At 44.9% G+C, this 139,062-nt stretch overlaps 2 protein-coding genes across 9 annotated transcripts; both read right to left on the bottom strand.

Moving 5' to 3' along the window:
- Positions 1-5,797: 5,797 nt before the first annotated feature.
- Positions 5,798-35,168, bottom strand: FAH (fumarylacetoacetate hydrolase). Its single transcript, XM_083412190.1, has 14 exons — positions 35,012-35,168; positions 30,353-30,463; positions 29,616-29,737; positions 28,389-28,438; positions 23,097-23,187; positions 21,740-21,837; positions 20,608-20,660; positions 18,935-19,034; positions 16,864-16,994; positions 15,924-15,999; positions 13,406-13,452; positions 12,198-12,299; positions 9,820-9,937; positions 5,798-6,130 (listed from the first exon to the last, which is right to left on the bottom strand). Exons 1-14 carry the CDS (start codon positions 35,090-35,092, stop codon positions 6,054-6,056), a joined length of 1,257 nt encoding a protein of 418 aa, XP_083268316.1. The 5' UTR covers positions 35,093-35,168; the 3' UTR covers positions 5,798-6,053.
- Positions 35,169-37,539: 2,371 nt separating this feature from the next.
- Positions 37,540-114,917, bottom strand: ZFAND6 (zinc finger AN1-type containing 6). 8 transcript variants are annotated; one of them, XM_083412293.1, is made up of 7 exons: positions 114,612-114,917; positions 58,327-58,497; positions 55,646-55,757; positions 54,470-54,576; positions 48,962-49,183; positions 40,647-40,760; positions 37,540-38,807 (listed from the first exon to the last, which is right to left on the bottom strand). In XM_083412293.1, exons 2-7 carry the CDS (start codon positions 58,478-58,480, stop codon positions 38,659-38,661), a joined length of 858 nt encoding a protein of 285 aa, XP_083268419.1. In that variant the 5' UTR covers positions 58,481-58,497; positions 114,612-114,917; the 3' UTR covers positions 37,540-38,658. The 8 variants fall into 8 exon arrangements, with proteins under 8 accessions (XP_083268419.1, XP_083268418.1, XP_083268423.1 ...); XM_083412292.1 differs by lacking the exon at positions 114,612-114,917 and adding an exon at positions 101,412-101,575; XM_083412297.1 differs by lacking the exon at positions 114,612-114,917 and adding an exon at positions 101,412-101,567 and having other exon boundaries at positions 48,966-49,183.
- Positions 114,918-139,062: the final 24,145 nt, after the last annotated feature.

The raw sequence follows: 139,062 nt of genomic DNA on the forward strand, positions 1-139,062 counted from the left end.
TGCCTTCTGCCTGCCCCTGGACAAGATGGCCTTCACCAAACTTGCCACATCTGGATGAAGAACAGGGAGGGGGGCCTCATGTCACATGACAACTATGAACACCAGGCTCTGGGGGGGCCAGTGGGCACCTTTGCAGTGTTGCTGAGAAAGAACTGCGGGTGCCAGTAACAAAATGGCTGCCATGGCAGAGTGTGACATATTGCAAAATGGCTGCCACATCTAAACGAGCATTAAAAGATACGGGACCACAAATCGGCGTGGACACAGCCTTGCCCATCAAAGAGGATTCTCACAGAGAAAAACTCTTTGCACCTCTGTGGGCATGTTTAAGGGGGCATGTTCAGTGCAGGAGGGTCTGAGCTACTGCAAACACACCTATATTCCTTCCAACTACATACAGTAGTACTTTGGTTCTCAAACTTAATCCGTTCCAGAAGTTTGTTCCAAAACCAGGGCACACTTTCCCATAGAAAGTAATGCAAAACAGATTAATCCGTTCCAAACTTCAAAAAACAACAACCCCTTAAACAGCAATTTAACATGAATTTGACTATCTAACGACACAATTGATCCAGAAAATGAAAGCAATAATTAATGTACTGCACTATAAAATAAATAAGACAGTATTGTAGGTGATAAAAATTAAAATTAATTTCTTTTCTTACCTGCACTGATTATAGTCATTATTTGGATGGGAGGCTTTTATCCATTTCTGCAGTCACACAATCAATCAATCAATAGCTGAAATGGGTTCCACACAGTCACAAAAACAAATTAAGTGGAAAAAACTCAAAAACCAAAACGCAAATTAAATAGCAAAAACAAAAGCACCAAACTTAATCCATTCTGAAAGTCTGTTTGGCTTCCAGAACGTTCAAATACCAAGGTACAGCTTCTGATTGGTGCTGGTGCAGAAACAATAGTCGACACCCACATCGGACATTCGGCTTCCGAAAAACGTTCGAAAACTGGAACATTTACTTCCAGGTTTCTGGCATTTGAGAACCAAAGCATTTGAGAACCAAGGTACCACTGTAATTCTAAGAAGTAAAGTTGAGAAGAGAGGGCACCCTGCGCCCCCTAGATCAGGGTTTCCCAAACCTGGGTCTCCAAGCTGTTTGGGGACTACAATTCCCATTGTCCTTTACCTGCTAGCTAGGGATAATGGGAGTTGTAGTCCCAAAAAACTTGGGAAACTCGGCTCTAGATAATACTGGACTTCAACTCCCATCATTCCCCCCCCCCTTGAGAACAGCCAGTGGTCAGAGATGATGGGAACTGTAGTCCAGCAACATTTGGAGTGCCACAAGTTAGGTACTCTTTTTTATGTAGGCTGGATGTCATTTTCTACCAGGAGAAGCCCAGAGAGAGCAGGGGAATTAAGTAATCCTATTCCACCTAAGACTTGAATCAGGCCAACTCAGGCTTATCCAGAACTGCAGCCAGACACATGCCTACTAAATGAGGGTTCCTACCCTAGCAGGTAAGAGTTGCCAATTTTTTTCCTGGTAGGGCCCCTCCGCCTTTAACTGCAGCCTGACAGAAATTTAGCAGGTGGATTTTTTTCTCCATCAGTTCCGTCTCCAGGCTCAGTTTTGCTTGCTAATTTTTTGCCTGTAAGGCTGCTGTTAAATGCAGACTAAAGCTGGCAACCTTCTTCAGCAGCTGAAGAAGAAAACAGTGGCTGCTGATGAGAGTTGCCAACTTTTTTCTGGCAGTGGGCTCCTTTGCCTTTAACAGCTGTCTGACAGGTTTTTCTCTCACAGAGGGCAAAACACAAAGGAGACCAGTAGGAAAGGAGGAAAGCAAATTTTGGACCTTCTAAATACCTCATCTGCTGATGTTTCTGGTTGTGCTGCTGCATAAGATACCTTGTTCAACGCACAGACAAGTCCCAAAGACAGCCCTCTCATCGGTGCAAATTTCCCTTGAAGAAAAAATAAATAAATGAATAAATAAATATCAATGGAAGTTTCACATCCAGAAAGGGCTGCAGCTTTGGGCGACAAGGTAGTGATTTTGAACTGCATGAGACAAAGTGCCTCTGCTAATTTTATTTTAATGTAAAATAAAATGAATTTTAAGTCTTAAATAATTCTTCCATACTGGGGACAGTTGCACTCAGAGAAAGAACGCCTAGCAGAAACCTTGTAGTGAATGTAATATCTAATAAATGGCTTCCAACAACAAAAGTGCTTTGTCATCCATTTATCAAACTTCTTTAAAAAAAGATGCCTCACCTCATACACACCTTTCTTTCTTCATTGCACATCAATGGATCTTCTCCTATACACACAGTGAACATGGTGCGATGTGGTGGGGAAAGGATTAGGCTAGGACTATGAAAACCTGGGTTCAACTCCCAGAGCTGCCCTGATAACAACGTCACCTGTTTCACAGTGTGGTTGTGGGGATAAAAACACAGCACTGTATGTTGCATTGAGCTAATGAGATGAAAGGTGGATGCATGCTCAGTGTATTTCCCCTCAATTCTGATGCTTTTTTTGGGGGGGGGTCCCTATTTCAGTACTTGATAAAAGGTGAGGGGAATGTGATAAGTAAAGAGGCAAAGTGCAGGTCAGAACAGAAATCGCTGCCTTCTTGCATCCCTAGATACAATATTTATTTTTCATGCTACTGTTCCTTTTCCCTTATGGGGTATCCAAGAGCCGGTATAGCAGTGTTTCTCAAACTTGGGTCCCCAGATGTTGTTGGACTACAACTCCCATCATCCCGGAGCTCTGGCCTTGCTAGCTAGGGGTGATGGGAGTTGTAGGCCAAAAACACCTGGGGACCCAAGGTTGAGAAAGGCTGCCGTATAGAGTCCTTAAGTAGGTCCCCTATCAGTAGGAGAAAATAACAGAGGCCAACCAGAGAATATTGAGAAGCAAGGCAGCTAGTAAGCCTGATCTTTATGAACTGGTGCAACAGGGTGCTCACTACCAGAAGCAGGAGGCAGGAGGGACCCAGAACAATGGTGCACAAGCCATTATATAAACTTTTGAAATTACCCACCCTGTAGCTCAAGACCACCCCCAAAAACATCATACATACATCACAGGAGGCGGTCTGCAACAGAAATCCTGTTTGCCAGGATATCTGTTCATGATCACTGATTGCTTTACCTGGGCAGCCTGGCCATACTTTTGTGATGGTAAATACTTTAATTCCTGAAACCAGGTCACAGGCTCACCCTATTCACACACAAGTACACCTTTAAGGCAGGATTTGTAAGCAAAAAGACAAAGGGGAAGGCTTTCCCATTTCCTTGCAGAGAAATATTTGAGGTCAATTTGGGAGAGTCAGACTGGTTTCAGGACTGCTCTCCTGTACTATTTCAGACACGTGGTTTATATACTTATGTGTTTGCTTTGTGCATTTATGAACATTTAGTTTATATTTGGGACCTTAGAATTCTTATAACACTACACAAATGGAGCTCCTGAAGAACGCTATCGTTCTTGTGAGCATAAAAACATGAGGAGACGGGGAGAGACGTTTTTAAACCGAGGCATGATGTAAACGTGCAAAACTTGTTTTCTTTCCAGGCTTCTCTTGGAAAAAGGAAAAGGTAAATTTGCACCGAATGGAGTGAAGCTCCTTCCAATTCTATCCCACTGCTCTAAAAACATTACATCTATCTTCCCTTCAATCAAAGGCTCGCCAATGTCTGCATCTCTGTACATGGTCAAGGAGAACTGCAATAATCCATCACCTAAGCATGGAATGCCACACACCAGATTTCCAATAACGAGGGCAAGGTCTGCTTTCTCGCTGGCATTCCAAAATGTAAAGATATTGCTAATGTACTGTTAGCACAATTTCCATGCCCTACAGGGGATGCCGTGTCACATAAACTGGCCGGCTGTATGTCCTTGCAAGTACTGAAGCTTTGAGCTATCTGGCCCTTGATGCTATCATTAGATGCAGCTTTAATGCTATTTGCTTAACAGATGTTTGTGCCTGCACCTCTCACATGCTGTGAAATTATCCCAGGCAGGGTTTTCAGGGAGCCTGTGCATCATCTAAATGAACGCTCCGGTCGAGGGAGATTCATTCTGTTCCTTTGGCACCGTTTAGAAAAATCAATTTGGTGCCAGTAGAAATCTGCAAACCTGACAGCTGCAGGCCTGAAGCTGTATTTTGATCTGGGCGGCTCTTTTCCAAAATTCCCCTCTGTAAAGCATCATGTTCCTGTTTCAATGCACTGGCAATAAATAGAAGGTTTTATGATATCCAACAAACAGCTACAATTCCTCACTTTTGAAATGATACCAAAGTGTTTTCAGGACTCCTCTTCTCTCTCTCTCTCTCTCTCTCTCTCTCTCTCTCTCTCTCTCTCTCTCAGAATAGGCAACATCTAGAACAATTCTGCAAAGGGGGAGCCATTTCAAACAGGGAGAATCATCCAGACAAAGTTAACTAGATGGTAAGCTAGTCTTCCAGGTAAATGCAGTTAACCATGGCATTTCCCATAGCCCCTTTAGCAGATGACCAGGGATGTATGGAGTTTCTGATCCATGAATCATAAAAATCAGGGGAAGAATTCAAGGTACTACATTGGCACTACACCAGTCAACAACAGACACCACCAAGTTGGATGACCTTAAAACAAATCTCTCCAATCTCTTGGGGCAGCACTTCATCAAATCACCAGCAAAGAAAATAGCTTTCCGCAGAGACTGGGAGCCAGACAGCTGTCCATCTTGTAGCACTGGCACCTGCCATATGCATAAGCTGGCAGAGTTAAATCGATCAGCTCTCCCTTCTGAAGGGAACTTTTATCACTGCAGTTTTTAGGCTTTTTGCTGAGACAGAACTAATTTTGTGGGCAGTGTTCAGCTATGACTGATTTATCTCTTTTGTCGCATTTTCTTCCCATTTGACTTCATCGTAAATACCTTACTTGCCTTCGTAAGACACATTCGATAGTCAGAGCTCAGGGACACACCAAAATCCACCATGTTGGTCCCAGCCCAAACAGGAAGCTTTTTATAGTCCTTTCTGAGCAGGAGGGCTAAAGATCAGCTTAGGCGGTTGGGCATAATGGAGCCAGTCCACAACCTGAGAAAACTTCACTAAATGCAGCATACAGTACCAGATTTCTAGTAGTCCACAAATTTCTTGCCACCTCTCCCCTCTTCAGAATAGATGGGATGGTGGGTGTCCGATACTAATATCCTGTGAAATGTGGGTATGCTTCAACGTAGGACAGGCTGAGCCAGCACCAACAGGTACTGAGCAGGAAAAGCAAAATTTCTGTGTACCGTGGATTTTTGAGGGCACCACAGGAGGTCCTGGTGAACACCTTGGCGCCCAGGAGTGCCACGTTGGCAACCCCTGTACTCGGAAAACTAAAGCAGACACCCAATTTATACATATGTTTGAGGGAAATCACTCAATTCGTACAACAAAAGCCCCTGGGATTTGAGCAGCTCCCTAAACTCAGGTGAACAGAGTTGGGGGGGGGAAGGATTCTTCTTGTGGTACCTTAAAAACCTAACAAATTACTGGTAGCATAAACTAGTAGTTTAAACTTGAAGAGTAAACATTCATTAGATGTATGAAATGCTATCCACCTCTGGTATAGATATAAAAGAGGAAAACGTAAAAAAACACACATTAGCATCCTTATTTACAGAGACAGTCAGTAAATGCTCAGAAGCACCACCTCTTCTAGCCAGTTTACAGATAAAAACGGTCACTGGAGCTATGTGGTAATTTGCGGTACAGAAAATGCCACTCTCTGTAACAAAAATCACCTCTCAAATAGATTCACATTAATGGAATGCAGCACTGAAGACAACTAGATTCACTGTTTATTGTTTAAAAAATACTGTTAGTAAAAATGCCAACAATTAAGCGTTCTCCATAGATTTTGAAACCTCCACAGCATTTTAGAAATATGGAGAGATTCCTAACAGTGTTATCTTCAATTTCTCCATGCCCACAAACAGCAAAGTCAGAAATACATTTTTTAAAAACAAAAGAGAGAACATTTAGGGTCTCTTCTTCCTCTTTCTCCCCTCTGGGATGTCCTCCAAAGAAAACAATCAGACAGGTCTGGCTGGGAGCACTTTCCCGGAACATTCGCCAAAGCCAACGCGATAACCGTTTCCCTGACAGTAGCCTGTGGGATGAGAAAGCACATACACAGGAAACGGTAACTGTTAAAGGCGGATTGAGGAAAATGTACTAAAATGGTTGAGGAAAACTGCACAACATATGACACACAAAAAACTCCCTCGCTTGTTAAGATAAGTAGCCCAATGATGGAAAGAATTCACCCAAAGGCAGGAGCAGGGCCTTTGTGATCGTGGCCCCATAGCCAAGGAAGGAATTTCCCAAGGTTGTCTGCCAGAGTGCTTATTTTGTTTTTGTTCTTCTCAGAAAGGCTCTTCTGGCAACAATTCTATTTTATTGCTAACTGACTTAAGCAATGCATTACTCGTTATCTGGGCACCTACTGTGTTCCATATGTGCTTATGGGCAATTTCCCTTACACCAGGGGCAGGCAACCTCAGGCCTGGTGGCTGCATGTAACTCTCCTGCCTTCTTTGAGTGCAAACATGAATTAGCATTTTCTTGCCGTATTCAGAATTGCCAGAGTGTTTCTTCCTAACCGGACATGTGCACTTGCTAGTTGGCACCAGCTATCAAGGCCATTAATCAAACTATCATATGTGCAAAAGCCACAGACAATACTGTTCAGACAATACTGAACAAGCCGGGCAAAGAATCAGGCCTGGCTGAAGGCAGTTCTCATGTTCCTACTGTCCTTGTTGTGTCCTTTTTTTTGGAAAGTTAAAGAATGCCTTTTAAAAACTATTAGGAACTCAGGAACCTGCCTCACAGCAAGTCAGAACAATAGGTCCATCTAGCACTGTATTGTTTAACCTGTGGCCAGTGGCGGACCTACATTTTGGGGACCCTTAACCGTCACAGGGGCTCCTTTGCAACCAGGTCAGGGTAAACACAGTTATCCTTTTCAATGAGGTTGTTTCATGATAGATCATCCCATTTTATTTTTTTAAATTAACTATTGCATCTCAGATTTTGATTAAAATTGCTGTACTGGATTTGTCTCGCATGTCAAAGTCACTGGTGTGAACAAATATTTCCTATGCCTTATAGTTTTCAAGTTATGGGGTGTGTGTGTGAGAGAAATTAGGAATTAACTTAAGCTTCATTAGTTTCATACTAGATTTGTCCTTGCCTGTGGCCAACACTTTGGGGTGGCCTGCAGGGACTTGCAGAATGTCCATGGCAAATCCTGACACCTGGGATTTTTTAGCCCATATTCAATGGTTTCCTATGCACGGGGCTTCAGAGCACTCCCGAAAATGTCCTGTTCGCCTCCTCCATCAATGCTCCCAGGTGTGCTAAAAATAGCACCAGCAGGAAGCAGACTGTGATGCTTTTGGCAGCCAAGGAGCAAAGGATCACTCTTGGTTGTGCCAGAGGCATCACAGATATCACAGCAAGCGATGGACTGAAGGAGATTGCAGGACAAATTCACATAAGCAGGTCAGCAGCCATCAGCCTCAGATTAACTGGCATCACTTAGCTGTGTTCGCTATTTGGCTCTACATCTCAGATATGCAACATTTAAATAATAATATTTTTTTTTATTAAAGATTTCTTAGTTTACAAAGATATGTGCGTTGTCTCTTTTTCAAGTTGCGTTTTCTACAGATCATTTTCATTTGTTGTGAGACATTAGTGTTGCATACAGTGTTAGGTTAGGAAGAAAAGAGGGGGAGGGGGAATGGTGAGTGGGGTGGGGTGGGGTGGCAATGCTTCTATTCTTCTACTTAGTGTGTGTGGGGGGTTTTGTGTCAGCGCCACTTGTGTGGGTTCTCTTACTATTCGCTTGTTGTATTTCCTTGGTGGTGAGAGAGGTGGGGGTGGCCTAGAGTACGATTGGTTGTCTTTGGTTGGCTGTAGTGAGATTTGGTTTTTTGTGTGAGTGGGGTATATGTGGGTGTGAAGAAAAAGAAGAGGAGGAGGAGGAGGAGGAGGAGGAGGAGTTTGGATATGATATCCCGCTTTATCACTACCCGAAGGAGTCTCAAAGCGGCTCACATTCTCCTTTCCCTTCCTCCCCCACAACAAACACTCTGTGAGGTGAGTGGGGCTGAGAGACTTCAAAGAAGTGTGACTGGCCCAAGGTCACCCAGCAGCTGCATGTGGAGGAGCAGGGAAGCGAACCCAGTTCACCAGATTACGAGTCTATCGCTCTTAACCACTACACCACACTGGCTCTCTCTGTGTGTTTTTGGATCATGTTACCCAGATTGATTCTTATGCTGTCGGCAGATTCTTGTTGTTGTCTTGTTGGGCTGTGTATGTGATAAAGGGGAACCACACTGGGGTGAAAACGTCTTCTATTTGTCCCCATGTCAGTTTCAGTTTATTGATTAGTATTTCTAACAAGGCCGTTTCCCATACTATTTGATACTATTGGTCCATGCTTACTCCTGACAGGTCTCTCCAGTGTCTGGCTATGATGCTTCTGGCTGCTGAGAGTTGGTTGGGTTATGAGCTTTTTATTATGTGAGTGGGCATTCTTATCTTGGAAGATGTTTAGTAGGGCCAGTTCTGGGATGACTTCTAATACTTGCTTAGTTACTTTGCATATTTCTTGTATGATTGATGTCCAGAAGAGTTAGATTTGGGGACATTCCCACCACATGTGGTGGTATGAGATATGGAACATTTTCCAAAGTTATGTATGAACCTCAAAAGAACCTTGTTGAGGTTTTTTTAGGGGGGGGGGTGCCAAAAAACACTCACCCGCATGCGTCCAAAAGTCCGCCCCTCTCGTCTGTCCCTTCACCAGCAGAAGTCCGCCCCCTCGCCTGCCCAATTGCTGCAGCATCAGCCAATCAACACCAGCCATTGACTCAGCAACCAATAACATGCCCAATAGCCGTTGAGAGCTGTGGCAGCAACCAATAAAACGTCCACCCTATGCACTATCCATGTATAAGACAACCACCACTTTTAAAAAGAAAAACACCTAGTCTTATACACAGAAAAGTACAGTACAGTGGTACCTCGGGTTAAGAACTTACTGTAATTCGTTCTGGAGGTGTGTTCTTAACCTGAAACTGTTCTTAACCTGAAGCACCACTTTAGCTAATGGGGCCTCCTGCTGCCACTGCACATGATTTCTGTTCTCATCCTGAAGCAAAGTTCTTAACTTGAGGTGGTATTTCTGGGTTAGTGGAGTCTGTAACCTGAAGCGTATGTAACCCTATGTACCACTGTAAATGGTGGACTGGTGCTGGAAAAAATATTTTGATTTGTGGTGGGGTCAAGAGCAAGCATCAGTGATGAGGCCTTGCTGGGGTCCCAAAAGATGACGAAGGATTTGGGATGTCAATGCTGACCCTGACATGTACTCTGCCTCATAGGTAAAGTAAGGTAAAGGTACCCCTGCCCGTACGGGCCAGTCTTGACAGACTCTAGGGTTGTGCGCCCATCTCACTTAAGAGGCCGGGGGCCAGCGCTGTCTGGAGACACTTCCGGGCCACGTGGCCAGCGTGACAAAGCCGCATCTGGCGAGCCAGCGCAGCACACGGAAACGCCGTTTACCTTCCCGCCAGTAAGCGGTCCCTATTTATCTACTTGCACCCGGAGGTGCTTTCGAACTGCTAGGTTGGCAGGCGCTGGGACCGAGCGACGGGAGCGCACCCCGCTGAGGAGATTTGAACCGCCGACCTTTTGATCAGCAAGCCCTAGGCGCTGAGGCTTTTACCCACAGCGCCACCCACGTCCCTACTCTGCCTCATCCTACCCTGCAAATGCACTCACCTGTTATAATGACTTCATCTCCATCCTGCAGAAATTTACGAGACTGACCATGACCAAGGTCAATGGCTTTTGTTCCTTTCCACGACAATTCCAACATGGAACCAAAGTTCTCGGGATCCTTCAAGCAGAAATTGAAAACAGGTACTTAGCATCAGCTCTCTGTGTGGATATACTGCTTCTATACATCTTGGACCCACTGGTTGAAGGAGGGGTGAGGAACTAATTTCAGATCCAGGGCTGCAATCCTTTCGGGGCAACCTTCCAAGAGCCACATGTCAGGAGTGGACAGGCCCAGAGAGAAAAAGGGATGGAGCAATGAATGCAAGTTTTACCTAGGTGTAGTAAGCGTCAGGCTGAGGAGTGCTGCTCTGATGAGGAATGGTGGGAGCCTCCCCTTCTCCCTGCTCCTGACCAGGATCCTGAAGCTACCCAGGCACAGTGGAGCAGTATAGATTTGGAACAGTGGCTTGCAGAGGGGCATAGTTCCGAAGACAAAAGTTGGGGCAAACTGGGGGTTGAACAGCAAAGTGAAGACGAACTGGGAGAGAGAGAGCTAACAGATTCTCTCTCTCTCACTGGAAAGTGCCCAGCCTATCAGTCCAAGGTCACGTAGAGCAGATAAGGTGGCTATACAAAAAGCACGGTGGTTGCGAGATCAGGTCGCAAGGTGCAGAAGTGACTAGGGGGAAAGTGGGTGGAAACCTTAACGGGGAGCACCTTCACTCTGAGAAAGGCTGCTTTGTTCTTTTGCTGTGATCATTAAAGACTCTTTAAATGGTAAGCGACTCTTTTCACTTTGTCCTGCTTATCTACGGCCAAAGGGGGGGGGGGAGGAAGTCTTGTCCCCGGAGCCTGACAGTAAGCTAGTTTCTACACACTTACAAACACACACCCACACACCTATCCTTCATCCAGGCAAGGAAGATCCATTGCCAATATATTCCAACCAGGCAAAATACTCCAGGATAATGCAAAGTAAGGCTGGCAAGGGATGTGGCCTGGCAAGATGATCCTGAAGGGCTGCATTTGCCCCTCAGATCTGAGGTTCCCCAACCTTGGGCTAAAGGAAATCAAGGATATTCTTGGATCCTAAAGAGTGGATCTCTGCCAGAAACAGCGATTGATCCAGTCCGCTGACGTGCTACGGCTTAGTCACTTGGCTATAATGTAATCCTTTATTCTCTGGGAGATGCAATTGCTTACAGAGCGTTTGTGGGGGTGTTGTTTTTTTTAGAGCTAATGCCTTTAAAATCTCCGAACAGTCTGTTAAAACAAAACAGAGCAAAGCCTTCCACAAAGGTGTCTGATCAAGTACAAAACAGGAGACAAACTTATTTCAGCATTTTTCTCTTGCTGTGCAAGGAAAACAGCTTCCACCCTTTTCCTTCTCCCACTAGAGCAGTGTTTCTCAACCTGTGGGTTCCTAGATATTGTTGGACTACAACTCCCATCATTCCTAGCCAGCATGATCAGTGGTCAGGGATGATGAGAGTTGTAGTCCAACAACATCTGGGGACCCACAGGTTGAAAACCACTGCACTAGAGGCAGGTGGTGGTGGGCAGCAAGGAGGGATCCAGTTTTGGTAATGACACCTACAGCCTGGACTACACAAACACTGCATCCAGGGGCACCGGGAAATATGAAAACTGCATTTCCCATACCTCCCAGCTTTCCTGATGTGCTATGCATGTGCAACAATCTATGGCTTTGGTACCTGCTACAGCCATCACCCAGCTGCCTTGCTTCCGGTAATTCATACTGGATGGGTCAGGAGGAAGCTGTTTTTAATCACCTCCAAACCCCAGTGAGCCTATGTCATCCTGGGCATGGAAACATCAAAAGGTCTTATTTGGATCCGTTTCGGATCAGACATGGCCTGGGACCCAGTGGATCCACAGGTACTGGACTCCCTATATCCGGATTTAAAATCTAGATTTGGTGGAGCTTCCCGTCATCTCTACTGCAAATATGATGCATTACAATCAGGGTATGGTTAATTAAAAGCTTAAAGGTAAAGGTAAAAGGACCCCTGACCATTAGGTCCAGTCATGACTCTGGGGTTGCAGCGCTCATTTCGCTTTATTGGCCGAGGGAGCCAGCGTACAGCTTCCGGGTCATGTGGCCAGCATGACTAAGCCGCTTCTGGCGAACCAGAGCAGCACACGGAAACGCCGTTTACCTTCCCGCCGAAGTGGTACGTATTTATCTACTTGCACTTTGACGTGTTTTCGAACTGCTAGGTTGGCAGGAGCAGGGACCGAGCAACAGGAGCTCACCCCATCACGGGGATTTGAACCGCCGGCCTTCTGATCGGCAAGTCCTAGGCTCTGTGGTTTAACCCACAGCGCCACCTGCGTCCCTATAATTAAATGCTTACAGGCCCGCTAATAGTTCCAGAGGCCAGGAGGTCTCCAGGTCTGAGGTTGCAGCCATTGACGGTATGGTGAGCCAGTTGCTGTTTCATGGTCCAGTACATGTGCTGCAAGATAAAAGACAGGAGAGGGTTTTAGAGTGTTGGAGATACATGGGGTGTTGCCCTATACAAGGTTTCTCCATCTAGCCCATGACTGCCTCTTATTGCCAGCAGCTCTCTCCAGGGTCTCAGCCAGAGATCTTCCCCACCACTGGGTCCTTTTAAAATAGAGGTGTCTTGGATTGAACCGGAAAACCTTTTGCATGCAAACAACCTGCTCTGTTAGTGAGCTCCTCCTAGTGATGGGGGAGAAATTAGATTCAGTTTGCATTTAGAGATAAACCTATATAACTGGCACTCCCAAGAACAATGCACAAACCGAAACACAGCCATCTTTCAAAATTTGCACATTCTGGATTTTGTAATGCAATTCCCCAGCCAAGTAATGTGTACAAAAATGCTTATAACTAGGGTAAAGTGTGCATATAAATGCATATATTTATTAAAATAACAGGCATTAATATAATATAATATAATATAATATGCACACATAACATACATGCATACATAACATTTGTGAAAACACACACACAGAAAATAATTTTACTTCCAATAACTAACTGAGATTCTCAGAAGCCTCCTCTTTCTGCTTTTATGCCATTCATACCATACATATAAAAGGTAAATATAAAGGTACCCCTGCCCGTACGGGCCAGTCGTGTCCGACTCTAGGGTTGTGCGCCCATCTCACTTAAGAGGCCGGGGCCAGTGCTGTCCGGAGACGCTGGTCACGTGGCCAGCGTGACGAAGCTGCTCTGGCGAGCGAGCACCAGCGCAGCACATGGAAACGCCGTTTACCTTCCTGCTATAAAGCGGTACCTATTTATCTACTTGCACTTAAGGGTGCTTTCGAACTGCTAGGTGGGCAGGAGCTGGGACCGAAAGACGGGAGCTCACCCCGCCGTGGGGATTCGAACCGCCGACCATACGATCGGCAAGTCCTAGGCACTGAGGTTTTACCCACAGCGCCACCCGCGTCCCACCATACATATGTATGCACTCAATAGGTGACAATGTGGCTCAATGGCTGGCGTGAGGTTTGTAGCAGTGCCCACCTCAAATCCTGTCTCAGCCGAAAACACCATGAACACGGGAAAGAAAACATTTCTTACCTTAAAGTTTGAGCGGCAAATATTAGCAGGCTTGCTCATTCCATCTCCTGAAAACAAATCAATAAGTTTGCAGTAAGGAGGATTGTGAGGACTCAGTGTTTTAAATACCATCACCTGTGTCCAAGTAACTGCAGTCAACATAAATATGGATGCAGCAAATGTGTGAGAGTTGTTCTGTGTTTGATATTAGTTGGGATGGGCAATCCCTAGGTTTGGATGGCGTCTTTCTGGACAACACACTTTAGGTGCAACTTTATACTTTTCCAATCTCAGTACTACAGAGGAGGACGCGGGTGGCGCTGTGGTCTAAACCACTGAGCCTCTTGGGCTTGCCCATCGGAAGGTTGGCGGTTCAAATCCCCACGATGGGGTCAGCTCCCATTGCTCTGTTCCAGCTCCTGCCAACCTAGCAGTTCAAAAGCACACCAGAGCGAGTAGATAAATAGGTACCACTGTGGCGGAATGGTAAACGGCATTTCCGTGTGCTCTGATTTCTGTCACGGTGTTCTGTTGCACCAGAAGTGGTTTATTCATTCTGGCCACATGACCCGGAAAGCTGTCTGTGGACAAACACTGGCTTCCTTGGCCTGAAAGCGAGATGAGCGCCGCAACCCCATAGTCGCCTTTGACTGGACTCAACCATCCAGGGGTCCTTCACTTTACCTTATAGAGGAGGTTTCAGTTGTTCATTTTGTCCATAATCTTTTCACCGTGGTGGAAGTATGAGAGCAAGAATCCAAATTTACAGTAAGGCAATGTGCAACTCCAGCAGAATACAGACTGAGGTGTTTACAGTTCCTGTCATAAAACTGCTCAGGCAAGGGAGTTTGACTCCTTTTACACACAGAGAGAGTCTTGCACATTTCGACAAAACCATAAACCTTTTCCTCTGGGATTTGCCATAGAATTTACTCCCTATTTCTGTTCCAAGGTAGAAATTGTCCTTGCAGAGATATCTTAGGAGTGTGTACTGAGAAGGGAGATCTAAAGAAAACCCTCAGCCAGTGTAAGAGTTTAATGTAGCTTTAATTGGTAGCTCCTGTTAGCTTTTTATCGCTCTCTGGTTCAAATGCCTGATCTAATATTCTTGTTTCTTTTAACTCTGCTAACGTTTTGTGTTATGCGTTATCTTCTGTTCATCAGCTGCTTCAGATACTTCTTGCAGGAAAAAAAGCAGGGTAAAAGTAATTAACCCAACTGGGAGGGAAAAACTGGAGTGTGCAAATTGGAAAGCTGCGTATAACAGGCTTTTGCACAAAACACTGAACATCACAGATGGCTTGGATAAAGGATGGGGAGCTGTGGCTTTCCAAATATTCTTGGACTCCAACTCCCATCAGCTCCAGTAAGCATGCATGGCTAATGTTCAGGGATGATGGGAGTTGTAGTCCCAACATCGATTTGGTGTGCTGGAGGGCTTAATGTCTGCTGTTGCTCCACCACCGAAAACAGCCACTGCACAGGGGTATACCGACTGAAAAACTGATAGATGCAATTCTCACATGGAACTTTTCCGTATCAACTGCATCTTAATTCCTGCAGGGGAGTTTTGTCCATGCAGGAATTTTATGTGGGTGAAATAGGAATTAAATGAAGAAACCTTTGTGCAAGGAGCGGACTTCTCGTATTAGGACTCTAATGTGCTAGAGTTGCCAATCGTTTCTTATTTCAAGGAAGACTTCCTCATTTATTTGTGAGATGTAGCATAACAGTTAAAGGCAGGCAAAGGCAAACTCGGCCCTCCAGATGTTTTGGGACTGCAACTCCCATCATCCCTAGCTAACAGGACCAGTGGTCAGGGATGTTGGGAGTTGTAGTCGGCGGTTCGAATCCCCGCAACGGGGTGAGCTTCCATTGCTCGGTCCCTGCTCCTGCCAACCTAGCAGTTTGAAAGCACACCAGTGCAAGTAGATAAATAGGTACCGCTCCAACGGGAAGGTAAACGGCGTTTCTGTGCGCTGCTCTGGTTCGCCAGAAGTGGCTTAGTCATGCTGGCCACATGACCCGGAAGCTGTACGCCGGCTCCCTTGGCCAACAAAGTGAGATGAGCGCCGCAACCCCAGAGTTGTCCATGACTGGACCTAATGGTCAGTCATTTACCTAGGACCTCCTGATATCAAGGAGCAGGTTTTCACCTATGTTTGAATATCATTGGACACCATTTTGAATCAAAATGGAAGACTAAACAATTCCAAAACTGCACTGATTTTAACCACGTTTTGCATGACGGTTCCAAAAATCAAGGGGAATATTTTTGTCTATGTTCAGATACAGTTAGACACCATTTTGAATCAAAATAGAGAATGAACCTTACAAAATTTCAGTGTTTTGTCTTGTTTTTGTTTCTTAGAATTTACAAACAAGGCTGAATAGAAGGGCATTAGTAGCTTAACAGAGTACAGTTGGCGTTTTGACTCTTTTAATACATCATTTACTTATGGCCTCCCTTTTTTTTCTTATTTTGGAGCACCGCAAGCCTGAATGAAATGAAAATGTATCATAGGAGGGAGTACTGTACCTTTAATAGCAACGAAAAGGTTGATGTCAAAAGTATAAGGCTGATCATCGCAAAGGTAGGGCAGTGGCCTGGGATCCTTGAAGAAGCAAAAGAACCGTCATATATCCCTCTATAATAGCAGACTCAAGTGGTTGAGTGTCTATCAGTTCTGAAGTGAAAACAGAGGGCTGCATCCAACGTACTGCTAGGTTACAGTCCCATAGCGATACACCTGTTGCGCTGGCAGGATGATGTGGCGCAAAGAAAAACACAAGCGCAAGCTGTTTTACAACTAAATCCACTGTTGCACAAGAACCAGCTGTTGTGCACCTAGATTCTGCTAGCACAAAAGTTGCACTGAATTCCTTCGTTGCTCAATCTTTAAATTCTGCCATCTACTACCTCAAAGGTGGTGCAGCCAGGATCTCACTCGGGTTGTCTCCAGGTCAGATCAAGGCCTCTCCCAGTTCTGGATTTAAGCCCTTTAGAGGCTCTCAGCACTTAAAAAGATTTAGGTGCCCCCATATATATAATGCAAAATATAAACAACAATAAACCATAAAATACTGCCTTCTGCAATTATTTTACAAAGTTCAGCATTACTGAATCTTGTTTTTACATTTTTTTGTTGTCGTTGCGCTGAACTTACAATGCACATATTGTGGGATCCTTTTTTTGTGGAACATGGTTCAGCTGAACTAGAAAATCTGGCAAAGGAAAATTTCTGTGGTGCCCCCCCCCCTCTTCCCTTGATGCCCTAAGCATGTGCTCATTTTGCTTAATGCTTCATCCAACCCTGGGTGCTCTGAAGTGCTGGGCCGGGACATAATTTGGATTGCGGGTGGGGAATCATGCACATCTCTGTTATTTATGTATGCCCCACCCATCTGACAAGTAGCCTTGTTTCCACAAAAGTCATGTAGAATCAATTTCCCCGTAAGTCACATGGGATTTTGCTAACCTGGATAGGATTCGGCAGTGCAAACGGCATCAGAGCTTCCATAGTCACCACCCACGGAGAGATGGTGGTGCCAAAACTCTTGCCCAGAAATGGCCCGAGGGGGACATATTCCCATTTCTGAATGTCACGTGCTAGGAGACAAGGAAAGAGATGATATAGATATAGATATAGATATAGATATAGATATAGATATAGATATAGATATAGATACACAGTGGTACCTCGGGTTACATATGCTTCAGGTTACAGACTCCGCTAACCCAGAAATAGTACCTCGGGCTAAGAACTTTGCTTCAGGATGAGAACAGAAATCGTGTGGTGGTGGTGTGGCAGCAGCAGGAGGCCCCATTAGCTAAAGTGGTACAGTGGTACCTCTGGTTGCGAATGGGATCCATTCTGGAGCCCCATTCGCAACCTGAACGGAATGCAACCCGCACCTGTGCATGCGCAGATTGCGATTTGCCGCTTCTGCTCATGCACGTGACGTCATTTTGCACATCTGCGCATGCGCGAGCGACGAAACCCGGAAGTAACCCTTTCTGGTACTTCTGGGTCGCCGCGGAATGCAACCTGAAAAGACGTAACCCACGGCATTCGCAACATGAGGTATGACTGCACCTCAGGTTAAGAACAGTTTCAGGTTAAGAACAGACCTCCAGAACGAATTAAGTTCTTAACCCGAGGTACCACTGTATATATAAGTTTTAGGCTCTGCTTCTCAGGGAAGGGGCTGTAGCTCAGTGGAAGAGAATCTGTTTTGCATGCAGGAGGACCCAGGGTCAATTCCTGGCATGTCCAGGTAGGACTGGGAACAATTTAGGGCAGTGAAGGCGGTTCCACTGCACAGGATGCCCAAATGAAGGGGCACAAAATTGAGAAGATCCATAATTGGGAATATCAATTTTTAGGGTGCCAAATTTTGGGCTCACACAGGGTGCAATATTACAAAATATTACCCAAGTCAGGCATAGGTAAACTCCGGTCCTCCAGATGTTTGGGACTACAATTCCCATCACCCCTGACCACTGTTAGCTAGGGATGATGGGAATTGTAGCCCCAAACATCTGGAGGGCTGGAGTTTGCCTATGCCTGACCCAAGTCCTCCCTTGCTGGGAAAGACCTAGAGAGCTGCTACCAGCTGCTGCATACAATACTGTGCATACAGTACTCCAAATTTTTTTACACATCACTTGGGAAGACAGGCAAACTAATGCCAGTATACTAGAAGCAGCAAAGATCACCAGTGTTGAAGCCATGACTCTTCAACATCAACTTTGCTGAACCGGTCACATTGTTCAGATGTCTGATTACCGCCTTCCAAAGCTCTATTCTGAGCTTAAAAATGGAAAGCGTAATGCTGGTGGTCAACAAAAGAGGTTCAAATACTCTCTCAAGGCAAATCTAAAAAAATGTAGTAGAAACACTGACAACTGGGAAACACTGGGCTGCGAGCGCTCCAGTTGGAGAAAAGCCTTTCCCAAAGGTGCCATGGGCTTCGAAGATGCTCAAACTTAGGGTGAAAGGGAGAAATGCGCTAAGAGGAAGGCACACTTGGCAAATCTTCACTGTGTTCAACTCCCACCCAGAAACCTATGTCCCCACTGTGGAAGGACGTGTGGATCCAGAATTGGCCTCCACAGTCACTTACGGACTCACTGTTAAAACCGTGTTCATGGAAGACAATCTCACTCAGCTACGAGTGGTCGCCAAAGAAGAAGAAGAAGACGTTGACGACAATACTACACTAGACAGATCAATGGTCTGACATAATATATGACAGGTTCCAATGTTTAACTGGAGAAGGACACTAGCTCAGAGGCAAAGCATCTGCTTTGTGTACAGGAGGTCACAGGTTCAAGGCTGCTGTCTGAAATCCTTAAGAGCCACTGGCAGTCAGTGGAGACGATACTGAATTCAATTGACCAATGGTCTGATTCAGCATAAGGCTGCTTCCTATATCTTTGCTCTCCTGAAGGAATCTTCAGAAGTCTGCCTCATTTCACTACATTGTCTAATACAAAAGCATAGCAAGAGGATTCCTGCCGTGGGGAACATCAGCAGGGCTCATTACCGCTCCAGTCATTCATAAGGACCATCCCAAAGATGTGCTTGTGAGCTTCGCTGATGGGAACCGCCTCTCCAGGTTTGTTTCCGGGGCCTACAAAGAAAGCCTGGGGAAATACAGGAGGAGGTTTTGTTAGGGCGGGTGGTGCTGTGGGTTAAACCACAGAGCCTAGGACTTGCCGATCAGAAGGTCGGCGGTTTGAATCCCCGCGATGGGGTGAGCTCCTGTTGCTCGGTCCCTGCTCCTGCCAGCCTAGCAGTTCGAAAGCACGTCAAAGTGCAAGTAGATAAATAGGTAGCACTCCAGCAGGAAGGTAAACGGCGTTTCCGTGCGCTGCTCTGGTTCGCCAGAAGCGGCTTAGTCATGCTGGCCACATGACCCGGAAGCTGTACGCTGGCTCCCTCGGCCAGTAAAGCGAGATGAGTGCCGCAACCCCAGAGTCAGTCACGACTGGACCTAATGGTCAGGGGTCCCTTTACCTTATGTTCCAAAAATGGAAATATTCTGTTTTATACAAAAGAACCAACATGGTAAAGCACACACACTCATCGCAGCTTATCCCATCCAATTCCTGGATTCTTACATGGCACTTTCTGTGCAAACAGGACAAATACAGCAGCCAGAATTTGGAGCACAATGCAAGTTTATTTGTTTGATTGCTGAGCATCTGGTCTTATTTTGAACTGTGGTTTTAACTCTGCTTAAATGGTTGCGTTTTCATTGATGAGTTGCCTCAGGGCTCTTATGAGAGGAAATCAAATCATTATGCAGTTTCCATCATAACGCTCCTCTTTCCCTGAACTTTGACACCTGAGATGGTGTTTGTGTGACCTACCCTACTCTTGTGAGTGCAATTTGTTTTAAACTGTTTTAATAATGCATTTTAAATGGTCGTTAACTCACCCCGGGACCTTATGAGGAAGGGTGCATGAGAAATTGAATTAATAGTAGTTGCAGTAAAACGACAATGATGACGACAACAACATTGTAGTATTTATTTTCCTTGATCCTTCCTAACATTAACTTGCTCCTAGATATATGTCCTATTTTCCAGCTGCTTTAATTTCTAATTTTGGTTTTATTGTTATGTTCCTCCCGCACCCCGCTCCTTTAATTGGGCCAATCCAACTTTAGCGTTGGTCCTACACTGAAACTGATGGATATGGCTCACTTGGACTTATTAATTTCAGTAGGTTTATTCTGAATATAATTAAGTTGTAAACAACTCAATGGTTTTTGATTTGATCATGCACTGGCCTCAGAGGTTTATTGGTGTTGTTGTTTAAAGGTAGACAGAAATTCACTAGATTAAAAAACAAAACAAAAGCATTTTTAAGTGAAGAGAATTTGAAAATTGTTTCCCCACCAATTAATTTCATCTTTCTCCTTATAAACAAGTTTGTTGCTTTATAAGCCCTAGTAGAGAGAAAATTGCAGGCAAATTTTAAAAAATCCAAAATGGTGTCAACTAGTTAGTGCTGTTTTTTTTTCTTTTGTGAAAAAATATAAATGGTTTGGGGGAGGTTCTGACCGTTTCAATTTTGAGAATTTGCATTTCTGAAATTTTATATGTTTCATTTAATAATGGGTTGTCTTGTTTGCCCCCCTTTTTTGGGTCAGGGTTCTTAAAACCAGGGATGGAGAGATGAAGAGGACAACATAAGCAAATAAAATCCTACCATTTCCAGTTCAATATCCAAAAGTTTGCAAGCACCGAACACCGGGGGTTTTGCTGTGATTTAAACAGAACAAACACACACAAAAAGTAAGCATGCTGTTTCTTTTAATAGGGAAAGCGATGGTGTTTGCAAGCTTGACAATGCCACCTCGCTATGCATGCATGGATCAACTGCTTTTTACAAAGAGAATACTTATTTAAACAAGTCAGGAAAAGGGATAAAGGCTCTTCTGCAGTACAGAATATCAGACAAAGCCTCTCGCCACGAAGGGGCTAAGAAACAATAAATAAACATCCAAATCAGTCCAGAGATGTAGAAACAAGATGAATGTACTTACAGAAGAAAAAGGAAGGGAGTAATAATAACCAAATCTATTTACCTCAGCATGTAAATAATACAATATATGTGTACCCCTCACTTGTTCAGGGGAGACAGACATAGGAAAGGAAGAGTTATTATATCAACCGAAATCTTTGGAAATCCCTCAGGGGCAACTGCCCATGTTCATCATGGCTGACAAATACAGTCATACCTTGGAAGTCGAACAGAATCCGTTCTGGAAGTCCGTTCGACCTACAAAATGTTCAGAAACCAAAGCGCGGCTTCTGATTGGCTGCAGGAAGCTCCTGCAGCCAATCAGAAGCCGTGGAAGCTCCGTCCGACGTTCGGTTTCCAAAAACAGTTCGCAAACCGGAATACTCACTTCTGGGGTTGCGGCATTCGGGAGCTAAGCTGTTCGAAAACCAAAGTATGACTGTATACTAAAATCGTACCAAACGGAAAGGAATCTCTCTCTTTTAATTTGACACCTCAAGACTCTTTGCTTATAAGAGAGCCAGTGTGGTGTAGTGGTTAAGAGCGGTGAACTCATAATCTGGTGAACCGGGTTCGCTTCCCTGCTGGGTGCAGCTGCTGGGTGACCTTGGGCTAGTCACACTTCTTTGAAGTCTCTCAGCCCCACTCACCTCACAGAGTGTTTGTTGTGGGGGAGGAGGGAAAAGGAGATTGTTAGCCACTTTGAGACTCCTTAGTAAGAAAGCAGGATATCAAATCCGAACTCTTTTTCTTCTTATATATTAATTCCGTTTATAAACGTGAAACCAGATTGTGAGTGGAAGGCCAAAAGGCTTACCGTCATCAGGTCGCATTTGTCCCAATGGCCTCCTGATCGGCGTCCCAGATACAACGACGGAAGAGGCACGTCCGTGGTACCCAACTGGCAAGTGCAACCTTGAAAAGAGAAATAATCACGGGGGGTTGTGATCATCAACTAAAAGGAGAATGTGGTCAATGCATAAGAACATAAGAGCTGGATCAGGCCAGTGACCCATCTAGTCCAGCATCTGTTCTCACAGTGGCCAATGAGATGCATATGGAAAGTCCACAAGGGTTCAAATCGCTTCATTGAGTATCCTCTCATTCATCACATCCAAATAATGCTTTATCCTCGAATGGACACCCAAATGATTCTTCTCCCCATTCAACCCCTCCCAAACGTTGTTGGAGAAGCAACTGTTATACGAAAAACTGCTCCCTTTCTCTTATGGGGTACAGTGGTGCCCCGCAAGACGAATGCCTCGCAAGATGGAAAACCCGCAAGACGAAAGGGTTTTCCGTTTGCAGAGGCGCTTCGCAAGACGAATTTCCCTATGGGCTTGCTTCCCAAGACGAAAATTGACGAATTTTTTTGAGGTTTTTTCCCCACTCCAAAACCCCTTTTTCTGAAGCGCTAAGCTGCTAAAAGCATTTTAGCAGCAAAACCGCTAATCCCTTAAGCCTTTAATAGGCGTTAATAGCCCTTAAACTGTCAATAGCGCTAATAGCGCTAATCCGCTAATGGGCTTGCTTCGCAAGACGAAAAAACCGCAAGACGAAAAGACTTGCGGAACGGATTCTTTTTGTCTTGCGAGGCACCACTGTATTCTGGAGCTTGTATAGAGAGTCCTTAAGTGGGTTCCCTATTGGTAGGAGAAAATAACAGAGGCAAACCAGAGTAAATTGAGAAGCAAAGCGGCTAGTAAGCCTGATTTTTATTCTAGGAACAGTTGCAACAGGGTCCCCGCTCCCCACACACAAGAGGGAGGGGAACCCCAAACAATGGTGTGCAGGCCCCATATATACTTTTGAAATTGCCCACCCTGTAGCCCAAGACCACCACTCCAAACATCATGCATACATCACAGAAGGGGGCGGTCTTCAGCAGAAATTTGAGAGTATGCTCAGCTTAACAGATACTTGCCAGACTGTATTTGAAATGGGAGGTGTAAGCCCCTACAGTCAAAAGACAATCAGAAAGCTTTTCCCATTTCCTTCTTCCTTGAATAGAAATATGTGAGGTCAATTTGGCAGAGTCAAAATGGCTTCAGGATTGTTCTCCTGTACTATTTCAGACCCATGGCTTATATACTTATGTATGTGTTTGCCTAGTACACTTAGGAACATTTATTTTATATTTGAGACCTTGGAATTCTTAGAACACAACTACTGACCAGTTGGGCATCAGAGCATTCTCCTTTCCACGGAACATCACCCCGACATTTGTAGCATGTTGCCGGGAGGAATAGAAATCCGTATAGTCTCCTGTAGGGATGAGAATTTGGCAAGGAGTGGTGTTAGAGAAATGAACTGAAAGAAGCTGCAGAACTTGGCAATGACTTTGGATACCAGTGGCACTGTTTTATTGCCTTGATGGTGAAGGATGACAGACAGACCTGTGGTGGCATTTAATGGGGGGGGGGCTTTTCTTATTTGTAGTCTCCTTCAAAGTCTCTTTTTACGACGAATATGTTTTAAGCTTTTTACTCTGTTAGTTTTATGTTGTTTTTAATCACTGCTTTTTTATATAGAAAAAAAGAGGTGCCAGAACTCACCATGAACACCTCCCTTGTTCTCTTATACAGTGGTACCTCGGGTTAAGAACTTAATTCATTCTGGAGGTCCGTTCTTAACCTGGAACTGTTCTTAACCTGAAGCACCACTTTAGCTAATGGGGCCTCCTGCTGCTGCACTGCCGCCGCCACACGATTTCTGTTCTCATCCTGAAGCAAAGTTCTTAACCCGAGGTAATATTAATGGGTTAGCGGAGTCTGCAACCTGAAGCATATGTAACCTGAAGCATATGTAACCCGAGCTACCAGTGTAATGGCAATGGAGCTCACCTGAGAGTTGCTGGAAAAAGGCCTTGGTTTTAATGCCTGTGCTTTTTGGTAAGTCACTTTGAGTTACTATATATATTGTTGTTGTTTAGTCATGTCCGACTCTTTGTGACACGACTGAGTGATGTATGGAAGTGAGAGCTGGACCATAAAGAAAGCTGATCACCGAAGAATTGATGCTTTTGAATTATGGTGCTGGAGGAGACTCTTGAGAGTCCCATGGACTGCAAGAAGATCAAACCTATCCATTCTTCAGGAAATCAGCCCTGAGTGCTCACTGGAAGGACAGATCCTGAAGCTGAGGCTCCAATACTTTGGCCACCTCATGAGAAGAGAAGACTCCCTGGAAAAGACCCTGATGCTGGGAAAGATGGAGGGCACAAGGAGAAGGGGACGACAGAGGATGAGATGTTTGGACATTGTTCTTGAAGCTATCAACATGAGTTTGACCAAACTGCGGGAGGCCGTGGAAGATAGGAGTGCCTGGCGTGCTCTGGTCCATGGGGTCACGAAGAGTCGGACATGACTAAACGACTATACACACACACACACAAATTTAACTCAAAGCAACTTAATAATTAAGTGCAATAGATAAGAAATGATATTTTATTTTAATATATGTCAAAAGAGGGATAATTTTTTTACCATTTTAATGGGGCATTTTGTGAACTTCCAAGGAAATCGGTGGTCATTTTCAGCTTGCCTGTGTTGCAGTTTTATCATGGTGTGAGGTAATCTCTGCTGAGGTTGCCATATCTTATCTTCACAACATTTTGTTTTGTGAGGATCTGATCTCATCTGATCTGATCTACTCTCCCATGACACATTTGGTCTACTCCTGCCTTCTGGGGCAAAAAGGGAAAAGGCCGCATGTAAACATTTAAAGCGCATATTTGAGGCACACAACTCCCATCAAACAACCCTGGGAACTGTAGTTTGCCGAAGAGTGCTGGGAATGTTAGCTCTGTGAGGAGAAAAGTTCCTGGCATTCTTGGGGTGGGAATCATGCGGTTCAGCTGTGAATGCAGCTTTTACCTTCTCCTCAATGATAGCTTTTTATATACAGTGGTACCTCAGGTTACATATGCTTCAGGTTACATACGCTTCAGGTTACAGACTCAGCTAAGCAAGAAATAGTGCTTCAGGTTAAGAACTTTGCTTCAGGATAAGAACAGAAATCATGCTCCGGCGGCGCAGCAGCAGGAGGCCCCATTAGCTAAAGTGGTGCTTCAGGTTAAGAACAGTTTCAGGTTAAGAACGGACCTCTGGAACGAATTAAGTACTTAACCCAAGGTACCACTGTATTACATTTCCCTTCAGTCTTCTCTGCTCCAGGTTTAACAAAGCAATTCCTTCATCCTTCCCTCACTGGACTTGTTCTCTATACCATCTCCATTGCCTGACTCTGAACCCATTCCAATTTTAGATCTTTCTTCCTTATTATTCTTTATTATCACTACATTTATATCCCAACTTTCCTTTAAGGACCTCTCCATGCGTCTCCCCTCTTCCCAGCCTGACCTACCTCACAACAGCCCTGTGAGGTAGGTCAAGCGGAGAGACTGGCTCAAGGTCACCCAGTGAACTTCATGGCTGAGTAAGGGATTGGAACCCAAGTCTCTGAGGTCCGAGTTCAACTCTCTAACCATTACACCACACTGCCTTAAAAAAGCGCACAACTGGACACAGTACTAGGGAGTAGATGAGCTCTGACTAGTGCAGAATGAAATGGAGCTGTTGATTCTCGTGGCTTAGAAACTAGTGTTTGACTTTCATCTGCTTGCCCTCCAAAACACAGAAAGCAAAATCCTGCTTCCTTTGTTTTTTTTCTGTTAAAAAAAACCAAAAACACAAGTACAACACAGTGAATGATTTCATATACAATTCACTTACTGCCCTCTGGTGTCCGTGATAGGAAACAGCATGGCTAAACTTTCCATTCACTTTACTCTGACTTTCCTCCTTCCGTGTCCACATTTGTGGGCATGTCAGTTGTGCAGGAAGCGGAGGGGCAACACAGTCAGTAGAGCATGAGATGCTTAATCTCAGGGTTGTGGGTCCAAGCACTGCTCTGGGCAAAAGTTCCCTGCATTCCAGCGGGTTGAGCTAGATGACCCTTGTGGTCCCTTCCACCTCTACGATTCCAACACAGCTGACAGGACTATTTTCTGATGGAAAAGTTGGTTCCACAAGTATTTCTTTTTCACTTTTATCTCCTGCCAGCAAATGGTTAAAGAAGGGCAGCCTCTGATTAGCCGAGGTTCCAGAAGGGAGAATTTAAAAGGAGAGGCTTTGGAGCAGCCTTTCTCAAGCTGTGGGTCCCCAGATGTTGTTGAACTACGACTCCCATCACCCCTAGCTAGCAAGGCCAGAGCTCAGGGATGATGGGAGTTGTAGTCCAACAACATCTGGGGACCCGCAGGTTGAGAACCACTGTGTTTGGAGGGAGAGAGTTAGTTAGGTTGGTTTTGAGTTGTGGTTGTGGAGGGGGTTGGAATTGGGGTTGGAGAGGTTGGGTGTTAGGTTAGGAGACAGGATGAAATATACAGAGTGCTGAGGAGGGAGAGTTGGTTTAGGAGAAAACATCCACTCCGAGTGAATGGAGAAGGAACTGAGTATAGTGTCCTGCAGGAGTAATAGGACCAAATCTTGCTGGGTGAATGAGGGAGAGACAGGAGAAGTAGGAGCTGAAAAGGGATCAGTCTACTTAGGTCTCTCACTGTTCTGGAGGGGAGAGACTCTTCTGTGAAAGGAAGAGACTCCCAAAACCCAGTTAAGAAAGGGGGGTTGTGATCCCTTAAGACTATTGTTTCTTTTTAAAAAAATATTGTCTTTATTGATTTAAAATACAGTGGTGCCTCGCAAGACGAAAAGAATCCGTTCCGCGAGTCTCTTCGTCTAGCGGTTTTTTCGTCTTGCGAAGCAACCCCATTAGCGGATTAGCGGATTAGTGCTATTAGCGGTTTAGCGGCTATTAGCGGCTATTAAAGGCTTAAGGGATTAGCGGATTAGCTGCTAAAAGGCTATTAGCAGCTTAGTGCCTTAGAAAAAGGGGGTGGGGAGCGGAAAAAAATCGCAAGAATCGTAAGACATTTTAGTCTTGCGAAGCAAGCCCATAGAGAAATTCGTCCTGCGAAGCGCATTGAAAAACGGAAAACCCTTTCGTCTAGTGGGTTTTCCGTCTTGCGAGGCATTCGTCTTGCGGGGCACCACTGTACAGTCATACATTACAGGTGAGTACATCAGAGTTAAGCACAAAAATGAAAAAGAAAGAAAAAAGGACAAAAAAAGAATTAACAATAACAAGAAAATATCAGTTAAAAAAGCCAATTATTTATACAACATCATATCTTATCCAATAAAGTCTTCTGTGAAAAACTTCCAATCGTTCTCATTGTACTTTTTATATTATTATTATATTATTATATTAAGACTATTACTGAAAGTTACCTCAGGAGTTGATAGTAAGACTATTACTGAAAGTTACCTCAGATCCGAAACCTCTGTGAAATGAATTCAGCAAACTAGCTTATTAATTCTGAAGTAACCTAAGTTTCTCCACTTGTATTATAATACCTTGTTTTAAAATAAATCTTTATTGTTATTTTAAAAACATCCGCTTGGGACTCCAGCTTATTGGTTATCCCCCACACGAAGGTCCCGCACAGGATACTCTGGGATAGTTAGCATTTGTTTTAAGGGTTGTTCAGGGAGGTGGGGAAAATATATGTAAGATAGAGCGGGTGAGTTGGCGCGAGTGGTAACTGAGGCGTCAGTCCCTTCGCACTAGTCCTGCCTATTCTCTTCTTATAAGAGGACTAGTCAAATTCACAGAGGATAAGGCTATCCATGGTTACTGTTTTACCTTCACTGTTGGCAGAAATGCTTCTGATGACTTTATATGCATCTTCGTACACATTACTTAGAGCGGGGTTATTGGGTTGTTCTTGTTTTTTTTATTTCGATAATGTATTTAGTGATTTTATTTAGTGATTTTATCTTGTGAACCGCCCTGAGACCTGCGGATATAGGGTGGTACACAAATTTAATAAAAATGAATGAATAAATCACTTGAGTTGGAGAACGGCACTGCAAAATTGGGAGAAGTGTCGATTTTGAAGGGCAGCTGTGTGTTGGTTCGGAAAGCGAGGGTTATTAGGTGGGTTCGCCTTTAACTGTCAATGGAATCAAATTTCTACCCCCTTTCTAGCATAAAGGTAAAGGTAAAGGGACCCCTGACCATTAGGTCCAGTCATGACCGACTCTGGGGTTGCGGCGCTCATCTCGCTTTACTGGCCGAGGGAGCCGGCGTACAGCTTCCGGGTAATGTGGCCAGCAAACCAGAGCAGTGCATGGAAATGCCGTTTACCTTCCCACCGGAGCGGTAGCTATTTATCTACTTGCACTGGTGTGCTTTCGAACTGCTAGGTGGGCAGGAGCTGGGACCGAACAACAGGAGCTCACCCCATCACGGGGATTCGAACCGCGTCCCACTTTTCTAGCATATACTACAGCTAAATCAAGAGACGGGATCTGACATTCCCAGTAATTCGGAGAACAGAACTCTGCTTCTGGAGGAAATGAACAAGGGTTAAGTAGATCTTGTTGACAGTAAAAGGAACTCACCAATTTCAGCAGGAAGGTGCATTATTGCTGAAGCTTGTGGTACAAACGCTCTAGAAGGCAAACAAAGAAACAAACAAACAGAAATAATGTTTAGTTCTCAAACACTAAGCAAACTTGGTTTTGTTCACTCAAGGTGAATTTCTTTTTTTAAAAAATAAATTTTATTTTTGCATTTTCTATTTTACATAAACAAATGAATTAAATACATAAACATATAATCCCTTTTGACTTCCCTCCCCCCCATTATGGATATTAATATAATGATTTCCCCCTCTGCGTCTCTTTCGTATCTCTATTCTTATAAATCCTTTGTCAGTCTATAGTTCAAATTTTTTACAAGTTTTCTGTCAATCCTGCCAATGCATGCAATTCACTCAAGGTGAATTTTCTGACATTTCTCTTTCTCTCTCTCTCTCTCTTTCTCTGGCTTCTTACAATATTACAACTGGTCAATGTCAGCATTTGCCAATCTTCGAATGTTTACTGCAGCACACTTAAAAGAGCACCTTCCTCAGTACCAACGATCTTAGGCCTGTGTACATTACAATCTGATGTGTCTTGTGTGCAGGCAGGCGTTGCTATAAATCGTTAGTAGAGCAAACATGCTTTTGGCATCTTCCAATATAATAAAAAAAAAATAATTACATAATTCTTACTCCCCTACCAATTCCTGTAAGTGACTAAGAATTTGCTGTTTTTGTCATATTGGTTGTTTTTCCTTCAGAAGTGCTAACTTTGAATTGCATTGTTTGTCTGTTTGCAAATTGTGATGTCATGTTTTTAAGAAGGCCTGCCCAGAAGACAGCTGATCAGAGCTGACAGCAAGCCCTGCTTTGGACATTATGGAGCTCCCAGCTGAGAACTCTCTAGCACAGCCAGCCTCAGAAGACTAGGAATCCCACAGGATCAATAATACTATTCAGTAATCTCTTTGGCTCTTGATATTCCAAACAAGCATTTGCACACAAGCTTAGCTTTGCAACTTAACAGCCCTCAACATCACTGTGTGGCACAAAGAGAGCAAAGAAATATTTTAGGGGGAAAACCACTGGGACTAGAAACTTACATATTTTTAAAAGAAGAAAATCTTGGAATCTTAGGAAATGGACTCTGTTGGCCACTAGCACATTCTGCAGCTTTTCTGGGCTCCCATAAAATAGCAGCACGCACACCTACAGAGTCCTAGTCACTTAGTCTCTCCCCAGTTTTTAGTTATTTTTTATTTACCTTTTGCGTAATTTCACGTTATCTCTCAGCGTCGGCTCTTTGTGAGACAGCAGCTTTTGGAGAAGCGCTCTGGCTTCTGTCCATGCTTCCCAGCCCAGCGCCATGAAACGGTTAAGGGTTGGCTGCAAAGGAGGGCGGACATGTTTTTCTGAGCACACAGCACACGAGGCATATTGTGATATGAAGGAAAGAGCACATGGATGCACAACAAACCCCAAGTCATCTTCTGCCCACCTCCAAATGCAATGGCAAATTGCAATGGCAGAGCATTGAATTACAGGTAATCTTGCGAAATGTCATACTGACGTCCTGCCACCTCCAAGCTTTTGGCAGGTCATTAGGAACATAGATAAAGGTAAAGGGACCCCTGGCCATTAGGTCCAGTCGTGGCCGATTCTGGGGTTGCGGCGCTCATCTTACTTTTCTGGCCGAGGGAGCCGGTGTACAGCTTCCAGGTCATGTGGCCGGCATGACTAAGCCGCTTCTGGCAAACCAGAGCAGCGCACGGAAACGCCGTTTACCTTCCCGCCGGAGCGGTACCTATTTATCTACTTGCACTTTGACGTACTTTCAAACTGCTAGGTTGGCAGGAGCAGGGACCGAGCAATGGGAGCTCACAGGAACATAGAAATCAGCATTATAAAGAGTCAGGCCATTGCTTCGTCCAGCTCAGTATGGTTTACATCGGGGGTGGAGAACCTCAGGTTTGGGGGCTCAAGGTCACCTTGGCAAAATACCTGATCAAAGACATGGTGCTGCTTAGAAAGGATAGGCCCATCAAACAGATGCTTAATGGCGCTGAGGTCCAGCACTTGGTCACCAATGGCAACTCCAATTCTGGGTCTGGGCTGCGAGAGAAGATAGAATGAGATAAGCATCTATACCAGGGGTCAGCAACCTTTTCCAGCAGGAGGCCAGTCCACCGTCCCTCAGACCATGTGGTGGGCTGGACTATATTTTGAAAAAACAACAACAAATTCCTATGCCCCACAAATAACCCAGAGATGCATTTTAAATAAAAGCACACATTCTAGTCATGTAAAAACAGGCTGATTCCCAGACCATCTGCGGGCTGGATTGAGAAGGCAATTGGGTCTCATCCGGCCCCTGGGCCTTAGGTTGCCTACCCCTGTTCCATACTTTCCAGATGTGACGCTAGCCAGCGGTAAACACAGAGCAAAGAATAGAGCTGCAACCAGTTGTGTAGCGGTAAATTCAGAAGCTGAGGGTCTCTTCATGATGGCCACAGCCACACACTGTCACAGCTACACCCTTCTAAGATTATATAGTGATCTGATAATTCTGCAATAATATTAATAATAAGGGATGCATTGAAATGATCAATGCAGAACTCCTTTATGTTAGATCTACTTTTTTCTGTGCACGTACAGGGGCTAATGATTTTGGACTTAAGTAATAATAATAATAATAATTTATTATTTATACCCTGCCCATCTGGCTGGGCCTCTACCAGGATATTAAAAGCACCATAAAACATCAAACATTAAAAGCTTCCCTAAACAGGGCTGCTTTCAGATGTCTTCTAAAAGTCAGCTAGTTGTTTATTTCCTTGACATCTGCTGGGAGGGCATTCCAGAGGGCGGGTGCCACTACTGAGAAGGCCCTCTGCCTGGTTCCCTGTAACCTCACTTCTCGCAGGGAGGCCCTTGGAGCTGGACCTGTGTCCGGGCAGAATGATGGGGGTGGAGACGCTCCTTCAGGTATACTGGCCTGTGGTACGAATGCCAAGGCTTTTCTGTTGTATGTAATAGAACTTGCGCCCCATTCTCTTGAAATGGAAGCACCTTGTTGTTTTCAGTGTTCCTAAATGCTTAGTATACAGAGCAAGTCCCCAGTGTTCTCCCACAAGCCTTCTCCAGAGTGACCCTAGGAGCCAATCCTCCGTCGCTGATACACCTCCTTTCGCTCTGATTGGCTCCAGTCAGCACAAAGGGGGAGAAAGGCTTCTTCTTAGTGGCTAAAAAAGCTCCCCTTTCCTGCTGATTGGGCGGCTCTAGCAGGGGTGTACTTTGTACTATGGCACCCTGAGGTAAGCCAAAATTTGGCACGCACCCCACAGCCCTCGTGCCATGCCAGGCTTTGGGAAGGAGCAGCGATGGCTCCGGTATGGTCCTAGACATAGCTGTCAACTTACAGATTTGAAAATAAGGGACCAGCAGCCTCGCAAATAAGGGATCAGCAGCCAAAATAAGGGATTTTAGTCAGCAAGCCCCCCCCCCCCATGAGATCGCTGCCCGCCATTGTACTCAACCAGCTCCTTTCCTTTTCCCCCACCATGTGCCCCCGCTCCAGACAGACCTTTTCCCCGGCAAGGGTGAGTGGGCCGTCGATGACGTTTCCATCCGATTCTGAGCACAGGTATATTCAACTTCTGAGCCCCTCCAAGCCAAAGGCAGAAAAAGCCCAGCCAGCAGCCAAACGAAGCCTCAAGCGGTGGTTCCCACAGCGCAGCAACCCAGCCAAGGGGATGCTGCAAGGAAAACCACCATCACCTCTCCGCTGGGAAGCGCTGAGCAAAGGCGAGTCCCCAGGCAACGCGGCCGATTTGATCGTCACAAGGCATGCAAGCTCCACCCCCCCAGTTGTTCTTAGACGCCTTATTGGGTGAGCAACGCAGCCAAGCAACACAGTTGGAGCCTCCCTCCTCCCTGGCCGGCAGGGAGGGAGAGAGGGAGAGGAGTTGCTTCCTTTGAATCCCGGGAAATTTAAGGGACATCATCAATCTGGGACAGCAGCAGGAACGGCGCTGGAATAAGGGAGTTTCCCGCTAAATAAGGGACGGTTGACAGCTATGGTCCTAGACCCCTCCCACCTGCTTCCCAAAGCAGGGGAAGAGCTAACAGTGTCTGGAGGCAGTCAGTCAGGTTGTGCATTCATAGCAGTGACCAGAGGAGGGGTGGCTGTTGGGAGGAGTGTAGAAAGAGGAAACACCAAGGTATATCTGCAACAGGGCAACCAGATGCCTTTGTCTGCCCCAGCTGCAACAAAACATGTCTCTCCCATATCGGTCTCTACAGCCACAGTAGGTGCTGTAACCTTCCAACAGTTTTTTTGTATTGATTAGATTTATATACAGCCCTTCATCATAAGGTCTCAGGGAAGTTCAAATAATAATAATAATAATAATAATAATAATAATAATAATAATAATAATAATAATAATAAATTACTTATACCCCACCCATCTGGCTGGGCCTCCCAACAGAATATTAAAAACACGATAAAAGATCAAACATTAAAAACTTCCCTAAACAGGGCTGCCTTCAGATGTCTTCTAAAAGTCAAATAGTTGTTTATTTCCTTCACATCTGATGGGAGAGCATTCCACAGGGTGGGTGCCACTACCAAGAAGGCCCTCTGCCTGGTTCCATGTAACCTCACTTCTCGCAGTGAGGGAACCACTAGAAGGCCCTCAGCGCTGGACCTCAGTGTCTCGGTTGAACGATGGGGGTGGAGACGCTCCTTTGGGGATACTGGGCCGAGGCCATCTAGGGCTTTAAAGGTCAGCACCAACACTTTGAAATGTGCCCAGAAATGTACTGGGAGACAATGTAGGTCTTTCAGGACAGGTGTTATGTGGTCTCAGCGGCCACTTGCAGTCACCAGTCTAGCTGCCGCATTTTGAATTAGTTGTAGTCACCTTCAAAGGCAGCCCCACATAGAGCGCATTGCAGTAGTCCAAGTGGGAAATAACCAGAGCATGCACCCCTCTGGTGAGACACTCTGTGGGCAGGTAAGCTACAGCCCTTTCCCCCAAATATGCATAGGACAGGGGACAAATCTAGCTCTATCTAAATATTCACAAACGCATCCCAAAATGTTTGCTTAGCAGGACTTTCTGCAAACGGACAAGTTAATGCATGACCTGAAGCTTAGAGGGCTAAGCCATATGTGCCAACTGCCCTGATTTTTTACTGATAGCTGCCTCTGGGTAACCGCAGTCCTCTTATTGTCTTTTGGGAAAACTTTAAAAATCCTATGTTAACCTCCGCCTGCAGAGGAGCTCTCTCCCCCATGAATTTGTCTAAACCTCTCTTTTAAAGTTGGTGCTGCCACTGCCTCTAGTGGGAGTGAGTTCCGTGGTTTAACTCTGCACTGCATGAAGAAGTATTTTCTTTTGTGTGATCCAAATCTTCCAACACTCTAAACTCTGTGGGAAAGTTTCTCTTGCAAGTTCCAAAGATCTCAGAAGCCTGCTCTGCAATAACTCGCAGCCGAGTTTTTAATTTGGCTGCCCCTGAAACGGCATTCCTGTCAAGATACAAAATACATCTGCTCTCTGGAAACACTTGAAAACATTTTTGTTGTGACAGGCTTTCCCAGCCAGACAAATGCTTCCCCAAAAGTTAAGACGTTTTGCAATAAAGAAAGTGACAAGAAAATGCCCCGGAATGTGTGGGATAACAATAGCGTTGATGCATCATCATCTAACCTCCCCACAAACAAATCAGAATAAAAATGTTCATGAAATAAACTTACGTTGCCTAACATTCCTGCAAACAATGCTCAATAAATGTCTCTTCTGGAAATGCTCCCAGTTTTTCCCAACAGTGTTTGAAAGTTCAGAAAATTAGGACTCAATTAAGGTAAAAATGAGGCACCGATCTTTGCCAAAAAGTCAGGAAGGAAAGGTTAATTTTGGAAAGAATGTTTGGAAAGCAGCAGGAAGGAAGAGCAAGAAAATCAGAGCATCTATTAATTGGCACAAAATGAAGTCTTTCTTGATAAAATCACCACCTGCACAGAGTGTCTCTTTACATACTACTTGGGTTGTTGCTCAGCTTATAATTGAAGCTACCACCACACATCCATTGACATATGGACAGTGATAGCTCAGTCAGTAGAGCGTCAAGACTTTTAATCTCAGGTTCGTGGGTTTGAGCCCCATGTTGGGCAAGATTCTTGCAGCAGGGGGTTGGACTAGATGACCCTCAGACCCCCTTCCAACTCTACAATTCTCTGATTCTTTTAAAGGTATGTGCACAGAGAAGGGTCAAAATAAAACAGCCTTTGCTTATCAGCATTCCTCAAGGGGTTGTTGTGAGGCTAAAACAGGAAGAACTATATATATATATCTCCTGGAAGAGATATATAAATGTAGCAATATAGACATAAACAGTGTTATAACTAAGCAATCATCAAGCAAAGTTCCCAGCCTTGCTAGCCTTGGTCATATCCAAGCACATATTTAGCAGTTTCCCCTAAAGTATCCTGGGAACTGTAGTTTATCCCTCACAGAACGACTCCCAGCACCCTTAACAAGCTATATCCGTGTTCTTTAACTTTATGGTGTCTCTCTCACGCACAGATCTTTGTTTCCTCAGAGCAGAGACAAATAGCCCAAAATGCACACGCGAAGCCAGCCTCTTCTTTACCTGCTCCTTGGTGGAGAAGACACCGTAAGGCAGGTTCTGAATGGGGAAGTCCGAATCCTCGTCCGCAGGGATAAACGACATTTCACCTCCTTCTTGCAGACACAGAAAGTCAAGAGAGACTTTGCAGCTGTGGCATTCGCCTCTTTACTTCTGACAAGCCCCTCCCCTCCCTGCACGAAAGAGCCAATCAGAGCCCTTCCCTGCAGACCACCCCTTCCGAAGGTTGCTGCCGGCAGCCCAGGAAACTAATGAATCCCAGAGTTTGGCGTGACTCGACAGCAACCTTCATCCCCCCTTTGCCCACCCTCCCCACCAGCCCAGCCCTTTCCAAACATTTGCTAACCAGACCCAGGCTGGTTATAACAAAAGCAGTTGAGGGAGGGCAGGCACACTTTCCCCAAACTTCATGAACTTTGGACTGCGCCTCCCTCAACCGGGTGTCTCCCAGATGTTTTGGACTACAACTCCCATCAGCCAGCAGCTTCCAAAACATCTGGGAGGCACCAGGTTGAAGGAAGGCTGCTGGCATGAGATGTGGAATCACAGACAAAAAGAGAGTCTCTTTCCCAATCATCTTTGATGCTGCCTGAATTTCCTTTGCACCATCCAGGACTGGGGAAGCTGTCAAATCCAAATCCAAACTCTGTAGCCCTTCAGCAGCCCTGAACGTTGCCTATATTGGCAGGGCAAAGCCCAAAGTCTCAGCATGACTCTCTCTCAATTGCAGCTCATAAAGAATTCTTTAAACGCACAGGATCTTTGGTAGTTGCGTTTAGGTAAACGCTTGGGGAAGCTGTTCAAGCAAATTAGTTCTTTGGGCGGAAAGGCACAAAAAACATTAGGTTGCAGTAGGCAAAGCACTCCGGGCATCAGTCTTCCAATCTGCAATATGGGGGCAATGCTGCACTGTCTTACAGGCAGGGTTGTAAGGATAACTGATAAACCTATTTGGAACAGCTTGGACACTCTGGCGCTACCAAACACACCCTTCTTGGAAGCTCTATTTAGCTCAGCGGGACCAGCTTCTGAGTAAACATGCATAGGCTCGCACCACATTTAAATGCTACATTCGCTTTTAAGTGTCTTTTGATACTGAAGAATTAAACTGAATAATGGCAGTGTGGCAATTTCACTGGTTTTTTCTGTGAATGCTGAAGATGCACCTCAGCCTCTAACCCTAGCTTTGAAAATCTGAGATTAGGACCCGCCCTATTCTTGCAAGTTGTTTTAGTTTTTCATGTTGGGCTTTAAATCGCTGCCACCTGCTGTGAGACCACGCAGGGGGCACACGGAGTAACACACTTATTCCACGCCCACTTATTTAAAACCTCCCCCCTCCGCTCCCCAGAGCTTCAGTTCAGCAAGATTGTGGACCCCAAGCTGCTTCGCAGTCTTGAGAACAGTGACATTTTCCGCATCATCCAAGTGACAGCCGATCAGCTGGACACGGCGGGGAAAGCGTTAGAGCAGGGGTCAGCAAACTTTTTGAGCAGGGAGCCGGTCCACTGTCTCTCAGACCTTGTGGGGGGGGGGGCGGACTATATTTTGAAAAATAATAATGAACGAATTCCTATGCCCCACAAATAACCCAGAGATGCATTTTAAATAAAAACACACATTCTACTCTTATAAAAACACCAGGCAGGCCCCACAAATAACCCAGAGATTCATTTTAAATAAAAGCACACATTCTCCTCATGTAAAAACACACTGATTCCTGGACCATCCGCGGGCCGGATCTAGAAGGCGATTGGGCCGCATCCGGCCCCCAGCCCTTAGTTTGCCTACCAATGCGTTAGGGCTTGGCAGGCGAAAGGGAGTGTGTCTGAGGACCACACACAGTCTGGGTCGATCCACCTAGGCTCCTGGACCAACGCTCCACCCCAGACATTTAAAACACATGGCTTCTTTTGTTGACCCCCTAAACCAGCCTTTCTCAACCTGTGGGTCCCCAGATGTTGTTGAACTACAACTCCCATCACCCCTAGCTAGCAAGGCCAGAGCTGAGGGATGATGGGAGTTGTAGTCCAACAACATCTGGGGACCCACAGGTTGAGAACCGCTACAATTCCCAGCATCCCTAACAAACTGCTGTTCCCAGAATTCTTGGGGAGGGGGGGGAGCCACGCACTTTAAGTGAGTTTGGTGTGGTGGTGATGAGGGTAGAGAGATTCTGTATGAGTGACTGAAGCAGACTGAGCCATAGCTCAGTGTGGGGAGACGATGCTCTGTATGCAGATTCCAAACCCTCTCCGTCCAACCTGGAGGTGCTGAGGATTAAACCTGGGACCTCCTGGTGCAAATCCGATACTCTACCTCTTGAGCTACAGTCCATCCACAGAGTTGTAGAGTAGGAAGGGGCCCCAAGAGTCATCTAGTCCAGTCCTCTGCAATGCAGGAATCTGATCTGCAGCATTCATGACAGATGGCCCTCCAACCTCTGGTTAAAAATCTCCAAGGAAGGAGAGTCCACCCCCTTCCGAGGGAGTCCTTCCGGGTACAAAGCAACGCGTACCATCGCCTCCAAATCCCAATTTTTTAAAATTTTATTTTAATCAAAGTTAAAGACGTGGATGAACATAAATACAATACAGTTAAAACTTCATCATTCTTCATATTGGTGTACATAAAGGACCCAATAACATAAACCCCAAGAAAACCTGCAGTCGGCAAGGAAGTGCAGACAACCCCCCCGCCCTCCCCCCCGTCCCAGAACACACACACACACAGGGGAGAAGGGGGTGGGAAGAAAGATCCTAGAAGTTATCTTTGAAAAGGAAAAACAAAAATCCCACACGCAAACTTTAGAATCTCAGAATTCTCTCTCTCTTTCTCTCTCTCACTTACTCAACCTCACACACGCTCAGACTCACGCATTACAAATGATTCATACATAAATAGGTAGTGGGGGGGGTGCAAACAAGCTATTATGCTAACATATGTATAAACCTTTGTTAATGGGGGAGGAGAACGGAAAACAAAACAAAAACAAAAACCCAAGCAGCCGCAATGATTAAAATACATTCAGTTACTGATCGCTAGTTGTGCCGTACGAGGCGTTATGGAGGGGGGGGGGCGGAGAGGGAAATCGTGCTGCAGAGAAAAAGGAAAGGAAAGCTATATACAAAAAAAGAGAGAGATGGGGAAATCCCCGAAAAACAAAAACGGCCAGGTTAATGCATGCATGTTTGAGTACAACAGAAGAGAGAGAAATACAAACAAAAGCGCTGCTGCCTTTCCGATATATCTCTGTGTCGGTATTATAAAAAGCCCTCTGCACTCAACTAAAATTAAAAATTATTTCGAAAGGATAATACTTGAATAGCCATCGTATTTATTCAGGGGCCCCACAGGGACCCCTATAGTGAATCTCACAAGTGTAAAGGTTGCTTAACTCTTCAGCTGTTGTGGTGGTGGGGGGGGCATTGCAATAAAGTTTAGACATGTTCTAAAAGGGAGAGGGGGGGAACCTATGCTTTCGGATGACATGCATGATTCGGCATGACTAAAGCAGGAGGGGAGGAAGAATTGGGGGAAGGGGGTGGGCGAGGGGAAGAAGCTCAAGTCAATTTCATCTGCAGATGGTCATATATTTTTTGTGGCTTTTTTTTTGTTTTTGTTTAATATTCCAGCTAGAGTGTAGCAGTTCAAATCTTCTGGATCTTTTCCCCGACGACTACAGGATTCTCTTTTCTGATCTTCTCGGCTGCGTCCGCTTTGTAATTGTAAGAGCAACTGTGGACGTCTGAGTAGCGGTGGACGCCGCAGTAAACGTGGCCGCACCTGCATTCAAATCCTGCGAAGGAGAGAAGACAGGGAGGCTGTAAGAGGCCTGGGGGTCAGGAGGAGAGTGGGGTGCACTTCCTTTGCTCAAAGCGCTTAGCGGGGCAGGAGAGCTGAATTTAATGTCTATGTATTTTACATATGGCAATGCAGGGATCTCAACTGCAGAATCCAGGGCAGATGGTCATCCATCCAATTTAAAAATCTCCAAGGAAGGAAAGTCAACCCCCTTCCGAGGGAGTTCTTTCAGCCACACACCTGGGTACAAAGCAACGTGTACCTCTTTGGTTTCAGATAGTACACGGGTAAAAGGTAAAGGTAAAGGGACCCCTGATCGTTAGGTCCAGTCGCAGATGACTCTGGGGTTGCAGCATTCATCTTGCTTTATTGGCTGAGGGAGCCAGCGTACAGCTTCCGGGTCATGTGGCCAGCATGACTAAGCCGCTTCTGGCAAACCAGAGCAGCGCACAGAAACGCCGTTTACCTTCCCGCTGGAGTGGTACCTATTTATCTACTTGCACTTTTGTGCTTTCGACCTGCTAGGTTGGCAGGAGCAGGGACCGAGCAACAGGAGCTCACCCCGTCGTGGGGATTCTAACCGCAGACCTTCTGATCGGCAAGCCCTAGGCTCTGTGGTTTAACCCACAGCGCCACCCGTGTCCCAGTACATCAGTAGACGAGTCTAAAAAGCCCAGGACACATATTTTCACGGACCTCTAGTGGCTATGGTGGTTCATTTGGTGCCAGTGTGGTGTAGTGGTTAAGAGCGGTAGTCACATAATCTGGGTAACCAGGTTCGCGTCTCCGCTCCTCCACATTCAGCTGCTGGGTGACCTGGGGCCAGTCACACTTCTTTGAAGTCTCTCAGCCCCACTCACCTCACAGAGTGTTTGTTGTGGGGGAGGAAGGGAAAGGAGAATGTTAGCCGCTTTGAGACTCCTTAAAGGGAGTGAAAGGCGGGATATCAAATCCAAACTCTTCTTCTTCATTTGCAAGAAGTAATGTATTTAGCATCAGTTCTGGAAGTGTAGACTCAATACTGGCCAAACAAAGCCTTCTGGGTGTATATTGTGCTGCAGGGACCCCCAAAGTAATTTTCTGCACAACATTTCAGATCAGACTGGTTGAAAGGCTGCTTGTCAGCTCATCGCAAGTTGAAGGGCACAGTGACAACGTGACACCAGTAATGTTAATAATAAATACACCATTTCATTATTACTTGCTCAGAACCTTCACAACTTGCCCTTCAGCTTGGTGGATTGCCAAGTTATGTACAACTTACATAAAGAAAACACAAGTCTTATAAAACTTGCATTAAAAAAACACAAGTCTTATAAAAACCCAATTTAACAATTAAGAGCAGGCTACCAACCATAATTAGCAGTAATAATAAGATGCATCAAATAGCAGCTGCTATAAAGATACAGTGGTACCTTGGTTTAAGAACAGCTTAGTTTATGAACAACTTGGATTAAGAACGCTGCAAACCTGGAAGTAGGTGTTTTGGCTTGTGAACTTTGCCTTGGAAGCAGAACATGTTCAGTGTGTTCCATTTGTAAATTGATTCCCCTGCTGCTATAGGAAAGCACGCTATGGTTTAAGAACGCTTTGCCTTAAGAATGGACTTCCGGAACGGATTAAGTTCGTAAACCAAGGTACCACTGTAGTTTAAAAGACACACAGAGAATCATCAAGCTTTGCACCACCTCCTCTAAACAGGGGAGTAAAAGGAAGGGGATGGTTTGAGCTCAATGTTAGAGGATCCAGATGTGTCTATTTCAAAGACAGAAGTAAGCTCTTACTGTTGATCTACAGCTCACATTTCAAGTTACTGAAATGAAAAGGAACTTACCGGTAAGCCCAACCTTCTTCCGGCACATGAAGCAGCGAGTTTTTTTCTGTTTTGGTTTGTCGAGTGATTTCTCTTGTTCTTCAGAGGATGGCTCTGCGCTATCTGATGCTGAAGCTGCGGGGAAAGAGAGCAAAAAGATGAGAGAGAGATAAAGACAAGGCAAAAATCTGAACTTTGCAGTTTCGGGTCCTGCGCCCTTGGGGTTTAAATTCCTCCCTCGAAGACCCAAACCTGGCCATGTCCAGAACTTTAACCAGATTCCTTCATTGTTCAGATACTCCAGAAGGCTCCATCGTACACTCACCACCTTGTTTAATCTCTCTGCTGGTCGCGAGAGGTGGAAATCAAGCTGAGGACTGAGATTTAACTTCGTATTCAGAGGCAGTTGGACATTTATTTGCAAAGGGAAATGATGGCCGTATGCTGCTCACATGAAAATCTCCCACGCCAAAGGGGTTACTCGACAGGAAGCCTGCACCCCGCTTGCTCCCCTGGATGCACACAGAGCACTTCATGTGCTGGAAACCCAGAAGAGGCTCAATACACAGACTCGTTTGGGGAGTATAAGGGGATGTGTGCAACACTGCCTTTGCCCAAGCACAACAGACTTCTGCTCACCCAACAAGCCTTCCACTTCCTCTCCCTCCCCTGTGCAGCCCCCAGGGACTCTGCTCTAGAGGGTTTGGGGCTCCTCTGGAGCAGTGGTGTAGTGGGCAGGGGTCCAAGGGGTGGTGGCCTCGGGTGCAAAATTATGAGACGGGCAAACCAGACAACCCACAGCAGGCTCCCTCAGCATAGCTGAGCTCCTGCAACCTTCCGGAGCTGCAGCGAGGCAAGCTGCACCTGGTCTGAGCCTTCAGGGCTAGGACAGCGCCTCCTCCGTGCGGCTGATGCCCCGATGAGGTTGGGCCAGCTCGCCCTTTCCTCCCCCCAGCTGCCCAATCCACCAGAGGGGTGCAACACTTGCCCTGCCCTGGGCACCAGCAAACCATGCTAAGCCACTGCTTCGGAGTAGATCTTTTAACAATTCATATACTGATTAACACCAGGGTGTTTGTATGTGTGTGTGTTTAATTACGTAAGTTTTATCTTCTCCCAAAAACAAAAGAAGATCCCTGGTGGATCAAGCCAATGGCTCATCTAGTCCAGCATTCTGTTCTCCCAGAGACCAACCAGATGCCCATAGAAAGCCTCAAACCAGGACCCGAGAGTACAACAGTGTTCTCTCCCTCCTGCAGTTTCCAGTAACTGGCATTCAGAAGCATGACTGCCTCTGACCATGGAAGTAGAACAAAGCCTTTCCCTCCTCTGCCATGAATTTCTCCAAGCCTCTTTTAAAGCCATCTAGATTGGTGGCCATTGCTGAATCCATCATTTAACTCCTCGCTCACCCTCAGTCCAAAGCACATTAATATCATGTTTTTCATTTATTTCTCATACAGAAGATGAAACAATACAGGTATTGTTTTCCATAGCGAAGAAGCTGGACATTCTAAGGGCAAACAACCTATGTTGTGTTTTTTAAAGAAAAAGGGAAATGAAAAGAGGAACGCCAATTGTTGAAGAAAGGATTGTGCAAAGATAGGGAATTGTAATATGGTTAAATAAATGAATATAGCAAGGGTTAGGGGAGGGAAGGCAACAGAACAATATTTTTTACGGCGAAATGGGGTATGTTTCTTATGCAGTGGAGCAACAGAGCTCCAGAAAATTGTGCAGCCTTATGTATGGTTGTGGGTTTCTTGCAAGACAATTAATTTTACGCTGAAATCTTTGATATACAGGATATGTATCGATAATAACAAATTTAAAAAGCACTATAGTTTCTAAGTGTACAATGAGGTACAAAACAGATACAAAGGATAAAGTTAAATTATCCATAAAATCTGGGGGGAAACCCTTACTTAAAAAGCCTGCTGAACTAAAAAGGTCTTCACAAAGCACCGAAAGTTAAAAAGGGAGGGGATCTGTCTGACCTCAGCCAGGAGAGATGTCCACAGAGTCAGCCCCACATTACTGACTTCATGGCTCCTGGTGGACGCAAGCTGTGCATCTAAGCCACAAGGGACCAATAGCAGCGACACTCCCCTAAACACCTGTGATCAGGTAGGGATCTGAGGACTAAGGTATCCTGGGCCCAAGCTGTTAAGGGTCTTGTTTTGGGAGCACACTGCAGAGAAGAAGGGGGGAAGTTGGAAGCCCCCTGGAACAGAATTTGGGGGTGTGCAGGGGACTGCAAAGGGGAGGGTGAGGAAGGGGAGCACCCCAACAGGAATCACAACTAAAGAACACCCACCAAGCCTCAGCTAACTCCCAATATATGAAACATTTTCATTTTTCGGGGAAGCCTCACAAAGTGGCTGACATAAATAATAATTGCCATGCCAGTAATTTATGCCTACGCCCCAACTGATCACTGTGCTCCACAAGAGAGGGATTCCTGCGGGTGCGACCCCATTGCGAGATCTGCTCCATGCCATAAAAGTATAATAATAATCCTGAAATCGCCACACACCTTTAAAACGGAGAGAGAAGTGTGAACTTCAGTTCAATAAGGCTGGAGGTGTGTGCCTTTAGTTTTAGTTGTCTTCAATGAATTGGCTTAAATACCTCTCTTGGTCTGAAATAAGACTGAAACAATGACATCTGAAGTGGGCCACTGACGGCTGAAATAGGGGGTTATATAAGACTGAAAACATGCCTTTGCAGACAGCCTTAAAAGTCACTTGAGACATAGAACCCTAACACCACTCCGCAATATAATCTTTGAAGATTGCCTAGGTCTTCCAATTGCTGGGCGAGAACTCACTAGTGTGCTCTGGTCTGATCCAAGGCGGGTTGCAACAGGTATACTACCACCATGCAAATGTATGGTGAAAGATTGAGAAATGGGTCCCCAAATGCATGTTTGGGTCTTGGGTCTCTGAAAAGGCTTAAGTTGCCTGGTCAAGTTAAGCAGTTGCAGCTCCCAGAGCCAGCAAAGAAGGCAATACATTTAACTTACAGCCAGTGCTTCCCCCCCTCAAGAAAAAATAGGTGCCGGAACTCGGCATGAAGTTGTTACAGCAAGTCACCTGGCGACTTGGGGCAGCCCTGAACGGGTGCCGGTTTGACAACAGCTGCATTCAGTGCCCAAGGAGGTGCTAAAAACTATGGCAAGCTGTCTCCCTAGTTGGTTTGGGGGTTGCTCCTGGTTCTGGTGCAGGTCAAATAAATGCGCCCTTGCCTCCCTTGTTCTCATAGATTCAGGTGGGTGGCTAGGGCAGCTCAGAAGGGCCCTTGAGAAAACGCTTGTGTGCAACGGTAGAGGCCTGGCTTAAAAGCTTAAGGCCCACTACCGCTACATGGGAGACGGATTGAAGAAATCCGAATTGGCTCTGTCCCATAGCTTGAGCAATTGCACATAGGAGCGGCTAGGAGCTAGGTGGAGTCATAGATCTAAAAAAAAGTGTATACTCGCACACATTGGCCACCATCCATTTTGACTTGAAATATTCGTTTTCATACTTTCTCAGAAGTATGTAAAGGCAAGAAGCGGACAGGGAGATTGCCGGCCCGCAATGGCACCCGCCCGAGAGGTGCCAGAAACCAGAGTCTAAAATTACCTAAGCACATCACTATTCAAGTGAGATAAATTCATGTTGCAAACCATTGATTGAAACAAGGCAGAGATTAGGTAAAAGGTTTTACAATAATAACCTTGCCCTCCCAACATCGGATGTGTAACAGTAGTTCGTGCATTGGTTACTTTGAGATTAGACTACTGCAATGTGCTCTACATGGGGCTTTCCTTGAGCTTGATCTGGAAGCTGCAGGGAGTGCAGAATGCTGCAGCGTAACTGCTGCCAGGAACGAGATTTTGTCAGCATGTAACACTTTTGCTCAGAGGCCTGTGCTGGTTGCCAGTTCGCTACTGGGACAAGTTCAAGGTAGCAACCCTTCACAGTTTGGGACTAGTTGACTCGCATACCCCATATATACCCACTTGACCACTTGCATAAAATGTTTTTATCCGGTGCCGAAAAGTACAGCGAAGGCTCCTCTCTGTTATCAAGAGGCAGGGATTCCTTACAAATGCGGAGCGAGTATTATGTGGTCCCTGCAACAAAGCAGTCGAGGGGGAATAAATGGGGTAAACTTAAGAGTAAATAAAGGAGAAAAATCAAACAGAACTCTCAGCCTCTTGTATTTAGGAGCTTACAGCCTTAAATACATTTAATTGCACTGCTACATCCTGCATCACTGGGGATCCCCAAGAGCCAGACCCTGGTTTGCTTGGCTTCAGAAAGGTGGCTACATCGTGTGCCTTTGGACCAAAGCTCCAGGAACATGCCATCAGTTGTGCGGCAAGACAACAAATGGAGATGTAATGGAAATGTGTGTCTACTTAGTTTTGGACCAGGGTGAGAGACCAAGGGATAAAGTCAACACCTTCCTGGAAGAGGTGGGTTTTGAGGAGAGATCCTCAGAGGGAGATTGACCCAGCTCCAAGCAGTACTATGACTTTTTATGCCCCATTACTTCGCACTCCCCAAAAGATTGGCTTGTCCCTGAACTTAAACGATGCTGACGTATCCAGCAACAGCTAGAGGGGGCACTTGTGCAACACCCCAAAAATAAGAGAAAGTTCACTGCCAAAACAACAACAAAAAGGCACATATTTGCATGTGCTAATTTAGATGCAAATTTAAAATGAATTAGCTTGTTTTTTAAAGGAGATAAGAAACACCTCACCCTAGCGGGGGAAGAGTGTGGCCATGTGACCTGCATGCTTGAAGGTGATCATTGTGGATGGGCAACCAACATCCCTGAGAAGCAGTTTCATTTGTGCAGCACCAGCGGCTGGGTGTTTTTACCCTTACATTTTATTTGATTACTGTATTTTATTCTTGTTGCAGACCACTTTGAGATTTTGTTGTTATGGGAAGCCATTCAAAAATTCAACACACCTCTCCTATGAGGCATGAAACTGCTAGGCAGCTGAGTTAATAAAGAACTTTTTTAGAATTCCCTTCTCTGACCTTTGGACGTCACAAAACAAACTGATTGTCCCCGGCAGAATACTGCCGGAGGACGAATGTACATAAAAGTCAGCTCCAGGACAGACAGACAAATACAGAAAGGGCAGGGGGAAGTGTTGAAAACCTAACTGCAAAGTTAGATGAAATATGTCAACTGGTTGGAGTTACAAGGCTTTGATCGAGATGTTTTATTATACCAGAGCCCACTAGGAGGAACAGGGAATAGAGTAGCAATTTGGGCAGGACTCAGTTTCCAGAACAGCCAAAAAATTCAAAGACCAAACTCTGTGCCAGGACACAACAGTGGAGCGAAGGCATCAAACATTAAGGTAACCTGCTGAATGAACAAGGAGCCATATCATATTGGCGGAGGCGAAGACGCACTTATCTTCCCTCTCTCTGCCAATAATACGGACAAGACTGAGATGCAATCCGGCAGGAGGGAGCAAGGATGTGTCTGTTCCCTGATGCAGCCTTTTGCTAATAGAGGAGGGGAATCCCATGGCTAGACAGCGCCAACCTGTACCTGAGTTACAGACAACTGCACAATGCACAGGGTGAAGGACAACAGACAGTATCAGTGGAGATACCAAGCCTGCTCAAGGTATCTGGTGAACGATGTGCATCCAGTTTCAACTCAGGGAGGAAATAATAATTTAAACGTGCTCCAAGTACTAGAAGTTTGGGGCACGTTGCTCAAAAATTTACAGCAGCCATTGCCAAACAGGTGCCCTCTGGAGATGTTTTTGTCTTACAATTCCCACCACTGTGGTTTCCTCCTGGTGGTCTTAGCTACTAAATCTGCACCAGCTCCCCAGTTCCGAAGAGAGTGCAGAGGTTCTCTCTGAGTGCTGCTGGACCACAATTCCTCTCACTCCTGGCTATTGACCATGCTGGCAGAGGCTGATGGGAGCTGGAGTCCTTCAACATCTAGAGGACCACAAGCTACCCATCCCTGCCTTATGCCAGACTTTCACTGTTTACAGACAATATACTTGAATCAAGCTGATATTGGAGGGGGTGACAGATGAAGTCAGGACTATTCTGGACAACTGTAGACTAACACACAAGAACATTTTACACTCTGGCCAGGATCCAAGGAACCGTGCAATGAGTTCTGCGCAGCTGAAAAGAGAATTTCTTCCCAAATGAGGAGGAAGCAGCGCTCAGTGGAAGAGCATATGTTCTGCATGCAGAAGATCCCAAAGCTCCATCTTTTGCACAGTGGAACCTAGGTTGTTGAACGCTTTGGAAGCCGAACAATTAGGAACCCTAACGCCAACAACCCGGAAGTGAATGCTTCCATTTTCGATCACGCCTTGGAAGTCGAATGGCTTCCGCGGCGCGTTTCTCCAGTTCTCCCCTCTATTTTTTCAATGGATTTTGCCGACAGGCAATTGCGCTTGGGTTGTCGAACGTTTCGGGAAGTCGAATGGTCTTCCAGAATGGATTACGTTCGACAACCGAGGTTCCACTGTACCTTCAGTTAAATCTTCACTTTAAAGGGAGGAGGTAATATGCTGGGAGTAGAACTTAGGTTAGATGGAGAAGATGCCTGACCTGCCGTACAGCAGCAGCTTACACTCCTCTGCTGCACTGCAGACTACATCTGGAACAGGGAAAGTTAGAAGCATTCTGAGATATGGCACTGGGTGTGTGCGGTTGCCCTTAGCCACAGAAGAAGTCAAAAAGATCTAATACAAGTCACTGGGTGCACATTTCTTTTGGAGCTGGCCACTGATCTCTTTGCACCTTATATGAACAGAAAATGATCTTTTACAAGGAAAAGGGAGGCTGGTGCTTGAAGGGGAGGGAGGAATCATACACATACACACAGCCACCACCAGCAAGCACATCAGAGGCAAATGAAAAGCCTGGACCTCAGGAAGGGTGCACTTAATGGTTAAAGCTTTTGTTTTTCCTGCTACACCCTTGTTCTTTACAGAACAGCATGAAGTTGAAAGACCTGGAGCTGCAAATGGAAGTATGAATTTAAAAGAGAAAGAGAAAGAAAGAGAGGTTATTAGAGCAGGATTAGGACACAGAATAAAGACATACAGACATTTGAGTGCAGAAACATGCAGAAAAAGGTGGAAAACGTCTATGGCAAGCTTACTCTTTCTCAAAGGTAGCTTAAAAAGAACAGCTTTTTAAATTAGCAGCTATGCCATGCATATAACAAAGTTAGTAGCAGAATCGTGTTAAAAGACATTAGCTAATAGAGGACAATGTCTAGACCAAGACTGGGGGAAAGGATGGGATAAAAAGTGTTTGAGGTCTGACTCACTGCCAGGTGCTAAGACTGGGCACAATCTAGACAGCTTAGCACTTTTGAATTCCCATGCATTCCAACAGGAGAATTACACACAAGGTCAGATCTCCGCCTTTGAAATGAACAGGTTTAAAAAGAGTACTAGATCGGGTCCATCTACATACTATCAGAACTAGATGCTTCCTTTTCTCATGCAGCTTTTAGACCAGGTGTGGTTTAAGATGCTACTGAACTACACCTCCCATCATCCCTGGCTGAGGCTGATGGAAGTTGTAGTTCAGTAACATCTGGAGGGCCAGGGGTTCATCCCGCACCTGTTTTAGACAAACAGTGTGGGCCTCTTTTTCGTGACTGCCAGAGAGCACAGCTAAAATTGCATCCAGTGCCCCCTTTCACCCTGGATGCAGGGTAGGGACCCAGGATGCTGTCTTGGCAGCTGTGACATTTCTATGATTCACCTGTTGCCTTCTCCGCTGCATTGCAAGGTGCTGTCAGAGAATTTTGGCATTTCCTTATACCCTTTCTTTCAGATGATACCTCTGCCAATAAGAGTGGCAGAAACAGTGTGTGGGTATAGATCAGGGGTGAGGAACCTTCCGGGAGTCGCACGCTGACAGTGGGTGAGGCCAGAGGCAAAAGTGGACAGAGCAATGGATGTGATCTTAGTGCAGCAGTGCAAATCCCAGCCATGCAAAAGCCAGGGGTTGCCCTGACACCACCTCTTCTCCATCTGGACAAGCAGAGACACCATCACGGTTCTGGAACATGTATCAGCCGGGCAAAAGAACTCAAGGAGGGCAAGGGGTGCAACCTGGGGAAAGGGCAAAGGTGAGGTTCCCCACCCCTGGTAGAGGTCATTGCTGGGGAAGAGGGCATCCCTACAGAGCGAATGCACCTGGTTTGGGCACTCGTTTTAACCAAGGTTCATTTTCCAGCCCCTCTCGTGGCACACACTTGCTTCCTGCCCCAGCCCAGTTTGGGAATCACTGCTATAACCTACGTTAACAAGGAAACTCACTTACCTACTGTGTTTAGTGTTAAATCTGTATCGCGCCTCTTCGTTTTCACTCTCGAGTTCTCATCCGGGAAATCGGGATCATCTATATTAGTTTCTATGCTTGCATCATAATCACACTCTGTTTCTGAGCCCCTGGTAGTGTCAGGTAAATCTGAGTTATCCATCGACAATTCCTCTCCGGTACTGTCTATTGAAATTGTTTCGGCAAGGTCCACTGATGTTGGTTCTATTTATTCAACGGGACATGTATTTTAGGTATGTATTTTTATTCTTTAGAAAACACACACACGCACACAAACATGCTGCGTAGTCAGTTTGAAAGTGGTTTTCATTCGTTTATTGTTCAAAACGGACCCACCCACTCCTACAGTTCCTTGCACCCGAGGGCTACAGCAGTGCAGGGCTGATCGACTCTGCGTGCAAAGCCATCAAGGGTGATGGTGGCGAGCGAGGACTGCTTAGCAAGGGATGCGATTTTGATCTGCTTGGTTACCACTGGGAACAGAGGACACGAAAAGATATGAACAAAGTTTTCCCACCCTGTAGTTTAATCAAGTGGTCCCCCTGCCTCTTTTCTTAGCTACAATAGGAGCAATTCCTTTGTGCAGGGATTCAGAAGGACAATTCTTCTAGCAAAGAGGTAAGTGCAACTGAATGAGCACTGGAAAGTGGGGAGGATATCAGAAATGCAATATGCATGAATGTCATGAAGCAACATGGGTGCCCTCAGGCAGACAGCTCTTGTGGTCTGGAGGTATGCAAAAAGTCCTTCCTACTCTGCTTCGTGCATTAAACCCCCTTGATAAACTGCAGCATACAAATATTTTAAATGACACAAAAATTATTTCTCTTTGTCCCCACTACACAGAAAGCTATTCTACGTTGCTAAATCTACACGTGGCTTTCAGATTTTCCTATTTTACCTGTCCCTATAAGTGCTGAATAAATGCATGGACACACACTGGAAAGTTAGTACAGTGGTACCTCTGAAGTCAAACGTAATCTGTTCTGGAAGTCTGTTCAACTTCCAAAATGTTCAGAAACCAAGGCGCAGCTTCTGATTGGCTGCAGGAAGCTCCTGCAGCCAATCGGAAGCTGCGGAAGCCCCGTCAGACATTTGGGTTCCAAAGAACGTTCGCAAACCGGAATACTCATTTCCGGGTTTACAGTGTTTGGGAACCAAAATGGTCCGAGTTGCAAGGCGTTAGCCAACCAAGGTACGACTAATGGCTTCCCAGTGTACTTCTCCAAAGAAAAATCTCCAATATGTGCAGTTTGAAGGTCAGCTGCATGTGAGAAATTGCTTTGTGCCAAGTGGGGTGGGGGGAAAGACAATAAATTTCCCTTTCAGAAAATCCACACTGGGGCCTTAGCCAAGGATATCTATCAATTCATGCATATTAAGGATGAGGATTGCTAAGTGCCCACCTTCAGGGATTTTGGGTGAGGGTGGGGCAGTTGGTAAGAGGATGCATAAGCCCAAGCTCAGATCCTTGCCAACTCCAGCTAAATAAATTACAGGTAGGAAGGCAGGCAAATATCTCTGAGACCTTGGAGAGTGATTACTCACCAGTTAGTCAGCACTGGGCTAGAGGGTCCAACTGTGTGAAGGAAGCTGCCTTTTACCAGGTCCAACCATTGGTCAATCTAGGCTAGTATTATCTACTTCAATTGCCAGTGGCATGTGGCTAACCATGGTTTAGCAGAAATGTGCAGGTTCTCGGAGGGGAGACTGAGGCTGCTTTGCTCCTCCCCCTGGTGGTGGTTCTGCTGCTGCACTAAGTCATGATTTGGCTTAGCATTCTGTCCCCACCATGTTCATGGTTTAATTCTCCTGGAATTCTCCATGAGCTGTAAGCCACAGGACAAACCCTGGTGATGGCTTGTTAGTCTGGAGAGAACTGAACCATGAGCAAAGGCTCAGCTGGGTCACCAAGCCACAGTTTAGCAAGGCACATCAGAACAGAACAACTGGGAAAGAGCAAAGCAGTCACAACCTCCAAGAGTCCACACATTCATGCTAAACTGTGGTTTGGCTTAGTAGAACATTTTAGCCAGGCCAAGGGTTATTCAGGGTCTCAGGCAGATAAAGAGATCTTTCTTCCTTGATCCCCCGTTTTTACTGGAGATGCCAGGGATTGAAATTAGGACCTTCTGCACGCAAAACATGTGCTCTACCATTGAGCTATGGTTAGGAGAAGGAGACTTGTGCTATCCCAAACTGCAACCGCAGAAAGCTCATAGCAGTAAATATGAATGGAACTGCAGTCCAAGGTAGTTCCCACATACTGACTTTTACACAGACTCACACAATCCACATTTCCCCGCACCAAACTATGTAGCTTTAGATCCACAGATATATCCAAGCATTACAGGCAAAAAAATTCGAATATATATTTATATTTTTAAAACTTATACCTCTTTTCTACTTCGTAAAAGAGTTGCTCAAATATACGACTCCAACTCATGTGAGCATTTGTTCCCCAAGTAAAACGCATTATCAATACTTTCACTTCTTGATGCTACGCATGAGTTGTATCTTTAAAATATAATAAGAGAAACCAGCCACTGGGGGAATATATTCTAATGGGAAAGCATAGATTCATGCCCGGTAGTGTCCTTTCGTGGATTGTGGAAAGAACTCCTGGCGTACCAAACTTTCATACAGGCGAGCTTTCCACCAACTAAAGGGTTCAGCAGATGTCTTGGAATCGCATTACATCTTCAAATCATCTATTTATCTTGAGATACAGTCCATTTTATGGTTTCTCTGTTCACCAACAGAGACTTGACTAGTCATGACTTGGATTAACATATAACCAGGGGTCAGCAACCTAAGGCCAATGGACCGGAAGTGGCCCGCGGAGGTTGTTTGACCGGCCCACGAGCCACCCCCAAACCGAGGAGCCCGCTCTCGCGCTGCGCTATACCGGCACGGCACAGCGAAGCGCAGGGACTTGCTTCCGTGGCGCTGGAAATCACGTCTGTGCACACACAGATGCTGAAAATCGCAGGCACGCACATAATCGCAGGCACGCACCAATCTGGCCCAGGCAAGATAGACCTTGCCGATCCCTGATATAAACAAAGAATATATATATACGGCACTGCATTTTAGCAACTTCGTTCCATTCTGTTTGGGCTTTGTGCCCCCTTCATTTATATTTCACATCAGGGTTTATATCCCACCTTCACTCCGCGAGAAACTGGGAAGCACACATGAGAGGGTCTGGTGCAGCATCACTCAATGTGGTGCTTTCCAGATGCAGTCATAGACTACAACTTCCATCACCCTTGGCCAGTGGCCATGCTCACAGTGCACCGTCCATTCTATGGCTAGGAGACCCGGTTCACATCTCTTTTACAGATGTGGTATCACACAATACAACACCCTAAGGATTAAATGGCTCCAAACAGAAAAGGGGGTTATGCCACGTTCACAGAGACAAACACAGCTGGTTTTAGCAAGGAAGAAAGCTCAGCTGCAGCTAAGGCTCTTTCCCCTCCCCACCCAGAAGTGGCTCAAGCCAGTGAGTGGCCACATTTCCATACAGGCAAGAGACCACTGCTCAGTAGTGGAGTACATGCTTTGCATCAAGAAGTTCCCAAGTTCAATCCATGGACTCTTCAGTCTAAAATGAGCAGGTGATGAGAAAATCCCTGCCTGGGATCCTGGAGTCACTGCCAGTCAGAACAGACAATGGCAGGCTCTTGGGGACAAATTATTAGACCTGGTAGAAGGCCACTTCCTCTGACCTCAGTGTAGTGTTTTCTTTTAAAACCCCACACCAGTGCTCTGTTTTGAATATGCAGCAAATCAGAGCCCAGACCACAGAACTAAAAGGCAGGTATTGCTTACCTAAAAGAAGGACAACAAACCAAATTAAAACCCCCCCACCAAAGGCAGAAGATGTGATCAGTAGCCCAATGAGCATAAGGGGGAGCCCACAAGGGCTTCTCTTAAGAAAGGAAGAAACCCTGCTATGTTATACTGGGAGTGGACCAAAGGAAAATACAGATAAAGCTTTCGCTTACTCTAGTACACACGGCACTCGTCTAATACCCCTTTTCTTATCTCAAGGCCCTAGCTGTCAAGTGTGTGACCGAGATCCAGCTTAACTTGCAAGCCATCTGCAACAGCTACCCCCATGGCCGAAATGAGTACACAGAGCTGGGTGTATGAGCTGAGTAATGCTATGCTTATGTCATTTCACTGCATCTTCCCAGAATATGTGTGAGAAAGAGCACTGTGTTTCTGAAATGCTTGTGTTTCTGAATTTCAGGAACACTCAAATAATCTTAGGCACGCTACACGTGGGGGTAAGTCTCCCTGAACACAGTGAGACTCACTTCTGAGTAGGAAGGATCACATTGTTAACTGTATTAATCACATGGTTTAGAGTCACTGCAAAAACAACAACCCCTAAAAGATGAAATTGAGCACAATCTGTTTTTAGAAGCACATCTGGAATGCTCAAAGGCAGGTTTTGGGGGCCCAGACTCTCCACTGTTATCTGTGCTCAAAGGGCACAAGGATGCCCCAACATCTGTCAAGGAAAGCTCAGTTCCACAAACAATACATATAGCAATTTTAAAGGGGAATCTCCTTGAATGTCACTTTAAAAAACCCACATGCAAAGGAGTTATATGTTATCATGCTGATTTTAAAAAAATCTATTGTGGCAAGATTTTTATTTTTTTCCTGCATAAGCTCATGTCATAATAAGTCCCAGGACTCTCTTTCAGCAAAAGACTAACACAGGTACTTTTGCATAATTGCATTACTTGCCACACAACTGACAAGAAACTTTAAAGTCTGTTGGGGTTGTTGCAGTGAAATTCAGCTTTACATGTATAGGTGATTTCTTTGCAAAGCCGCAGGGTGGATTCAAATTAAGCGAGGTAAGCAAAGTTTGGATTCTCTTGAAATAAACCGGATGGCTGAAACATTCATGTCCATGGCATTAATCTGGATATTCAATATATGACTGAATATAGCTAGATAAACAAACACACTCAAGCTTTGGAATCAAAAGGGGCTGGTAGACAAAAGATGGGATTTACTGGAGTCCGAAACCAGTAAGATTAAATTTCTGGTCTTGCAGAGCTGCTCACCCAACTGTTTTATTTACCTCTTTCCAAAATGCTTAAACAGTAGTAGTTTTTTGGGAGGGGTGGGGAAGGTGAGAAATCCTGGCACATTCATGTTGCCTTATACCTTCTGTGACAAATTATTAAGTGCTTAAAGATTCTCTCCACTCTTAAGGAGATGCAATTCTCAGCAAGCTCACTGGGAAATGCCATAAAACAAATCTGTGCATGCCTGCAATCAAGGTGTACAAATCAAGTCTCTTCTTTTCAGTTCTGGCCTCTGCAGTTTTTGACAACTGGCATTGCAGAGTTATTGATAACCAGCAGTAGATCAAGTAGGACAACAATGTATATTTTCTCTTCGTGTTCCAAAAAACATAAACAAAGACAGTGAAGGCACCCAACTAGTTCATATACTAACCTTGGACATCTTCTCTTTCAGGTCCTGCCTTGTCCACTATGTCTGTACTTTCCACTTCACATGTTGCTACAGATTCTGCTAAGAGTGATGATGGGCTTGACACAGGGCTAGAAGCGAGGTGGCAGGGAGAGAATTTCTTTAGAAAGTGGTACAGTCTTTGCCATAACTAGCACATGAAATATTCGCTTTTAGAAGGCAACTGTTTCAACTGCTTATAAAGGCAACTTGATATTATAGGCACCAGGGTTCGAGATGCTACCAGGCCATGATGCTTGCTAAGTGACCTGGAGTCAGTTCGCCTCTCTCTCTCTCTCTCTGCTGAGCCTACCTCACAAGATTGGCGTGAGGATAAACAGGGAAAGGGAGCCACGGTCGTCGCCTTAAGCTCCTCGAAGGAAAGGCAGGGCAGAAACAAAATTACAAAATGAATAAAATCATCAGAAGCAAAGTATTTGTCCAGTGCTGCCACCCATTGGGCTGGTTGTAATTTAAGAAGATGGTCAGCTGATGGATGGATGAGGGCAGTGTCACATTTACCCCCACGGACTAGCCTACACTGTGTTTATCTTGTATATTTAGCAAAGAGCTCTGAAAATAATATAACTGTCTTTGAAAGACTGTTCAGAAACTGGGGCCAGGCACTGGGGCCAGAGCTGCCAGCACCAAAGCAGATTCACTGGCGTGCTTCCAATTCAAAGTGCAAATGCTTACCTTACAAGTGTTTAGGTCATACTTTGAGGTGCAGATTTTGCTGTGCATTTGCCCATACCAACAAGTTTTAAGTTGAGATCTTCCCCAGTCAACATCTGTATGGGGCCATCTTTGGGGAGTACTCCAGCAAATCTGGGTACTTTTACAAACCTCAAAGCACACCTGAGTATGGCAATACCTCCCTTACGTTTTCCTGTTCTGTCTAAGTAACCATCAGCACTCAGCACCTGAGTTTTGCTATTATAGGGAACAGTGTAGAAAGATGGGCTCCTGCTCTGTCCCCAGATACATTAACAAAACTCACAGACAGCTATAGTGCAGCACTCCCAATCCATAAAAAGGGAGAATGCTCTCATCCATGCAGTTACCATTCTGTCCCCAAATTAGAAAATGCTGCAATTAACATTACGGTAACAATTCCACATAGACCTTTGATACACACAAACACAGGATGGCAACGTTTACCTTGGCTGCATAGGTGGTACAGGTGTAGAATCTAGTGTTGATGAAGTTTCCTGGATGCTGCCTTCAGTGCATTGAACTGGTAAAGACTCAGTTAGGCTACTAACAGAAGTTGCTGAAAGAAGAGGCACTCGTGTTAAGACAGCAATTGGCCATGCTAGAAGACAACTGGTCACCATAGGCTAGATGTTGCAATCTTAGGGCTGGGGGAGACTTTGGGCTGTGATGATTTCAGGATAGAATGATATCTACACCTAAGTTATTAACCACACCTCAGTTGCTTAGAGCATGGTGCCGATAATGCCAATGTTGCAGGTTCGATCCCCCTATGGGACAGCTGCATATTCCTGCATTACAGGGGTTGGACTACAATTCAATTATATATGCCCAAATACAAGAGATGGCAATTGTGCCTTTGAATTTAATGTGCAGGTTGGTTGGTTTTTAAAATTCAAATAAGATAAAATTTGATATTTTAAAAACACAAAGAATACCTCTTCGGGGGACGACAATCAATCCACACTACACATAGCTAAACAACGGAATTTACTGCAGTGATGGCCAATGACTTGGATGGCTTTAAAAAAGGATCAGACAAATTCAAGGAGGATTGGCTTTACGGTACTGCTTTAAGTGAATAGTGCAGATAAGGCCACACTTTTAGGGTTGCTGTTATAAGTAATTCTGACATGGCTTTGCAGTAACGAATCAGAGAGCTTTAAATAGGTGGTGTAGATGTGGCCTAAGTTAAGAAAGTATTCATGGTCGCTTCCTGGAAAAGTTGCACTGTCTTAAATGATGTGCAACATGCTATTTGGCAGGAAGGTCAACAGTGTAATGGGAGGTTCTGCAAGTTGCGTGTTGCCGTTTTAATTTGGCAGCAGCTGTTTCCAGATCACCTGTTTTTTTCCTCTCTCCTCAACTTAGCTATCCCTTCCTACATTGGCTGGTTTTGGTTCACAAACAAACCAGTCCCTCAGTAGGGCAGGGAAGGGGAACCTTGGAACCAGAGGCCAAATGCGGCCCCTTAGACCTCTGTACCTGGCCCTCAAGACCTCTCTCACCAGCCCCACCTTGCAACCTTCCTGCCGGTCTGGAATGTGCACTTAATACTATAATAATGCAGCTGGCCTGGATGGAGGACAGAGTGAGAGACTGGTGCAGAAACAAGCTACTTAGGGGTGCCAACTTGAATAAAATATTGGGGGGGGGGCAGGTAAGCCCCACATAATCGATCGCCAAGACGCAGTGCATGCACACCAGTTGAATGGCAATGACCATCAACTGGGGGCGGGGACAACTGGCTGGCCCTCTCAAATATATTTTTTTAGGGGCTGAAGAGACTTTGGCCCCTAGGAGTTGGTTCCTATGAGCCTGCTGTACAAAGGTAAGATTCACACTCAGGTCATTTTTGCCTCTGACTCTGCCCACTGCTGACATGTGGCCCCTGGAAGACTGCACAGAAGGGAAAGCGGCCCTCAGGCTGAACACTTCTCCCCGCTCCTGCTCTGCAGCTATTTACGGCAGTGTTGGGCAGACTAAGCTTGCAAGAAGTAAAATACGAGCTACAAGAATGACCCTTAGACTATACTGACAAAAAAAAAAAAAAAAAAAAAAAAACCCTGTTAAAACTGCGTAGGCCTAATGTTCCATTTGAAGCTGAATCATAATCTGTTTGGTGATACTACAGGCCACACACAATTAGTCACAGTTCTTCTTTTCCTTCTCTCTTTCTCTCTCCCGCTCTACAATTAGCAACTGCCTGCTGCAAGACAAAGGAAGGCAGTCTGCTTAGCATGGCCCATTCGACATACACAGGCCAAGCGAAAATCCCAGCTGTCTTGGACACGTCATGAGATCTTTGCAGGAGTGCGGACTCCAGATTTTTATCTTGCCGCCACCCTCTGGGCCAACTCTGACAAGTCGGTAGGGATCACCCACCTGTCAATTATCTGACCCCTGCACTTGTATCCTGAAAGGACCCCTGGATGATTAAGTCCAGTCAAAGGTGACTATGGGGTTGCAGCGCTCATCACGCTTTCAGGTTGAGGTAGCCGGTGTTTGTCCACAGACAGTGCCTCCACCCCCATCATTTTGCCATGACAGGGAACCAGGCAGAGGGCCTTCTTGGTAGTGGCGCCTGCCCTGTGGAACGCCCTCCCAGCAGATGTCAAGGCAATAAACTACCTGACTTTAAAAAGACATCTGAAAGCAGCCCTGTTTAGGGAAGTTTTTTAATGTTTAATGTTTTATTGTGCTTTTAATTCTGTTGGGAGCTGCCCAGAGTAACTGGGGAAACCCAGCCAGATGGGTGGGATACAAAATAATAATTTATTTATTTATTTATATTATTATTATTATTATTATTATTATTATTTTGCCAGCATGCCTAAACAGTTTCCGGCGCAACAGAACACTGTGATGGAAGCCAGAACACATGGAAACGCCACCATGTGGCTAAAGTTCCCCTGTGTTACCTGCACCACTTGGCAGGAGTGAACCCCACAACCTGCCCCTCACCTGATGTCACCCAGTGACGTCAGCTGATTGGTTTGGGGGAGTGGGGGGGGGAGAGATGGCTTTATGGACCAAACTGACCAGCAAACTGGAGGTTCCCTACTGCAGCCACATGGGCTCGTACATCTATAAGTCAACCCCGACACATTTTGGAGATCTGAACTCACCTGGTGGGCTAATTCTACCATTACTACCATTCTGCCGTTGAAGATGTTCTTTATAGCATACAGAACACATGCCATTCGTACGAGGGTTTCCGTAAAATCCGCACCCAGTAGAACAAAGCATAGGCACTTGGCTATGGTTGGTTTCTTGAGCCATACTCTTTTTCTAGTGACCTGGGAAAACAAGACAGTCGGCTTAGTCAAGGAGTTCAGACCCGCCCTTAAGTTTTTTGCATTCGAGACATTCCACAAAGACATCATGAAGCCCCTACCAACCTGAGACCAGCATGACCTTTAAGTTCAAGTATACCCTCGGGATCTATACACCGAGTCATAAGAGGTTTGCAGAAAGACGTGGTCAGTGGCTGCCCCTCTTATTGAAATTCTCTTCTCTGCAGACTTGCCAAAGCTGCAGCCTATGCATCTTTCACTGGTGGTGCAAGGCATTTTTATTCAAGCTGGCTTACAATAGCAATGCAGAGTATGGTATAATTGCAATATTGTGACATATCCTACGGTGGACAAACTATGAGCTGTAGCTAAAAGCTTGTTCTTTGACCAGGGCTAGCCACTGTTGTGCCTCTCATCATCATCACAATCATTTTACAGTGGTATCTCGGGTTAAGTACTTAATTCGTTCTGGAGGTCCGTTCTTAACCTGAAACTGTTCTTAACCTGAAGCACCACATAAGCTAATGGGGCCTCCCGCTGACACCGCAGCACAATTTCTGTTCTCATCCTGAAGCAAAGTTCTTAACCCGAGGTACTATTTCTGGGTTAGCAGAGTCTGTAACCTGAAGCGTATGTAACCTGAGGTACCACTGTATTTGTATGGCCCCCTTTCCACAGTTAAAACCATGGTCAAAGCAGCTTACGGGGGGGGGGGGGGGAGATACATAATTGCAAAAGCTATAAACAATAAATATAAAAATAGACAAAACTGAGCAATTGCTACATAAATCAAAATAAGAGCTGAAAAGATACAAAATAAAAATAAAAATCAGCAGCAGCAGCAACAACAAAAAACCCAACAGCACCACACTAAAGATTACTGCAGTTTAAGGGTCTGTTTGGCTTTTGCAGTTGGAGTCAGTCAGGACCCTGCCTTTCTAGGCCAGGAGGGGAAAAGCCAGCAAGGCAGGGGGCAGGTCTTCCAGGACTTAAAGCCAAGATGGTCTCTGGCCTCCTCAGTAGCTTCAGCTTTTGTAGCTGGAATCTGTATTTTTACATTTTTACCTAATCATTTGACAATTCTTAACAATTATAAGGAAAACTGCTCCAGAGAAAAATACTTAAGTAATATTTCCTTGTAGAGTATTATTTCTTAACAAAAAATTACCATTAACCAAAACGAAACAAAACTCAAAGCCTACTTGAATTTGCATTGCGGGAGGTAATTATTTTCTTGACAAAATTGTACGAGGGGCAACTAGTTTTCCCATAATTTATTTCCCTATCACTTGGAACTCTTAGATAATTTGTTTTTTGACGTTATAGCCAAATCCCAAACTTTATTAAGCCAATCTTTCTGAGAAGTGAGTAATGAAACTTTACAATTTTCAGTCATTAATATTATTACAGCTGTTAACAAATAGGTTGCAGGTCCTAATTCTCAGAGTGGTTTAACACTCAAGTCCTCTTCCCAGGGAACTCTGGGAATTGTAGTGAAGTGAGGGGAATAGGGGTCTCCTAGCAACCTCCAACACCATTAACAAAACTACTGTTCCCAGAGTTCTTTGGGGGAAGTCATGACTATTTAAAGTGGTTAGAGACAGATTTAAATGTAAAGAGCAAATGGGGCCTGTGCTTGGACTAGAACATATACCAGAACAGAGGTGCAAGGAGGAAAATCCACGGCAGCTCAGTGCATGCAGAAACAATTCCCTGAAATCCAAAAGTTTGATTTGAGTGATTTTATTAAAATCATGAGTAGCAGTGTAGGAAGGTTGGGGGAGGGGGGGGGACCAACACTGTCAAATAGACAAAAACAGGAAGTAGTATAGGAGGATGAGTAAACCTTTGAAGAAGAACAAGAAAAACCGGATCCAGTTCTAGCTGAGCCAGCTCCCCAATTTTGTAGCTAGAGGATGAGGGCAGGAGACAGCATCTAGGACAATGACTCTTGAAAAAGCATTCTGCACACTGTCTACACTTTCAAAATATTGAAGATGTAAATAAACCTGAGTTCCTCAAGAATCAGGGAAAAAACCCCTGATGTTAGAAGGTTTATGTCTTGAGGAAACTTTTAAAAAATGGGGAAAAAAATTAAGCTGAACTTAAAAGCCGATCAAGAAACAGAACAAGGTTTCACCATGTTAGTGAGAGCAGAACGGGACATTATGCAGCAAGCTTATCAGTTAAGTGTACTGGGTTCCCTTCCTGACCTCTGACAAAAAGCAGCTGTGGAGGGAGAAGGATGTTTAACCCTTTCTCTCCCTGCTATTTGTCTCCTCAAAGATTGCTTTTCCATGGGGGTTGGGGGAAGAGCAATGTATGCTCTATGCTCCTCGGAGGACAAGTTGGACAGAGATGTAGACGCAGCCTAGTTTGGTCCTGAAATCAACAATGCAGGTGGAAAATGCTCTATTAACAATACAAAGAACTTCATACCAGTTTTAATGTAGCCCTTTGACATACAGGGCCGCTTTGTAGAAGTAGTAACAGGGTGCTGTGCCAAAGAGTGTACAATCTAGATCTGCTAGTGGTGGCTGGAGAGGTTGGGAGATGCCAGCTTTTGTTTCAGGTGGTGATTAAGACTTCTGGGTAAGGTGAGGCTTTATGGAAGAATAGACTTTGAAAGAGGTGAGGAGGCACATGGAGAAACAAGGGGAAAAGTAAGAACCTAAGACGAGCCCTGCTGGATTCATGTCAAAGGTCCCTCTAGTCCAGCATACAAGTTCACACAGTGGCCAACCTGATGCAACGACACCCCCTCCGCTTGTGACCCTGTGCAACTGTCATTCAGAGACTCAACGTCTCCAACAGTGGAGATAATCTCAGCCGTCATGAGTTGTAGTCATTGATAGCCTTCTCCTCAATTACCCACTCCATCATAGGAACCGCCCTACTGGATTAAACCAAAAGCCCATCTAGTCCAACAAAGGTAGACGAGTCTGAAGAGAACAGACTGTGGGTGAATAAATATTGAGCTGTGAGGGCTGGGCTGTGACGAGCTTTAAAAAGTAAGAGGGCAAGGCAGCAGCTAGTGAAGGATTTGAAGACATCACATGGTCTTGAGTTGTTTTCTCCACTGCCCTCCAGATGTTTCAAGACTACAATTCCCATCAGCCCCAGCCAACAGATGATGGAAGTTGTAGTCCAACAACATCTGGAAGAGCATCAAGCGGGTTTTAAGCAGTGAGGGAAATGAATGATCACCTCCAACAGGGTTAGAGGCGAGAGTGTGTGTGATTCAATAAACCTACCAAGGCACAAGTGATCTCATTCAGCTTAACACTACCAAGAAACAACAGCTGAACAATTGCTGGTGACTGTGGAGCATGAGGATGCAAGAAAGCAAAGCCAGAAGTTGTTATTCAATATTACTACTCCAGCCTCGAAACCTTGCATACCTGTTAGCATTCCCAGGCTACAGAAGCCAATTAATAGGATCAGAGACAGCTGCATTTAGTAGGATTAGCCCCCAAATCTCAGGCTTTTAATCCTCCTATACAAAGAGCCAATTTCAACTGGGGTGAGTGAGGAGGAATCAGGATCTTGAGTCACAGCTTAACCAACTGTTTGTTATAGAAATCATAAAATCAGAGTTGGAAGGGACTCTGAAAACCATCTAACCCAACCCACTGCAATGCAGGAATATGCAGCTGTCCCATACAGGGATCAAACCTGCAACCTTGGCATTATCAGCACCATGCTCTAACCAACTGAGCTATCCAGGCACATGCTGTAACCCAACCTGTGTGGGGTCTTCAATGGCTGCTGTGGCCCCAATCAACTCCTAAGCAAGACTGGCTCAGAAAGACTGCAACTTTTGATCAAGAAAACAAGGGTGCCCATCAAACACAGCTATGAGAGTAAGGTGCTAATTGCAGAAAGAAATAGCCAGTGGCAGTCTGCTAATACTGTAAGTCACAAGAAAGCAAGAGCAGAAGTCAACAGGTATATGCTGAGCCAGGGTGGACAGCACTGGGCCAGCATAATGTTGTGGCACTCCAACTCCCATCAGCCCCAGCCAGTATGGCCAATGGTCATGGATGGTGGGATTTGTAGTCCAGCAACTTCTGGAGGGCACCATGTTGGCCACAAGATTACCAATGTTTACGTGCCGAGCTTTGATGAGGAAGGATTTGGCTCCAATCAAGCGTGCTCATATTGAAGTTAATGAACATGACTAACTTAGGTTCATTCATTTCAGTGCGTCCTCTCCGAGTAGGACTTAGTTGGATAGAACACAATATTTATAAGTATGGCCACCAAAACATTACATCATTTTCAACCCCCACCTCCCCCAAATCAAGATTTACTAAATGCAAATATGCAACACTACATGGACAAACTTATGAAACTGAAACAGGTATCCAAGGCAGGAACTTAGGCCAGGAAGAGAGCAGGAGGCAAAGAGCTGAAGAGTTGATAGTATTTGGGTTGTGTTCGTCTAAACTCCTAACAGGAGAAACCAGAGTTCCACCTTTGCTCTATTTGCACCACCCTTGGGGAGGCAGATTGCAAGAACGTTTGAAATGCCTTCAACCAATGTCTTGCCAGGCCACATGTAACGTGTTAATCCTAGCATATAAAGCCGCAAATGGCTTGGGAGCCAAGTACCTAATAGAGTACCTTCTTCTATGCCAACTGCCATGGACTCTATGATCAGCAGGTGAGGCCTGGGACAGCTCAGTTGGTAGAACATGAGACTCTCAGTCTCAGGGTTGTTGGTTTGAGCCCCACTATGGGTGAAATATTCCTGCATTGCAGGGGATTGGACTAGATGATCCTCGCAGTCCCTCCCAACTCTACAATTCTGTGATGTGGGGCCACCAGAGCTGCCTGGTTGGAACTGCCCCACGACAGGGCCTTTTCATTGGTGGCCCCATGGTTGGGGAATGCCTTCCCTAGTGAGGTGTGCCTGTCTCCATCCTTATTAACTTTCAGGAGGAATTTGAAAACATTCTTGTTTACATCCTGTGTTTTTATATTGTGATTTTATCGCCCTGAGACGGGCGATTTATTAAAAAATTTTGAAAAATAGACATTTGGTGGTTGAAGACTACGATTCCTGGAAATCTTGAAATCATTTGCTGGAAGTCTGTTTTTAATTTCAACTGCTTTCAGGTGTTTTTAGAGCATTTTGGTTTTGTTTTAAAACTGTATATACATTTGCTGCCTTGGACTCCTTTGAGAGGAAGAATGGGAAACAAATTCAATCAATAATTTTAGGAAGTTTCACCTTCAGAGCAGGCCCTCGAGTCTATAGCACGGCGTGAATAGCTTAGTTACACGGAAACAGTAATTACTACTTACAAGAAAGGCTGAGTGCAGCTGTGATACGGATTAGTGGAACACTGGCTTGAGGATCAAAGATTATAATGGGCTATAAAGTGGAACACGCCAATAACTCTGGTTAATCTCAGGGAGAAGACGACGCAAAGAGCAGGAAAAACTTCGTTTACACGAAACATTCCTGACAAGCAGCAAGTGGGGAGGAGAAAAGTCACCCCTTCCTACGAGAAAAGCTTTCACAGCATCCTACTGTGCGGGTCCTCAAGTCCTATCACAGTAATTATCAGAAATATGCCACTCTGAACATGATTTATAAAGAAGAGCCGTGACACCAGCTTTTATTTTACAGCACGCCATTTCAATATCGACTTAAGAAAAGGAGCTGTAAACAAAGCTCAGGCTCTCTGAACGTGGACTGAAAGGAGAGCGTTTCATAGAAGTGTCAATTCCAGAAGCAAAGTGATTTATTAAGAAGCTATTGACTGGTTTTTAATTGTTTTGAATGTACCACTTTACGCCAAAGTGCCTTAACATGCCTGTGAGGGCAGAAAAGACTAAATGAAACAGCCCAACAAAAAAATTCTTTAGATGGCCGTCAAATGACAACGCTTCTTCCTTTGAGAAGATGAGAAATTAACTCTTAATAAACGGACCACAGTCATTCACAAGCACGGAAAATTTTTAAAAAACTTCTGAATGGAGAAGAATTCTGATTAATGTTACAGACTGGGCAGTATATAACAACAGTAGGGAATCATTCTCATATGCTGATCTTTCAGTGAACGCCAAGAATAAAATATGGGCAGGGCTAGCTGTTTCAGTTCTTTTATATTGCCCTAATAAGCCTCATTTAAGAACATAAGAAGAGCTTGCTGGATCAGGCCAATGGACAATGCCATGGGTAGGCAAACTAAGGCCTGGGGGCCGGATGCGGCCCAATCGCCTTCTAAATCTGGCCCGTAGATGGTCTGTGAATCAGTGTGTTTTTACATGAGTAGAATGTGTGCTTTTATTTAAAATGCATCTCTGGGTTATCTGAGGGGCATAGGAATTCGTTCATATTTTTCCCCAAAATATAGTCTGGCCCCCTACAAGGTCTGAGGGGCAGTGGACCGGCCCCTGCTGAAAAAGTTTACTGACCCCTGGCCAATACAGTCCAGCATCCTTTTTTCACAGTGGCCAACCAGATGCCTATGGGAAGGCTGCAAGCAGGACCCAGGTGCAAGAGAACCCTCTCCTTCTGCGGTTTTCAGCAAATGGTATTCAGAAGCAAATTACCATCAGGGGTAGCAGCTACTGAGCGCCTTCTCCTCCATGACTTTGTCTAATCCTTTAAAATAACCCAGCCATCTGGGCTGATGGCTATCACTGCCGCTTGTGGGAGAGAATTAAAACCAAGAGCTGTGTGAATAATGACTTTCATTTGTCTGTCCCGAATCTTTGTTGGATCTCCCCGACTTCTAGTGCTACGAGCAGAGCCGAGTCATGTATCGATTCATCGTCCAAAACTGATCTGAAGTTCAGACCGCGATAGCGTTTTCAGAGTTTTGGGGCAGGCAATGTGTCGCGAATCCCCGCTCCCCCGGGCACAGCCAGAATTGCGCCCTTCGCTCCCAGGCGCCATGCAAGGCTGCCCAATGATCGCCAACTCCTCCCTCAGCCCAGCCGCCAGCCTCGGGAGCCCAAGACTCTAGTACGGCTTGCCTGTCTGCCTGCCAGCGCCTTTGCTTCTTTCTCTAGTCCTGCAAGCGGCCGCCTCCTCACTCCCTTTCTCCTCGTGCCAGGTGATGATGCACCCAGGTAGAACAGAGCTGCCTCCCGTGCCTTGCGTGACATTCCAGAGGGTAGCTCCTGGTAGCTGCCACTTGCAAGATGAGAGCTCCACAGAGGCTGGCAGCGCTCTAGGGCTCCGTGTTTGCGTTGTCATGAGGTTCCCTTGCTGATGCGCTCTGCCCGGGGCTGTGTAGCCCGCCCTCACCATGAAGCGGCAGAAGCTGCGCATGATAGTACTGATCGTCTGTGTGGCTGGCTGCCGAGGGCAGGGGGCAACCGCCTTCTTCCTCCCACCTTTCTGACACCGTGATATACAGTCATACCTCGTGTTGCGTTTGCTTCATGTTGAGCGTTTTCAGGTTATGTCCCGCAGCGACCCGGAAGTACCAGAAAGGGTTACTTCTGGGTTTCGCTGCTCGCGCATGCGCAGACGCTCAAAATGACGTCACGCGCATGCGCAGAAGCGGCGAATCGCAACACACGCAGACACAGGTTGCGTTCTGCTCAGGTTGTGAACAGGGCTCCGGAATGGATCCCGTTCGCAACCAGACGTACCATTGTATTGGGATACATCGCGAGGTTTAACTTCCGGACAAAAAAGGTTGCCTTGTGTCTGTCTGTCTTTCGTATGGTAAGCCAAGGCACTTATCCCTTTCCTTTAGTACACCCTGATCCAAGATGAAACACACAAAATGTGAGTGTAGCCTGCTTGTTGGTATGCAGTTTGGGGCATCCAGAAGCAAAAGGGAACACGGTTAATATTTAATTTCCACTCTATGATTTCAGCACTGGCCATTCAAGAGTAAATTTCTGGCTCAATCCAAGTCAATGCCCTTGAAAATTGATTTCAGCTAACTCAGTTCTACAGCAAAAGAAACAAAACTCCACAACACAACCCACTCTTATCCTGTGCCAGATCATTGATCCACTAGCCTAGTACTATCTTTGACTGTCAGCAGCTTTCAATGGCCTCAGGTCAGAAGATTTCTTTCCCAGCTCTTCTGCCTTTGCGTGGAGAGGTCAGGAAGCAGGTCTGGAATTGCCTACCCGCAGAGCATGTGTTTTATCAGAGTTCTCTATCCCCAGGTCGAACACTTCGTCTGAAGTTGCTCTGATACTTCTGCTTTCTACTTGTTCAAACTATGCACGTAAACAGCAAAGAACAAAAAAACATTTCTGCCCAGAGGATATGAAAAACATTTTCTTCTTTAAAAAGGGGACATTGCCACATTTGTCTCAGCAAATGGCAGGTTTTACTATTTTTAGACCAAAGCCTCAGATGTTTCGCAAAGAGCTTTCAAAAAGGTGTGTGTGCGTGTGAAATCTATAGATTTTGGATTTCACATCAAAGAATCTGATTTTTGTTTTTAAATGGGATTTTCCAGTTGCACAAATTCCCTCTTGGACATCCCAAACTAACAAGCGTAAAAAGCCAAATGAACACAAGGTGTGCTTTGCTCCTTGATTATTGTATTATTGTTTGGGTGCTTGTGAGCTTAGGGGTGAGGGATGCATGTGTATGTGTATGTGTATATATATATATATATGTGTATATATATATATATATATATATATATATGTATATATGCAGGTTTTGGTGTCCTCGGGTGTCTTCCCGTGTAAAAGTTGGGGTGTCTAGGCGACGTTTCGACGAGGTCTCACTCGTCATCTTCAGGCTGGTGCTTTCGGCTTCTTGTTACTGGAACAGAGCAGGATCTCAGTGTTTGAGTTCCTATAAATACTGTTGAGGAGGTGTGGTGTATAGCCTCCAATGTTCTGGGCAGAGAGGAGGTTCCCAGGCTAGTGTGCCTTTTCTTCTTTTGTTCCTTAATTACTTGAGGGATATCTTGAGTGATTTCTTGAGTGATTTCCTGAATCCCACTTAGGTGGGTCATTAGGTGTGGATTAGTTGCTAAAGCCTTCGTGTCTTGAACTCTTGAACTTTGTGAAGAGTTTTTCTGAGAAGATGGCTGTACTGCACTTGGTTGTGCTCTGGCTTGGCTTCGTGTATAGGGGCGAGCTGTGGTTTTGTGGCCTGTGCCAGCCAGATCTGTGTAGGGATTGCAGGTGGGTGCAGCATCCGGAGGTGCCACCCTGGTTTGGCTACTGGATGGTGTCTGTAATTTATCTGTGGAGAGGGTCTGGGTTTGGGTCTGGTGTGGTTGATTGGTGATGGCGTTCTGTGTGCCTCTGGATCTGGTGTCATTCCAAATATATGTATATATATATATATATATATATATATATATATATATATATATCAAACACACACAGTGTCAAACCTCAGTTCTCAAACAGCTCCATTTTGGAATGTTTCAGCTCCCGAATGCCGAAAACCTGGAAGTAAATGCTCTGGCTTTTGAACATTTTTCGGAAGCCAAACGTCCAACGCAGCTTCGGCTGAGTGCAGGAAGCTCTTGCAACCAATTGGAAGCTGCGCCTCGGTTGTCGAACATTTCAGAAGCTTAACACGTTTCCGGAACGGATTACATTCAACAACCAAAGTTTGAAGAGAGAGAGAGAGAGAGGAAGGAAGGAAGGAAGGAAGGAAGGAAGGAAGGAAGGAGACAACCACTTGCCAGTTCTTCATCTTTCCTACTCCAGCCCTTCTCCTCTCAGTTTATATATAGCAGCTGCAGCACAAGCTTAAAGAGACTCCCAGACTGACAGCTACCAGGCCCCACAGACCAAACTAGGTAGGCCAATTAACACCAGACCTCTAGAGAAACTGAAGGCCAATGAGATACAAGTTTGTGGCCTGGGCCTATTCCGATACTGCCAGGCCTGCTAAAATCTCAACAGATTTCCTGAACTATAGCCTGATCTATCTCCTCATGGTCCGAAAAATACTTTCGAATGATAAAAATGATATCTGGTCTCATGTGAATTCAAAAACAAGCCCACACCAAAGCAGGAATAAACTCTGCACCAGTTGCTCCTTCAGCCAGGTGACTCAGTGGAGTCCAGGCAGAGCCAGAATCAGATTAGCAGTTGTCTTCAGTGCGCTCTGCAAACAGAAGGTTTTATTTATTTTATTTAAGACATGCCGCTTAATTATTCCTATTTCTAAGGGTGGTCTGCAGAATCAAGTTGCCAACAAATGAAGCTTTTCCCAGAGGGTTTCTATATGGTCTATTTCAGTCTCACCTGGGCGATCTGAAAAACCTGACTAGGAAACAGAGGAGTTTACTGAGCAAACCCAAAGGGGATTAAAATATATTACTAGTGGCTGTCCGGATCTCCTCTGCCCCTCATTACCATGCTGAAGTTCTGTCCCTGTCTCTCATGGAGTTTGGGGGAGAAGGGGGGACATAAAAAAATGGTGACTGTAACACTCCTTCAGGAAAGCAAATGACAACAACTGTTTTCATTTATCAATTTCTGGGCACTGAGTGTGTTGAGAGTGTGCCTTTGAGGACAAGGTCAAATTATTTTCAGGGTCGCAAAATTACATAAACACTGTGCAGGTGCTTGGCTGCGTGTTTGCTGCCAAACCCCATAATCCAACATCAAGAGGCTCATAAGTGCAAGTGTTGTACTAAAAAATAAAAGCAGGGCCTGACTACTTGCAGAAACAGGAAACTTCTATCTTTGCACCTATTATAATATGCCACCACTGGCTGAGTGGGAGCCCAGACAGTGTTTGAAACGTGCTAGATGTGGGTGGCGCTGTGGAGGGACGCGGGTGGCGCTGTGAGTTAAACCACAGAGCCCAGGACTTGCAAATCAGAAGGTTGGCGGTTCGAATACCCACAACGGGGTGAGCTCCCATTGCTCAGTCCCTGCTCCTGCCAACCTAGCAGTTCAAAAGCACGTCAAAGTGCAAGTAGATAAATAGGTACCGCTCTGGCGGGAAGGTAAACGTCATTTCCGTGCGCTGCTCTGGTTCGCCAGAAGTGGCTTAGTCATGCTGGCCACATGACCCAGAAGCTGTATGCCGGCTCCCTCGGCCAATAAAGCGAGATGAGCGCCGCAACCCCAGAGTCGGCCACGACTGGACCTAATGGTCAGGGGTCCCTTTACCTTTACCTTTAGGCACCAGGCACATTTTGCACCTTGCTTTCAACCACTTGCAACCAAGTGAAGATGCCCAGGTGCCAGGATGGAGTCACCATTAAGACAGAGAGGTTGGATTTTGCCAATGTACACCTGGATCAAGCAACTTTTCTTCTTTCTCAAAGCTCTTAACCTAGCTCAAGGTTGTCATCTGAACTCGCCAACTGAGAATCAATCACAGTCAGTCCATCATTTGAAAAGTAAGACTTTAGAGCCATCTTGCCCAAGGCATTCCATTTTGGCGACTGCAACCTTGGTTTAAGGAGCCATTTGGTGCCTAGCTTATATATATATATATCTGAGTTTCTAACACTGTCCCAGACCAGCTACTTGGCTGCCAAAGAAGTAAAGGGGTGCAAGACAGGTCCAAGGTTAACTTTAAAGGTTATTTGCAAGGATGCAACAAAGGAAGGCGTTTTAATATGGTTTGGGCAATTTAAGTATGGAAACTGAGTGCACTTTACCAAATAATGTGTACACGCTGTACCTGGCATTGCCTGTTGTTTAAGGGGTTAATGAGCACATATACCTGATGTGCCCAGCTATACTCCCCCCTTTTCCAAGTGCACATAATCAGCTTTCCAACTGCACATTTCCCTCCCAGTTGTACATTCTGTGTCCAACTGCACACTAGAAAAAACAAACAAACCGTGGAAAGAATCCGTATACAGGAAGAAAGACAGATACTCCTGACAACTGCATTCACACCCTCTTTCCAACCAAAGAAAGAGCACAATGATTTATACACACTATGTGGCAGGATGCCAATTTCCTATTGTGTCATCTTGTCACAAAATCAAGCTGCCTGGATGAATACGGATTGAACAGGAGTGTGCGCACGCGTTAGCAAGGACGATTAATATTGCAAGGAGAGAAGAATCACTGGCTTTGCAGGAAGGCGAGATTAGACGCTAGCCAACACGTGACGTCTATCTTACTTTTAACCCCAAGGAAGTACCCGTGGCTGCTTCCCTACTTGACCGCTACTTCCTGCTTTGACTCTCTGAACTTAATGCACCGTCTAAGAATAGGGAGGGAGAAAGGGGGTGCTATTTTTAGAAGGGAAGGCTGGCTGAGAGACAGATGGGGAACTGAGCTGAGTTTACACAACTCTTCATTTGGAGATCACCACCCTATGGATTCTTCTGACCACCCCATTTTGATAGAGAAAGACAGGCAAAGAACAGCACAGCTATTTCTGTAGGTCGAAGGGAGTCTTCGGCTGTGTATGAATGTTTGTATTTATTTATGTATTTGGACCAGCCTTGTCACAACACATGGCAAACCACTTTTGCAGCCTAGGAATTTGTTTTACAAAAGCAGTTTGTGGCACAGCATGCTTTAAAGCAGGCTTTCCCAAACTTGGGTCTCCAGATGTTTTGGGACTACAACTCCCATCATTCCTACCTAGCAGGGATGATGGGACTTGTAGTCCAAAAACAGTTGGTGACCCAAGTTTGGGAAACCTTGCTCTAGAGGGCCAATAATTCCACTGAGCGTGCCCAAGACATAATAAGCATGCCTGAAGTAGCTGTTTGAACCCCAAGCAGCACAGTCTTCAACCAGGGTTTGTATGGTAGGTTCAAAAGAACAACAACTGTCAGTGTGTTGACATTTTCCAAACACAAAGCACACAAATCAACATTTAAATATACCCCTTTCAACATATTTGCTCTGGAGATAAATATTTCTGAGCAATGAATGTTAATATATATTTGAAACGAGGAACCATGTTGGCAGTTTTAGGAAACCCAAAAGCCAGTGGATAATTAAATTAAAATCTGCACATTTGTGCAGGAGATGCAGATCAGTTTAGTTTAATTTGCTCAAGTGTTCCTACTCAAGGAAGGAATCAGTCTGCCAAAATGAGATGTACTTAAACACACACACCAGGTCCATTCTTACTGAAGAAGAGGAGCCGTGCATGCTCAGGTTACTAGTCCACAACAGTTTCAGAAATCTACACTAGTTATTTCCTGCTAATATTGAAAGAAAGAGAAATCCAGTCAGTATTGGTCCTGTTTACTGAAACCCTTCTGCCTGGTGTAATGTGAATCCTTGAAGCAAGTGACAAGACAAGTGCCAATTCACAAGTCTAAGATGTCATTACTATGAGAACATCGTAGCATATCATTCACTTAGCTTTCCAGAGTCATTGTTATCCAACTGAATAAATGCCTAAATAGCAGAATACACACAAAGTGTTGGCCAAAGACAGTATCATGAATGAATAAACTAGATATAATAATCTCATTATTATCATTAGCACTGTTTACCTGCCGTTCATGCTAAGGTCCTAGGGTGGGTCAATTAGAAGTACAACATTCAAAAGCAGTTAAAACAAACTGCAATCACAGGAATAGGGTGGGCCCTAATATATATATATCTCAAACGGCCGGGGTAAAGAGCTGTATCATCAGCATTTCATACATTTACATATTGTCCTTTTCCTGCCATATGCTCAAGGCAATGTTCATGGGGTTGCCATATGTCTCCCATCCAGACTTATAGCTGCTTTGTTTTAGCAGGTGAATGCACCCTATGGCCTAAGATATATGCCCTGGCAAAGTACCGGGAGATCCATACCCTCAAACATTTTTCCGATGAAAATAGTGGCATCCTTTTCCATAATAATAATTTTACTATTTATACCCCACCCATATGACTGAGTTGGCCCAGCCACTCTGGGTGGCTTTCAACATATATAAAAACAAAATAAATAAAACATTTAATGTTTTAAAACTTCCCTATACAGGGCTGCCTTCAGATGGCTCGGGGGTCAGATAATTCCATATTGCCTCAGAGTCCTATTGCCAGCTAACGTCATGCAAATATTTGAAAACACCTGCTTTATTTGGCGCACACACTTTTGGCTTCCTTTTGAGGAAAAGAGGTACAATAATGACATATTCATAGGTTTTCCTCTGGAAAAAAACAACAACTTCCTTGAGTCATTTTGGTACAACCCCCTCCCCACTGTATGCTCACAACAGCCCTGTGAGGTAGGTCAGGGTGAGAACGGCTAGCTGTCCTAGAGTCCCTAAATGAGCTTCATGGTAAAGATTTGAATCCAGGTCTCCCTGGTCTTAGTCCAACACTCTAGCTATTACGTCCCACTGCCTCTATAAACCTCTCTCTCTGTTGTGAAAATCCTGGCAATTTCACTATTGGGTGGATTAGAATTGAAAGGCTTATCACATGAAACTGAAGTGCTAAATTGCACGGCGATTTTACCACCTAGGAGGCCAGCATATGAATCAACTGTAGGACATAATTTTGTTTCGCAGCTTCAGGAATTCTGGCCTGTTCATGACCCCTTAAAGACAACAGGCCAGTTGACAGGTTTTATTGTGCCTCAGTGCTTGTTATATTGAAAAAACAACTTTTCTTTTTTTGGTATCATTTCAGTACTGCAGCAAATCCTCTCTGCCTCTTCCATTATCTGACGTGGCGCTTTGCTTTTTCAGATGGTGACTAATTTAAAAGCTGCGGAGTCATGTGCAACTTTTGACCTATTTGTGGGTTGTGTCAGTCAGTGTTAGCAAGTTCTTGCAGGGTGCCACTCATTCCCTGCTTAAGATTATTTTCCCCACCTACCTTCATCATTGACAAGCCTCCCTCCATCTATCTTTGTCACACTGCTAAAGCTATCCATCCTGCAATTAAGAACTGATTGAACCCTGTTTATCAGATGATGCGTCTTGGAATAAAACTGCATTGCCTTACTTGCATTATTCATGCTTGGCATTTATAAAGTGCTTTGATCGCTCAGCAGCATTATCACATAAACGTTGATCAGTATGGGAATGTGCTTAGGTCAGTCTCCAGCTCATGCGGAACTCTTTCTCCTTCTTCTCATCCAGGAGGTTGGGTAGATTCCTCAATTTAAAACTTTCAGTCAACTAAAAAGATGTCCCAGATTAATTGGGCAACAATTTTTTAAAAAAATACACTGAATTGATGTCCCAGACTCTCCAAGTGTCCCTATTTTCCAGAGACAGTCCCAGATTTACAGAAGTCATCCCAGGTGTCCCTATTTTCAGCGGAGTAATGTTGGAGGGTATATCAAGCTTGTGTGTGTTCTGCAGCCCCGTGCATGTTTAGTTGGAAGCAAGTCCCACTGTGCTGGGCTTACTCTCAAGGAAAGCAATTCAGCACTGCAGTCTAGCTTTACTTCAATGTTCCTTAAAAACCCACAGAAACCTATCTTCGCCAACTCAGCTTTTCCTTCACCTGTCACAAAAAGTCAAGATTTGTATTGCTTATAGCCAATGTCCATCACAATACAAACCACTAAACAAACTGTAAGTGAAAGAATGATGATGATGATAATTCAGGAGGGCATTAACATAAAGTATCAGAAATACAAATAGTTAAAACCTAAGACGATAAAAAAATACCCTGTATCATTTAAGTTAACAAGTCTGCATGGCAGCATACATTGTTTTGGGCCTAAAAAAAGTAGAATAGAATTGTAAAGCTGGAAGGGACCACAAGGGTCATCCAATCCAATCCCCAGCAATGAAGGAATATTTTGCCCAATGTGCGAATCAAATCCACAACCCTGAGATGAAGAGTCTCATGTTATACCAGCTGAACTATCCCTGTAATCCGCATGTTCTGCACTGCTAGCAGCATATAAAGCTACCCTTTTGGTAACAAACTTGTCCATGTCAACCAGCAGACATCTAATTTTAAAATCATATGATTGGCCTCCTGGAACAAGATAGCTATCCAGATATTCTTACAATTTGTATTGGCCATTGCTGACTATGGCTGCTGGGAGTCAGTGTCCAACAACATTTGGAGGGCAATGAATTATCCAAACCCATCTACTAAATATTTCGGGAAACTGTTGCTCTGTTTGTTAGACATTTGGACACCTCTTAAGATATCATAACCAAATATTGCATGATGCTTCCTGAGATTTAGAAGCAGGTTTTTGTCTATGTTTGGATACAGTTGGCTGCCATTTTGACTCAAGATGGCGGACTGAACTTTTCAAAACTGCACTGATGTTTGTTTGTTTGTTTGTTTGATATCCTGAGCAACACTGGATACAAGGCTGCAAGTACTGGATAACTCAAAAAAAGAGAAATGAATATATATCCTAGTGAGTTTATAGAAGGTGATACAGAATTATAATGCCTTCCTTGAAGCCTGATTCCTCCACCCCAAGAGATGACAATTTCTTAACTTTTTTTAAGAGACAGAGAGAAAGAGAGAGATTTTAGTGCAGCCAACTGACACGTTTTCCCCTCTTAAACTTTACAATGGTGCCAAATTACACCCTGTAGAAGACACAGAGTAGCTGCTAAATGTCTCCTTATGTCACCTTCTCCCCTATAATTAATGGTTCATTTGCCTATGATGTTGCATTATGAGTTTCCCTGTTCTTCCCCCCACATACACCCCTAAAGGCGAATGCTGTGAATTGGGAAAAGTCAGGGTGGGTGCCACCACGGTTTGCAGTGGCTTCTGCTGAAGTATTCTGCAACAAGAAACTGACACTGTAGTAGTACAGTCGTGCTGGATTTACACCGGACCATCCACAGATAATTCTGCTTCCTTAGTTGCTCTGCAACGCCCCTCCAATGCTAACACAATATTGCAGTCTGGAGGGGCACTCTGGCACTACAGTGCAACTGAAGTGGGACAACCACCCTCCCACCATGTCCAGAACATTTGTGGTATAAAAAAGAGTTGCAGGATTTCAGCAGGGAGCTACAGGATGGGCGCAGACCGAAAACGAAGCAGCACAAACACCCTGAAACTTTTGCAGCTGCAAACAGGATTGAAGGTGGGGAATCACATACACCTGTCCCCAATGCCACTATGAGCAAAAATTATCATGAATGCACAATAAAAAAATTGAAAAATAAATTTAATAAATTGGCAAAAAAAAGGACATACGGAAGAGCCCAATCATGTCACCGGTAAGTGAGGTTATGTGTAACATGGTGAAGGAAAGAAAACACAGCACTGGGAATCGGTCCCATGACCTGCCATAATAAGTCATCTGACCCTTAGCGAAAAGTTTGAACAGAAGATTCAAAAGCAGTTGCTGGAAAGGCTGAACCCGATCAACAAACATCACAGAACACCCCTAGCTAACACAGCCTTGGGAGAGTAATTGCTTCAATTGAAAACAACAACAGTACAAACTTTTTTGTACTAATGACACAAGCCATCACACAAACTGTTTACCTGATTTGATATTAAGATTTAATTTTAATTTATTACCAGTCCTTCACCCTAAGGCCCTACGGGGAGGGTTGCCACCATTTAAAAATGCAACATTAAAAACAATTTAAAAACTGGACAAAGTCACAAAAACTAGGGTGGGTTCGAAAAATACGCAGCTCAGGTGTCAAGAGGCCGAGGTGAAAGAGGCAAGACAAGAAAAGAAGGCCTTTTACTGCTCATTTTGCCTTTTCACCAGCAGAGACAGTGATACATAAAAAAGCTTTCATTAATGAAAAGAAGTGTCCCCAGTATGTTTTCCATTCTATCCAGCTTAAGCTGCTTTGAATAGTATGACAGATAATACGACGATAAGACTATGAGATTGTGCTAGGAAGAAGGAAGGAATTTTTTGTTTTGGCGGCTTCTGCTCCACACACACACAGTTGAAAAGACATTTTGTGCTGTCTGGTATCAAAACTTCTATCTCTCGGCGCTAAACAGACCTATGATAATAAGTTAACACGATATGAATTGTTTAAAAAGGTAATTTTATACATTACAGTGAATGGCAAGCTTGGTGAACTCGTGCAAATTTTTGGTTATTCCAAACACCAAAACAGGTAATTTAATTATTTAAGGCACTTTTGAGCCACCTTGCAAAGTATAAATATTTCCCAAAAGTACTGTACAAATGTAAAATAAAAACATTTCGAAACAGACATCAAAATTCACAATCACGATATACTTTTAACAGAGGAGCAACACAGCCACTTGAACTCAAGCCAGCAAGCTGTTACCTAGCACTGAGCTAGGAAGAAAGCCTCTTCCTATGGCAGCACAGCAGTGGGGAGGAAAGACCTTCCGAAAACTGGGCACCTCTTCTGTCTGAACCAGCCAAGAGAGAGGTTTACAACTTCAGTGAGAATTAGGCCAGCGTGAGAACACTGAACAGGATATTCCTACCCTGACTTCAGACACAATATCAAACCATGTTTTGGGGTGACAAACCAACATCTGACAAACCATGGTTTTGAGTGGCCAAACCAAACTAGGAACAAACTACAGTTTGAAGCTGGTTTGCAAACCACAGTTTGAGGAAACTGTGGTTTGGCCTTGCACCCAAAGTGCAAACCATGGGAGGTCGCTTGGCCTTATAGGATCCCGGGCAAACCACTGCACAAATCATTGTCCGCCTACATGTCTGCAATTTGTGTCATGGTTTGGAGTCTAAACTGTGGTTTGCGCAACCAGGGATCAGGTGTTACCTCTGAATCAACCTACCACATTCCAAAGACCCACTCATAAAATGCATAAAAATGTTTTAGGTTTTAGGCCTGGATTTGGGCCACTGAATAAAAGTGCTGAGATTCCCAGGAAGCAGCTAATCACTCCCACTAGTACCTTTTCCAACCTTGAACTACATGCTACAAATGTCTCATTATATAAAATGAATAACTTTTAATGATCAGAAGTCCCAATTCCAGGTTCTGCGAATTCAGAGGCTGCCTGCCCAGTCTCCTGCTTCTGCCCAAAATTATTTTGTGCCAATTCAAACCCAATCCATGCAGCAGCAAGGAAGCTGCTGCACTATGGCTCTTCATGCAAGCAGGATACAGTCATACCTTGGTTCTTGAACCATTCCAGAAGTCCGATCAACTTCTGAAAATGTTCGAAAACCAAGGCATGGCTTCTGATTGGCTGCAGGAGCTTCCTGAACTCAATTGGAAGCCGCAGAAGCCATGTCGGACATTTGGGTTCCAAAGAACTTTCAAAAACTGGAACACACACTTCTGGGTTTTCACCGTTTGGGAGCCAAAACGTACGATTACCAAGGCGTTCAAGAACCAAAGTACGACTGTATTCATTTTGTTCAATCAATAAATGAACAAGTAGCTGTTGGCAACACACACAATTGAGACTCTAACATGACCAATTCCCTGAGAATGGCTGTGGCATAAGTGTCATTCAGTCTTCCCTCAATTACAATTGCTTTTCCTTGACAAACTAGCCCTCTAGGGACAAGGAGTCGTCATTTCAAAACACGAGGGAACATCCAAACACTTATTCCCTCCATTTAGAACCCCCCAAAAACCTCAGTCTTGGAAGGACTGTACCACATCATGAAGTTAATTCCCCATGTCTCTGAACCAGTTCCAAGCCACAGCAGACAAGTCATCATCCCTTAAACTGAAAATAAGTGGTGGAGGACAACCTTGCATTATCATGGTTCCTACCAAGTGCAGACCCGAGTGCCAAAACAAGCTGGCACCGAAGGCCCTATTGATATCACAAGTTTGAGGTGCACTGGCAAAGCTTTTATGCTGGTATTTCCCAAGCTTTTGATACCCAAAGCACCAATACAGACCACACACAGGGTGGTCCACAATACAAAAACAAAAAATACGTAATCAAAATAAAAACAACCCAATACCCCCCCCCCAACACATTTTAAAAGGGCACTGAATGTCAATCAGCCAAAGGCCTGGTTAAAGAGAAATGTTTTTGCCTGGTACCTAACGGTGTATTATTTTATTATTGTTATATTATTACAGAATTATAATTATATTATTATTATAGTATTATTATTATTATTACCACTACAGTAGTACCTCTGGATGTGAATGGGATCTGTTCCAGAGCCCTGTTCGCATCCTGAGTAGAAAGTAACACGCAACTGCGAATCTGTGTGTGCACAGGTTGCGTTTCGCTGCTTCTGCGCATGCCCGTGATGTCATTTTGAGCCTCTGCGCATGCGGCGAAACCCGGAAGTAACACGCTCCGTTACTTCCGGGTTGCCGCAGAGCGCAACCCAAAAATGCTTAACCTGAAGCTACTTCAACCCGAGGTATGACTGTACTACTATTAGTAGAGGTGACACACAAAGAAGGGTCTCAGAAGATGATCTCAGGGTCCAGGTAGGTTCGTATGGAAAGAAGAAGTCCTTGAGGTATTGCAGTCTTGAGCCGTTTAAGGCTTTATAGGTCAAAAGGTAAAGGTAAAAGTCAAAGGACCCCTGGACTGTTAAGTCCAGTCAAAGTCAACTATGGGGTTGCAGTGCTCATCTCACATTTCAGGCTGAGGGAGCCGGCGTTTGTCCACAGACAGCCTTCTGGGTCATGTTGCTAGCATGACTAAACCGCTTCTGATGCAACGGAACACCATGACAGAAGCCAGAGTGCACGGAAACACCGTTTACTTTCCCACTGCAGCGGTACCTATTTATCTACTTGCACTGTGCTGCTTTTGAACTGCTAGGTTGTGGCAGGAGCTGGGACAGTGCAACGGGAGCTCACTCCGTCACAGATTTGAACTGCTGACCTTCTGATCGACAAGCCCAAGAGGCTCGGTGGTTTAAACCACAGTGCCACCCGCGTATAATGAAGGCGCCAGACGAACCTCCTTCGTCCCTGGGAACTGTAGCTCTGTGAGAGAACTGGGGTTTCCTAACCACTCTCAGCACCCTTAACAAATCACACTTCCCAGAATGCTTTGGAGGAAAAGGTGACTTTAAAGGGGCATTATACTGCTTTCAATGTATAATGTCAGTGTGGCCATAGTTTGAGGATAGCTGTTTTAAGCCATTCAGACATGGCTTTGTGCTAGCAAAGGAACTCCTTTTGTTCTAGGTGTTTGTTTTGGCAAAGCAGAACACACTCCAAAGGGCTTGGCTGCCCCCCACCCCTCTCCTAGCAACACAGAGGATTCCAGTCCCTACACTTTGATCCGAACACAAAGTTCAAGATATCAATTGTTTGTGGACACAAGAGAACAGACTCACAAAGCCGCCTTGGAGGAGAGCTAAAGGGAGTGGAGGAAGGAGGAGGTTTTTCACTTCTCTGCAATAACCGACTAATAGACCTTTGCTTCTCCATTTCTAAACAATCGAAATTCAGGAAAAACAAGGCAAGCAAGGTCAGCAGATACAAGCAGCAAGGAAAACCTGATTCCTACTCTCCTCCGTCTACGCATTTAAAGAACTTCCAGAGGGGTAGTTGAGTTTCCTGGTTTTGTTGCAACAGACTAAGTGTCCTGTGCAGTGTTAGAAATTCAGATAAATAAACTAGGCACCAAATGGCTTCTTTAACCAAGGTTACAGTCACCAAAACAGAATGTCTTGAGTCTTATGGACTGTCTATGATTGATTATCTGTTAAACATTCTGGCTAGTTCAGATGACAACCTTGATCTAGGTTAAGAGCTTTGACAACTTGAAGAAAAGTCACTTGATCCAGGGACAGCCCACATATATATATTGGCCTATTCCGACCTCTTTTTCATAACGGTGACACGGACCATTCATAAAGTAAGAATATTCTTCACAATTGTGAGCAGGGCAGTGGGGTTGGGTAAGTGAAGGCAATTGACAACAATTAACTATAATTATGGCTCCTGCTCAAGCCGCACAGAAAAAGGATTTTGGTTCCTGAAATTCATTCTGATTGTGAAGTTAAAATACCATGGATAGAATTCTGTAGGATGAAGTATTAGTTAGGGTTGCCATATTTCCAAAAGTAAAAACCAGGACACCATGAAAGTTGTTCAGCTTTTTTTTTTAGGAAGACCCCAAAACTGTCTTTTTTTAAGGAAACCCCCCAAATTGCTGAGCTTTCTTTACAAAACCCCCAAAGTTATTGAGCTTTTAAGAATGTTACAGGGAACCAAGCAGAGGGCCTTCTCGGTAGTGGCACCCTCCCTGTGGAACGCGCTCCCACCAAATGTTTAGGGAGGCTTTTAATGTTTGATGTATTGCAGTATTTTAGTATTTTTTTTGGAAGCTGCTCAGAGTGGCTGGGGAGGCCCGGCCAGATGGGCGGGGTATAAATAATAAATTATTATTATTAATAATAATAAAATTTGTTTATAATTTGTCGTAATAAATTTGTTAGTGTTTAAGATGACCTCCAAATGCTGTAGGACTACAAATCCCATCATCCTCGGCCATTGCCCAGGCTGGTTGGGGCTGATGCAAGTTGGATTTTGACAGCATCAGATGGGAACCCTGTTGGCCTACCCCTACTTTAAGGTGTCTTTAAAGTTAAAAGGAAGGTGACTGTTTTTTGTTTTAGTACTTTTGAAGTACATAAAGAAATGCAGTTTTGCGAGTTTCAAAATTCAAGCCATGTTTTTAGAGCGTTCATTCAGATAGGTGATGGCAACACAAGGAAAAAACACCACCATCATCTAAGAGACTTTTAAAATAATATGGTGCCAATACTGAAAATTTTGTTTTCTAGCAGGAGTGGTTAACCTCCAGTCCTCCAGATGTTGCTGAACTCCCTTTGTCCATTACTATGGGCTATGCTGGGTAGGAGCTGATGAGAGTTACAGTCCAACAGCATTTACAGGTCCACAATTTAGCCCTAACGTATCCGCAATTCTTAAACTATCACTCAGTTACAGTTTTAACATGTGTAGCGCTTCACAATCCTTTCACTTGTTCTGTCATCCACTGGTGCCGACAATGATTATTCCCATTTCACAGAAGGGAACTGAAACATGAGAAAAGGATGTGCATAGGATCATAGAAAGTTCACAGGGCAATTGGGAGTTAAATTTGGCTTCCTGCAGACAGGACTTTTTCTAGTGGTCATCAGTGACAGCTGATACTGGACGGGCAAGAGCATTTCAGGGTTTGTGCGTGAAGATATATGTGTTAGAATTCCTGCTCCATGATTGCAGTCATGGGATTGCTGTCTTTCACATGACGGTGTATGTTTTGACTCCACAAAGTGGGAAGTGACAGAGACAGGATGTTTGTGTTACTGTGTTCTGTGAACTGGGACTATTGTCCTTTGTTTTTTCTCTTTGTTGTCTGATGCTAAAGAGAGAGGGAGCCATGCCGCAGTGCTCCATGTGTGTTTATATGTAAATAAAGTAGATTAGCCAAAATGCTGAGTTGCTGAGGTCTGTTACGCAAGCTGTGAAGACTCTGGGGATCCCTAAGTGTGCCGATGTCTGTTGGCATTGGTCGCTGTGATGTTCGGGCTGAAGAAAGCTTTTGAAGCTCCCAAACAATCAACCAGGAGGGAGGGAACATGCCAGTCAAGCATGTGTCTCTGCCAGGGTCCTACTTGAGAGTAGGACGAGCTTCTGACAATGTGTACCTGAGGAAAAAACTTCACTACCACATTTGGAACTGAACTGGGCTCCTCACCCAACCCAGCTCACTCTGCAGTTGTCTGGGAGTATTCCTAGATTCCCGTTTGGCACTGGGGTCTGAAGCAGCTCCTGTGGCTAGGAGTGCAACAGCCTAATGCAGTGTTTTGCAAACTTGGGTCTCTAGCTGTTGTTGGACTACAACTCCCATCATCCCTAGCTAGTAGGACCAGTGGTCAGGAATGGTGAGAGTTGGAGTCCCAACAACCTGGAGACCCAAATCTGAGAAACACTGGCCTAATGGAATCATGTGCCTCCTGTCTTGAAAGTACTGTACTGGACACCAGTGAGCTACCGGGCCCAATTCAATGTGTTAGTAATGTAAGATGTGCTCTGTACGTGAAGGCTGATGACCCTTATTTAGAACAAACTCAAACACAGATTAGGCATGAGAAAAGCCCATCAGAAATCTAAGGCCTCGGTTGCCTCAAGGTCTAATCCCCAGATTCATGTGAACTGGAACATATCAAGCACTCCTTCAATGTTAAATATGCGGCCATCTTGGAACTTTCTACCACATGTGGTGGTTATGTGACTCTGCAACTGTTTTCTGGAAGACAATCTTTCATTACTGAAAGGGCCTCTTTGTACCCCACAATTAGCTGTTAATGATTTTTGATAGGGAGAACTTGCTGCAAACAGATAATGAATTAAAGAAGATGTTGAAATATACTTTTGTTAAAAAAACCAGAAGTGTTTTTACTGGGAATACTGGGAGATGAAATTAGTAAAAAAGACGTGAAATTAGTTTTGTATGCAGTAACAGCAGCCAGAATCTTGTTGGCACAGAAATGGAAACAGGAATAAATGCCCACAAAAGAAGAATGGAGGATGAAAGTGATGGAATACGCAGAAATGGACAAATTGACGGGGAGAATTAGGAACCAACGTGACCAGAGATTCTCCGAAGATTGGAAGAAATTTACAGAGTATATCAAAGATGTCTGTGATGAACAATTAATATTTGTTGCTTTTCAAGAAGCTCTGTGAAATTAATGTTAGAAATATTGTTTAAAAAAATAAGACATGACTAAGGGTGTTAGAGTGCAATATAATAGAGATAAATGTGTGATGAAGATATAAATACGGAAAATTATCAGACAAGCTGAGGGAAGTTCTGGGAAGAAAGGGATTAAGTGAAAACTGGATGTTTAATGTTTTACAAATTGTTGTTAAAAAACAAATAATTTTTTTTTAAAAAAACAGATAATGATTTCATTAAGATTTAGTGCATATTTATTGCTCAAAGTGAAAAATAATAAGCAGATATACAACTGCTGGAAAGGCAAGATAATCTTTGACAAAATGTTCTTTAGTTAACTCTTGCAGTTTTGATATTAGTGTGTTGTGGGCAGCTAGAGACCTGGAGTGTTACTTTTGTTTCCATAATGACTGTTATGTCTTTACTTGTAATAATCACCAAAATATTTATTTGCTTGCAATGAAAAGAACACATTACAAATACAAAATCCTAAATGACTTGGGACTCAGGTATCTAAAAGAGCGCCTTTCCCTAAAATCAACCATCTAAAGTCCTATGAACAACAGTCTCACAATTACGTACAAATTCACTACAAGGAACCCAGATGCACAGTGAATAAGTAGATCTAGAAACAGTGGCCAGACAAATTTCAAACTCCTAAGCAACTTGCTGCTTGCAGTTTTTCCAGCTCTGGATGTCACCCTCTTCAACAAACTAAGAGTACCCACACGTATATTACATATGTGCCTAAGATAAATTCTAAGATATGCCCAAGCTATTGTTCTTCCCCCACCTTTAAATGGCAGCCCCTCATGCATGGCATCTCACAAACTGTTTTTGAAAAGCTCCATTTGTTTGGTAAGTGATTTCCCATGTGACAGTTTTAAAACTACATTTATATCCTGCCTTTCCTGCAAGGAAAGGATGCATACACAGTTCTTACCCTCTCCTCTTTGCAGGGTTGTAGTGTGAGATTGCAGCCTAATGGAGTTTTACTGTATTTATTTATTAAAGTTATCTATATACAGCCCCCCCCCCTTACCTGGGGGTTACATTACAGGCCCTCATGCACACAAGTGCATAAATTGGGAAGCACTCCTTAAAAAGTCTCCAAACGCTCCTTTTTTCCTGCGCTCCAGCTCTCTCTTCAACTAGAGTCAAAGTTCTGGGGCTGGCTGGAGGATGAACAGGACAGTGGCTTCTGCTGCGCTAGCTACTGCATGCATCAGCTGCTAGGCGAGGAGGCTGAGCAGCCTAAACTAAGCCCTGCTACTCCTCTGGTCTCTTTGGGACTTCCTCCACTCTCACCAACATCCTCTTCGGGCTCCAGGAAGGGTCTCCTCACAAGTCACTGATTACTATCCAGCCCTCTTCCACCATTTCCTGGTGTGATTCTATTTATTCATTAATTTATTTTCTGGCGCCACATGTATATACAGTCACGTATTAGTCAAATGCATGTAGGGGGGGGGGGGGAGGACAGGAATGCCTGCACAGCTAGTTATTAAAAAACCAACCAACCCCAGAGTGGTTTACAACCATTGTACATAGAACCATACAATAATTTTTTTTATTTTTAAAAATCAGCTAACTGTTATGGATGGATGTGTTCTTAATTGCTTGCACAAGCCTGAAGGAATGAAAAGTTTTCAGCAGCTTTTGAAAGTTGAAACAGAAGGCGCTGCTGTTACACTTTATGGGCAGTAATCCTATGTGTTCAAACCTGGGAGGTAAGCGCCAACAAACTGAATGGATATTATTTCCAAGTCAGACTAGGTCTGCTCTGTTTTCATGACTGCCAAATAGTACAATTTTATTTGCCAACTAAATTATATACATGCTGCTAAGTGGTCAAATAGAGTTTAGGTTAGATACAGAAGCAACAATTTCCCACAAAATGTTCATCTCCCTTAAAAAAAAAGTTTTTGTTTTTCCGCTGCTTCACAATTTCCAGAAATCATACATCTTTGGTGGCAATCCGAACCTGGATCTGCCCAGGCCAGTTCTGACACTAAATACCACAGCTACACAAAACCAGAGCTAGTTTTCCCAAAAAAGCAGATGAGTTGGTCTGAGCTGCACCATATCAGACTGCACGGGACACAGGGTGGGGACTCCTATGACTGAATGTTCCTCCATTTAAGAAAATTTGACAGCACACAATTCTCTGCACACAGAAAATCAGCAAATCCTTCTCCTGGACAAAGTTGTTTTGGGTCTCCTTGAAGGAAGCTGGAGTTTTGGAGGGATGAACATTAAGTCATGCAAGCCTCCTCCAACCACAAAATCTTTTGTCTAAGCCAACCAGGATTTTCTTATGTTCTTGTATGGCCCAGACCTAGGCTTACCATCTCATTTCCTGTTTTTAACAAGAGGGCCTTAATTGTGTGGATCCCACCACAGAACACCACCACCCCGGAGCCCCCTTGCAGAGGCAAACCCAAACTGCATGACCCTTGGGGGCAATTTCTTCCACCACTTGCATTCTCCGCTAATGGTTGGCAAACAGATTAAAATAGCCCTGTGTAAGTATCTGGGGGGCACCAGGTTGGCAAACAGTGTTGTAGCGCATCCTTCTGGGATTACTGGGACTATATTGGCATGGTGGAGTAATACCAGCTCTGTGTGAAGAGGGTCAGGAAGGCTGGCCCTATCTCAGAGAGATGCTCTCCAACCAAGCCAGCAGCCTAATATGTTTATTTTTCAGAGCATATTTTGCTTCCACAAGTAGTCTGAGCTTGAACTCTACCCATGCATAGGAAGATTCCAGCAGCACCAAGTGAATAGAGGGGGAAAGTCTGAGTTTCAAGGCTAACAGTTGCATGTTTAGTCTAACTCAATCGGCTCATTCACAGCTTACAATGAACACAGGTACAAGTTGGTTCTATGCATGAAGAAGAAGAAGAAAAAGAAGAAGAAGAGGAGGAGGAGGAGGAGTTTGGATTTGATATCCAGTTTCATCACTATCCTAAGGAGTCTCAAAGCAGCTAACATTCTCCTTTCCCTTCCTCCCCCACAACAAACACTCTGTGAGGCTGAGACTCTTCAGAAAACAAGTGTTGGTGTGTGAATGCACACACTTGTTGATTTTTGCACAGTTTAACTATTGTGCACACCTGTGAATGCCCCTAAGATTATGGTGACAGCTACTAACTTTATGGGAATGCCTTTTTGAGGAGGGATAGAGTGTAGCAAGCCAAAGCCCTCTCTACTTGACTCAAACAGACTGCCAAAAAGACCCTTTGCTACAATAACAACAAGCCCCTTCCAAAACTCTGGAAGTCAACAGGCACTTCCAAGGAACATCCAAACACTAATCCTAAATACAGAAATGTCTGCTCCAAGTAGGTGAGAATGGCCCATTTCAGCTTTTTCCTTCAGTTTTAAGTCATACAGTGGTACCTTGGGTTAATTTTTTAAAAAAAAAAAGTTTTATGCTGCTTAGGGCAGGCGAAAGGTCTGATATTTGCCTAATCTGTACACTACAGAAGCACAACTATCCTGTTGTCTTTGGGGCACTAATCATGCAGTCAGGACAAGGAAGAGACATTTAACACCCACTCTTCAAGTCAAAACCAACTGGTGAAAAACAAAAACACAGCACAGGCACACATTACACACCACACACAGAGAGAACCTGAATATGTAGAACAACAGTGTTTCTGAGGTTCATGTGCGGCTGATATGGACCAATGCTTGTGAGAAATTCTATTCTTACACTGAAAAGGTAGGATGATAGCCTGGGTAAGCCTCATTCTGGGAAATCAGCATTAAAAAGAGGCACACACTCAGGAATGTCAACTTTGAACCCATCCCAAACCCCCCAAAATACACAGGGACCTTTGTGAAAATTTCTCCTCCATCCTCTTGTAAATAAACATACCAAAATAATATATTTATCTGTATAAATACGATCTTGAAGATGCAGGTGAAAAGGAGAAAGCATTTTAAAGCACTTGATTCTATTTTATAAGGAAAAAATGTCATTCTCCCCCCCCCCAACTGAGCAATAACAATCATCATCAGTTCAAATGAAATTAAGAGGTTAAACACAGACCAAGGAGATTTAAGAGCTGCAGTGCCACATAAAAATTAAAATACAGATCCAACAGCCCACAACACTGTAGAAATAGCCACATACACAGAAAAATCACTTTTCTGTATAAAGGAGGTGGTTTAAATTGGAGATTGGTGAAAAAAATAAACTCAAGTCAAGTTTGTGTCTCGACACCTGATTTCCTGTCCAAAGACCCCTTTTGTTCTGCTTCCCTGCATAAATTTTAATATCCTGCCAGCACCACAAAACGAACAATGGCAAAATCAGCCGAAAGCACGCTGACCAAACAGCCTCGGAGTCAAAGTGGAAAAAACACAGACACTCTCAGAGCAACAAAAGAAGACCTACCAACAAGATCTGCACAATTTTCTGTTTGCTTCACCCCAGATTAACTTCACTTGAAGCTGTGCTCCCGTGCAACCTACCCTGAACATTACGCCCCACCTTCTCCGAATGTGACTGGCTGAACTGGGGAAACTCCACCCTGTTTGTGAAGCTTATAATCCTAATTGGTAAAAGCTAATATCCATTATTTAAAGAACTTTTTCCTTGCTAGCAGGGTAGGTTAAGCAGGTTAAGACACCCTGAGCAAGCTGGTTTCTTAAAGGAACAATGCGCAGATTTCGTAGAGAGGCAAAGGGCAGCTTTCAATGAAACTGGGTGCCAAAACAGACACACAGATCAGGCAGCCTTTGCAGGAAAACTACGCAAATGAAACCGCGATCTTCACTGGGGAACCTGAACGTAGTAATTACACACTTACTCAAGAAGCACAACACTTAAGCAAGGAACGTGAAGAAGCCTTACAAAACAGTGGTGTGAAAAATGAGGTCAGTCTATTATTAGAGAAAGAGAGAGAGGTTATGTGAAACTTTGCCAAGTAAAAAAGCACCCTAAGTGCATCTGTTCCTGCTTATTTTAAGTTACGGGGTCAATTTTGTTTTATTTGCTTAAAGCATTTTTACCCAGCTCTTCAGCAGAAAAGATCAATAAAAGACAGGACATTCCCTGTGCCAAGGATTAAAACCTAAAAGGGGGAAAAGACATGTCACAAAAGGAAAAATGGGGTGGGGAAGAAGGAGGAAAACAAGCAAGCTCAAGCACCAGTTGTGATATCATTGGACTTCCTCTAAGCTGTCTTCAGCGGTTGGTATGCCATGTTCAGCTAGATGGGGAGGGGAGGGAGGGAGAGAGACACTGTGGCCTTTGTGACTTCCAGAGGCTGAAGTGACAGCAAACCCTTTCACCATGCTGGCTGTGGCTGATGAGAGTTGGAGCCCTGAACATCTGGAGGGCATCACACTGGCTGCCCTGCCAAGTCGTACGTATCAGAGTCAGATACCCACAGTTGCCTGTCCCAACTCAATGCAGTCCAGAGTGCGAATCCTGATTGACAGGCAGTATGGTACAGTGGTTAGAGTGTTTTGTCTCAGGGCTGGGGAGACCCCTGTTAAAATCCTAGCCATAAAAACTCACTGGGTGACCTGTGAGCAGTCTCTCTCTCAGCCTAGCCTACCTTATAGAGCTGTTGTGAGGATCACACTGGGTGAACTATGCAAGGCACCTTGAGCTCCTTGGAGAAGGTGGAATATAAATAAAGAAAAAGCAGCAGTAGCCCCCATGGTGCACGTCAGCTGTCTTGATTCATAGCAGTGAGTGACATAAGACTCTTTATTCCTCCTTTCTCCAATGTGCTAGGGCCTCTGCTGCTCTTCAGAATCCTCCCCTTATTAACTGCAGCTGCTCAATTCCATTTGCCTTGGCTCATGGATGAGATGAGGCAGCTGAGGTGCATTACAAGGAACCCCCCTGCATAGTTTTTACAGCTGTACACAGTAGGGGAGGGGGGCCTTTTTCAGTCCTAGGGATGCCTCCCCTTCTGGGCAACCTCCCAGGGACCACATGCCCATGCTGGGTAAGCCAGGGATAAAAGGAAGATCAGCAATGGATGCAACCTTTACCTTTGTACAGTAGTTTCTGCACACATATACTTCTCTGTAGCAGGGGCAAATGGGGCTCATCAACCTGGGAAGGAAGCCCACAAGGAAAACTCTGACCCTAAACCTCTGCTATCTGGTGGGACATTTTAAGGAGAAAATGCTAAGGAGTAAACCTTACATAAAACTGGAGTGGAGCCCCTAAGACAGTTGGATGGTGCCTTGTACGCCTCCTTCTGTGCAACTCCTGCAGCCAAGCTGGTGCTAAGTGTCTTGTAATGCTTTCCTTTGGACCACATCAGCGAGGCCAAGAGGGGGGGGGGGTGTCTTGTCGTCTGGGCAGCCCAGGACCTCCAAATACACTGCCCAGGCTTACGCCCTTGGGAGGTGTCTTTGGTGCTGTTAACACCACCCCTGGAGATGTACTCCATTGTATCTCGAGACAGACAGATGGATGCCATCAAAATACCTCTCTGTCCTCCTTGAAAGCCCAGTGGCCTATCCCAACCCAAATTACCGTATTTTTTGCACCATAACACTCACTTTTTCCCCTCCTAAAAAGTAAGGGGAAATGTCTGTGCGTGTTATGGAGGGAATGCCTACGGGTGGCATGCCTACGGATTTTCCTCCTCTAAAAACTATGTGCGTGTTATGGTCGGGTGCGTGTTATAGAGCGAAAAATACGGTAAGTAAATGATAACCTGGGCATAGCACAGGGCTAACTTTGTTCTGTATAAAAAGAACTGCAGAAAGGCATGCTGGATATTATACAGTGCCAATTTAAAGCTGCTGCTTGTTTATTTCGAAGTGACTGTTCGGTCGTCTGGGTGACTTGATGGGAAGTATAGAAATGCTTCAAATAAATCAATATAATAAAATGCAAAGTGGGCTCCTTTGGAAGGAAGGGCAGGATATACATTTAAATAAATTAGTTTTTCAAAGAATCATACTCCAAAATGAGATTGGCTCTGTGAAGTCCTTTCCCGAAGACATGGCACTAGAAATGTAGCTGCCTCGTCGCTACAAACGAACTGCAACATATGGACGCACAACTGGCATAAAGCACAGGGTCAAGAGGATTGTGGAGGGGGGGGGAGAGGAAGCTATCCAATCACGCTTTAATTTTAGGCTATTGCAAAGATTAACTGGTCTTGTGGTGCAATCTGAAGATAGAGAGGGCCCTGAATTAGGGAGGTGGGAATTAGATTCCAAGCCAGTTTACAGCTGCTCCCTATCATTATAATGATCAGATGAAGTATACACACGAGGACCACACAATGCACAGACTGGATTTCTATTTTTTATTGGCTATCTGGTCTTCTGCCCAGTCTCAGAGACCAGCAAGAACATAAAAGTCATTTTATCTCAACTCACAAAGCAAAAAAACAAAAACGCTTCAGCCCTGAATTACCCTTGTGGGGCCCATAGCTCAATGAGGCCCTATAGCACATATTAAAAGAGGGTCCCAAATTCAATCTTCAGGTAAGGATGGGAACGCCCCCTGTCTGAAATCAATGGAGAGCCATTGCCAGACCATGTAGATCTGGGGTTGCCAACTGTGCTCCACCAGTGGCCCATGCAGTTTACTCAGGTGGTCTGTGGCATTTCTGAAGTTGAAGATGAGAGGAAGCACCTCCATGCCATTAAATAATCATATTTGTAATTGCATTCTGCTGCTTCTTTTATTTTGTAAACGTTATTTCATGGTATCAACATTTGAACACAATGCAGTATATAAGAAATAAAAGCTGCAATTAAAAAGCATACAGCACCTAGCACAGTGTACTGCATTACTATTGCTACAACGAGCAGAAAAATCATTATGTGGTCTGCCAAGACCCTCAGCAATTTTCAAGTGGTCCATGGGGAAAAAATGGTTTGGGAACTGCGAAAGTAGACAATGCTGAAACAGAACGACCAACCATCTGACTCAGCATAGAGCAGCTTCCTCAGCTTCTTAGGATTTTAGGCAAAGTTTGTGTGGCGTTAAGCTCATAGCCTCTCAAAAGCTTTCAGGAATTCTTATACAACCACTAAGTGAAACTAAAATGCACAAACGAAATGAAGTGAGCCTGCAACCCCACAGTCAGTGGAAAGTGCTTTGGGAAAACCAAGAGAGAAAAATAAATCTATTCTCTGCTACTGCTGCTGACACTGCCAGTCAAAGAAGAGGGGGAAAGCGTAGCTCTGCTCTCTCATTTGACAACTGTGCGTAAGCCAAAACTTTCCCGAAGCAGAAACAAATATGCCTTTCTGGGGGCACCTAAGGCAAGGCTGAACAAAGTTGGCAGCACATGCTCTCATCTTCAGCCCGTAATTTAGCAGCAGAAGGAGAACGCCTGACCACAGGGTCCTATGGCAAGGTCCACAGATGCCTTGGACATGGAAGGAAAGCAGCTGTGTGTGGCGAGGTGGGGGGAGAATCATGAGCTGTGCAGGGTGCCAGACTGAGTCTTCAGATGTAGGTCCCTCCTATTTTAAGTAATCAACAGCCCAAGTGCACAACAAGACAAGCTTCAGACTAGGCAGCAGATCCTCACACAAACAAGAACAAAAGTGGCCGGTGGGGTGGGGGTAGGAATCCCAGCAAGCTGCTCCATTACTTCTGAGCTCTGAAATTAACCCAACAGGCACAAAGTTTCTTGGCACACTGCGCTGTGCCCCAGCCAAGCCAAAACAGAAACTGGGCTTGAGGGTGATGGCAGAGAATGGTTGGCCTCTCCCTTGGCAACCCCAGGTGCCCTACCTAGCAAGTTTTGCTTCATATTTCAGAATCCCACATGTACAGTGAACCTGCATCAGAATAACCAGAAATGACAAATCCATGAAGGCGGCTTGACACAGTTTTTGCCACCCTAGGAATTAATGATAACAAGAGCAGGATAAAAATATTTATATGCATAAGCCAGGAGGACACATTATTTATAACCAAGCTCAGATAAATGACATTATCAATCTTAAGTGAGGGGAGACCTGTGACTCTCAGCTATTGTTAGGACTCCCACTCCCATCAGCCTTAGCAAGCATGGCCAATGGGTAGAGATGGTGGGAGAAACAAAAATGTCACATCCCATAACCACACCTTAACAGCTGCATATAGGTTAGGACTGGGTATACGGGATGCAGAAGAATCCAGCTGCAGTTCAGATCTTATTCTGATCCACAGAATTGCACTGTCATGCTGGCCGAGCTGAATTTCTACAGGTACGTTCAAACTTGATCCTCATCTTCTGTGCTGATGATGTTTATACCTTAATAGGATTAAGGTTTCGCATTCCCGAGGTTAAAACACTCTTTCAGATAGCCCACGACCTACCCATTCTTCAGAATAGGGACTGAATTGTTCCAACGAGTCAAAGACCCAACAAATGAAGTATCAGAAGAGATGGCATTTGTTTACCACTATTAGAAGTCACAACTCTGAAGAATTTGGATCACTACTATTCCAGCCAATCTGGTTCCAAACAAATTGCTCTGCTTTCCTTTGGACCACATCAACGAGGCTGAGAAAGGGGTCTTCTTGTCTGGGCAGCCCAGGACCTCCATATATGATGCCCACACTTCAAGGGAGGTCACTTCCATGCTGCTAACACAGCGGCTTGGCTTGGCTTCACACACACACACACACAAACATTGTCTTTTGAGACATAAGGATGCCAAGAACTTTTCCTGAGGCTCACAAGCCAAATACAACAACGGCAGATCTAAATATTACCTCCACATTTCCATCTCTTAATTACATCTTTAACCAACATTTCCTTATGCATGCATTAAGAGTTTCCCTGAACCAGGAAGTTACAAAAGGGGCTGCTCATCAGTACCTCTCACATGCAATATTTGAAGAATTCGAAACATTTTGGAGCACCCCTTGACCCTTGTGATCTTTGACAGGTGACATAATATACCCTGTTGTACACCAGGCATATAAATCAGTGTTCAAGGTTCAAGGAGAGGTGCAGGTCTCTCCCCACTACAATGAAAAGAGAAGTTTTGGAGATCTATGTCTCCACTTTGGCATGGAATATGGCGTCCAATTTTTAAACAGCATTTTCTAGATGTCTAGAGCTAGACACCTGCCAAGGGGTTCAAAAGCAATGCATTTACGTTTTTTGAAAATACCATTAGGAAAAGACTTTAAGAAACAAACTGGAGGGCATATGGGGTACGTAACAACACTAGAAGTGACAAGAAAATGCATGACTGCACTTTGTCTGGGTTTTTTGTATCACAGTGTGGAGGAAGGGGTTTAAGCTTCCCTTCCTGCCACTTTCCTGATAAATATACCCCCACCCTCAACAACAAAAAGCTACTATGTGTTTGGACCAAGTGCCCTACAGCTACTATTTTTAAGAGGCAGGAATACAATCACAAATCTCTTGTGTTGACTACCTGGGGTCTAGGTTTGATAGCTTGAGTCAAGGAGGCCAGCAGCTTGAGAGACTGCCCTTTTCCAGCAGGTCACTGTGCTCTGCAAGAGTATTTCTTCTTAAAGTCCCTCAAATATCAGAAGTCTGCTCCACCACTGTAATTCAGAGCAGGGCTTTCAGTGTGGCTGCTCCTGTTTTGTAGAATAACATCCAGAATGAGATAAGACAAGTGCCCACTAGCTGTACTTTACAGAAACAAATGAAGGCATTTTTGTTTCAACAAGCTGGGTGTGTGTGGAAGATCTTCACTTTGGGCTTCTTAAACTCGCATTTAGTTGGGGTTTCGTTGGTAACTGAAAACCCCCTGTATTTATTAAATACAAATGTAAAAAGCAATCCATACATTAATAAAAAATAAAAAGCAAAAAAATCATAGATGCTTCATTCTCTGACCTAAATTCAATGGAACAGAAACAATAAAACGACTTTTTAAAAGGTATTTATATCTATCATTATCAGATAACTTAGGAGTTTCATTGCACACTGGGAAAACCCAGCCAGATGGGTGGGGTATAAATAATAAATTTATTATTATTATTATTATTATTATTATTATTATTATTAAACACTGCCCTGTAATTAATATTTTTCTTAATAAAAAATACTTTGCCTCCAACAATTTTAACTGTTGCCTAATCAACTGGGCAATTGTTTTAACAGCCAGAGAGATTAAGAATTCTTCAGTTCTTTGGTTTAAATCCATAATATTACTGTCCTGCTGATAACTAGCCATGCCCTCTTTCGAATCTCTTTAAGTGGAATAATGTGTTTTTTAAAAAACAGTTAAGCCCCACCTGCACTATAAATTCAAAGCAGTATCATATCACTTTAAACAGTCATGGTTTCTTCCACAGAAACCATAGTTTAAGGGTGCTGAGAGTTGTTAGGAGACCCCCCCTCCCACTATTCCTTTAAAGTAACACTGCCCAAAATTCCCTGTGAAGATGGAATGAATGCTAAACTAATCAGGGAACTGTAGCTCTGTAAGGGAAATAGGGCCCTCCTAACAACTCTTGGGGACGCGGGTGGCGCTGTGGGTAAAACCTCAGCGCCTAGGGCTTGCTGATCGCATGGTGGGCGGTTCGAATCCCTGCGGTGGGGTGAGCTCCCGTCTTTCGGTCCCAGCTCCTGCCCACCTAGCAGTTCGAAAGCACCCTTAAGTGAAGGAGATAAATAGGTACCGCTTTATAGCGGGAAGGTAAACGGCGTTTCCGTGTGCTGCTCTGGTGCCGGTTCGCCAGAGCAGCTTCGTCATGCTGGCCACGTGACCCGGAAGTGTCTCCAGACAGCGCTGGCTCCCAGCCTCTAGAGTGAGATGAGTGCACAACCCTAGAGTCTGTCAAGACTGGCCCGTACGGGCAGGGGTACCTTTACCTTTACCTTTAACAACTCTCAGCACACATGAGCTACAGTTCCCAGGATTCCTTAGGGGAAGTCATGGCCATTTAAAGCACTATGATACAGCTTTAAATGTATAGTGCAAATGGGGCCCAAGATTTCGTTTAAGGTACATTTCAAATGGGATGACTTTTTCAGTTATCAATATGAATGGATATGATGCAACATATAATCCACCTTGTCCGCAGACAATTCTGTGAGCAAGAGCTGATACAGGGCTGAGGGACCTCAGATTCCAGCCTCTCAATCTAGCCCCCAGGACACTCTTTGGGCCATGCCCCTGATGGACTGGATCTGCTCGGCTGCTTTTGTCTGGTGGGCTGTGTCCTCAGACTGTGATCATTAACCTTTCTTGTTTGGATGGGATTGTGAAGATAAGTGGGTACATGCATAAACCTCTGACTTCTGCGCAGATGAAATATAGCCTACTGCACAAGGGTAACGGTCACACCCATTGTGGAGTAATGGTCAGAGCGTTCGACTACGAACTGGGAGACCAGGGTTCAAATCCCCATTCCGCCACAAACCTCGCTGGGCAACCTTGTGCTAGTCGCCATCTCTCAGCCTAACCTACCTCACAGGGTTGTTGTGAGGAAAACATGGGAAAGGGAGGAACGGTAGGCACCACCTTGAGCTCCTTGGAGGAGGCAAAGTGGGGTGTAAATGTAATACAATAATAATAATTCATTGCTCCAACCACTTTTGTCCCTGACCTGCTCAGCATTCAGTATGCAGCTCCCAGAATGTTGATCAGGAGGGAATGCCACCCTCAGGCTGAAAAACATTCCCCACCCCTGATCTAATAACACCTTCCAGGTCAAGGCACCATCCAAGTAAAAACAGCTTCTAACAACATGCTTTCACCACCACCCTGGCCTCTTTTCATACAAAAAGTCAATCAGTTAAATGGGGGGGGGGGGACCCAAAAGTTACACTGTACAGCAAGTGGTCTTAATACGAAGTGTTGTCTATTTTCAAAGACATAGCACTTGGCTTATTACAAGACGTTTTGTGGCAACTTGCATACTAAAAATTTTAGGAAGACGTAATAAAAGGAATTAGTGAAGATGTTAAGGTTGAAATTCACGTCTGTGGGATCTGTGAGAGATTTGTTTCTACTGCAATCAAATGGTGAAGCAAACAGTTGAGAAATAATAGTTCTTTGGAAGGAAAGGAGGGAGCAGCAACAGAGGCCCGAGAGAACATCTTTTGGACAGAGATAAGCCACTGAGTTGAGGCAGCAAGAAACCCAAATCACTTATTCTAGAAAAACTTCTGACACTACAGTCTCGGGAGCATGGCTGAACGGCATATCAAAATATTTATCAGAAATAAAGTAAAGCTGTAAATAAACCAGGTATTTTGTCAAGTGTCAAAATTCTCCATTTTTGTTTCAAGGCTGCTACCCTAAGCAAAACTTTCAAGGGGATAAGCACCAAGATCTCTAGGCTTTTGCATTATTTAACAAAGTTTATACATTTACTCAGAAAGTCTCTAAATGGTTTACAAAGGGCAATCTAAAATTCCTTAGAACACCAATGAAAGCAAACATTAAAAACAAGTTGACGTGAAATTGTATCAAAAACTAAACAAAACCAGCAATTTACAAACTATTTTAAGGGGGGCGGGAATACATGCCAGCGCAGGCTTGTTGAAACATATCTTTTTAGCAGGTGCCAAACACAATACAGCAAAATTGCCTGCCTGATATCAATAGGTAGGGAGTACCAGGTGCTGCCATAATGATCAATTCCTTGCAAGTGAGGGATGAACATTACATGAGATACGTACAAACAAAGCATTCTTAACAGTCACTATGAGGCAGAAAGATATTCTCCCACCTCTATGGCTGATTATTTTGTATCCTAGAAGAATTTTTACATTTCTGGGTGTCTCCACAACCGAAATACATTGTCCAACGAGAGAAAATTCAAAGAGCAGCAATGAAAGCCATCAATGAGTTGAAAGCCAAAAGACAGTGAGGAATAAATTATAAGGCCTAAAAATAAAGCACATTTTTTAAAAGTACCCAAGGTTCAATAAGCATCTGCAATTCAAGAAAGGATCTAAGTTATTTAAATGCAGTTGCTTATAGGGATTACACAAGGAGTTTTACTGTTCTGCTTAAGGCTTCCGAGCAAAAGTTACGAAGTCTGATTATGTACCAGCCTTAAACCACAGGAGTCACCTACTAACATTAAATGGGAGTCAGCAACGGCACAGTACCACAATGATTCTTTACAGGAAGCAAATCACCCTCGGCTCTGGGTGTCTTCTCTGCTCTCATACCTCGTGGGCAAGGTTGCAGACAGAAAACAAGTCCAGGCACAGATTTATTTATTTTTTTTAAAAAAGCTGTGCATGGCACACTTGTAAACTTTGGATACGGTTGCCAGCCACCCGTTCTTTTCTCAATGAAACAATAAACAGCACACCGTATGCACGTGTCAGAAGATCATTAAGAACAGCTAAAAGGTTCTCCAGGTCCAAATTCAAGGCACAAATCTATGGCACACGTTCACAAACAGCACTCAAAACAAGAGTGAAAAAACACACAAACCCAATTATGACTGAGTTCTTGTGAAGGTGGAAACGAGGTCAACATCAGGCTTGCGATTGTAGGCATCCACAACCCTGCAAGGGTTAGGCCCCCAGGCAAACCATGAACCCTAACCATGAACTCTGGAAGAGGGAAATCATGGTTTCAGAGGTACTGTGCCAAACCATGGCTTAGCTCCCAGCAGTACAGCATCAACAAGACCAAAAGAAATCCAGCTAAGCAGATATATTATCCCCTCTGGGAGCTCGCACACTCATGCTAAGCCATAGGGTAGCTTAGTGCAATGTGCACACCGAACCAATGTGAAAAAAAGTGAGGAGTAGTATACTCTTCTGTCCTCCTGGGCAGAAACAGCTGGCTGGAGGCACAGTTCTCCATCCACTCTAACCCCAATGCAATACAAAAGACTAATACTATACAAGTCACTAGTTTTCCTCTCAGCCTGAAGGCAAAGCAGAAGGAACAGGCTAAGCATACATTCCACAACAAAAGTGGTAGTGCTAACAGTGCAAAAATGGCAAAAATGAAGAACTTTACTGCTTGAAATAAACTGCAGCTGTCTGGAAAAGTAGACACAAATGTGTTCTCATTGGATAGACTTGGGGGGGGGGGGTTCAATTCATTGCCATATTTAGGTCTAAGACAACAGGGAACAGTAACCTGCAGAAATTCACTTTAAAAAAATGTCCCAGTCGACAGCTCCAGGCAAGTTAAATCACTTTTGACTTTCTTCTGCCCAAGAGCTTGTATTCTGATCTTTCCTGTAATAGGCTAAACATTAATAAAATTAAATCACATTGTCTAGCATTGCCATGAGTTAAATAACCACCTGGACAAAAAAGAGAATTTGTAGCCAAAGACAAAGCTCCCAGTTCTAACAAGATTAAACATATAATGCAGAACATGATACACCTCATGAAAGGCATTAAGGAAGGCTATACAATCCAAAGCAGACTTACCCTACAGGTGGTCTCTTTGACAAATGTCTGTGGGCCCCCCAGGCCAGCTCAGAGCCCCACAGCTCTAACCAAAGCACCCCAAACCACAGGCACTTCTAACTGGTCTATTTATTTCCTGGATATCCCGTCACCTGATTGACTCATACTCCACAGGGCAAGGCAGCTGGGGACAAAAACAACAGCTGCTTGAGGTTAAACTCACATCCCTCTGCATGTTTACATGTTGGGGGCAGTGAGGCTGCACATCAGCCCACATCACCTCCCCTCTTCCCAAATCACATACCAACTCTTCCCCATTGGGGAAAGCCCCTGCCTTCCAGAACCTGCTGGAGGCAGGAGCTGCTATTTCCTGTTTCTCCTAAAACTCTACCAAGCCTCCCACATCCCATGATAAGGTCTCTGTATTCCTTTGCTACTTCCTTCCAGGGCTCTAATAGGTCCCTTGGTGTGCTGATAACCACCACTGCCTCCCCAGTCTCAACACACACACACACCCACACAAATACTTGTCCTCCCATGAATCTAGTCCACCCGTTTTGTAAGATTCCTCTATACATCCAGTAGGCAGGCCTAAGAAAGGACAATTTGTCCCCAACCCATTTCCAAGAAGATACCAATCACCTAGCATCCTTTCCCTTCTGACAGCTTTTGCTTGTTTCTGCCTGTCCCCAAATGTTGAGCAGAGCTCTCTGCCTGCTCAGAAGCTACTGAAGGATGTAACATTTCATTCCCCATCCTAATGTCTTCTTCCTCAGTTCCTTGGGACAGGCATGGCGAACCTTCCATCCTCCAGATTCTGCTTAACTACAATTCCCATCATCCCTGGCCATTGGTCTTGCTAGCAGAGACTGATGGGAACTGTAGTTCAGCAACATATGGAGGGCCAAAATGCCAAAGGTTCCCCATAGCGGTTTTAGGATGACTGAAGGCCCCATGATGGAACAAGTGCCAGAGAACTTCAAGGAGTGAATGTATCCTATATAGTACATGGATGGGGAACCTGTGGTTCTCGAGATGTTGCTGCACAATTCCCATTAGCCCTGGTCATTGATCATGCTGGCTGGGGCTGATGGGAGTTGTAGTTCAACAGCATAAGGAGGGCCACAGGCTATAGAACAGGCTTCCTCAACCTCGGCCCTCCAGATGTTTTGAGACTACAATTCCCAGCTTCCCTGACCACTGGTCCTGCTAGCTAGGGATAATGGAGTTGTAGGCCAAAAACATCTGGAGGGCCAAGGTTGAGGAAGCCTGCTATAGAAGAACCTCGTTCTATTTCCTTAAGGTTTGCATAAGGACTGAACTCAGAATCTAATTCCCGCACTTGAAGCTCACTGACAGATGTTGAAGCAGTCATTCTGACAGCCTAAATGCCCTCACAGGGCTGTTTTGAAGCTTTTTTTTTTTTGTAAAAGACTCCACCAGTAGATCTCTGAACACAGGCACAAATAATAAACAGGGAATTACCCTCCCTGATACAACAAGGATTCCATTTTCTTCCTTACGAGATATTTAATATTACCTAGAAGGCAAAGGAAGATGTCTCTTCATGCCCCTGCTGCAGTTTCTCTTAATCTATCACAGGGGTACAATCTTCTGAAAATGAGGAAGGGGTAAACATTCCCCTACATATAGGTTAAGTTGACTTTAGCCTTTCACAGCATACTTTTTTTTTAAAACTAGAAACCCTACCTTTCCATGATGTGTTCTAAGTTGAAGAATAGGAGTGCACTTTCAGGATCTCCAAAGGGTTAAGGTACAACTAACCAGGTGTCCCAAGTCTGCACTCTCCATTTTAAGAGGCTAGAAAGAGTTTTGCCAGATGATATCAAGGCCCATCTAGCCTGGACTCTTTAGTAAGGAACTGCAGCAACTAGCAGGCAAGTTAAAATAACAAATAAGGGGCCCACCAGAAATTGCCCTGTGGTCTTTCTGATACCCACCCTTGCCTTTAAGCGGAGGTTTTCCAGTGAACCCCCTGCCTCTCAATTACCCCATGAGTGTGTGAACTGGGGTCAGTCCCTATTTGAGAGAGAGAGGTGGTTTTTGGTCTTCCCTTTTCCTCTTACCCAGCCAAAAACCTTTCAGTCTTTAAGTGGCAGCTGTCCATATAACCCCTAAGCCTTCCTTCAGCTTTGGGGAGGGGGTGTCAAAGAAGAAAAAGGCACCCCTAAGATCTTTCCCCTCTCTCAATACCCTTTCCTTCTTATCTTCCCTGAAGTCTACCACTTGGAGCATAAAACTTTACCCTTTGGGGGGTAGGAAGAGGAAGCATTCCCCAACCCCTTCCTCCTCCAGTGTAAAGTGCTCTGAAGGGAACTATAAGTATTTAAGCAAAAGCTTCCCTTGTCGTTCTTTCACCCTCCTTTCCTGTGTGTGAAGGGGACAAATAAACAAGTATTGTAATTTTAGAGCCCTGTGCCCTCCATAGGTCAAAGTCCTCTAAAGGGGATTATACCCCCCCACAACATTTCACCTTCCCCACATATTCCTTTAACTCTCCTCCTGGGGGAAGTAAAGGGAAGAGGGGCTGCCTAAGACCCCTATCCCCCCCCCACCCAAAAAAGTAAGGTCCCCAGGTGGGGGGTAGGAACACATGCACCCCTCCCTAGAGCCTGTTACATTGGCCTTTCCTTCCTTCAAGTTGGGCCCGAAGAACCTTTTTCTTGGGGGGGGGGGGAGTGCTCGCCCCAACTCTTTCCTAAGGTGGGGCTGTAGGCATAAAGAGGGGGGTGGTCTCCTATATCATTTCTCCCCCTTTTCCTCGCCCCTCTCCCAGGTTATGTAAGTGGGGAACGGGGTGTGGGGGGGGGGGAAGAGGCAGTGAGAAGAATAATGTGAAGAGACCCCCCTCCCTCCCCTACAGGACCCTAGCCAAGCCTCCTCGGGAGTAAGCCCCACTGAATTCGCCCCTAGGGAAAGTGGGGCAGCTTAAGTAAATATGGGGGGGGGGTAATCTGGGGAGGGGATGGGGGGCAGAGAGAAGAGCCCCACCCCATGTATATGGGGTACGGAGGAGAGAGAGAAAAAGGGGGGACCCACTCTTTCCCCCGACCCCACACACACACGGAGGGGGGGGGGAGTGAGGAGAAAAGGCGGCCACTAGCCCACGGGCCCGCGCACGCGCTCTCGCTCTCTCACCTGACTCCGCGGGAGGGGAGGGGGGCTCGCGAGGGTCCTCGCGCCGCAGAGTTCCAGCCGCCGCTTGGCTCCTCCGAGTCTTCAATAAACTTTTTTTTCCCCTCTCCCCCTTTTCCTCCTTTCCCTTCCTCTCCTCCCCGGCCCCGCCCTGTCCGACAGAAACCGACGCGGGCGGGCGCTGATTGGCGGAAGCCGGGCGGGCGGGCGGAAAAGAAAAGGAGGGGGCGGGGTAAAGAAAACCCAGGAGGGAGGGAGGGGGGAAAGCGGCGCTGTCGCTGCTTTCTGACACGGCTGCTGCATCCGCCTCCTCTTCCCTTCCTGGTGACTGGCAGCGACTGCCGGGGACGGCGCGCGACGCGAAACAAACTAATAAGAGCGAGTGGGGCGGGCGGAATGGGAAGAAGGGAGGGCTTAAAAGCCAGCTTTAATACCCTACAGATGATCGTTGGACTACAACTCCCATCAGCCCCGAGTACCGGCCGCGCTGACGGGAGGCTGATGGGACTTGGAGTCCAACGCTTGATTGAAGCAGCGTTTTCTGGGATTTTTTGTTTTTTTTAAGGGACTTAAATATTTCTTGAAAGCAAGCGAGCTGCAAGCAACTAGGATCTGGACCATAGCTGTCAACGTTTCCCTTAATTTAAGGAAATTTCCCTTATTCCGAATAAGAAAAGGGAAAAGTTGACAGCTATGCTCTGGACAGATAAGGGAACGGCTGTCGTTCAGAGGCAGGGTTTCCCGAGAACGTCCCCGATTCAAATCCCGACATATCCCGGCTAAGCTGGGGCTGCATTCTTGCCTGGAACCGAAGCTAAAAGTCACGGCTTCCTGCCAGTAATCCTGGGGAACTGTAGTTTAGTAGAGGGTGCTGGGAATTATAGTTCCGCGACAAACTACAGTTCCCAGGCTTCTTTTTTTGGGGGGGGAGACATGATCGTTGATGTGTTATCAAAATGCTTTGATGTATGGTGTGGAGGTTACTTTTATGCTTTTCCTGAGATCTTTTTTCATACCAAAGATTGATCCTGGATGACTATGCAAAATAATAATGGGGAGAAAATTATCTCCGAGTATGTGCAAAATATATTTCCCCCCATCCCCACCCCCTTGAGACGCTACAGCCTACCCTTACTAGAAGGGCCGATAGTCTTCCTCCATACCTGCATTGCTTTGCTGTGTATTTATCACCTGTGTGGTAGTCTGGCAGCTATTTAATAGGTGGGGTTTTTCCTGCCATTTAATCTCCATTCTGGAGAAGGGTGAGGTCTCATTGACACCTGTTGGGCAAAAGCTTCTTGCACTGCGGGAGGTTGGACTAGATGACCCTAATGGTCCCATCCAACTCTACAATTCATACGTTTACAGCACATTTATACCACTTTAACAGTCATGGCTCCCTCTTCCCCCACCAAAAAAGCCTGGGAACTGTAGTTTGTTAAGGGCACTGATAGTTGTTAAAAGACCCACTATTCCCCACACAGAGCTACAATTCGCAGAGTGGTTTAACAACCAATTCTTCATAGAGAAGTCTGAATCCAGACTTGGGGAAGAAATATATTCAATAAACAAAGCAAGCTCTATAAGGGAAATTGGAGTCTCCCACTCCAGCCTTTCTCAACCTGTGGGTCCCCAGATGTTGTTGAACTACAACTCCCATCACCCCTAGCTAGCAAGGCCAGAGCTCAGGGATGATGGGAGTTGTAGTCCAACAGCATCTGGGGACCCGCAGGTTGAGAACCGCTCTAACCCATCATGTCCACATTCAAAAGCATACAGCTTTAAAGCACATGAAATGAAATGTCGTTTAAGGGTGCTCAGGAGGATAGTGAGTGGTAAACTACAGTTCCCAGTATAAATGTACTTTAAATATATCATATTGTATGGAGCTTTTAAAGGGGGGGGGGTGTTGCTCTTCTAACTCAAATCTATATTCACACAGATTTCAGAGTGGGACAAGGTGGTAGCATACTTAAGAAAAGCTCATGCCATTCATTTTTCCGGTGCCACAAGATTCAGTGGGGGTTTTTTTTAGACACTAAGCATGAGAAAATAAGGCTGCCGCATGACGAAAGAAACATTAGTCATTCATCAGATGATTTTTAATTGATTCATCGATGAATTAATTGGTTTAAATGGCAAGCCTTCACAAAGGAATAAAAACAATCATTCTGAAGTGGGGAAACATAAAGATGACACGTGCAAATTAATCATCAGAGGCTGTGTGGCATAGTGGTTGCAGTGTTGTGCTAAGACCTAGGTTCAGTTCCCCACTAGGCTATGAGGTTCATTGGGTGAGTCACACCCAGTGTCACACAGGATGAAATTATGAGGGAAGAAGAGCCACACTGAGCTCCTTGGAGGAAAACGGGGATCCAAATATAATACAAAAACAAAACAAAAAATTGCAAGAGAAATTCTCTCTTGTGTGTCAAAGTCCAACAAAGGCATCTGCCATCTCAAGTGCCATTTTATTGAAGTTATAGTTCATTTTTTAAAATTAACTGCTACCCGCTTAACTGGGTCACTTTTTATGAGTCAAAAAGGCTGCAATCCTCGATCCATTTACTTGGGAGTACGCCCCATTGCACATCACTGGGCTTCCTTCATTGCCTAACAGTGCAATCCAATACAATCTACTGCAAATGGAAGTCAAGTCCTGTGTTGTTCAGTAGCACTTCTTCCATTTTACGTTGCTGTTCTAATAGGAGACATTTCGTTGACCTACCTAGTGACACATGCACACACCCCTGTCCAGCCGAATGACTACCTGGCTGCTCATTAGAGCAGTAGCTATTAGAGAGGAGCTAATCCACAGCCTAACAACAACCCCATATAGCATAGAAGAGCCAGTGTGGTGTAGTGGTTACAGTGTCAGACTAGGACCTGGGAGAACAGGGTTCGATTCCCCACTCAGCCGTGAAGCTCACTGGGTGACTTTGGGCCAGTCCCTGCCTCTCTGCTTCATTTAGGAAACCGCCATATACTGAACCAACCCACTGGCCCATCAGGTTCAATATTGTCTACACTGGCCAGCAGCTGCTTTTCAGGGTTTCAAGCAAGAGTCTTTTTCTGAAGATGTTGGGGATCAAACCTGGAACCTCTCAGGGTTGTGAGGATTAAATGAGGAGGGGGAGAACCAACTTGATCTCCTTGGAGAAAAATTGGTGGGATATAAATGCAATCACCCAATCAAGAAGATATGTTTACCTATATTTCCCTTTCCTATTTATTGCCCAATAGCCCTTCAACCCTTGGCCTCCAAACTCCTGGGACCTGCTGCTTATTATGGGATAGGGCCATAGTGGCAGAGCATCTGGGTATGCCTGCCCCAAACAAGTAAACAAAAAGGATATGGCCAAAGAGTATTTAGAGAAATTTAGTTCCCTTTTAGAGTTTATTGTCAAACGAATTTTTCTCCCGAAATCTCAGTATGGTTTTGAAATGTTTCAAGTTAATAAACTCTTACTTCAGCTAGAGATTACTTATATTTTCTTTTTTCTTTCTTTCTCCCCCCCCCCTTTTTTCGTACATCAAAACCAACTGTGGTAAGATATCAGTATGTTTCAAATATATACATATATTTTATTATTGCAATAGTATTAATTTTTACAACTCGCTATTGTCTTTTGTGCTTTTGAGGTAAAAACGGAAAGGCTCGTCAAGTTAATAATCAGTAATTGACAGGTAACTCTGTAATTATTTGAATGCGATAGTGTTTCACTGAACATAATAAATAAAATGGGTTTGGAGGTGTCAAAAACAGTACAGCAGTCTGCCTCATATTAATCAGCTTGCATTTTTACAAGGAACATTTTGGATCCCCAGATTAATTACAGTGGTACCTCGGGTTACATACGCTTCAGGTTACATATTCTGCTAACCCAGAAATAGTGCTTCAGGTTAAGAACTTTGCTTCAGGATGAGAACAGAAATTGTGCTCCGGCGGCGTGGCAGCAGCAGGAGGCCCCATTAGCTAAACTGGTGCTTCAGGTTAAGAACAGTTTCAGGTTAAGAACGGACCTCTGGAACGAATTAAGTACTTAACCTGAGGTACCACTGTAATTAAAGTTACCAGCCCTTCTCCAAAAAGAAGGGTACAGCTGCGTTTACAAAGCATTTGGCAAAATAAAACAAGAAATGGTCTCACAGCAGCCAGTAATGTCAGTGTGTGTGACTCACCTTCCCTTTCCGGTCAGTGGTGTGAGAACTATTTTATGATGTTCTCAGCAATATGGGTTTTCCTCAACAAAGGTGGCTTGTAATCAGATTCTGAATGAGGATTCACACCAAAGAGTTAAAGCAATACCACTTTAAACAGTCATACATTCCCCCCAAGAATACTGGGATTTGTTAAGGGTGCTGAGAGTTTTTAGGAGACCTTCATAGCTGTCAACTTTTCCCTTTTCTTGCGAGGAATCCTATTTGGAATAAGGGAATTTAATAATAATAATAATAATTTTTATTTATACCCCGCCCTCCCCAGCCAAGGCTGGGCTCAGGACGGCTAACAAGCAATAATAAAAACAAGTTGAATGAATACAACTTAAAAACAAGATTAAAATACAACATTAAGATATTGAAACATTAAAATATTAAAATGCAGCCTCATCACAGGAGGAGAAAGGAAAAAGAAAGAGGGGGTGGAATCAAATTGGCTCCAAGCCAAAGGCCAGGTGGAACAACTCTGTCTTACAGGCCCTGCAGAAAGAAATCAGATCATTTTAAAAAAGGGGAAAGTTCCCTTTAAAAAAGGGGAAAGTTGACAGCTATGCCCTGTGAAGAGGGATTGATTGTCAATCCACACTGGGAATTGCAGATCTGGGAACGGAAGAGGAGTTTCCTAACAACTCTCAGGATTTGGGACTGTTTAAAGTGGTATTATAGTGCTTTAAATATTTGATGTGAATAAAACTGGGCACGACATACCCTCCAGTGCAACACGGGGAGAAACTTGGGGCGCCATCTTCTGGTGTTGCACTCCCATGTTGGGTCACATGACCCCCGTGAGCTCGTGCGCACCTCTAAAAAAACACTTTTCTTGCAGGGCACCCCACAAAAATTTGTTTTGGGGTGCCATGCAAGACCTCAACCCCAAAGAAAACAAGACTGCGTCCCAAAATTGCATGAGACGCCATTGCCCAGAATGGCCGCCGTGCTCTTGCAGGAAAACATGGGATGTTCCGGTTTTGTTGGGACAGTTGTGGGATATGGCACTGTAGTTTGTTGAGTGCTGCATGGTATAGTAAATCTGCAAGGGGTAAACAACAGTGCCCAGAATCCTTTGAGGGGAAGAATGTGCTTCAGATGTGATTTAAAATAATAGCTTCAATAACTGCATCTGGTTTCAGGGCTGGCTCTAGGTTTGAGGGGGCCTTCAAACAAGCTACCCTTCCTCTTGGCCCTCTTCCTGAAACTCTGTCCCCTGCATTATCCTGAGAAGTCTCTCAGCATCGATTCTCCCTCACACAGAGAGAACTGAGAACAGTTAAAAACGACAGTGACTTGAATAATAGTCACAACAGAATGGAATGCCTCTCTCATGTGACTCACAGTTCGCCAATCAGATGAGAGCTATTGCTAAAGGGAAAACCCCATACTAAAAATACACAGCAATTCAACATAAGCAAACATTTCCATTTCAGGAAATTAAAACATTATCCTTAATGCTTCTGGTTGTCAGAGCAACACACCCTCCAACATCTTGAGTCCCCAAACTGGGACATGCATCTTCCTCCCGTGCTCTCCTGCACAAGATCACGGAGCTCAAAAGATTGTGGGGGAGCTATGCCCCAAAAAGGCATATTTGGGGGCACCGCATGAGATCACGGTGGTGAAAAAATGCTTTTGGGGGGAAGAGTTTGGTGTGAAATCAGGTGAGATCATAGCACCAAAAATGGCTGCTGTGCTCTCAGGCGAGAAATGGGATGTCTCGTTTTTTCCAGGACACTTGCTGGATAAGGAGTAGACAGTTCTGAGCTGGATGGACAAATAGCCTAACCTCATGTCAAGGTGTTACTTATCTTCTCTGCAAATCAAGATACCTAAGCGTTACCTGGTTGTTTTCAGTAGAGGAGACCAGATTCCTCTAGCATTGCCTCTGAAGTCCCTCAGAGTAAAAAGAAATGATTGCTCATTTTACATCAGTATGCTCTGTTTCCCCTTTTACATCCATAATTTATAGAAGAGCAGCTCCATAGATTTTTATATCGTTCCGGACTTCCAGCTTTTCACTCTGCACGCTTCTGTCTAGGAAGACATTGGCATTTACCAGAAACAAGGATAATTGTGTCTTATTAAAATGAGAAGCAACTCTCTGTTTGTTCTTTATTGTGTTTTGGACGTTAAAAATGTGCAGTTAACTTTAGTTGGGTTCATAAAATATCCACGCATGATATCAGAGTCATTTTTATGAGTTTATCTACTTCGTTATTTCATTTGTCCTTTGTTTTTGTAATCATCCTCTCCAGTGTTATTATTTATCATTCAAACAGCACTTTAATAGACTCAAATGTTTACAGCCTTGTAATCAGACTGGTGGTTACTTGCGTTATTCCAATCTTTCACATCCTGGCAGTAGGCGGAGCAAGGCTGAGACTGAGGCCATGATCTGGACAGTTCCAGCTGTGCTATCTAAAAAATGCACCAAAAAACCCCACAAAATGATCTAAGGGCTGGAGTGCCTTTGCTATGTGCAAAGTTTAGGGCTTCTTTGTTTGTTTGTTTTTTTAAATGGGGAGTTGTGGTAGAGATTTGCAACAGTATTGAGACAATCAGCAATGGCCAAGAATGATGTGCTGTAGTCCAGCAATATCTGGAGGGTGACAGATTCCTCATTCCTGATTTAAGGAGAGTGCAGAGTGTTTGAGAACTGGGACATTCGCAGGGAAACCAAAATGCTTGTTTACAAAGCTATTGTACTGTCAACCATACTGTACGCTTGTGAAACATGGACCACTTATAAACGCCATCTCCAACTCCTCGAAAGATTCCATCAACGGTGTCTCTGAAAAATGGTACATATCACTTGGGAAGACAGACGAACTAACGTCAGCGTACGGGAAGAAGCAAAGATCACTAGTGTCGAAGCAATGATTCTTCAACATCAACTTTGTTGGACTGGTCATGTTGTGCGGATGCCTGATGATTGTCTTCCAAAGCAACTACTCTATTCCAAACTTAAAAATGGAAAGCGTAATGCTGGTGGTCAACAAAAGAGGCTTAAAGGCTCTCTCAAGGCAAATCTAAGAAAATGCAGTACAAACACCGATAACTGGGAAACACTGGCCTGCGAGCGCTCCAGTTGGAGAACAGCCTTTACCAAAAGTGTCATGGACTTTGAAGACATGGGAATTCAGGACGCAAGGGAGAAACGAGCTAAGAGGAAGACAATTTTGGCAAACCCTCACCATGATCAACTCCCACCCAGAAAACTACGTCCCCACTGTGGAAGGACGTGTGGATCCAGAATTGACCTCCACAGTTACCTACGGACACAGCATTAAGACCGTGTTCATGGAAGACAATCTTACTCAGCTATGAGTGGTCGCCAGAGAAGAAGACACCACCCAGAAGTGGTTGAACCTTCTTGCCCTGGGAAGATGAACCTCTTACCAGCAATTCCTCTGCCTTATCCGGATGGAGCTTCAGTTTTCTAGTCCTCACTCAGTCCATTACTGATTCTAAGCAGACATGATCTGCAGTTATTAGTAGGTAAACATGCTCCACCTACTGATTTGTGTAGATCAAGCTGCTATTTAAAAAGCACAGGAGCAGGACAGACTGGTTTGGTTCTCCTGGTCAGTCAACACCTCTGTTTCAGAGGCATCTGCAGTTTGAAAACAGAATGCCAGTCTCATGTGACCTTGGTGTGGTCCAGCAAGGAGGCTATGCTAACCTTCGTATGTTCTTAATATTTAAATTGGCTCCATGTAGGAATGCAAAGGAAAAAAATTCCGAATTGCACAGGCCATCTCCTCCAATTCTATTTTGCCTTTGTTTTCTTATCATCAGCTGCTAGATTCCTGTCTGAATGCCCCGGGGCACAGCTGTATTGCCGATTTGTTACGCTCTGTGCTGGCCATTTTCTGGTTCTGATCCAGTGAATGTCCCTCTTTGCTTCATTTGTCTGCTCAACTCATTTGCAGTTTTCCGTTTTCATGCCAGCCAGCCTGCTACTACCTCTCTCTCCCGAAAAAGTAAAATAAAAAACCCACCGTTAGCTGCAAACCTACTGCGAGGTGAAACATAAAATTGCATCTGATGTTAGCAGGCTCAAACAAATAACCTTTGAAGAATTGAGCTTGCTCCCTTTCCCTTTTCCCCTTTCACGTCTAAACCACTGAGCCTCTTGGGCTTGCTGATCAGAAGGTTGGTGGTTCGAATCGTGTGTGTGATGTCATGTGCATGACGGACTCTCCCCCAAGTTGGGTGGAACCCAGCACCTATGTCGTTATGGATCCTATGCAGGCTATTGTTGTTTAGTCGTTTAGTCGTGTCTGACTCTTCGTGACCCCATGGACCAGAGCACGCCAGGCCCTCCTGTCTTCCACTGCCTCCCGCAGCTTGGTCAAACTCATGCTGGTAGCTTCGAGAACACTGTCCAACCATCTCGTCCTCTGTCGTCCCCTTCTCCTTGTGCCCTCCATCGTTCCCAACATCAGGGTCTTTTCCAGGGAGTCTTCTCTTCTCATGAGGTGGCCAAAGTCTTGGAGCCTCAGCTTCAGGATCTGTCCTTCCAGTGAGCACTCAGGGCTGATTTCCTTCAGAATGGATAGGTTTGATCTTCTTGCAGTTCATGGGACTCTCAAGAGTCTCCTCCAGCACCTATAGGCTATAGGGATAGGCAAATATATCAAGTTTCTCATTTTGCCAATCTTAAATTCGGTTCTCCTCATTTCCACATCTTTTAAAGGTGAGCCTACCTGATTTGTGCTCTCTGAAATGATCAGCGAACTGAAACATAGCACAACACAACACAGAAGATGCCTTAATACTAAGTCAGGCTATTGGTCCATCTAGCCCAGTATTGTCTACACTAGGGGGCAGCCGCTCTCTGGAGTTTTGGGCAGGGGAACTTTCCATCTCTACCTGGAGAAGCCAGGGATCAAACTTGGGACCTTCTGCATGCAAAGCAGATGCTGAGCCACAGAGCTCTTCCCCAAACTCAGCCATCTTTAATAATTTTAATTCTCTGAATTTTGCAATGCAGTTCTCCAGCCAAGCAATGTGCACATATATGCATATACTAATGTAGAGTCTGCATCAAAATACATATATTAGTGAAAACATCATATGAAAATGTGAAGTATCAGGGGAAATTGCTCTGCAAATATATTTATATAGATATTTATATAAACTCTGCTGAACAGAGTTTGGAGCTGATGTAAATTTACACTGGCTTAACTCTATCTGGACGCGGGTGGCACTGTGGGTTAAACCACAGAGCCTAGGACTTGCTGATCAGAAGGTTGGCGGTTCAAATCCTCGCAACGGGGTGAGCTCCCGTTGCTGGGTCCCTGCTCCTGCCAACCTAGCAGTTCGAAAGCACGTCAAAGTGCAAGTCGATAAATAGGTACCGCTCCAGCTTAGTCATGCTGGCCACATGACCCGGAAGCTGTACACTGGCTCCCTTGGCCAATAAAGCGAGATGAGCGCCGCAACCCCAGAGTCGGCCACGACTGGACCTAATGGTCAGGGGTCCCTTTACCTAATTCTATCTAGGGTTGGCATGTTTCAAAATTCAAAAAGTGAAAATGTGGACACGAAAGTTGTTGAGATTTTTTGGTCAAAGTTTTTGAGCTTTTTAAAGTTTTGCCCAAAGTTGTTGAATATTCTGCACTTCTGACATGGGTTGCCATACATCTGGATTGCAGCTATTTCCTTCTGGACACTGTTTCCAACGGCTGAATCCTGGCCATGTACAGAAAATACCGGACATATGGCAACCCTAGCTTTTACCGGCTTGCTTTCCTCCAGCTTCTTATGCATAACATTGCTCCCCCAAAATGCTGACAAACACTCTTGAGGACTTAATTGCTTAAATTGCAAACAAATCCAGAAATGTGACCAACTGAAAAATGAAAACCTGTAACTGACAAGGTTTGTCCCACTCTAACGTAGCCCCAGTTCCATTTCAGACTAGTTTGGAGCCAGGAAGGTTAAATTCTGCAGCATTGAAAGTCTAGCTCTTGGATACATTCAAGGTTGAGAGTGCAAATTTTAAGAACATTCGTTGCAATTTTTTCTTTTATTAGACTTTGCAATCAAACTGTAGCAACAGTGCTGACACACAACTGTTCTTTTAAAAGCAATTTGGCTCCCGAAGGACAACTATTCCTGCCTTTGCTCATACCTAGCATATTTTGTATTGTTTACAGAGGCACCAGGGGGTTCACCTGCGAGCTGCTCAGAGATACAGATGCTCTCAAGGAAAATAACATCTGGCCTGAAATACAATGATGGGGGTCAGCATCACCTCCCCAATAGGACCCCTATTAACATAACTCTCAGAAAGGTGTGCCCAGAAGGCTGTGTCATTTATTGCTTCTTCTGTGCTGAACCAGCACATCATATCCTTGTAAGGCAAGGATCAGCAACTGGAAGTCCCAGGGCCAAATCCAACCCTCTTGAGCATAGCTGTCAACTTATAGATTTGAAAATAAGGGACCAGCAGCCTCGGAAATAAGGGATCAGCAGCCAAAATAAGGGATTTTCAGAGCACATGTATGTTTGCCTTCTGAGCCCCTCCGAGCCAAAGGCAGAAAGCCCAGCCAGCAGCCAAATGAAGCCTCAAGCGCTGGTTCCCACAGCGCAGCAACCCGGCAAAGGGGATGCAGCAAGGAAAACCACAGTCACCTCTCCGCTGGGAAGCGCTGAGCAAAGGTGAGTCCCCAGGCAACGTGGCCGATTTGATCGGCACAAGGCATGCAAGCTCCACCCCCCAGTCGTTCTTAGACTCCTTATTGGGTGAGCAACGCAGCCAAGCAACACAGTTGGAGCCTCCCTCCTCCCTGGCCGGCAGGGAGGGAGGGAGAGGAGCTGCTTCCTTTGAAACTTGGGAAATTTAAGGGACATCATCAATAAGGGACAGCAGCGGGACACGGTGCTGGGATAAGGGACTTTCCCGCCAAATAAGGGACGGTTAACAGCTATGCTCTTGAGAAGCACCAGCTACCCCCCTCCTCCAGCTGCCAGCTTAGAAGCAGGAGAATATGTGGAAGGGGTAGCGGTTGTGTCAATGGGACTTGGTGACAACCTGTTTTGGGGCTGACCCTTATTGTTGAAAGCTGATAGCTGAAGTTATTTAATGCAGAATAATTCTGTTAGTCCACATAACCCACTACTTTCCCGATCCTGGTACCTTAGGGCCCTCATATTTACAGGACTGCCTCTCCTGGTACGCCCTGCAGAGGACCTTTAGGTCCATGAATAATCATAGTTTAGAGGTCCCGGGCCCTAAGGAAGTCAGATTATCCTCTACCAGGGCCAGGGCCTTCTCAGTGATGGCCCCGACCTGGTGGAATGCTCTGTCCCATGAGACCAGGGCCCTGCAGGATTTAACTACCTTTTGCAGGGCCTGTAAGACAGAGCTATTCCGCCTGGCTTTCAGTTTTGAACTTTCTCTGATCTTTTATTTCCCTTCCTTCCCTCCCCTTTTTATGAAGATTACCCGCTCTGGGATCCCACAGCTAATTCTCCCCTGGACTCCTCGCTGGCCCAAATAGGACTAATTTAGCCAGCTAGCCCTGGTGATCATCTAATGTTTATTGGATGGATTTCCTCCCTAAATTGATTTTTGAATTCCGAATTTATTGTTATTCACGTTTTATACTGTATTTTATGCTGTTTTGTTGTTGCATCAATTAAGTGTTTTAAATTTGTCGTTAGCCGCCCTGAGCCTGGTTTTCTGAACCGGGAAGGGCGGGGTATAAATAAAAATTATTATTATTATTAATTTCTTTATCTGGAGGTAGCAGGATTTGAACCTGGGCGCTTACGTACAAAGACAGATGCTGCAACATAAAGCAAAATTAAGCTGCCATCCTTACTACTACTACTACTACTACTAGTAATCCTCTTCATCTCTTGCCATAAACTCAGGTCCAAAGGCTAATTTAAAGACCCACCAACAGAGCATCTAACATCTAACCCTCTACTGTTTGCTCTGCCTGAAAGTCCTCTGGGCTTCTTCAGTCGGCAACTCAGACACAGATACCACCATGAAGTGGTACCTTGGTTCTCAAACTTTCATAGAATCATAGAATCATAGAACCATAGAATGATAGAATGATTCTATTCTTTCATTCCATTCCAGAAATCCATTCCAAAACCAAAGCATTCCAAAACCAAGGTGCGCTTTCCCATAGAAAGTAATGCAAAACGGATTAATCTGTTCCAGACTTCTAAAAACAACCCCTAAAACAGCAATTTAACATGAATTCTACTATCTAACTGATCCATAAAATGAAAGCAATAATCTACGTACTATAAAATAAACAAGGCAGTATTGTAGATGATAAAAATAAAAATTATTATTTTTCCTTACCTGCACTGATGATAGTCATTGTTTGGATGGGGGGCTTTTATCCATTTCCACAGTCACACAATCAACCAATTGGTAGCTGAACTGGGTTCCACACAGTCACAAAAACAAATTAACCGAAAAAGCCTCAAAAACCAAAACACAAAATAAATAGCAAAACCAAAAGCACCAAATACAGTGGCACCTTGGTTCTTGAACTTAATTTGTTCCGGAAGTCCGTTTGACTCCCAAAATGTTTGAAAACCAAGGCATGGCTTCCGATTGGTGCAGGTGCCCCGGAAACAATAGCTGACAGCCGCATTGGAAGTTTGGCTTTTGAAAAACATTCAAAAACCAGAACACTTACTTCCAGGTTTTCGGCGTTTGAGAACCAAGGCATCTGAGAACCAAGGTACCACTGTACGGGCAAGGCCTAAACTTTGAAGCTTTTCCAAATGGTATGATCTCTAGTGAGTAGGATTCGAACCCACAACAGCTGGGCTAAAATATCGCAGAAGATGTTCCAAGCATTTCAAGCCTATTGCATATTTCCAGGCTACAGACCATTGGCCTTTGGGTGGCCTTTGGAGGTCTGCTTCAGAACTCTCTGTTCAGTCTTTGAACACCCCACCCTATCTTACAATAGAATGGCCGATCAATAGAATGGGGGGAACACTTACCGTTCTCACATCAACCATCCGCAATGGATGCCCACCTGAACTTTGCATGTAAATGTGCAGGAAGCATAGAGGAGAGGAATTTGATGGGTGGAGATGGTACCGCTTGTCCTTAACATCACACTTGCCGAAACATTTAAGAGCCACGAGGAAAACTGCACAGCTATCAGCTGAAGGTGTGTGTCAGGCATCTGAGAACATCAGATCTTTAGAGCGTCTCCTCTCTTCCTCTCCATGCCCCTTCCCCCTCTTCATCTTTCTTCCCTCTCTGCTTCTCACGTTCTTTTCCTTCTTTCTGCTGACTGGCAAATGACTTCCTCTTAAGCGGCAGGGCTGTGATGTCAGCAGAAGTATTATGACATCAGAGTGGTGTAACCCCTCTCTATCCTATCCCTTCTCCTTCCTTCTCCCTTCCTGGCAAAGAGGAGCCACCATTGCAGGAGAAAACCAGGAGGTGTGGGCTTGCTTGATCCCCTGAGGTAGTTTGGTGTCGTCAGGTCCAATAGTCCTGCAAATGCATGCCCAAGACATGTGTTCCGCAAGCAGATTTATGGACACGTTCACATGTAGAAATGCACACAGTTGCATAGGTTTATATGACACACTGCTAAAGGAAGAACACAAAGCAGTTTACAATCCTGATGTTCATGCGCATTGTTGTTTTGTATTATTTATTGCATTTATTCCCTCCAAGGAGCTCAAGATGACATCCATGGTTCTCCTCATCTGCAAGATTGTGCCTTGCCATTAATAGAGAGATGACCTGGGACTCGGGCTCGGACTCGGAACCAGAGGAGTCTCAGTCTGCACCAGATCCTTTGCCTCAGGCATTATCTGAACCAAGTCTGGGGCCTGGTCCTGAAGAGTCCCAGTCTGCACAGGTTCCCCTGCAACAAACACCAGCTGGGCCGAGTCAGGGGCCTGAGCCTGCTCTGGCTCCAGATGCGGGGATTGCCTTGTTGCCTTCAGCCAGGCCATCACTTACAGCTGCTCCACTACCAGCTTGGTCAGGGGAGGCTGAGGCGGCCCCTGGGTCTAGTAACCCACTGACATCTCCCGAGCTGCAGAGACTAAGGTCTGAGAGAAGGAGAGACCTGAGTGCTCGCAGGAGGAGTGCTTGTCTTCTGGTGAAACAGGGAGGTGGGTCACCAGGGGATCAGGACTGGCCGCTACCCTGACAAAGATAAAAGGCTGTCGGACCCTGCCCCAGGTTGCGGGAGCAACATTGCTGTATCCTAGATCCTGCCCTGTCTTTCCCTGGTTTCCTGCCTCGTATCCTGCCTTGGCCCTGTCGGACTGACTCCTAGAGGAACCTCCCAATTCTGGACCAGTCCTGGATCGCTTTTCATGGGTTACCCCCAGGCCCAGCACAAATAGTCCCTGCAATATCCTGGGAGGAGAAGGGTGAGGAGAGAGGGATTTCGTTGCGTGCAGTTCCAGCTTGAGGTCTTCCCCATGTTGCCTGTTTGGTCACATGATGCTGGACCAGGTGGCCACTGGCATGATCCTGTTCTTACCACTTCCACCCAACACAAACTTTGCTTTCACATCTTTTATCACTAGGGTTGGGCAATATATCTATATATTGTCCAAAACTGGTTTGGAAGTCCATATTGTGATATCATCAATTTCATAGTTTTTAACCTGACAATATATTGCAAATCATGGAGTGTGTTAGGGCTGGGCGATATATCACCCAAAACTGGTTTCAGGTCCGTATTATGGTATTGGCTTCATAATTTTTGACCTGTCAATATACTGTGAATCGTGATGTTTGTGTGTGCTATGCAAAAGTCACAATGTGGGGGACACCATGAAGCCAGCTGGTGCCTCTACATAAAAGTAAAGGGACCCCTGACCATTAGGTCCAGTCGTGACCGACTCTGGGGTTGCAGCACTCATCTCCCTTTATTGGCTGAGGGAGCCAGAGTACAGCTTCTGGGTCATGTGGGCAGCATGACTAAGCTGCTTCTGGCGAACCAGAGCAGCGCACGGAAACGCCGTTTACCTTCCCGCCGGAGCGGTACCTATTTATCTACTTGCACTTCGTGCTTTCGAACTGCTAGGTTGGCAGGAGCAGGGACCGAGCAACGGGAGCTCACCCCGTCACAGGGATTCAAACCGCCGACCTTCTGATCGGCAAGTCCTAGGCTCTGTGGTTTAACCCACAGTGCCACCCGTGTCCCATGCCTCTACATAGCTCCATCTTTATTTCAGACATTGTGATATACAGTAGACCCTCGGGTTATGTTACTCTCGAGTAACGTAAATGTTGGGTTGCGAAAGTGGCAAACCTGGAAGTATTTTTCCGGGTTTCACTGCTCGCACATGCGCAGAAGCGCTCTATCGTGCCGCACATGTCCGCAGAAGTGGTGCCTCTTGATACGGATTTTTGGGGGTGTGCACGGACCCCCGGAACAAATTCGTATCCAGAGGGTCCACTGTATCAGTATATCACAATGTTTAAAAAGGTAAAGGTACCCCTGCCCGTACGGGCCAGTCTTGCCAGACTCTAGGGTTGTGCGCTCATCTCACTCAAGAGGCCGGGGGCCAGCGCTGTCCAGAGACACTTCCGGGTCACATGGCCAGCGTGACATCGCTGCTCTGGTGAGCCAGCGCAGGACACAGAACGCCATTTACCTTCCCGCTAGTAAGCGGTCCCTATTTATCTACTTACACCCGAGGGTGCTTTCGAACTGCTAGGTTGGCAGGCGCTGGGACCGAACGACGGGAGCGCACCCTGCCACGGGGATTCGAACCGCCGACCTTTCGATCAGCAAGTCCTAGGTGCTGAGGCTTTAACCCACAGCGCCACCTGCGTCCCTTACAATGTTTACCTGGTGATATATCACAAATTTGAAAACCAAATATCGCCTAGCCCTATATGTCGCCCTTTGCAAAAGTGACCCACCTTTGGACCCAGCCCCAGCCCCAACCCCAACCTCATCCCCACATCCTCTTCCCTTTCCCTGACTTTAAACTTATAAACAGCAGACTTTAAATGCATGAGAAAACAGAGTCCCTACACACACCTGCAGGCTACAGCTTCTGTTTTCTTACCTGGCAGAATGCCAGTTTTCACAAGAGCAGCATCTGTTACCAGGAGCCAAGTCGGCGTACCAAATGAGGCAATCCCACATTGCCGGGTGTTTTGCTTGTCCTGCAAAGGTTCGTACGAGGACATCAAGTTCTTTGGAAGTCCTGGAGCTCTGGCCTTGCTTCATAAAGCACTCTGTCTGCTGTGCATTGTTTTTGTAAATGGTACGGAGTGAAACTCACACAAGACCGAGAGTAAATTTCATTGGTGTTGGTTTCCTTTTTAAAATCACCTCCGGGCTCTCGTGGAAATTTCTCTGCAAGTTCAACGACACCAATATCATGTTACAAAAATTAACTGTGTGAAATTACTTGGTGCAGAATTAATTTGATATCTGCTAACCACGAAAATAACCTGTCAGGAGAACACCAGCTATCCCAGCGGTGGGGAGCTCACAAGACTGTTTAGTTGCTCCAGGCCTCCCCATTTGACCCCTGGAGTCATTCTGGGCAAGCCATGCCCACTTGCGCCACACCTGACACTATCGATTATGTCGGATGTGGGACAGGTAGAAACACAGCTGGACCGAAATGGTGTGGTTTGCATGCGCTGCTGAACAGGGGCACCTGCAATGGCGACCGCCTCAGGCGGCAGGATCCGCAGGTGCAGCAGATCTGGCCTCCAAGGAAATGTGGTGACTTTGTTGCCTCCTTGACAGCACTCTCATGCCACCACGAACTACAGCAGCCTCTTGACAAAATAGGAGATACTGCTTGTCTCCTCCCACCCTTATTCCTGATGCAGATCTTTATTGTTCCTGACGTAGGTCTTCACTCACCCCTTCTTTCCTGGTTTGGGCAGAAAAAAAACCCATTGTGTGGTTCGCCTCAGGTGCTGAAATGTCTTGGGCCAGCCCTGATCACAGGTTGCCAGGAACAGTATTCTTCAGTCAACAAATGCCTGGGTAAACATGAATGTTTTAAAATTCCTCCTGAAAGTTAATGATGATGATGATGATGATGATGGTGATAGTAGTAGTAATAGTACAGTGGTACCTCGGGTTACAGACGCTTCAGGTTACAGACGCTTCAGGTTACTGACTCCACTAACCCAGAAATAGTACCTCGGGTTAAGAATTTTGCTTCAGGATGAGGACAGAAATCGTGCTCCAGTAGCGCCACGGCAGCGGGAGGCCCCATTAGCTAAGGTGGTACCTCAGGTTAAGAACAGTTTGAGGTTAAGAACGGACCTCCAGAACGAATTAAGTTCTTAACCCGAAGTACCACAATAATAATAATAATAATAATAATAATAATAATAATTTATTTATACCCTGCCTATCTGGCTGGGTTTCCTCAGCCACTCTGGACGGCTCCCAAAAGAATATGATAAAACATTGAACATTAAAAACTTCCCTAAACAGGGCTACCTTCAGATGCCTTCTAAAAGTCAGGTAGTTGTTTATTTCCTTGACATCCGGTGGGAGGGCGTTCCACAGGGCGGGTGCCACTACCAAGAAGGCCCTCTGCCTGGTTCCCTGTGACCTCACTTCTCGCAAGAAGGGAACTGCCAGAAGGCCCTTGGAGCTGGACCTCAGTGTCCGGGCCGAATGATGGGGGTGAAGGAACCCACACTCTGCAAGGGAGGGCATTCCACAACCAGGGAGCCACTACTGAAAAGGTCCTGTCAGTGTCAATTGGGCAGCACCCAGTGCAGGACCAGGTCCATCCATGAGGCAAGATGAGGCAACCACTTCAGATGGCAGAATCCACAGCGGCAGCAGATCTGGATGGATGTAGATCTATATTTTGCCCTTGTTCCTGATGGAGAACTTTACTCACTCCTTCTTCCCTGTTGGGGAGGGGGCGCCATTTTATGGTTTTCCTCAGGAGCTGAAATGTCTTAGGGTCAGCCCTGCCCCGGTGACACAACAGGAAACTCTCAACAGACAATCGTAGGGCCCAAGATGGTTATATTAATAATAATAATTTATTATTTATACCCTGCCCATCTGGCTGGGTTTCCCCAGCCACTCTGGGCGGCTACCAGCAGAATATTAAAAACACGATAAAACACCAAACATTAAAAAATTCCCTAATTGATATTAGCCTAACTGTCTGTTCATCAGTGTAACTAAAAATATTCCAAACTTCTTGCCATTGTACTCTCCATTGTACACCTCTGTACAGATGGCTTCCATTCAATATGTGTGGTGCTAGTAATATATCCAAGAAATAGATTCACTGTCTTAGGTGCAAATCTGCAGCCCCAGGCTGTGCCTGAAATCTGCAAGTTCAATCTCTCTGAAAACTGATTCCACCCACCCCCCCTTTAGTACTTAGTTCTGCCAAAGCACAAATGAAACTGGTGATGTGCTTCCTTTTTGTCTAGAGTATCCTCCGTCACCAGGGTAGCTCCCTCCTGTGGACTCTTGCTGTACAAAGCACATTCATCCCAAAGGAGCGAGCCGAAAATTGGCTGAACCTAAATGAACCTTTGTGGGACGCGGGTGGCGCTGTGGGTTAAACCACAGAGCCTAGGACTTGCTGATCAGAAGGTCGGTGGTTCGAATCCCCATGACGGGGTGAGCTCCTGTTGCTCGGTTCCTGCTCCTGCCAACCTAGCAGTTCGAAAGCACGTCAAAGTGCAAGTAGATAAATAGGTACCGCTCCCGTGGGAAGGTAAACGGCGTTTCCGTGCGCTGCTCTGGTTCGCCAGAAGCGGCTTAGTCATGCTGGCCACATGAATGGCTCCCTCGGCCAATAAAGCGAGATGAGCGCCACAACCCCAGAGTCGGCCACGACTGGACCTAATGGTCAGGGGTCCCTTTACCTTTAAATGAACCTTTATTGATGAAATTCAAGAAAATGTGTTGTATCTTTCAGATACAAATCTATATATTCCATGAAAGGTTTTAGGAAGGGATCCGTACTGCTAATAATAATAATATTTTTATTATTTATACTCTGCCCATCTGGCTGGGTTTCCCCAGCCACTGCTATGTGTCTACTTAGCACTGGGAATATCCCTTTATGAATAACAGGAAGTAAATAAAATTGGGAGATTCTCTCCTTCTGTGTCAGTAAAAACAACAACCTCGTAAGTGGATTTTGAAATATACCCCTGAATAAGTGCTTCATCTATTAAACATGCTGTGTCTTTTTTTATTCTCCACACGGGGTTATTTTCACAATGAATACAATGGGACGTATTGCCTAGCTATCCCAAATCTTCCTTAATGTCATTCTTTCTGTCCCAGATAACTAAAGCTCCATCTTCATCTGCTGGTCTGATGATAACAGCCTCTCTGTTTTTCAACTTCCGCAAGGTCAATTGCTCAAGTTATGCCAAAGAGGTGTGGCCTGCTAGCCTGTGTCTATATTGCTTATCTCTTTGATGACCTGATCCTGAAAGACCTTAATATAGTTAATATTGGAAGAGGGATTAAAAGCGGATTTTCGTCTTAAAATATCCTTTTCAGGTAAACCGCCATTGCTGGACCAGAAGAGCCGCTGGAACAACATCCAGCTCTGCCTCCTGCCCAAGCCAAACCTGGCCTTGGACGGCTCTGATGTCCTGTCTCGCCTGACCCTTGCTGTCTACTCTGTTTACGTGGACCCTGATCTTGGACCGGTCCCAGATCCTGTTTTGGTTGCTCACCCATCAGGGTTGTTGCTAGCAAGCCTGCTGTCAACTTGGGAGTGCGCAGAATCCAGTATATCTGAAGGAGTGTCTGCACCCCCATTGTTCTACCCGGACACTGAAGTCCAGCGCCGAGGTCCTTCTGGCTGTTCTCTCCCTGTGAGAAGCCAAGTTACAGGGAACCAGGCAGAGGGCCTTCTCGGTAGTGGCGCCCTCCCTGTGGAATGCCCTCTCACCAGATGTCAAAGAGAACAACTATCAGACTTTTAGAAGACATCTGAAGGCAGCCCTGTTTAGGGAAGCTTTTAATGTTTGATGCATTACTGTATTTTAATATTTTGTTGGAAGCCGCCTAGAGTGGCTGTGGAAACCCAGCCAGTTGGGCGGGGTATAAACAATAAATTATTATTATTATTATTATTATTATTATTATTATTATTATTAAATATGAAAATGGCTGCTGTGAAACTGAGATTTTATTTTTTGTTTGTTTGATTATTAGACTTGCTAGTCACTTGGCACGCAGAGGCTCCCCAACAACATCTGACGTATTTAGAGACAGAAACACATTATGATATCAGTATATTCCTACAAAAACACATGTAATTCATAACAATATGTAAAGCACACCCACCCCACCTCATATCAGTTGCAGGAAGCTTTGGCAGCAGCATATTGACAGCAAAAAGCATCATCTTACAAGTCCATCAAAAGATGGCGCCAGGTGGACCCCACTGGGTGGAGCCATAATTGACAGTTTTACAGACTCAAAACAATGAGACGTCGTTCCTCTCCCTTTTGTTGTTGTTTAGTCGTGTCCGACTCTTCGTGACCCCATGGACCAGAGCATGCCAGGCACTCGTGTCTTCTACTGCCTCCCGCAGTTTGGTCAAACTCATGCTGGTAGCTTCGGGGACAATGTCCAACCATCTCGTCCTCTGTCATCCCCTTCTCCTTGGGCCCTCCATCTTTCCCAACATCAGGGTCTTTTCCAGGGAGTCTTCTCTTCTCATGAGGTGGCCAAAGTATTGGAGCCTCAGCTTCACGATCTGTCCTTCCAGTGAGCACTCAGGGCTGATTTCCTTCAGAATGGATAGGTTTGATCTTCTTGCAGTCCATGGGACTGTCAAGAGTCTCCTCCAGCACCATAATTAAAAAGCATCAATTCTTCAGCGATCAGCCTTCTTTATGGTCCAGCTCTCACTTCCATACATCACTACTGGGAAAACCTTAGCAAAATCTCAACATATGATTTTAAAAAGGTATCTGGACACCATGTTGAACTAAAGAACAATAGTTTTTTGGTTGAAAATGTATTGACAAATGACTGCTCTTGTAAGCAGCTTTCTCGCCTTCTTGTACCAGCTGACCTCGGAAAAGGTAGGTCACATGTTTCCTTACCGTCTGAAATGCAGAAAATGCTGTTGACAGTTTCAGAGTCTTGCTAAATCCCGAAGGATGGTGATTCAGAGCTAGAACTTCCTTCTAGGCATCTTCCCTCTTTATCACTCTTGACGCGTGCTGGGTTATATTTTTGCCCACCCACCTATCACACTGTTTGTGGGAAACAAAGTAGGAAGCATTATTGTCTCATTCAAAGAAGGCGAGGTCTAACCTGACTTGCATCATGTCTAGGTCAGGCTTGAGGACCAGGGAAGATGGCTATTGAAGAAGTTTTTGCTTAAGAAGGCTTTTCCTGAGGTGTGAGTCAGAATTTATACACTAGAGTGTTAATGCCTGCACAGGTCTGATTGCTTCCTTTGCATTATTGGATAAAGGTAAGGGTAAAGGTACCCCTGCCCATACGGGCCAGTCATGTCCGACTCTGGGGTTGTGCGCCCATCTCACTCAAAGAGGCCGGGGGCCAGCGCTGTCCGGAGACACTTCCGGGTCACGTGGCCAGCGTGACAAAGCTGCACCTGGCGAGCCAGCGCAGCACACAGAAACGCCGTTTACCTTCCCGCCAGTAAGTGGTCCCTATTTATCTACTTGCACTTTTGACGTGCTTTAGAACTGCTAGGTTGGCAGGCGCTGGGACCGAGCAGCGGGAGCGCACCCCGCCGCGGGGATTCGAACCGCCAACCTTTTGATCAGCAAGTCCTAGGCACTGAGGCTTTTACCCACAGTGCCCACCGCTGGGCAGGTGCCACTACCGATACATTTGTCCAAACCTGAACACTTTCAGTTGAACCTTCTCTCTGTGTTTCCCATCCGCCTTAGTGTCTGGCACCTCCCCACTGTAGTAATTGGTAATTATAGAGTTAAATGTTAAATGTTATAGAGTTTAACATTGTCTACAGTTACTACTCTATTCCAAACTTTAATATGGTAAGCGTAATATTGGTGGTCAACAAAAGAGGTTCAAAGACTCTGGCAAGGCAAATCTAAAAATTAAAAAGTAATATAAACGCCAACAGCTGGGAAACACTGGCCTGCAAGTGCTCCAACTGGAGAACAGCCTTTACCAAAGGTGCCATGGGTTTTGAAGACGCTCAAACTCAGGACGCAAGGGAGAAACACGCTAATAATAATAATAATAATAATAATAATAATAATTTATTATTTGTACCCCGCCCATCTGGCTGGGTTTCCCCAGCCACTCTGGGCGGCTTCCAACAAAGATGAAAAATACACTAAAATGTCACATATTTTGCGGGCTGCTTTCAGATGTCTTCTGAATGTCAGGTAGTTGTTTATCGCTTTGACATCTGATGGGAGGGCGTTCCACAGGGCGGGCGCCACTACCGAGAAGGCCCTCTGCCTGGTTCCCTGTAACTTGGCCTCTCACAGTGAGGGAACTGCCAGAAGGCCCTCGGCGCTGGACCTCAGTGTCCTGGCTGAACAATGGGGGTGGAGCCGCTCCTTCAGATATGCTGGACCGAGGCCATTTAGGGCTTTAAAGGTCAGCACCAACACTTTGAATTGTGCTCAGAAACGTACTAAGAGGAAGGCACGCTTTGCAAACCCTCACCATGATCAACTCCTGCCCAGAAACCTATGTCCCCACTGTGGAAGGATGTGTGGATCCAGAATTGGCCTCCACAGCCACTTAAACCATGTTTATGGAAGCCAAATCTTACTCAGCTATGAGTGATTGCCAAAGAAGAAGAAGAGAACAGTTATTATGGGTTGGAGCTAAGACTCCACTCTTTAGCTTATTCTTGGATTACTTTCATTTCCCCATGTACAGTGTTACCTTGGGTTACAGACGCTTCAGTTTACAGATGCCTCAGGTTACAGACTCCGCTAACCCAGAAATAGTAGCTGTGGTTACGAACTTTGCTTCAAGATGAGAACAGATATTGCATGGTGGCAGCGCAGCAGCAGTGGCAGGAGGCCCCATTAGCTAAAGTGGTGCTTCAGGTTAAGAACAGTTTCAGGTTAAGAATGGACCTCGGGAACGAATTAAGTTCTTAACCCTAGATACCACTGTAGTTGTGTGTTAGCTTGTCTCAACCAACAGTCTCTTGTTCTGGGCTTGCAAAGCAGGAACCTTGCTTTATATCTCTCCTAATACATATATTCCCAATGATGTCGTTACGATGCAGTTCACATGGCTGCCAAAAGGTGGTGCTGCAAACTGCGGCATCATGACAAATTGGACTCTTAGAGGTGCTGGGCCATCACAGCAGCAGCAAAGGGAGAGGAAGAGCCAGATGGGAATCCTGGACCAATGAGCGAAGATTTAGTGAGGTCTAAGGAGAGTGATAGCTCTGGGAAGGGTAGTGAGTAGGTAGGGTTGTTGAATGAAGTGAGCAGAGGCACAGCCCCTAGTTAAATAAAGAAGAACTGAACATCCAACCCTCGTTGAGTTCCGGAAACCCAACACTGAAGTCCATTGTGGGCATTTGTTTACCTGTGCGCACAATTGGTTTTTTATTATTTAATTGAAATACAAGTTTTCTGATATAACAGACTTGCACAATAGAGCTGATTGAAAAATATTATTATTTAACAACAACAACAACAACAACAACAACAACAACAACAATAATTTTATTATTTATATGCAGCCCATCTGACTGGGTTGCCACAGCCACTCTGGGCAGTTCCGAGCTAAACAGATACAAATAATAATAATAATAATAATAATAATAATAATAATAATTTATTTATACCCAGCCACTCTGGGCAGCTCCCAACAGAATATTAAAAACACAATAAAACATCAAACATTAAAAACTTCCCTAAACAGGGCTGCCTTCAGATGTCTTCTAAAAGTCAGATAGTTGTTTATTTCCTAGACATCTGATGGGAGGGTGTTCCGCTGGGCAGGGGCCACTACCGAGAAGGCCCTCTGCCTGGTTGCCTGTAACCTCACTTCTCGCAGGGAGGGAACTGCCAGAAGGCCCTCGGAGCTGGACCTCAGTGTCCGGGCTGGGCAACACTTCTTCAGGTATACTGTGCCGAAGCCGTTCTCATATAATGGCAATTGTTCCCACCTGAGAGATGCCAGAACTGAGTTGTGGTAAGTTGTTCTGCCTTCCCTCGCTGGCAGCTAACCAAGGAGGGCCTTGTCAACAGAACTAGGGGGTTTGGTGAGGGACGGCACCCAGAAAAACACCACCATACATATTCAAATCCACCTGCCCACACACAATGCACTTCAGTATGTCCACAGTTTTATAACTTGTGATTTCATGCAGGATCCTGCCCTCCTTTACCATATTATCTGTGGATTGTGGAAACGCAAAGTAAGTGAGGGAAAATTCACCTCAAACTGCTTGTGCACACACAGCCCCAGTCAATTGCTGGAATATTAGCCGTATTATCATCAACATGCTTTTACTGTTTATTTATATTTTTTCTCCTTTTACCTTGTTGTGCACCATTTTAGTAGCTTCTGGCTTATAAATCTGCCCCGGGGAAGTAAATAAATAAGAGGAGCAACTTAAATGCCAAACGAGACTATGCTTTATCCAAGTTCAAGAGAGTGGCGAGGGGTTGGGGGGGGGGGACACAGCACACAATCTGGGCTGAAGTGGATACTCAAGCATGCTAAGAACTAATTAATTGGACATGGGCTCCTAATAGCAGAAACGACCCTACTGTGTTTATGCCTCTCTATTAATATTGATTTCAAACTACACAGACACAGATTGTTAAGCTTATAAATTGGGAAGCAGAGCATTATAAGGCTTCCGACAGCTCTCATCAAGATGCGTCGGCACACCCGCCGTTCAAACAAAATACGCTGAAAATGGAGCTCCTTTAGGCAGAACAGAGTTATTATTGTTTCTCTTGTTGTTCTTATTACTTAGGTGATTTATATCCCCCTTAGCATCTTGGGCAAAATCTCTAAGTGACCTACAACAATCTGAAAGCGTTAAATATCGAAATAGAATAAAAACCTCCTAATAGAAATCAGTAAATTCATCACAAAAAGCCCACCATTCACAGCTGCACAGCCAGCAACGGAGGAGGATAAAGACTGCTACAGTGGTACCTTGTGTTACAGACGCTTCAGCTTACAGACGCTTCAGGTTACAGACTCCACTAACCCAGAAATAGTACCTCAAGTTAAGAACTTTGCTTCAGGATGAGAACAGAAATCAAATGGTGGCGGCACAGCAGCAGCAGGAGGCCCCATTAGCTAAAGTGGTACCTCAGGTTAAGAACAGTTTCAGGTTAAGAACAGACCTCCAGACTGTATTCTGCTCTGGTCAGACCTCACCTGCAGTACTGTGTCCAGTTCTGGGCACCACAGTTCAAGAAGGACACTGACAAACTGGAACGTGTCCAGAGGAGGGCAACCAAAATGGTCAAAGGCCTGGAAACGATGCCTTATGAGGAACGGCTAAGGGAGCTGGGCATGTTTAGCCTGGAGAAGAGGAGGTTAAGGGGTGATATGATAGCCATGTTCAAATATATAAAAGGATGTCACATAGAGGAGGGAGAAAGGTTGTTTTCTGCTGCTCCAGAGAAGCGGACACGGAGCAATGGATCCAAACTACAAGAAAGAAGATTCCACCTAAACATTAGGAAGAACTTCCTGACAGTAAGAGCTGTTCGACAGTGGAATTTGCTGCCAAGGAGTGTGGTGGAGTCTCCTTCTTTGGAGGTCTTTAAGCAGAGGCTTGACAACCATATGTCAGGAGTGCTCTGATGGTGTTTCCTGCTTGGCAGGGGGTTGGACTCGATGGCCCTTGTGGTCTCTTCCAACTCTATGATTCTATGAGAACGAATTAAGTTCTTAATCCGAGGTACCACTGTAATCCTAAACAAGGCAAGTGAATATTTAAGAGATGCTTAAAACTTCCAGGACTTCCGGTTTGCCATGAGGGGAGAAGGAAGCCGGTACAACAGCTAACTGGCTGCTGGTTTTGGAGTTTTGGGGCGACTTGTAGGCAACAAGTGACCCAAAGAAAGTCCTGAAGATGACTGGGATGTCAACGGGTCCTGGGGCGACCCAAAGTTTGTAAAATATTTATTTTGAGTGGCAAACTGTGGTGATACTGGTGCAAAGCACATTTAACACAGCAATGAATGTGGCCCTCAGTAGTATTCCCACCACCAGCTACAAGATATTAATCCCAATCCAGATAGGAGCACCTCTGAACACCCACAGTTCCCTATCCTGATTCAGCCGTTGGGACTTACAGGGCCAATAAATGCATCCGGAAAAGTGCAACAGTGGCTTATATGTTACCTGGTTGGCATTTCTGAACAAGTCATAGCCGTTTCCCACTGTTTTGTGAATCCTGTGCTATTTCATAGGGTCCTTAAAGGGCATCCCAGGCACCAACGTGAACAAAATACAGTGTTGCCTTGGTTCCCGAACAGCTCGGCTCTTGAACGCCGCAAACAGAGAAGTAAGTGTTCTGGTTTGCAAACGTTTTATGGAAGCTGAACGTCCACTTTGGCTGTCGGCATTGTTTCCGAGGCCAATTTCCGTGGCACCATATTTGTATAAATTAACTATCCCAGGATACAGACGTGCCTTCACACTGGCCAGATTGGATGTGATGCCCTCTGCCATACTTGAGGGCAGATACCAGAAGATTCCAACTGAGAAACGACTCTGCCCCTGTGGAGATGGCAATCTGGAAACAGTGGCTCATGTTCTCCTGTCCTGTCCCCTTTATAAAGATCTGAGGAATGAGATCATTACTCCCCTCTTATTTACCATCCCAGACCGCCCATCTGAGGCCACATTGTTCTTTCTTTTATCAGATCAAAATGATCAGACAACAGCAAAGGTTGTTAGGTTTATCGAGGGTGCGATGAGATTAAGGGCCACTATCTGAACGATAATCTTGGTCATTTGATTGCCCTTTTACCCATTGCTGTCTTTTTATTTGTACATATTGCTTGTTTTATGTTGCTATGGCCGTTGGCTAATGTGAATAAAGTTTATCTATTCTATTCCGGGGCCAATCAGAATCCGTGCCTTGGTTTGCGAACGCTTTGGAAGTCGAATGGACTTCCAGAACGGATTGAAAACCCCACCCACACTTCTCCCCCCGATCCCCGCACTTCTGTGAAGCGCACCCCCCCCCCACTGCATACAACTGGGCACAGGCCTCCCCCCTTTCGCCGCTCACCTCTTGCCCCCATCAACCCACAGTCAGTTTCTGCCTGCTTGCCTGCCTCTTGCGCCCCCCCCCCATTCACCCCTCCTGCCTGCTCTCTCCCCAGCTGCCCTGGCCCAGACACACTTGGGAAGGGTGCCAAAACCAGGAAAAGAGAGAGGTGCCCAGCTGAGGGGGAGGTGGCTGCTCAAGGGAAGGAGGGCGGAAGGCACCAACTTGCAGAAAATATTGCCCCCCTAAATATTTTATTTTATATGCCTGTTGTCTTTGTCCATGGAGTTTTCTTGGCAGGGATACTAGAGTGGCTTGCTGGTTCCTGCTCGGTATAGCTCATAGCTTCTCTGAGTTATTCAAGCCCCTTTGCCATGGCAAGGTAGTGATCCATGAAGGGGTCACTGCAGATGGTGACAGCAGTCACAAAATTAAAAGACGCCTGCTTCTTGGGAGAAAAGCAATGAGAAACCTAGACAGCATCTTAAAAAGCAGAGACATCAGCTTGCCAACAAAGGTCCGTATAGTTAAAGCTATGGTTTCCCCAGTATTGATGTATGGAAGTGAGAGCTGGACCATAAAGAAGGCTGATCGCCGAAGAATTGATGCTTTTGAATTATGGTGCTGGAGGAGACTCTTGAGAGTCCCATGGACTGCAAGAAGATCAAACCTATCCATTCTTAAGGAAATCAGCCCTGAGTGCTCACTGGAAGGACAGATCCTGAAGCTGAGGCTCCAAGACTTTGGCCACCTCATGAGAAGAGAAGACTCCCTGGAAAAGACCCTGATGTTGGGAAAGATGGAGGGCACAAGGAGAAGGGGACGGCAGAGGATGAGATGGTTGGACAGTGTTCTCGAAGCTACCAGCATGAGTTTGACCCAACTGTGGGAGGCAGTGGAAGACAGGAGTGCCTGGCGTGCTCTGGTCCATGAGGTCATGAAGAGTTGGACACGACTAAACGACTAAACAACAAAAATATTTTATTGGAGCTCTCCGAAAGAACCAGGGCTCCATAGAGTTGGCACCTATGAAGGGTGTGCATTTTTTCTATCCAGTACCAGGGTGAATCGGTTCTGATATCTTTCTTTTTAGAATGCCCAATTCCCCACCTCTCTCCCCCCCACCCACAAAGCTAACCTAATATACAGAGATCTCGTAACAGGCTCATTCTGCTGGACCAGGGCTTTATGCCTACGTAGCACACTTGGAATTCAATCAAGGGTTTAAAAATAACAATAATCTGAGAGAGTCTTTTCGAGTCTCTTGCCACTGCGATATTTTAGGTGATTGTGTTAGATTTTTATTCCAAGACCCTCAGAGGTACTAGCTCACTGTCAAGATAATTAGGTAAACGCTGTAGTGAGATGTAACTATTAAGGAAACAAAAGCAAGAGAAAGTCTCAGCATTATTTAATGTTTCATTCACTGCTCTGCTTCTGTGCTTTTTCCCCAACACTATGACAGCCTCAGGGAAGTGAGGCATTATGTAGGACTAAGACACCAAACTGGGAGGGGTGGCTAACACCCCAGAGGACAGGATCACACTTCAAAGCGACCTTGACAGATTAGAGAACTGGGCCAAAACAAACAAGATGAATTTTAACAGGGAGAAATGTAAAGTATTGCACTTGGGCAAAAAAAATGAGAGGCACAAATACAAGATGGGTGACACCTGGCTTGAGAGCAGTACATGTGAAAAGGATCTAGGAGTCTTGGTTGACCACAAACTTGACATGAGCCAACAGTGTGACGCGGCAGCTAAAAAAGCCAATGCAATTCTGGGCTGCATCAATAGGAGTATAGCATCTAGATCAAGGGAAGTAATAGTGCCACTGTATTCTGCTCTGGTCAGACCTCACCTGGAGTACTGTGTCCAGTTCTGGGCACCACAGTTCAAGAAGGACACTGACAAACTGGAACGTGTCCAGAGGAGGGCAACCAAAATGGTCAAAGGCCTGGAAACGATGCCTTATGAGGAACGGCTAAGGGAGCTGGGCATGTTTAGCCTGGAGAAGAGGAGGTTAAGGGGTGCTATGATAGCCATGTTCAAATATATAAAAGGATGTCACATAGAGGAGGGAGAAAGGTTGTTTTCTGCTGCTCCAGAGAAGCGGACACAGAGCAATGGATCCAAACTACAAGAAAGAAGATTCCACCTAAACATTAGGAAGAACTTCCTGACAGTAAGAGCTGTTCGACAGTGGAATTTGCTGCCAAGGAGTGTGGTGGAGTCTCCTTCTTTGGAGGTCTTTAAGCAGAGGCTTGAGAACCGTATGTCAGGAGTGCTCTGATGGTGTTTCCTGCTTGGCAGGGGGTTGGACTTGATGGCCCTTGTGGTCTCTTCCAACTCTATGATTCTATGATTCTATGACTTAAGAACAGGCCTCAAAGTGTCCCTATTTTCCAGGGACTGTCCCGGATTTACAGAAGCTGTCCCTGTTTCTGATTTGATCCTGGAATGTCCTACTTTTCCTGAGGACGTCCCTATTTTCATCGGGATAATGTTGGAGGGTACTGAGTTATGCAACCCCCTGAGCCAAAGAAATGATTAACTATACAGCCTTTACAAGACAAAAGGGGAAGTTTTTAAAATGTTTATTTTTTATTTTGTTTTATGTATTGGAAGCTGCCCAGAGTTGCTGGGGCAACCCAGTTAGATGGGCAGGTAATAATAATAATAATAATAATAATAATAATAATAATAATAGAATGAGACATCCCTAGTTTCATCGGAGAAGTGTTGTAGGGTATGTAAGAATCCTTTCCCCTATCAAATGGGCCACTAAGGATCTTTGCAAATTCTGACCTATTCACCTTTGTGGCCGAGGTGCAGAACCCAGCTAACCATAAATTTTGTATGCTTCTGGATTTTGTGTTCTCAAAAAACTTTCTGAAATGTGTATAAAAAGATGGGGTTGTATTCAGCTTAGTCATAATCAGGGTAGACTCATTTAATTCAATGGACCAAGTTAACTTAAATCCGTGGATTTCTATCTTGAAAGATTTTTGGCAGAAGGTAGCTGAAACCATCAACAGAACTGTACGGAACAACCTTACATTTACAGAGCAAAATAGCCTCTTGAATTATATACCCAGCACATGGAACCTTAGAAAAGGACAATATAAGTGAATTTTCTGTGCCGTTACTACGGCAAAATGACAGATACTGATGAATTGGAAAAATAAAAATTCGGCTCCCTTCTACGATTGGATTGAAGACTTTATACAAACTTGCAACATATGAACAACTTGCATATAAACGCAGACTTGCCATGGACAAATTCAAAGATATTTGGAATCCATTCTTACAAATACTGTAATAGTTAAAATCTGGTGAAGTACAATAACAACTTTGTAAAATATGTACCGGTATACAGTTTTGGTTTTTCCTTCTCCCCCCTTTATTTTCCTTTCCACACGGGTTCTGTTTCTCTTTTTCTGTTTCTCTTTTTTATTTTCACTTTACCATGTTTAGTGCACATATAATTATGTATTTTTTGAACTTTCAATAAAGTTTTTTTTTTAAAGTGTTGATTTTGATAAGCCTACATCGACTATGAAAGCAGAACAGAACCCATGTCTTATAAAGATAAGATACGTTTAGAAATATGCACTTTAAAATAATGCACATTTGGAAATGTGAGCTTTGTGAGAAAATGCATTCAAAAATGTGCATTGAGGTATGAAATTTCCATACAGCTTTCCTTTTAATTCCAGAGTAATGCCAAGGAAAACAAGCAAAACTTACACAAACAAAAACGAGGCAGAAAGGATGGGACTTACGAATGAACACAGTGAAATTGACATGGACCAAAATGGGACACAAGGGTTGGGACTTATCAATGAAGGATACATAAAACGAGGCTTTTTATGTGAAACTTTTATGTGTGTGTGTGTGTGTGTGTGTATATATATATAACATATCATTCCCAACAATCATATAACGTATTTTCTTGTCTTATACAATGTTTTGGACTTGCATCAACCACATCTGAAGATTCTTCAGTCTTTATCACTTAATCTACATTTCTTAATTTCTCTATTACTTTTAATTGTCCTTAACTAATAACTCTCTTCATAATCTTCTCTGCAATATTTCACATAGTCCTCCTTACAAAACTTCTTGCAATACTACTTGCGTAATCTGTTTATTACAATTGCTTTTCAAATAGTTCAAATATTTACTCCAGTCCTCTGAGAAGCCGCAGTTTCGGATCCTTCCTGTCATCTTATCTAATTCTGCATAGTCCATTAATTTTGTCTGCCATTTTTCTTTCGTCGGTAGTTCTTCTTGTTTCCATTTCTGTGCCAATAGAACACATGTGATACTTAAATGGACTGCTAGGACCCAGGAAAATCTCCAGAGGGCACTACGCCGGCCACCATAGCTCCTTTCATTAAAAAAGAAAATAAAAACACCTCACAACTTTTTTTTGTACTTCTGCAAACCTCGGGGTTTTCCTCAAGCGTGCTGACGTCCTCTTCTGTGTGGGTGGTGGTACTTTCGCTGTGCTAGTTTTGGTACTCGCAGAATGAGTTTCCCATTAGTGCAGAAGATGAAAATGAAATAAATCACATGAGCTGCTATGGTACAGTCCAGAAATTCCATTGTAGCCTTGCCACAACCCTGCAAAATAGAATGTGCTGAGGGGGGGACAACTGGCCTAGGGTCATGCCGTGAGCTTCATGGGTGGGTGAAGATTTGAACTTGGGTCCATCAAAGATCCACAAAGGGGAGGTCAGAAGGAATTATATGTTTATATTTTTAATTTCATTTGTTTATGTAAGATAGAAAAAGCAGAAATAAAATTTATTTTAAAAAATGAAATAAAAAACTTCTCCCCCCCCCCAACATTCACCTTCACCAAGAGAGCCAGGAAGAAGCCGTGTAGGGGGGTCAACATTTCTGTGACCTTAATTGGAGTCACAAGATTTTGCCGCTGTTACATTACATTGGTTTTCTCCCCCCCCCCCAGTACAATTTATTCTCTGTAAAATACATTTTCTAACAAATACAATACAAATACTAACAGAACTCCAACCATCTCTGACGATTGGTCATGTTGGCTGAGACGGTTGGCAGTTATAGTCCAAGAACATCTAGAGGTGACCACCACATTGGCTGCTCCTAGTCTACCACAATCAGTGCCGGATTTACGTGTGAGCTAAACAAACTATAGCTTAGGGCCCAACTTTCTTGGGGGCCCCAAAAAAACTTAAAGGGGAAAAAACCCTGGATGTACATTTCCAAAATACAGTGGACCCTTGGGTTACGTAACTTTCGGGTTGCAAACATGGCAAACCCGGATGTTACGGGTTTCGCCGCGCACACAGGCATGCGCAGAAGCACTCAATCACGCCGTGCGAGTGCGCAGAAGAGTGCCTCCGGTTATGAAGATTTTGGGATACGGCTGGGCCTCCAGAACGCATCCTGTTCTTATCTGGAGGTACCACTGTATAAGATAAAAAACAAATAAAATAAATCCTACATATAGTAACAGTGTTATGTAGGCTCCTATTTGTTATGTGCAAATGGCTTTAGATACCTATTAAGTCCATAAATTACCGTATAGCATATATTCAACACAAAAACAGCGACAATTTGTTGTTGACAAAGGACAGCTGGACATATAAAGGGCCCCATTACCTTCAGTAGCTTAAAAGGTAAAAGTAATGGTAAAGGGACCCCTGATCATTAGGTCCAGTCGTGGACGACTCTGGGGTTGCAGTGCTCATCTTGCTTTATTGGTTGAGGGAGCCGGCGTACAGCTTCCGGCTCATGTGGCCAGCATGACTAAGCCACTTCTGGTGAACCAGAGCAGCGCATGGAAGCGCCGTTTACCTTCCCGCCGGAGCGATCTCTATTTATCTCCTTGCACTTTCAAACTGCTAGGTTGGCAGGAGCAGGGACCGAGCAATGGGAGCTCACCCCGTTGCAGGGATTCGAACCACTGACCTTCTGATTGGCAAGTCCTAGGCTCTGTGGTTTAACCCACAGCGCCACCCACGTCCCTCTTTTTCAGTAGCTTAGGGCTTTATCAAACCTAAATCTGGCCCTGAACACAATCCAGCCCAAGCTGGGCATATGAAGACTGTCATTCTCTTACACACCTTTTTGGGGGGCTGGTGGGGAATAAGCCCAATTGAATTTTCAGTTCTGCTTCTGGGTAATCATGCATAGGTTCAGGCTGCATGCCCCATTACATTTCAGTGTATCCCAGAAATATAATATACTCCCTATGTTGTCTGCTTTTCCTGACTCAGAATCTACACACACAAACACACAGAGAGAAAGAATGTGTGTGTGTGTGGTTTAGAAGTTAATATTGGAAAATGCCCCCTGTGTAGCTTGCCGGATAATTAAATGAGGGAGACCCAAGAACGGAATCAGTTTTAACTTGCAAATGTTCGCAAGCGTTTGTTTTTTGACTTAAGCAGGATCATTAGGCAAAAGCATTTAGCACTCGACGCACAGGGATTTAGCGGTGGGACACCCATTAACATTGCCAGGAGATATGTAGCTCCATTTCAGACATACAAATGTTTAACTTAATAGAATCCTCCTGCATAGATTAAAGGCACTATTAAGAGGACGGAGGGAGAGGAGCAATCTATGCTGAAACAATTCCACTAGATTGAATCGGAAGCTTCCTAAACTTAATGGCCGTTGAAGTTAATGGCCGCTGATGTCCATGGCTGGTGTGTGCAATTCTACTGCAGGGCATTTGATACCTGCAGAGGAGTACTTTGGCTCCCTTGAGCCATCGGCAAGGAGATGTATCTTCGCCTCTGAAGCCAAGGAGAGACCATAGACCAGAAACTCAAAAAGAAGTCTGCCAGTGACTCCTTCTGCAGCCCTCGGAGTTGGGTCTGTGTGAAGTTGTGGGTGAACATATCAGACGACACAGCGATTCTTCAAACAGCTCTTGTTTATTCACAGGCCAGAACAGAACTGAACTGAACTGAAGGGTTCAGCCAGCCTGCTTATACAGAGCTCCACTACAACGCAACAGTAACCACTTTCTGTAACTATCCAATCCCTGAACGTCACTTTCAATCCCTTATTTGCATATATGGACCTGAGTGAAAACTATCTACAGTATCCCCCTGCTGGCCCAGGGTGAGAGCTTCAGTACATAACAGTCTGCTCTGCACCGCCTCCCCTTCTCCTCCATTGGTCTATCTGTCTGCCCAGTGGCAGATTACTATATAAATAGAGTAGGCACTGGCCTATGGGCTTTTAGGGGCCCAGCGACAACAGATCAAAATAATATTGATTGCATCTTGAAAGAAAATTAAGCTTTCTTAGTTCAATGCAAGTCCCCCCCCCCTCCAGATTTTGAATTCCAAGGGGCCCCACAAGGTTTAATCTGGCTCTGCGTCTTGCTCCCTCCCTCCCTCCAATCGCTGCATTCCCTCCTAGGCAGAGCCAGTGGGATTTTTGCATCTCCGGGGCGTGTGCCAGAAGCAGAGACCAACCCGGCCTCCACGGTCACTTGCAGAGGATCTGACTTGGGCCCCAAGTTATGGATGCCCAGGTTATGGGGCCGCAGGTTATGGGTATCAGGTTTATGGGGCCTCAGGTTATGGGTACCCAGGTTATGGGTGCCCAGGTTATGGGTGTTGCATGATTACAGCGCATTCAAATAGCTGTTTCAAATAGCTGAGAGCCAGTGTGGTGTAGTGGTTAAGAGTGGTAGTCTCGTAATCTGGGGAACCGGGTTCGCGTCTCCGCTCCTCCACATGCAGCTGCTGGGTGACCTTGGGCCAGTCACACTTCTTTGAAGTCTCTCAGCCCCACTCACCTCACAGAGTGTTTGTTGTGGGGGAGGAAGGGAAAGGAGAATGTTAGCCGCTTTGAGACTCCTGAAGGGGAGTGAAAGGCGGGATATCAAATCCAAACTCTTCTTCTTCTTTACTAATGTAGCTGAGTCCAGAGAGGGGGCTAGCCAAAAATCTGGTTCAGATGACATACAAGACCCTATCCTGCTCTAGCAGTCTATGATTCTAAATCATATGACAGCGTGAGATTGTGGTCTGCACAACTCTGTTCCTGATTCTCCCAATCTGTCGCTAAACACAGCTTATAACAGATTGTTGTTGTTTTTTTAATGCATTTCCTTCTGCTTTTGAGGGCCGGTGTTTGACCTGCTAACTTGTGAGTTGCTGCCAGGTGGCAGTGCTACACAGAGTAAGCCGACACAAAACTTGAAATGTGAACACCCTCTTTAAAAGTACAAAGCAACTATGCCTACTGATCACATATCCTATCCATAAGACTCTGGGCCCTTCCAGACAGGAGCATTTTTTACATGCAAGTAACATGCCATCAAAACCATAATAGTTCACAAATGGCAAATTTAGACTGAACCATCCAACCACCATTTGGGTTTATGTATCATTCTGTAGCGCTTCCCAAACATGATCACATTATTTCCATCTGGAGAGGCACTCCTGCGCTGTAGCACCAATAAATAAATAAATTGGTGGTATCAGGCAATTGGTGGTAAATAAATTGCTTGATCAGGCTAAGTATGTGCTCAGGGCAGCAGCGGAGCAGGGCCTCCCCCTCGCAAAATGAGATTTTGTTTTCATTCCCCCCCAATGATCTGACAATTGATTATTTTTTTAAGGCATGGAAGGAAGGGGTGAAATAATGCAAGGAAATCAGATCCTGTCGTGTGTTGCAATAAATCTATGTTTTATTACTGTTACGTTCTTCTGAGTTATACATACTGGATTTGTTTTTCACACACAATATCATATTATGATTCATCTGAAGATCTCAGGGCTGTTCGCAGCATAAGAGCACAAAATAAAAACACAAAATAAACAAGAACAAAGCAAACCAATAACCAATCACACACACACCCGTAATTCGTTCCAGAGATCTGTTCTTCACCTGAAACGGTCCTTAACCTGAAGCACCACTTTAGCTAATGGGGCCTCCCGCTGCCGCCGCACCACCGCCGCATGATTTCTGTTCTCATCCTGAAGCAAAGTTCTTAACCCGAGGTACTATTTCTGGATTAGGAGAGTCTGTAACCTGAAGCGTCTGTAACCTGAAGCATCTGTAACCCAAGGTACCACTATATATATAAATTAGTGTGTGTTGTGTAATTTGGGTTTTTTAAAAAAAAACACCACCACACCAGATAATTGAGATAAGAGGCAGGGAAGGTAAACAGCGTTTCTGTGTGCTGCTCTGGTTTACCAGAAGCAGCTTAGTCCTGCTGGCCACATGACCTGGAAAAACTGTCTGCGGACAAATGCCGGCTCCCTCGGCCTGTAGAGCAAGATGAACGCACAACCCCAGAGTCGTCCGCGACTGGACCTAACGGTCAGAGGTACCTTTAGCTTTACCTATTGCTTTGGCTTTGAATTACATGTGTGAATTACATAAAGGTGTTGTGCAGATGTGGCCTAACTTAGGCCCATTAATTTCAGTGGTAGTTCCCGGCTTCCATTTCCCAGTAGTTCCCGGCTTCCATTTCCCTTGGGACTGCTGCCTATGGCTCAGCCCTGACCCTGGGTCCTGTAATGCGAGACTTCTCTGCAAAGCAGACACTTTGGTGTCGAACCGTCCCGATCCCCACCTACGCAGCTGATGCCTTTGTGAGACAGAAGCAAACACCTTGCCGTTCACATAAATTATTTTTCTGATGCGTTGGGAACAGGAGCCGAGTTCATCAATTTGCAAAGTTGCACAAATTAGATCATCTCAGCAAGAGGAACCCGGCGAGGCGAGGCGTAATCAGCACTATTGGCTGTTTATGGAATGATTTATTTGAAAAGGGAACAACGGGAAATTCCGACTTTGTGTTATCTCAACGCTTTCCCAGCTCGGCACATGATAGACTTATCTAGTGAAGTCTGAGCCAATGCAATAAATTCATTATAGCACACTGACATGATGGAGCTTCCCCCGTCGCAACAAATCGCTTCATTATGTAGACGAAGAGGTATATTTCACTTTAGTAGCATCAACACGAGAGATATCTTATAACCTTGGTGTCAGATGTTCCCTTTGTTAGGTACGGTCTGTTTGGAGGAGTCAGGCTGGGGTGGTGGTCTTAAAGTATGGCTCCATGTGTATTTTAAAACAGTTTCAAAGCACTTTGGGCAGGTTTAAAGACATTTAAAAGCATTTCCGGCAGCAGTCTTGCACTCAAGGGATGAGTTGCTCATCTTAGAGGTCCACCTATCCTGTCTGAAGGGTAACATCTGTTTCCTATGAAAATCTCTGTAAGG

This window comes from Podarcis tiliguerta, assembly GCF_965153285.1.
Source record: "Podarcis tiliguerta genome assembly, chromosome: 14".
In the NCBI taxonomy this organism is placed as follows: Eukaryota; Metazoa; Chordata; class Lepidosauria; order Squamata; family Lacertidae; genus Podarcis; species Podarcis tiliguerta.

Coding starts and splice junctions, on each gene's coding strand:
- FAH (XM_083412190.1), bottom strand. CDS start 35,092: ATGTCGTTTATCCCTGCGGACGAGGATTCGGACTTCCCCATTCAGAAC. Junction 16,995..18,934: donor CCTTATGAATGACTGGAGCG/GTAATGAGCCCT, acceptor CTTGTCTCCTAG/CACGTGACATTCAGAAATGG. Junction 16,000..16,863: donor CACTGCCGAATCCTATCCAG/GTTAGCAAAATC, acceptor TGCTTCTTCAAG/GATCCCAGGCCACTGCCCTA.
- ZFAND6 (XM_083412293.1), bottom strand. CDS start 58,480: ATGGCTCAAGAAACCAACCATAGCCAAGTGCCTATGCTTTGTTCTACT. Junction 54,577..55,645: donor GTACCACCTATGCAGCCAAG/GTAAACGTTGCC, acceptor CCTCGCTTCTAG/CCCTGTGTCAAGCCCATCAT. Junction 40,761..48,961: donor TTTAACACTAAACACAGTAG/GTAAGTGAGTTT, acceptor CTTTCCCCGCAG/CTTCAGCATCAGATAGCGCA.